The 137,632-nt window shown below is 40.0% G+C and overlaps 7 protein-coding genes across 9 annotated transcripts; 3 read left to right on the top strand and 4 right to left on the bottom strand.

Annotated features, from left to right (window-relative positions):
* Positions 1–38,622: 38,622 nt before the first annotated feature.
* LOC124285421 (golgin subfamily A member 3-like) lies at positions 38,623–81,690 on the bottom strand. Of its 2 annotated transcripts, none has more exons than XR_006900817.1 (3): positions 81,601–81,690; positions 81,235–81,392; positions 38,623–39,364 (listed from the first exon to the last, which is right to left on the bottom strand). XR_006900817.1 is itself a non-coding variant. In XM_046721643.1 (3 exons), exon 3 carries the CDS (start codon positions 77,862–77,864, stop codon positions 76,947–76,949), a length of 918 nt encoding a protein of 305 aa, XP_046577599.1. In that variant the 5' UTR covers positions 77,865–77,885; positions 81,235–81,392; positions 81,601–81,690; the 3' UTR covers positions 75,680–76,946. The 2 variants fall into 2 exon arrangements, 1 of the variants encoding a protein (XP_046577599.1); XM_046721643.1 differs by lacking the exon at positions 38,623–39,364 and adding an exon at positions 75,680–77,885.
* Positions 39,292–49,447, top strand: LOC124285422. Its single transcript, XM_046721645.1, has 3 exons — positions 39,292–39,373; positions 47,662–47,997; positions 48,331–49,447. The coding sequence occupies exons 1-3, from the start codon at positions 39,325–39,327 to the stop codon at positions 48,726–48,728; spliced, it is 783 nt and encodes a 260-aa protein (XP_046577601.1). The 5' UTR covers positions 39,292–39,324; the 3' UTR covers positions 48,729–49,447.
* On the bottom strand, positions 39,361–45,635 carry LOC124285420. The gene is made up of 2 exons (XM_046721642.1): positions 45,224–45,635; positions 39,361–41,285 (listed from the first exon to the last, which is right to left on the bottom strand). The coding sequence occupies exon 2, from the start codon at positions 41,270–41,272 to the stop codon at positions 39,611–39,613; it is 1,662 nt and encodes a 553-aa protein (XP_046577598.1). The 5' UTR covers positions 41,273–41,285; positions 45,224–45,635; the 3' UTR covers positions 39,361–39,610.
* Positions 81,691–96,617: 14,927 nt separating the features above from the next.
* On the bottom strand, positions 96,618–100,048 carry LOC124285423 (uncharacterized protein YALI0A18139g-like). Its single transcript, XM_046721646.1, has 2 exons — positions 99,951–100,048; positions 96,618–98,595 (listed from the first exon to the last, which is right to left on the bottom strand). The coding sequence occupies exon 2, from the start codon at positions 98,575–98,577 to the stop codon at positions 97,609–97,611; it is 969 nt and encodes a 322-aa protein (XP_046577602.1). The 5' UTR covers positions 98,578–98,595; positions 99,951–100,048; the 3' UTR covers positions 96,618–97,608.
* A 5,368-nt stretch (positions 100,049–105,416) lies between these two features.
* On the bottom strand, positions 105,417–106,794 carry LOC124285454 (centrosomal protein of 83 kDa-like). The gene is made up of 2 exons (XM_046721679.1): positions 106,664–106,794; positions 105,417–106,352 (listed from the first exon to the last, which is right to left on the bottom strand). The coding sequence occupies exon 2, from the start codon at positions 106,329–106,331 to the stop codon at positions 105,417–105,419; it is 915 nt and encodes a 304-aa protein (XP_046577635.1). The 5' UTR covers positions 106,332–106,352; positions 106,664–106,794.
* A 10,297-nt stretch (positions 106,795–117,091) lies between these two features.
* Positions 117,092–120,360, top strand: LOC124285432 (golgin subfamily A member 6-like protein 22). Its single transcript, XM_046721658.1, has 2 exons — positions 117,092–117,175; positions 117,968–120,360. The coding sequence occupies exons 1-2, from the start codon at positions 117,092–117,094 to the stop codon at positions 119,057–119,059; spliced, it is 1,176 nt and encodes a 391-aa protein (XP_046577614.1). The 3' UTR covers positions 119,060–120,360.
* An 846-nt stretch (positions 120,361–121,206) lies between these two features.
* On the top strand, positions 121,207–123,700 carry LOC124285424. 2 transcript variants are annotated; one of them, XR_006900818.1, is made up of 2 exons: positions 121,207–121,327; positions 123,240–123,700. XR_006900818.1 is itself a non-coding variant. In XM_046721647.1 (2 exons), exons 1-2 carry the CDS (start codon positions 122,129–122,131, stop codon positions 123,570–123,572), a joined length of 438 nt encoding a protein of 145 aa, XP_046577603.1. In that variant the 5' UTR covers positions 121,586–122,128; the 3' UTR covers positions 123,573–123,700. The 2 variants fall into 2 exon arrangements, 1 of the variants encoding a protein (XP_046577603.1); XM_046721647.1 differs by lacking the exon at positions 121,207–121,327 and adding an exon at positions 121,586–122,233.
* The last annotated feature ends 13,932 nt before the right edge of the window (positions 123,701–137,632 follow it).

The following is a 137,632-nucleotide window of genomic DNA, read 5'->3' as shown; positions in this document are numbered from 1 at the left end:
GCTTAAATTATGAATTATTACCTTAGAGACTTGTGCAAGTCTAGATGTACACGAATGCAGAGTTGTGAACCCACAGATGGACTCTGTGTTTGAACAAACGTAACGAGAAAGATACCCCACACTAATACCGTCCCAGGATACTAACGTGCGTCTATTCAACATTTACACTTTAGGTATTTCTTGTTAGTCTCTCAACTCCATGGTAAAGTTGACATAGTAATATGAAAACACATATTTCGAATAAACAAAAATACAATTATGGATAACAACTTCTTGTTATTGAACCTGATATCCATAAGGTTGTATGTTTCTTTATTTACTGACCAACTTTAGGATGCCAATCATATAACCATTTCGAGTACATTATGTACTTACCAAGGCGCCGAATGAGGGCAGCATGTATCAACATTTCTCAGGCAGATCATAATGAAAAAACTCAACAAACAGAATAGAATTAATGATGAACTTACTTATTTCTCTTCTAGTTTATATATAAATCTCACTTCTATTTCAGTCATCAATAATCATATATACTCATTTCAGAGGTATTCATATGTGAACCAATGATCGACAATCATGAACAGTTCACTCATAGCTGATAACTATACACTACATAATGCTGTTATATAACTCTGTATGTCAGCTAAATCAATACATCTCAGTCCACTTCCAGTAATGGCGTTGACGGAGCACTTTGTGTATTAACCGTTGGCTGCGGGACATTTAGGTCTAGAGTTTTACTCTCTCTCTCTCTCTCTCTCTCTCTCTCTCTCTCTCTCTCTCTCTCTCTCTCTCTCTCTCTCTCTCTCTCTCTCTCTCTCTCTCTCTCTCTCTCACTCTCACTCACTCACTCACTCTATAAACTGTGTCCTTGCCTTGTGTCTACAACTTGCATGTTTCTTCAAAAACATGTTTCAGCTTTAATGACCCAAATATAAGCTGAGCAAATACCTCCTCTCAGGCGTTGGTGAGAGTTTGCCAGCTGAGTTTGGGGAAAATCCTGAAGTGATGCCGGCTTAGACGTTTACCATAAAACAAGCACCAACGACGTGGTTAATCTAGAAGTTGACCCACTTCACAAGAACATATGGCGACACAATGTTTTATTTAATCAATCAGATTTAGAGCTATTATAATTTATTAAGGAACTGATATGTTCATTTCAGAGATTACATCTAGTCTACAAGCGATGATACCAGGTATTCGCATAGAGGAGAGCGTATCCTTCTCCCATTGGTAACATTCACAAACACTTGCCAAGGCAAGTCAATTGTTTACCTTAAACGGTAGGAGTCGAAGAAAGCAATTACATCAGACAATTTTTCTAAGTATTTATAATGGCTTCATTTAGTCATTTTAAAACGCGAGTTTTGGGGAATCAGCTCGCTTGGCAAGATGTCTGCCCATACCAACCCACACACAACACAACACCTGACTAAATAAACAAGGAGTTTATTACACAGCAGTCACTGAACGATCTTACATAATCAGTCAATAATAGCATAGTTTCCAATTAATTATTAGAACATGTTCACAATGCAATCAGATATCAAAGTACATAAACATCACATGTGGATTCGTTACACACGACACATACTACATTAAACGCGATACATATTCCAATGTACACAACAATAGTTCAGTACACTACACATCACCCCAGTGGGGGTTCATACAATCTACATTCTGTAACGGTCCCAAACAGCATAGTATTCACAACGTTATGCACTAGTTAAAATATCCGACACACTCTATACATTCTATAATAGTCACATAACAGTGTAGTGTCAATCAGTATTAAATAAACAATCCTAAACTGTAATACCGAAGATATGAGACACATACCAAGGGTTGCCTCGTTCCACATAAACCTGAAGGTACTGCCAAGGGTGGTAACTTATAGTTAATCTTCTATTTACAATAGATTAAAGTTAACATAGAACAGCAATGGTTTGTCAAAGTAGAAGAAAGTAAAGTTTCTTACCTGAGTAAATAAACAAGGAGTTTATTACACAGCAGTCACTGAACGATTTGTGACTGTGTGTCGTCCCTGTTTTATACCTATTCTAGTTATCGTAGATAATCCCATTTACTGAAAAAAACGACGATAAAGTTGTTGTTGTGAACTTCAGTTGCTATATCTAAATCCTAACTCAACTGACGATACGCTGTTCTCGTCACGATATGGCTGAAATATTGCCGATGTGACGTTAAATTTAACTCACTCACTCACTCACTCACGATACGGTGTCAACTGCGCACTTAAGCTACTCTATCTTGACGGGATTTTATGATAATTTTGATAAACGTATTGAAGACATCGGTGTTGATGGGTGAAGTTCACAGTGAATTAGATTAGCTTATTGCTATCTGCAGGTGGTCTCCTCATAGTGCAGGCACCTTTTGTTCATAACTACTGAAGCAATCAGGCATGTCAAATAGCAAAACACTGTATCAGTATAAACCTGTGACACAAAGTTAAAACTTTTTTCAATACAATAACATACTCAATAGTACATATTTTATAAAATATACAATTTATATTAACTATATATACACGCACCCTCATACAAAATATCAAAACTTTACAAGAAGAAATAAGCATTGGACTTCATAACACTGCATGAACTACATTTTATGTTAGCACTGAAAAACACAATTAAAGTCCAACTATATGTGACATAGAATCAGCAAATTCCATCGAAGTTTTAACACCGTTGGCAAGTAGAGTCTCCTGACGCAGGATGTCATCATCGATGTGTCGATACGTCTTTTTTTTTAGAATCCGAACTCTTGTCATCTCAGTGTGGCTCTGCTCCTTCCGGAGAAGATCAATGAATCTATACATATTGGGATGGTTCTGGCCAATTTGGCTAAGTCTTGCATGCCAGCCTTTGACATGATTTGTGGTCCTGGCACCCGGTGGATGTTTGCAAGACAGCCTGTGTTTATTCAGTGACATTAATTGAACATGGATAATTGGTGAGTTGATACCAGTCTGACAATCTAACAGTTTGGAAACTCTCTAAGGACATGAGTTTAGATCAGGGGACGATCCCTTTCCTTATAACAATATCACTAATCCTAATCCTCTACAGGCTGCCTGCACAGTGAGGATAAACCATCTGCAGACCCGGACCTTGTTTGTGGGATCCTCAAGTTGCACGTCTGTTCCACCCGGTTCTGTGGTGGAGTCTTGGGTCGTCTGTGGATGGGTCATCTGGGTCCTGCACCCGGAATTGCCATGTGTATGGGTTGGTGTGTTGCCATGGCCACTGTTGGTCCTCTGCCACTTATTAAGAACGAGCTGAAGTTTCAACTCGCTCAGCAGAGGTACCAGTGGCACAACCAACCCACATAACACCCGAGACCTGAGTGAATTTACTAGACAGCCACCCCCTGATTTGAGACTGTCATCCGTATTATATACATATTCTAGCTATCGCAGATAATCGCGTTTACAGATAAAACTTGCGATAACGTTGTGATTGTGAACGTGAGATTATGTCATTTGGTTGGACCGAAGCATCGATGGCCAGTCGCGAGTATGCCACGAAGGTATATGTGGCACGCACGTGATTTGACCAGCGTGAAATACAAACAGCCGCAAAGACAGATAAACGTAATACACCTTAGTTCTATAACTTTAGAGATACTGGTCCCGGAACATGTCCGATGCTCGTTATCAGTGTGACCTTTGACAGGTTTAAGATTGAGGAACGTGGTCAGTTAGTCTGTAATATTCCCAGTTTTCAATAACACATATCGTTATAAAATATTGGTAAAACTTTGTCCAGTTTTTCCGTGTTACTAGTCATAAAAAACTGAAAGTACTGATACTGAAATATACTTTTTAAAAAACAGAAACTAATAGGAGATCATGAAAATATTTTATTCATGAAGCATTCACCACAAATGAAATATGTTTTCATTGAATCATCTTAACACATGTTCATTAACTGGTGTAGTGCACAAACGGTATCGTTATTAACTTTTACAGTTTTATACACCAATTTTGCCAAATCTATGAATATCTCATGGAAGGAATTTGATGACAGAATGCATCTGCAAAGACTTTAAATGGTCAAATCTTGACCACTAACTTTGTTCGCCATGACCGTTGTTCACTGTGCGCTATTCGACTAACTATAATTACGACTATAACTTAGAGCATGGCTCCCCAAAAGCAGTAGCTTGTTATACCAGTCAGTTCCTAACCAGGAAGTTCCTTCCACATGTAGAGTACTATATGTGCATTACCAATACATTGTTGCGCACCTGCAACACAAGAGTCGGGCTTCAGGTCTTGGCTATTTATTTAGTGTTTTACGAGATTAGGAGTATCTCAGCATGCGGTGCGCTTGTCGCTTGAGGATCTCTATGACTTACACTATCTGATTTAACCCTCGCACTAGAGTCTCTTTTTATATAGCTTTACCTAAATGTTTACCTGTGTCTATTGGCTTGGTGACGTGTGTGTTTATCATCTGGTGTGTCAACAGACCAGTGTGGTTTCTGATAAGCAAATATAAACTCTGTCAAAAAAGAAACGCAACCCCTGTCCTCAGATATGAAAAATTCGTTTGAATGAAGTTATTGCTTCCAAACTAAATTTTATTCGAATGTATTGAAATTATACACGTAATTAATGAAGATTACCATCCAAACAACTGCATTTGTACGCATAAGTGTATTTTATTGCTTATTCCGTCACAACGCATGAAATGACCCTCATGGTGACTTCGCACAAAAAAAACACATGCAAATCATGAAAATGGCAGTTAATGTAGGGGTGTATAAAAGCCCATGTGCTTTCGTATTATATTCATTCATTTGTCGCATGAAAAGCTGTGTGAAAAATGCCACGATTGAGTGCTGCCGACCGAAATATCGCCATTGGTCGTGTTCAAGCCGGAGAAAGTTTTGGAACTGTTGCACGGCACCTAAATGTTCACAAAACAACGATATCCCGACTTTGGAGCCGCTACAACAACTTCAATTTGACCAACGATCGCCCGAGAAGTGGAAGGCCAAGAATCACGACCCCCCCCTTCAAGATTGGTACATCCGGGTCCATCACCTGCGTAATCGGCATGCCCTACCAACCGTGACTGCCACACAAATACCAGGTGTGAGGAGAGTGTCAGCTCAAACGATTAGGAACCGTCTGAAAGAAGCGGGTTTACGTGCCTGTAGACCAGTTGTTGGACCTGTACTACGCCCCCTACATCTCCGCCGACGACTCAGGTGGTGCAACAACGTAAGGATATGGACTTTACAAAACTGGAGGCGCATCTGGTTTTCTGATGAATCCCGTTTTCTTTTGCAACATCACGACGGAAGAAAACGTGTGTATAGGAGACGTCATGAACGTTTTGCGCCCATCTGCGTCCGACAGGGGGGACAGATTTGGCGGAGAAAGCGTTATGGTTTGGGGATCCATCTCATACAACCAGAAATCAGACTTGGTGATCGTTGAAGGGAACCTGACAGCCCAACGTTACATCAACCACGTATTACAGCCTCACCTTCTCCCGATTATTGACCAACAGACACAGATTTTTCAACGGGACAACGCCCGGCCTCATACTGCACGTGCAACAATGAACTTTCTGCAGAATTCCAACGTCAATGTCTTGCCATAGCCCTCTAAATCACCAGACCTCAACCCTATTGAACACCTGTGGGATACTCTGGGTCGACGCGTACGTCAACGTCAGCCGCCGCCACAGACGCTGCAACAGCTCGGCGTTGCACTGCAGGAGGAGTGGAGAGCCATTCCCCAGGAAAGAATCCGGCGTCTTATCCGTTCTTGTCCAAGGAGATGCCGTGCAGTGATTGCAGCTCGTGGTGCTCATACGAGATACTGAGAAAGACGCCCCCCCCTGGTGACAAACTGGTGTCTGTGAGATGACTTTTTGAAATGACAATTTTAAACATGCCCATCTTGGTTATTATTCTGCCAAATTTCAGACTTCTGTCTTAAATAATAAAAATGCTCTGTCGTCAGATCAAAATCTCTAAAATACAGGGGTTGCGTTTCTTTTTTGACAGAGTTTATAACGTATCATACTTTTCTGTGAGGTGTTGCTTGGACTAGCAGAGTTCCTATTCTTGATGACAGCATTGAATATACAGCCTTTAAATTGTATCCTTTACGCATGCAGTTTAATTCTTGTGAATGAATTCAGGTTATTCCACCCAAGCCTAACCATGTCTAAGATAATGGCGCCGTATTCAGTGCTTTACAAACAGCATTTATTCACTATTTCAGGATACTTGGCCCTTTGTACAGTATGCTTGTAGTTCAAATGCAGTCACATGTTATGTTTCGTAGAAAATGGTTTATAAAAGGTTTGTTTGAAGAAATTATAGATGTAATAATTGGTATAATTTTGCCTTTGATGCTTTCACTGCTAGCCGCTTGCAGGCGACTGACCATGAAAATGAGTGAGTGAGTGTCTTTAATTCCTCCTTGATAAATAGGAGATATCATGAAGTAAGCTTAAATCACAGACATGACACAGGCCGGAAAATTAATGAGGTAATGAGTTAATGAGGTGAAAGGAAGAGTTAATCATTGATTACTTTAAGAAATTGTCCAACAATGATGGCTAGTGACTTGTTGTCAATGTCAAGTTCATGTCCGCCAAGGAGAGCTAGAGTTTGACTCTCAAGGTCCATGGTGTCCAGTGTGACATATGTGTCAGGTCCAAAGACGTCAAGTACGGAGTACCACATGATGTCTCTGCTCGAGAGCACTCGGGTGTCGCTGCAGGACTCAAACTGATGTAGGGCCAGGTTGTCCAGATCAGAGTCACAGTGAGGATACCTGCTTGCTATCTTATAATAAGTAAGAAATATGATTATGTCCACTTATAAGGTTTCACAATACCTCCAAATCTAAAAACAATTACAAAACCCCATTTTATACAGAAATAGTATAAAACGTTCAACTGTTTTTTGTGGAACACTAACAGTATGAAAGCATAAGTATATCATCTGCGTATAAGAACAACATAAGTCCACTATGTGTCGATAACAAACACACCGTGGTAAGTTCAATATATTTTTCTGCAACGTTCCCATGTTTGAATGAGTGAGTGAGTGAGTTTGGTTTTACGCCGCACTTTACAATATTCCAGCAATATCACTGTGGGGGGCACCACAAATGGGCTTCACACATTGTGCCCATGTGGGGAATCGAACCCGGGTCTTCGGTGTGACGAGCGAACGCTTTAACCACTAGGCTACCCCACCGCCACATTCTCATGTTTAAAGCAAGTAAACAAAATTATTCTCCAACAAGCTTAAAAGTGACTGATTGGGTGATCAATGAGTCGTTGTATTGGCTTCATTACGGTCATGTGGAGTGAAAAAAGTAAGTAGACACCTTAGAAATATTTTTTTATTTAGTTGTCTGTGACATGAATAAATACTATGTCAACATCACCGGATATAAACGATGGAAGATGATTGGCGTAATATTTTCTGAAATCATTACAAGAAACTTGACATTTCCAGTGAATAAAAATACAAATATAAAATATATATTCTTGACTATAAATACGTTGGATAACCGACGGTACAAAACTTTACAAACTACTGTCTTTCACAAGAGGAGATCTTTCTTTCACTTAATGAAATTGTCAGTTTCATTTTCAAAGCGAGCCCTCATCACACAGAGTTGATTGATTCACAAACTTGCAGTTCATCCTTTGAATAATACTTTCGGAATGAACACTTATGCTGCATGTTTTGAACATCAACCACAGTAATAGCATCATTGATAACACATGGACACGTAGGGTAGCATCATTGATAACACATGGACACGTAGGGTAGCATCATTGATAACACATGGACACGTAGGGTAGCATCATTTTCTCTGGAACCTGTTTCCGGGAACAATGGGTCTAGATGCCACAGCTACGCGCTTTGATATCAGTGGACCCTGCATTGCCTGCACAGCCTTCTTCATAGTTTCCATCTCTTTCTTCTGTTTCTCCATAGTCTCGGTGAAGTTGTCGTGGACAACTGTTAGTTGTTTCTTGGTATTGTTAATTTCCTTCTCCAAAAATACATTTTTGTCGGTCACCGTTGCCATCTGATCTTTGAGTTTGTTTACATTATCTGACTGATGCTGTAAATCAACTCTCAAAACTGCGTTGTCCTGTTCCAGTTTCAGAACATCGGCCTTCAATTTCTGTATCTCTTCTCTTGCAGCAGTAAGCTCATCATCCTTCTTTTGCAATTGTTGTTGCATCAAATGTATAGTTGTAAAAGCGGTTTCACTTTCCTTTGACAACGTCTCAATCTTTTCGAGTGATGTAGCAATATACTGAATGCCACCTCTCATTGAATCTACTTCGTGTTTAGTTTTACCCGCCTTATCTTCCATGTGCCCCAACCGAATTCTTAACTCTTCCAACTCAGTGTGAAGTTTTTTCACGCCTTGGCCATCCTTGATCTGTCTGGTCAGTTCATGAGCAGTTTCTTCCTGAGACAGTCTGTCAGCTAAATCTTTATAACCCTTTTCTCTTAGAGCAAATATGAATTCCTTAAATGCGTTTGGACCCCTGTTTATGATAATGTGTATAAACCGTTTTGCTCTCTCGATCCGTGTTGATGCTGATTCAATCTCCTGTCGATCAGTGAAGTCCAGAATACCTTTAGCGAGCAGAATGCTGTTGATGTCTTTAACCTCTAAACATCCCTCTATTGCAGGTGTATTTAATCTTATGATTGTCTCTTCATCTTCTCCCATGTTGCCCTTTTCAGTGGCAGCTCTCGCCATTGTGAAATAAGGCCTCTGGTTCTGAAGCAGAACGAATCATGCAGTAGATTGCAAGGTTTGGTTTTGGTTTGGTTCTTGTTTTAACGCAGCACACAACAATATTCCAGCTATATGGCGGCGGTGTGTAAATCGAGTCTGGACCAGACAATCCAGTGATCAACAGCATGAGCATCGATCAACGCAATTTGTATACGATGACATGTGTGTCAACCAAGTCAGCGAGCCTGACCACCCGATCCGTACGTGCGTTGAAATGCAAGTACACAGATATTGCTACACAGGGAAACGCCTCAAAATTTCAAGTTTAATTTTTTAAAAGCCGTATATCCAAGCGGCGCCTCCCACATGGGCGTGTCAGGGGTAGGGATGATGCTGAATAATGAGTTTCAACATTTGCACAAGCACCGGGCTGCAGTCATCAGAAGGTACAGTCTGAAGACGTGTGCATTAGACAGGTACAGTTCAGATAGCCTGGCGCGCTGCCTGTGACATCACACCAACATGACTTACAAATCAGCTCACGTCATCTCCGCAACCTTTAGGCAATCATCACGTTTTTTGTTTGTTCGTTTCACACCTAGTTCTCCTACGGACCTATATCCGGTTGTTTCATCTTGGGAATCCACACGTTACAATATACAATATTGTTTCCTCTAGGGTACTTGAGATCCTTAACCAATATCTAATATTTCAAATCTCACGATGTCAAAAATGCAAAACAGCATGAAGACGTTATGCAACTTTACACCAAAGGACCTGACTATATGTTGGTCCCTCTAAAGGTTTTCCATACGTAAAGCTTTTCAAGAATGATATTTATTATGCATTTCCTATTTAAATTGCCTTTGGTAAAACATAATCAATATACATATTAAGAAATTACTCTTGATGTTCATGTACAAGTGACAAGTACTGGTGTATCACCGTACCCCCGATGACCAGGTACAAGTGACTAGTACTTGTGTATCACAGTACCCCCGATGTTCAGGTACAAGTGACTAGTACTGGTGCATCACCGTACGCCCGATGTTCACGTACAAGTGACTACTACTGGTGTATCACCGTACACCCGATATTCATGTACAAGTGACTAGTACTGGTGTATCACCGTATCCCCGATGTTCAGGTACACGCGACTAATACTGGTGTATTACCGTACACCCGATGTTCAGGTACAAGTGACTAGGACTGGTGTATCACAGTACCCCCGATGTTCAGCTACAAGTGACTAGTACTAGTGTATCAAAGTAACCCCGATGTTCAGGTACAAGTGACTAGTACTGGTGTATCACCGTACACCGATGTTCTGGTACAAGTGACTAGTACTAGTGTATCACCTTAACCCCGATGTTCAGGAACAAGTGACTAGTAGTTGTGTATCACCGTACCCCCGATGTTCATATACAAGTGACTAGTACTGGTGTATCACCGTGCCCTCGATGTTCAGGTACAAGTGACTAATACTGGTGTTTCACCGTACCCTCGATGTTCAGGTAAAAGTGACTAGTACTGGAGTATCACCATTTACCCGATGTTCATGTACACGTGACTAGTACAGGTGTATCACCGTACCCCCGATGTTCAGGTACAAGTGACTAGTACTGGTGTATCACCGTACCCCCGATGTTCAGGTACAAGTGACTAGGACTGGTGTATCACAGTACCCCCGATGTTCAGCTACAAGTGACTAGTACTAGTGTATCACCGTAACCCCGATGTTCAGGTACAAGTGACTAGTACTGATGTATCACCGTACCCCCGATGTTGAGGTACAAGTGACTAGTACTAGTGTATCAGCGTAACCCCGATGTTCAGGAACAAGTGACTAGTACTTGTGTATCACCGTACCCTCGATGTTCAGGTACAAGTGACTAGTACTGGTGTATCACCCAACCCTCGATGTTCAGGTACAAGTGACTAATACTGGTGTTTCACCGTACCCTCGATGTTCAGGTAAAAGTTACTAGTACCTGTTGTATCACCTTTACCCGATGTTCATGTACAAGTGACTAGTACAGGTGTATCACCGTACCCCGATGTTCAGGTACAAGTGACTAGTACTGGTGTATCACCGTACCCCGATGTTCAGGTACAAGTGACTAGTACTGGTGTATAACCGTACCCCCGATGATCAGGCACAAGTGACTAGTACTGGTGTATCATCGTACCCCGATGTTCAGGTACAAGTGACTAGTACTGGTGTATTTCTGTACCCCGATGTTCAGGTACAAGTGATTAGTACTGGTGTATCACCGTACCCCGATGATCAAGTACAGGGACTAGTACTGGTGTAACACCGTACCCCGATGTTCAGGTACAAGTGACTAGTACTGGTGTATCACCGTACGTCCGATGTTCAGGTACAAGTGACTGGTATCGATGTATCATCGTTCCCCCGATGTTCAGATACAAGTTTCTACTACTGGTGTACCACCGTACCCCGATCATCAGGTACAAGTGACTAGTACTGGTGTATTACCGTACCTCCGATGTTCAGGTACAAGTGACTAGTACTGGTGTATCACCGTACGCCCGATGTTCAGGTACAAGTGACTAGTACTGGTGTATCACCGTACCCCGATGTTCATGTACAAGTGACTAGTACTGTTGTATCACCGTACACCCGATGATCAGGTACAAGTGACTAGTACTGGTGTATCACCGTACGCCCGATGTTCATGTACAAGTGACTAGTACCGGTGTATCACCGTACCCCCGATATTCAGACACAAGTGAATAGGACTGGTGCATTACCGTACCCCCGATGTTCAGGTACAAGTGACTAGTACTTGTGTATCACCGTACCCCCGATGTTCAGGTACAAGTGACTAATACAGGTGTATCACCGTACGCCCGATGTTCAGGTACAAGTGACTACTACTGGTGTGTCACCGTACCCCAGATGTTCAGGTACAAGTGACTAGTACTGGTCTATTACCGTACCCCCTATGCTCAGGAACAAGTGACTAGTACTGGTGTATCATCGTACCCCCGATGTTCATGTACAAGTGACTAGTACTGTTGTACCACCGTACACCCGATGTTCATGTACACGTGACTAGTACAGGTGTATCACCGTACCCCCGATGTTCAGGTACAAGTGACTAGTACTGGTGTATCACCGTACCCCCGATGTTCAGGTACAAGTGACTAGGACTGGTGTATCACAGTACCCCCGATGTTCAGCTACAAGTGACTAGTACTAGTGTATCACCGTAACCCCGATGTTCAGGTACAAGTGACTAGTACTGATGTATCACCGTACCCCCGATGTTGAGGTACAAGTGACTAGTACTAGTGTATCAGCGTAACCCCGATGTTCAGGAACAAGTGACTAGTACTTGTGTATCACCGTACCCTCGATGTTCAGGTACAAGTGACTAGTACTGGTGTATCACCCAACCCTCGATGTTCAGGTACAAGTGACTAATACTGGTGTTTCACCGTACCCTCGATGTTCAGGTAAAAGTTACTAGTACTGTTGTATCACCTTTTACCCGATGTTCATGTACAAGTGACTAGTACAGGTGTATCACCGTACCCCCGATGTTCAGGTACAAGTGACTAGTACTGGTGTATCACCGTACCCCCGATGTTCAGGTACAAGTGACTAGTACTGGTGTATAACCGTACCCCCGATGATCAGGCACAAGTGACTAGTACTGGTGTATCATCGTACCCCCGATGTTCAGGTACAAGTGACTAGTACTGGTGTATTTCTGTACCCCCGATGTTCAGGTACAAGTGATTAGTACTGGTGTATCACCGTACCCCCGATGATCAAGTACAGGGGACTAGTACTGGTGTAACACCGTACCCCCGATGTTCAGGTACAAGTGACTAGTACTGGTGTATCACCGTACGTCCGATGTTCAGGTACAAGTGACTGGTATCGATGTATCATCGTTCCCCCGATGTTCAGATACAAGTTTCTACTACTGGTGTACCACCGTACCCCGATGATCAGGTACAAGTGACTAGTACTGGTGTATTACCGTACCTCCGATGTTCAGGTACAAGTGACTAGTACTGGTGTATCACCGTACGCCCGATGTTCAGGTACAAGTGACTAGTACTGGTGTATCACCGTACCCCCGATGTTCATGTACAAGTGACTAGTACTGTTGTATCACCGTACACCCGATGATCAGGTACAAGTGACTAGTACTGGTGTATCACCGTACGCCCGATGTTCATGTACAAGTGACTAGTACCGGTGTATCACCGTACCCCCGATATTCAGACACAAGTGAATAGGACTGGTGCATTACCGTACCCCCGATGTTCAGGTACAAGTGACTAGTACTTGTGTATCACCGTACCCCCGATGTTCAGGTACAAGTGACTAATACAGGTGTATCACCGTACGCCCGATGTTCAGGTACAAGTGACTACTACTGGTGTGTCACCGTACCCCAGATGTTCAGGTACAAGTGACTAGTACTGGTCTATTACCGTACCCCCTATGCTCAGGAACAAGTGACTAGTACTGGTGTATCATCGTACCCCCGATGTTCATGTACAAGTGACTAGTACTGTTGTACCACCGTACACCCGATGTTCATGTACAAGTGACTAGTACCGGTGTATCACCGTACCCCCGATATTCAGACACAAGTGAATAGGACTGGTGTATTACCGTACCCCCGATGTTCAGGTACAAGTGACTAGTACTGGTGTATCACCGTACCCCCGATGTTCAGGTACAAGTGACTAGGACTGGTGTATCACCGTACCCCGATGTTCAGGTACAAGTGACTAGTACTGGTGTATTACCGTACCCTCGATGTTCAGGTACAAGTGACTAGTACTGGTGTATTACCGTACCCCCTATGCTCAGGAACAAGTGACTAGTACTGGTGTATCACCGTACGTCCGATGCTCATGTACAAGTGACTAGTACTGGTGTATCACCGTACGCCCGATGTTCATGTACGAGTGACTAGTACTGGTGTATTACCGTACCCCCGATGTTCAGGTACAAATGACTAGTACTGGCGTATGACCGTACCCCAGATGATCAGGTACAAGTTAGTAGTACTTGTGTATCACCGTACCCCCGATGTTCAGGTACAAGTGACTAGTACTGGTGTATCACCGTACGCCCGATGTTCCGGTACAAGTGACTAGTACTGGTGTATCACCGTACGCCCGATCTTCAGGTACAAGTAACTAGTACTGGTGTATTACCTTACCCCCGATGTTCATGTACAAGTGACTAGTACTGGTGTATCACCGTACGCCTTATGTTCAGGTACAAGTGACTAGTACTGTTGTATTACCGCACCCTCGATGTTCAGATACAAGTGACTAGTACTGTTGTATCACAGTACCCCCGATGTTCAAGTACAAGTGACTAGTACTGGTGTATCACCGTACCCCCGATGTTCAGGTACAAGTGACTAGTACTGGTGTATCACCTTTTACCCAATGTTCATGTACAAGTGACTAGTACTAGTGTATCATCGTACCCCCGATGTTCAGGTACTAGTGACTAGTACTGGTGTATCACAGTACCCCCGATGTTCAAGTACAAGTGACTAGTACTGGTGTATCACAGTACCCCCGATGTTCATGTACAAGTGACTAGTACTGGTGTATCACCTTTTACCCGATGTTCATGTACAAGTGACTAGTACTAGTGTATCATCGTACCCCCGATGTTCAGGTACAAGTGACTAGTACTGTTGTATCACCGTACCCCCGATGTTCAGGTACAAGTGACTAGTACTGGTGTATCACCGTACGCCCGATGTTCAGGTACAAGTGACTGGTATCGATGTATCATCGTTCCCCCGATGTTCAGATACAAGTTTCTAGTACTGGTGTATCACCGTACCCCGATGATCAGGTACAAGTGACTAGTACTGGTGTATTACCGTACCCCCAATGTTAATGTACAAGTGACTAGTACTGTTGTATCACCGTAAACCCGATGATCAGGTACAAGTGACTAGTACTGGTGTATCACCGTACGCCCGATGTTCATGTACGAGTGACTAGTACTGGTGTATTACCGTACCCCCGATGTTCAGGTACAAATGACTAGTACTGGCGTATGACCGTACCCCAGATGATCAGGTACAAGTTAGTAGTACTTGTGTATCACCGTACCCCCGATGTTCAGGTACAAGTGACTAGTACTGGTGTATCACCGTACGCCCGATGTTCCGGTACAAGTGACTAGTACTGGTGTATCACCGTACGCCCGATCTTCAGGTACAAGTAACTAGTACTGGTGTATTACCTTACCCCCGATGTTCATGTACAAGTGACTAGTACTGGTGTATCACCGTACGCCTTATGTTCAGGTACAAGTGACTAGTACTGTTGTATTACCGCACCCTCGATGTTCAGATACAAGTGACTAGTACTGTTGTATCACAGTACCCCCGATGTTCAAGTACAAGTGACTAGTACTGGTGTATCACCGTACCCCCGATGTTCAGGTACAAGTGACTAGTACAGGTGTATCACCTTTTACCCAATGTTCATGTACAAGTGACTAGTACTAGTGTATCATCGTACCCCCGATGTTCAGGTACTAGTGACTAGTACTGGTGTATCACAGTACCCCCGATGTTCAAGTACAAGTGACTAGTACTGGTGTATCACAGTACCCCCGATGTTCATGTACAAGTGACTAGTACTGGTGTATCACCTTTACCCGATGTTCATGTACAAGTGACTAGTACTAGTGTATCATCGTACCCCGATGTTCAGGTACAAGTGACTAGTACTGTTGTATCACCGTACCCCGATGTTCAGGTACAAGTGACTAGTACTGGTGTATCACCGTACGCCCGATGTTCAGGTACAAGTGACTGGTATCGATGTATCATCGTTCCCCCGATGTTCAGATACAAGTTTCTAGTACTGGTGTATCACCGTACCCCGATGATCAGGTACAAGTGACTAGTACTGGTGTATTACCGTACCCCCAATGTTAATGTACAAGTGACTAGTACTGTTGTATCACCGTACACCCGATGATCAGGTACAAGTGACTAGTACTGGTGTATCACCGTACGCCCGATGTTCATGTACAAGTGACTAGTACTGGTGTATCACCGTACCCCCGATATTCAGATACAAGTGAATAGGACTGGTGTATTACCGTACCCCCGATGTTCAGGTACAAGTGACTAGTACTTGTGTATCACCGTAACCCCGATGTTCAGGTACAAGTGACTACTACTGGTGTGTCACCGTACCCAAGATGTTCACGTACAAGTGACTAGGACTGGTGTATCACTGTACCCCCGATGTTCAGGTACAAGTGACTAGTACTGGTGTATTACCGTACCCCAGATGTTCAGGTACAAGTGACTAGTACTGGTGTATTACCGTACCCCCTATGCTCAGGAACAAGTGACTAGTACTGGAGTATCACCGTACGCCCGATGTTCATGTACAAGTGACTAGTACTGGTGTATCACCGTACGCCCGATGTTCATGTACGAGTGACTAGTACTGGTGTATTACCGTACCCCCGATGTTCATGTACAAATGACTAGTACTGGTGTATGACCGTACCCCAGATGTTCAGGTACAAGTGACTAGTACTGGTGTATCACCGTACCCCCGATGTTCAGGTACAAGTGACTAGTACTGGTGTATCACCGTACGCCCGATGTTCAGGTACAAGTAACTAGTACTGGTGTATTACCGTACCCCCGATGTTCATGTACAAGTGACTAGTACTGGTGAATCACCGTACGCCTTATGTTCAGGTACAAGTGACTAGTACTGTTGTATTACCGCACCCTCGATGTTCATATACAAGTGACTAGTACTGTTGTATCACCGTACCCCCGATGTTAAGGTACAAGTGACTAGTACTGGTGTATCACAGTACCCCCGATGTTCAAGTACAAGTGACTAGTACTTGTGTATCACCGTACCCCCGATGTTCAGGTACAAGTGACTAGTACTGGTGTATCACCGTACGCCCAATGTTCATGTACAAGTGACTAGTACTGGTGTATCACCGTACGCCCGATGTTCATGTACAAGTGACTAGTACTGGTGTATCACCGTACGTCCGATGCTCATGTACAAGTGACTAGTACTGGTGTATTACCGTACCCTCGATGTTCAGGTACAAGTGACTAGTACTGGTGTATTACCGTACCCCCTATGCTCAGGAACAAGTGACTAGTACTGGTGTATCACCGTACGTCCGATGCTCATGTACAAGTGACTAGTACTGGTGTATCACCGTACGCCCGATGTTCATGTACGAGTGACTAGTACTGGTGTATTACCGTACCCCCGATGTTCAGGTACAAATGACTAGTACTGGCGTATGACCGTACCCCAGATGATCAGGTACAAGTTAGTAGTACTTGTGTATCACCGTACCCCCGATGTTCAGGTACAAGTGACTAGTACTGGTGTATCACCGTACGCCCGATGTTCCGGTACAAGTGACTAGTACTGGTGTATCACCGTACGCCCGATCTTCAGGTACAAGTAACTAGTACTGGTGTATTACCTTACCCCCGATGTTCATGTACAAGTGACTAGTACTGGTGTATCACCGTACGCCTTATGTTCAGGTACAAGTGACTAGTACTGTTGTATTACCGCACCCTCGATGTTCAGATACAAGTGACTAGTACTGTTGTATCACAGTACCCCCGATGTTCAAGTACAAGTGACTAGTACTGGTGTATCACCGTACCCCCGATGTTCAGGTACAAGTGACTAGTACTGGTGTATCACCTTTTACCCAATGTTCATGTACAAGTGACTAGTACTAGTGTATCATCGTACCCCCGATGTTCAGGTACTAGTGACTAGTACTGGTGTATCACAGTACCCCCGATGTTCAAGTACAAGTGACTAGTACTGGTGTATCACAGTACCCCCGATGTTCATGTACAAGTGACTAGTACTGGTGTATCACCTTTTACCCGATGTTCATGTACAAGTGACTAGTACTAGTGTATCATCGTACCCCCGATGTTCAGGTACAAGTGACTAGTACTGTTGTATCACCGTACCCCCGATGTTCAGGTACAAGTGACTAGTACTGGTGTATCACCGTACGCCCGATGTTCAGGTACAAGTGACTGGTATCGATGTATCATCGTTCCCCCGATGTTCAGATACAAGTTTCTAGTACTGGTGTATCACCGTACCCCGATGATCAGGTACAAGTGACTAGTACTGGTGTATTACCGTACCCCCAATGTTAATGTACAAGTGACTAGTACTGTTGTATCACCGTACACCCGATGATCAGGTACAAGTGACTAGTACTGGTGTATCACCGTACGCCCGATGTTCATGTACAAGTGACTAGTACTGGTGTATCACCGTACCCCCGATATTCAGATACAAGTGAATAGGACTGGTGTATTACCGTACCCCCGATGTTCAGGTACAAGTGACTAGTACTTGTGTATCACCGTAACCCCGATGTTCAGGTACAAGTGACTACTACTGGTGTGTCACCGTACCCAAGATGTTCACGTACAAGTGACTAGGACTGGTGTATCACTGTACCCCCGATGTTCAGGTACAAGTGACTAGTACTGGTGTATTACCGTACCCCAGATGTTCAGGTACAAGTGACTAGTACTGGTGTATTACCGTACCCCCTATGCTCAGGAACAAGTGACTAGTACTGGAGTATCACCGTACGCCCGATGTTCAGGTACAAGTGACTAGTACTGGTGTATCACCGTACGCCCGATGTTCATGTACGAGTGACTAGTACTGGTGTATTACCGTACCCCCGATGTTCATGTACAAATGACTAGTACTGGTGTATGACCGTACCCCAGATGTTCAGGTACAAGTGACTAGTACTGGTGTATCACCGTACCCCCGATGTTCAGGTACAAGTGACTAGTACTGGTGTATCACCGTACGCCCGATGTTCAGGTACAAGTAACTAGTACTGGTGTATTACCGTACCCCCGATGTTCATGTACAAGTGACTAGTACTGGTGAATCACCGTACGCCTTATGTTCAGGTACAAGTGACTAGTACTGTTGTATTACCGCACCCTCGATGTTCATATACAAGTGACTAGTACTGTTGTATCACCGTACCCCCGATGTTAAGGTACAAGTGACTAGTACTGGTGTATCACAGTACCCCCGATGTTCAAGTACAAGTGACTAGTACTTGTGTATCACCGTACCCCCGATGTTCAGGTACAAGTGACTAGTACTGGTGTATCACCGTACGCCCAATGTTCATGGACAAGTGACTAGTACTGGTGTATCACCGTACGCCCGATGTTCATGTACAAGTGACTAGTACTGGTGTATCACAGTACCCCCGATATTCAGATACAAATGACTAGTACTGGTGTATCACCGTACCCCCGATGTTCATGTACAAGTGACTAGTACTGGTGTATCACCGTACCACCGATGTTCAGGTACAGATGACTAGTACTGGTGTATTACCGTACCCCAGATGTTCAGGTACAAGTGACTAGTACTTGTGTATCACCGTACCCCCGATGTTCAGGTACAAGTAACTAGTACTGGTGTATCACCGTACGCCCGATGTTCAGGTACAAGTAACTAGTACTGGTGTATCACCGTACCCCCGATGTTCATGTACAATAATAATAATAATAATAATAAATGTGAACTTATAATGCGCCTTTTCCATGCACAAGGCCCATGCTCAAAGCGCTAACAAAGTGAGTGGATAATAATACATATATACAATAAGGGACTAGTTGCTAGTCATAATGCAGTGAAAACAGATGAGTCTTGAGAAGTCGTTTGAAGGAATAAAAGTCAACTGCTGATTTAATGGTGATAGGGAGAGAGTTCCAGAGTAGAGGGGCAGAGCAGACAAAGGATTTCCTTCCAAAAGTTTGCAGTTTGAACCGAGGCACAGAGAGTAGGTTCAGATTCTGAGAACGGAGCTGTCTTTCTGGAGTGTACGGGGTAAGGAGTTCCTTCAGGTATTCTGGGCCTATGCCATTGAGGCATTTGTAGACAAACACAATATTTTAAAGTCAATTTTGATTTAACAGGCAGCCAGTGGAGGTTTTCATGACAGGTGTTATGTGTGAGCGCTTTGAAGTTCTGCTTATGATTCGGGAGGCTGTATTTTGGACATTTTGCAATTTTGATAGCAGCTTCTGAGAAATACCAAAAAGGAGGCTATTGCAGTAATCAATTCTTGATATAACAAGTCCCTGGACCAGACCGTGTGCTGCATCACGACTGATGAGATGGCGTATTCTGCCAATGGCTCGTAGATGAAAGAAGCATATTCTGCAGAGTTGATTTACATGAGTGTCCATCGCCAGGTGTGAGTCAAGTGTAACTCCAAGGTCTTTAACAGAGTCGACAGCTTGTATCTCTGCATCTGCTACCAGAACAGTTTTGGTGGTAATTTGTTTTTGCATTTGCCTGGATCTAGTGACTAGTACTGGTGTATCACCGTACACCCGATGATCAGGTACAAGTGACTAGTACTAGTGTATCACCTTAACCCCGATGTTCAGGAACAAGTGACTAGTAGTTGTGTATCACCGTACCCCCGATGTTCATATACAAGTGACTAGTACTGGTGTATCACCGTGCCCTCGATGTTCAGGTACAAGTGACTAATACTGGTGTTTCACCGTACCCTCGATGTTCAGGTAAAAGTGACTAGTACTGGAGTATCACCTTTTACCCGATGTTCATGTACACGTGACTAGTACAGGTGTATCACCGTACCCCCGATGTTCAGGTACAAGTGACTAGTACTGGTGTATCACCGTACCCCCGATGTTCAGGTACAAGTGACTAGGACTGGTGTATCACAGCAAGTACCCCCGATGTTCAGCTACAAGTGACTAGTACTAGTGTATCACCGTAACCCCGATGTTCAGGTACAAGTGACTAGTACTGATGTATCACCGTACCCCCGATGTTGAGGTACAAGTGACTAGTACTAGTGTATCAGCGTAACCCCGATGTTTAGGAACAAGTGACTAGTACTTGTGTATCACCGTACCCTCGATGTTCAGGTACAAGTGACTAGTACTGGTGTATCACCCAACCCTCGATGTTCAGGTACAAGTGACTAATACTGGTGTTTCACCGTACCCTCGATGTTCAGGTAAAAGATACTAGTACTGTTGTATCACCTTTTACCCGATGTTCATGTGCAAGTGACTAGTACAGGTGTATCACCGTACCCCCGATGTTCAGGTACAAGTGACTAGTACTGGTGTATCACCGTACCCCCGATGTTCAGGTACAAGTGACTAGTACTGGTGTATAACCGTACCCCCGATGATCAGGCACAAGTGACTAGTACTGGTGTATCATCGTACCCCCGATGTTCAGGTACAAGTGACTAGTACTGGTGTATTTCTGTACCCCCGATGTTCAGGTACAAGTGATTAGTACTGGTGTATCACCGTACCCCCGATGATCAAGTACAGGGGACTAGTACTGGTGTAACACCGTACCCCCGATGTTCAGGTACAAGTGACTAGTACTGGTGTATCACCGTACGTCCGATGTTCAGGTACAAGTGACTGGTATCGATGTATCATCGTTCCCCCGATGTTCAGATACAAGTTTCTACTACTGGTGTACCACCGTACCCCGATGATCAGGTACAAGTGACTAGTACTGGTGTATTACCGTACCTCCGATGTTCAGGTACAAGTGACTAGTACTGGTGTATCACCGTACGCCCGATGTTCAGGTACAAGTGACTAGTACTGGTGTATCACCGTACCCCCGATGTTCATGTACAAGTGACTAGTACTGTTGTATCACCGTACACCCGATGATCAGGTACAAGTGACTAGTACTGGTGTATCACCGTACGCCCGATGTTCATGTACAAGTGACTAGTACCGGTGTATCACCGTACCCCCGATATTCAGACACAAGTGAATAGGACTGGTGCATTACCGTACCCCCGATGTTCAGGTACAAGTGACTAGTACTTGTGTATCACCGTACCCCCGATGTTCAGGTACAAGTGACTAATACAGGTGTATCACCGTACGCCCGATGTTCAGGTACAAGTGACTACTACTGGTGTGTCACCGTACCCCAGATGTTCAGGTACAAGTGACTAGTACTGGTCTATTACCGTACCCCCTATGCTCAGGAACAAGTGACTAGTACTGGTGTATCATCGTACCCCCGATGTTCATGTACAAGTGACTAGTACTGTTGTACCACCGTACACCCGATGTTCATGTACAAGTGACTAGTACCGGTGTATCACCGTACCCCCGATATTCAGACACAAGTGAATAGGACTGGTGTATTACCGTACCCCCGATGTTCAGGTACAAGTGACTAGTACTGGTGTATCACCGTACCCCCGATGTTCAGGTACAAGTGACTAGGACTGGTGTATCACCGTACCCCCGATGTTCAGGTACAAGTGACTAGTACTGGTGTATTACCGTACCCTCGATGTTCAGGTACAAGTGACTAGTACTGGTGTATTACCGTACCCCCTATGCTCAGGAACAAGTGACTAGTACTGGTGTATCACCGTACGTCCGATGCTCATGTACAAGTGACTAGTACTGGTGTATCACCGTACGCCCGATGTTCATGTACGAGTGACTAGTACTGGTGTATTACCGTACCCCCGATGTTCAGGTACAAATGACTAGTACTGGCGTATGACCGTACCCCAGATGATCAGGTACAAGTTAGTAGTACTTGTGTATCACCGTACCCCGATGTTCAGGTACAAGTGACTAGTACTGGTGTATCACCGTACGCCCGATGTTCCGGTACAAGTGACTAGTACTGGTGTATCACCGTACGCCTGATCTTCAGGTACAAGTAACTAGTACTGGTGTATTACCTTACCCCGATGTTCATGTACAAGTGACTAGTACTGGTGTATCACCGTACGCCTTATGTTCATTGTACAAGTGACTAGTACTGTTGTATTACCGCACCCTCGATGTTCAGATACAAGGTGACTAGTACTGTTGTATCACAGTACCCCGATGTTCAAGTACAGGTGACTAGTACTGGTGTATCACCGTACCCCCCGATGTTCAGGTACAAGTGACTAGTACTGGTGTATCACCTGACTTTACCCAATGTTCATGTACAAGGACTAGTACTAGTGTATCATCGTACCCCCGATGTTCAGGTACAAGTGACTAGTGCCTGGTGTATCACAGTACCCCCGATGTTCAGGTACAAGTGACTAGTACTGGTGTATCACAGTACCCCCGATGTTCATGTACAAAGTGACTAGTACTGGTGTATCACCTTTACCCGATGTTCATGTACAAGTGACTAGTACTGAAGTGTATCATCGTACCCCCGATGTTCAGGTACAAGTGACTAGTACTGTTGTATCACCGTAACCCCCCGATGTTCAGGTACAAGTGACTAGTACTGGTGTATCACCGTACGCCCGATGTTCAGGTACAAGTGACTGGTATCGATGTATCATCGTTCCCCGATGTTCAGATACAAGGTTTCTGGTACTGGTGTATCACCGTACCCCCGATGTTCAGGTACAAAGTGACTAGTACTGGTGTATTACCGTACCCCAATGTTAATGTACAAGTGACTAGTACTGTTGTATCACCGTACACCCGATGATGAGGTACAAGTGACTAGTACTGGAGTATCACCGTACGCCCGATGTTCATGTACAAGTGACTAGTACTGGTGTATCACCGTACGCCCGATGTTCATGTACGAGTGACTAGTACTGGTGTATTACCGTACCCCCGATGTTCATGTACAAAATGACTAGTACTGGTGTATGACCGTACCCCAGATGTTCAGGTACAAGTGACTAGTACTGGTGTATCACATTGTACCCCGATGTTCAGGTACAAGTGACTAGTACTGGTGTATCACCGTACGCCCGATGTTCAGGTACAAGTAACTAGTACTGGTGTATTACCGTACCCCGATGTTCATGTACAAGTGACTAGTACTGGTGAATCACCGTACGCCTTATGTTCAGGTACAAGTGACTAGTACTGGTTGTATTACCGCACCCTCGATGTTCATGTATACAAGTGACTAGTACTGGTGTATCACCGTACCCCGATGTTCAGGTACAAAGTGACTAGTACTGGTGTATCACCGTACCCCCGATGTTCGGGTACAAGTGACTAGTACTTGTGTATCACCGTAGCCCCGATGTTCAGGTACAAGTGACTAGTACTGGTGTATCACCGTACGCCCAATGTTCATGTACAAGTGACTAGTACTGGTGTATCACCGTACGCCCGATGTTCATGTACAAGTGACTAGTACTGGTGTATCACAGTACCCCCGATATTCAGATACAAGTGACTAGTACTGGTGTATCACCGTACCCCCGATGTTCATGTACAAGTGACTAGTACTGGTGTATTACCGTACCCCCGATGTTCAGGTACAGATGACTAGTACTGGTGTATTACCGTACCCCAGATGTTCAGGTACAAGTGACTAGTACTTGTGTATCACAGTACCCCCGATGTTCAGGTACAAGTAACTAGTACTGGTGTATCACCGTACGCCCGATGTTCAGGTACAAGTAACTAGTACTGGTGTATCACCGTACCCCCGATGTTCATGTACAAGTGACTAGTACTGGTGTATCACCGTACACCCGATGATCAGGTACAAGTGACTAGTACTGGTGTATCACCGTACGCCCGATGTTCATGTACAAGTGACTAATACAGGTGTATCACCGTACGCCCGATGTTCAGGTACAAGTGACTACTACTGGTGTGTCACCGTACCCCAGATGTTCACGTACAAGTGACTAGTACTGGTGTATCACTGTACCCCCGATGTTCATGTACAAGTGACTAGTACTGGTGTATCACCGTTCGCCCGATGTTCATGTACAAGTGACTAGTACTGGTGTATCACCGTACGCCCGATGTTCAGGTACAAGTGACTAGTACTGGTGTATTACCGTACCCTGGATGTTCAGGTACAAGTGACTAGTACTGGTGTATCACAGTACCCCAGATGTTCAGGTACAAGTGACTAGTACTGGTGTATCACAGTACCCCCGATGTTCAAGTACAAGTGACTAGTGCTTGTGTATTACCGTACCCGCGATGTTCAGGTACATGTGACTACTACTGGTGTATCACCGTACCCCCGATGTTCAGGTACAAGTGACTGGTACTGGTGTATCACCGTACCCCCGATGTTCAGGTACAAGTGACTGCTACTGGTGTATCACCGAACCCCCGATGTTCAGGTACAAGTGACTAGTACTGGTGTATCACCTTTTACCCGATGTTCAGGTACAAGTGACTGGTACTGGTGTATCACCGTACCCCCGATGTTCAGGAACAAGTGACTAGTACTGGTGTGTCACCGTACCCCCGATGTTCAGGTACAAGTGACTACTACTGGTGTGTCACCGTACCCCAGATGTTCATGTACAAGTGACTAGTACTGGTGTATCACCGTACCCCCGATGTTCAGGAACAAGTGACTAGTACTGGTGTATCACCGTACCCCCGATGTTCAGGTACAAGTGACTACTACTGGTGTGTCACCGTACCCCAGATGTTCATGTACAAGTGACTAGTACTGGTGTATCACCGTACCCCCGATGTTCAGGAACAAGTGACTAGTACTGGTGTATCACCGTACCCCCGATGTTCAGGTACAAGTGACTAGTACTGGTGTATCACCTTTTACCCGATGTTCAGGTACAAGTGACTGGTACTGGTGTATCACCGTACCCCCGATGTTCAGGTACAAGTGACTGCTACTGGTGTATCACCGTACCCCCGATGTTCAGGAACAAGTGACTAGTACTGGTGTATCACCGTACCCCCGATGTTCAGGTACAAGTGACTAGTACTGGTGTATCACCTTACCCCCGATGTTCAGGTACAAGTGACTGGTACTGGTGTATCACCGTACGCCCGATGTTCATGTACAAGTGACTAGTACTGGTGTATCACCGTACCCCCGATGTTCAGGTACAAGTGACTAGTACTGGTGTATCACCGTACCCCCGATGTTCAGGTACAAGTGACTAGTACTGGTGTATCACCGTACCCCCGATGTTCAGGTACAAGTGACTGCTACTGGTGTATCACCGTACACCCGATGATCAGGTACAAGTGACTAGTACTGGTGTATCACCGTACCCCCGATGTTCAGGAACAAGTGACTAGTACTGGTGTATCACCGTACCCCCGATGTTCAGGTACAAGTGACTGCTACTGGTGTATCACCGTACCCCCGATGTTCAGGAACAAGTGACTAGTACTGGTGTATCACCGTACCCCCGATGTTCAGGTACAAGTGACTGCTACTGGTGTATCACAGTACCCCCGATGTTCAGGTACAAGTGACTGCTACTGGTGTATTACCGTCCCCCCGATGTTCATGTACAAGTGACTGCTACTGGTGTATCACCGTACCCCCGATGTTCATGTACAAGTGACTGGTACTGGTGTATCACAGTAACCACTCCTCATCCTGGGGCATGCTCAAAGCGCCATGTACAGATAATTTACACGAGAGTATTTACAGCCGAGATTATAAGTAATAAACTGAGAACAGGTTTTAAGTCTGGACAAAATGTCAGTTGTGTCCGAGCTTTTAATATGTGCCTGAATAACACGCGGCCTGCCTTTAGAATCCCCCACCAAATATGCGCAGTGAAATGAAACATATTCGTATCTTTTTGCTTCAGAACATTGTTCACTTCACGGCTGTCCCTATTCTTAACCATGACGTTGCAATATTGTTGTACAAATGTGTTACACCGACTCGCTCGGTTGTGTTCCCATGACGACAGTGTTTAGACTGGCCTGACATTTGTAAGGCTTCAGTGCGGTGTTTGTTTACATCACAGAAATATACAAATTCATTTCATGGGGGATTTTAGGGGACGCTCACGGTGAAATGCTCGCTCTTATTTTTCACATAGAATAGGAAAGCCACCATTTTGGTTTCTGTACGATTGATTTTAGCTATCCTAAGTTGGTCATGAGCAACTTAGACTTTGGATCTTAACTTTACGATTGACTTGGGTAAGATTGGTTAGTGAACGGTATGCCGATCGTAACGTCACGCTAAGATTGGGATTTTAGGGGTTTACGATTGGCGTAGGGCTAAGATCGGTTAGTGGAACGGCACCCTGATCGAACTTCATGAGTCCTACTCGTGAGAACTTGTGTTAGTGACAAATAGGTGATTTTTCAAAACCCTGTCAGGAGTAAGCAATATACGAAAATATTTTTGCTGGACGTAAAACTTCATCATGTAAGTAATTTACCCATTGAGATCCAAACATGCAAGTGTATTAGACATGCTTATATCATGTTCATTCTTTTCAGTTCTACACCTAGATATACTATTCCCATGTATTATAAGTTAAATTATCTAATTTTGCAGTATATATTGCTAGCTTATATGTAATGTCAGCTCAATATATCCGAGTGAGTGAGTTTAGTATTACGCCGCACTCAGCAATATTCCAGCTATATGGCGGTATTTATCCAATTATACCAGTTCATCTATTTTATCATTTTATAACCATTAAAACAATTATTACATATACTTTACACTCATAGCTTTGTGTAATAATTTGTGTAATCAATTATTAAACCTCTTAGCCTTACAATGCATTGACACAAGTCACGTATAACATTTCTAAAAGAATCATTGTTTCAATTTACAGATACGTTTTGTGGATCTAGGGACTTGTTGGAGATTGACAAGAGGCTTGGCTTGGTAATCATTTAAGGATTGACTGTGTATTTCTTTCGTTGCATTGAGGTATGAAACTAAAAACCAATGTGCAAACTGTATGAATCCACGTAGCGGATTCTTACAAAAGTTTGCACATTGGTTTTTAGTTTCATACCTCAATGCAACGAAAGAAATACACAGTCAATCCTTATAATTAAATTCAACAACAAATACTATAGGCTTTCAACAATATTTTATTTAAACACAATCAAATTCATCGAAACAGATATCTTTGTTACCACCGATTAACGTTTTCGGTGTAAGAATTCGGTAATGGCGTGACATGACTCAGGTGACACATTTACATAAAATGACACGCCTACCAAACCATTAGCCAATCAGCATAGAGCACCCCCAAACAGCTGTCAATCAACCAAGCTAACACCGGGGTTGCGAATCAGAGCGGAACAACACAACGTGACGCGTTCCGGTAACGGCAAAGTTTCAAGTTCAAACATATGAATTATTACCAGCGAACTGAGGGACACAGTTTGAAAAGTGAGAATTGGAAATGAAGCCCGATGACATGAAGTTAATGGAACTGAGATTGTTAGTGGCAGCAGTAGCCCAGCAGTATTTGCGCAAGTGGAAAGGGGCTGTGATGTGACTGAGATTGCGATGCCATGAACTGATGTTCCAACGTGCGCATGCTCTTGTCGAGGCGTTACAATGGCGGAAAGCGTCTCGCTAATTCTTAGTTTTTGAGTAGTCGTTGTGTTGCGACTATAACTACGCACGGAACTTTCATTCCTATGGCCACTCATAAACATTATGTGACGAAGTTCAAAGCCAGCGTCACTCATGGCTTGGATTGCTGTGGCGCGAAGACAATGAGCAGTGTAGATCTATGACTGACTACATTGGGCATTGCGACATATGTCAGACATGAAACGAGTGAACTGGTATTTTTTGACTGGGGTTGCAGTATACCAAATGTTGTGTGCGTCTTGAGAACTTAGTGCATCTTTATTACAGTGCGAAAAAAGTGATCCGGCATTTGGGTCACTTTTGTCAAGGAGCTGGCGAAGTGCATTGACGGGACATTGGTTTATATCATTCGTCGCGTACATTCGTTTGTCGCTTTGCGCTTCATCGCTGCTGAGACCACCCTGGATGTTTTTTTGTTTCGTTTCGTGGGACAGTGTGACATATTCAACATTGCTATCATCTACCGCAAATTCAAAGGATGTGGGCGTAAGCTGCTGGTGAAATTCAAGACCACGACTTACAAAATGGATGGCCAAGTCGTACCTACTTTGTACCGGAGGATAACAGGATTGGATGCCGAATGCAGATAAGTGCTAATTTTCATCAGATCACTTGTTTCAATGATTGATTTATGTTGTGTGGGACGTGGCAGGCCATGTTGTACATTGTACTTTAATTTAGCATCAAGCATATCATTTGCAGACTTAAACTGCTTGTCCCTTACAATGTCAATATCTCTCCCGATATCATTTAAGTGTCTTTTCAGGGCAGAACGAACATTTTTTAAAGTGTTCTTGTAGGATACTCGGCAGCATGTGCAGCCGGCATATTTTCACATCTTGTTTCCTGGTTTTAGGCTGTGCCTCAGTGTAGAAAAACTCAACTTTGTGTTAAGTTCCTCTGGTGTAATTGTTGAAAAATCCACAGTCCTCCCTCGCTCTCGAACGACCAATCTAAATAAACAGAACGAAAACAATATCTAGAAACCTGACTATGACAGACCCAACTATGTAAACTTTGAACTAGGTAACTTTATAGCAAATCATTTTTTCTCGGTTAGATCTAAAAAATTTAATCTCATTCTGATAATTGTTCCATTTTTAAAAATACAACTTTGTGCTGATGAACTGTGTTTCGTTTTGAGAAAATATACGTTGGATGGAATTTGAAAATAATATTTATATGAATTGTGTATATCTACCTTGGAATAGTTTAACACCCCATTTTGTGTTTCTTTTTGTGGATGTTGATTGTCTGTAGTCGTCCATTCGAAGTAAATCATTACTTGATAAACGTTTGAAACGATGTGTTTGGGATGGCTTATCATCGACTTGTGATTTGCCAATGTTTTTGTAGATCTGGTTGATGCTGTTATCTCTAACAAACTTTCAATTTCTTCCAGGTCTAAATCATCCATGCTAAGAGTTGCAACGTTTCCGGGAGATTGATCTTCGAAAATCGACTCAAAATTCCCCAGATCAAAACTTCCGTACTTGGAATCGGCCATCTTGTTGGAATGTAAACAAGACAAGTTGCAGACGACTGTTCGCTGACTGCACGTGGTAACCACAGTAACCAGTCAAATAATGTATTACGACAAAAACTTTTTTATTAAATAAACACTTTGTTAACGTTAACCGATAATTTTGAGTTGTTTGTTTATGTTAACCACAATGTATCACTTCAATGTTTATCCAAAGTTCATTAAGGTACCCGAGTGCAAGGGAATTCCCTCGCTGTGTAAAGGTATTCCCCGACATTCCTCAGTTCCGAAAGTAGTCCGGTTCGGTGGGCGTGGCTTATTTTTTTAGATTCATTGGGAAATGAAATCAAAAGAAATGTTCCCAGTTAACCAATCAGATTGCCAGAATTTTAATGAACACAATAAAAATTTAATTATTTATAGTTACACCCTACCATGCTCCTAATTTCATTAAAGGAAATCTTAAAACAATATTTTTTTATTCATCAGCATTTAGTCAAAAACAAGTAAACACTAAATAGATACATAGAATAAATTTCTTTATCTTTGTGAAAAATATACTCACTCAAAATGTAATAGTGCGTGGATTCCAGTGTAATTATAAGTTGATATGTTTTTCAGTTCCAAGAAGAAGACCAGTTTTCTGTCCGCACTGCCAGTCGCTTGTTTCAAGGAAACAAGGAATCCGTCCGGAATGGACGGCAGTTTCTCATCAGGTTAGTCGTCAAAGATACTTCACTTCATAGGTTTCACTTAACGACTTCAGTTTGATCTGTCCCTTTGTTATCCATCATATATCAATAATGAATATATTTAATTATTGTATATCAAATATGTAACTGTAAGTGTAAGTGAATAAGTTGTGTTACACATTTTACAGTTTTTTAAATTAAAGTAAAGGTCACATTAAAAAAAAAATTTTTTTGTTATTATATTGCTGTGAATGTTTCTTTAGAGGGTTGATAAAACTAAGAAATACCCACGATTTTTCATTCATGGGAAATGTTAGGTTTTGTATGCTTTTCTCAGTTGAGTTGGTCATTTCAATTTGAAATGAATAAGATCACATATATAATAAGGTGTTACATTCAGTGTTTAAACATGATTCGTATCTATTTAAAATATGTATGTACCGTTTTACCTATTCTTAGATTTCAGTTGGCGATTTGGTAGTAGATGTTACCTTGAATATGAGTACAGTAACAGTAATAAATATTACCACAATTTGCTTCAGAATACTGGGTTGGCTACTATTTTCTGGTACCAATCAATCAAATAAGTGACATGTCCAATGGAAGATACAATATACATGTATACTACAGATCTTTCCTTTGTGATTGTGAAAAAAATCTTTTGGGTACATCTACAAATTAGTCGTTCTAATTTGATAATTTCATTGTGATCAGATATACCACTGTGCATGTTTTTTAATATGTATACATGTGTTACTTTGGCTGTTTTTGTAGTTTTACTAAGCATTGTATGTATTGTATTTGCAGGATGATGCAGAGTCTGTGTGGGACGATGAGCATGGCAACGATGTTGTGCCACACATCAACCAGGACTCTTCATATTCACCCACATATCTTAAGTAGAGCATACACCATCTGTTTGCGGTTGTGGACTGGTTCAAGCCTTGTTGTAATCAACTTGGTTATATTTCCCCTTTCTCTGTGTGGCAAAACAAATGTCTCAACTCAGGCTCTGCTTCATATGTACCAGATCAGAGGATTGCTGTCAGCTCAGTATGGGTGCAACAGAAGCTTCATGATTGTCAGCAAGTTGCCAGGTCTTTACTATGTGAAATTGTTAGTGTGTATATGTTAAGATACATTGAGGCAGCTTCAAATGTACACTTCATGTATATGGGCCCATGACCTTTCATACAATAAACATTTGAATTTGAATTTAAAATCTGTTTAATAAATACCACAGCAAGTATGTTATGCCTGCACTAGTAGACATCATTTCATCATATGCATAAAATGTTGTAGGGTTTTGACATATTTGTATTTGCATATTCATACAGAAGTTGTGTTCTCCAATGCTGAAGATTCCCTCTTGATGTGGCTTCTCTCATACATACATACATACATACATACATACATACATACATACATACATACATACATACATACATACATACATACATACATACATACATACATACACACACGTACGTACGTACGTACGTACGTACGTACGTACGTACGTACATACATACATACATACATACATACATACATACATACATACATACATACATTTTTGGGTTCTGTTGAAATGTGAGCTATTCAAAATAATGAAACAGATGAATCATATCAGTGACTGTGTTACTGTGTTTGTTGTTTTTCGTGTACAATGTAATAAATGGTACATTCACAAGTTATGCAGAATGGTAGTGAGTTACAAAGTCACATCGGCAGCCATATCGTGAAAGTCGTAAATCTAAATTTGTAAATGTGTACATGAAATAAAACAAACTTATATACCTACCTGTCTTCTAAGGACAGTAAAATAACTAGTCTATCACAAATGTACACTAAAAACTGGCATGTAACCATAAACACTTTAACGGTACAGTATAAAAATGGGCTATAGATTGCCAACACCTGAAGGTTGATCAACATACTAGGGACTACGGGAACGTACAGTACTTTTGCTTCCTGCATGGACCCTAGCTGGATTCTGTATATAGAAATTATCTTGCAAATGTAACAGTAAGTAAATATTGTCCCCCAATGGAACAGCACAAAGTTAAGTTTGCCATTTCATCTAAGCTGAAACCAACAGAAACCTAGCGGAAACCTACATTACCCAGTATTCAATAGGTTTCCGCAATAGCGGAAACTAAGTCATTTTGCTATGAATGTTTCAGCGAACTGAAACTAAATGGAAACACATAATGATAGTTTCAGTTGTAGAAACTTGACGGAAACCTAGATTTGTTAGTTTCAGTTTTGTAAACTATGCGGAAACTCGCATTGTCTGTTTCCGGATACTGAAACCTAGCGGAAACCTACATTACCCAGTATTAATTAGGTTTCCGCAAGAACGGAAACTAAGTTATTTTTGCTGTGAATGTCGGTATCACAAAGATGGCGAAGGTTTGCTGACTTTGCAAATCCAGTGATTCTATGTTGGCCTCCGTTGTCGATGATGCGGAAGTCTGCTCCACTGTCAGTCTGACGGAACTGGTCTGGAACGACAATTTTCTGTCTGCTGCCAGATGTTTTGGGAAGGCTTATCCTCGAGCTCTGTACATCGTCGTCTACTTTGACGCGAAGGTGGTTAAGGCTGGGACTACAGCTTACAAATTCTCCTCACCCATGGCCAGAAGGCGTTGATAAATGTCTCCGGGGCGGTCATCAAGTAAGGCTTCAATGTAAGATAGGTTAAGGTACTCAGCAGTGAAATCCTCCGGTCGACAGACACACCTTTAATGTGGACTCCAGCTCATTCAACTTGGACTGGGGTTCATCCCTAGCATATTGAGGGACATTATTGGTCTTTCGTAAGTGCTCATACATATCTGAATTGACGCTGCCGTCTTGACCAAAAATATGAAATATTTCATCACGACTACCTGATATTACACACACAAACATAAACGAAGAAAGAAATAAACAGAACGGCTATTGAAACAAAATTATTTGAAACAAAACTGACAATATTCTTAAATACACCAATCACATCTATAGTGCGTCAACTTAACTTTTGGAACCCTGTTTTTCACAATTTACATAAAACTCCTGAATATTGTAAAACACTGCTCTGTTCATATGGTAATTGTATACCGTGACCTAACAAGATATCGATTTTAGTAATTATAATACGATTATTAAAGATTTTGCCTTTAAACCTGTCATATAATAATTGTAAAACTGTGGAGAGTTTTACGAGGGGTTAATGCACCTGACGGAAAAGCCAACACAACAAAAATAACTTGGTTTCCGCAATGCGGAAACCTGGTGGATAGTGGACTGAAACTTAAGTTTCCACCTAAAATCCAGTGAGTTTCCGTTCTTTTACATTGAGTTTCCGCAATAACGGAAACTTACAATTACCCACTTTCTAAGGGTTTCCGCAAGGTTTCCGTTACCCACACTCCAACAGGTTTCCGCAAGGTATCCGTTACCTACACTCCGACAAGTTTCCGTTGAGTTTCAGTTAACTTTGAATCCATCAGGTTTCCGCAAGGTTTCAGTTATTAATAAGACTCCAAGAGGTTTCCGCAGAGTTTCAGTTACCAACAATCCGACATAGTTTCCGCATAGTTTCAGTTACCAACAATCCGACATAGTTTCCGCATAGTTTCAGTTACCAACAATCCGACATAGTTTCCGCATAGTTTCAGTTACCGGTTTCAATTTCAGGTTCACAGGTTTTCATATGCGTTTCAAAGAGCCAAATTTAAACATTCTTCTTTATTCATATCATAAACTCTTGTTAAAAACAATATAAGCAATTTGTTTTAAGGATTGACTGTGTATTTCTTTCGTTGCATTGAGGTATGAAACTAAAAACCAATGTGCAAACTGTATGAATCCGCGTAGCGGATTCTTACAAAAGTTTGCACATTGGTTTTTAGTTTCATACCTCAATGCAACGAAAGAAATACACAGTCAATCCTTATAATTAAATTCAACAACAAATACTATAGGCTTTCAACAATATTTTATTTAAACACAATCAAATTCATCGAAACAGATATCTTTGTTACCACCGATTAACATTTTCGGTGTAAGAATTCGGTAATGGCGTGACATGACTCAGGTGACTCATTTACATAAAATGACACGCCTACCAAACCATTAGCCAATCAGCATAGAGCACCCCCAAACAGCTGTCAATCAACCAAGCTAACATCGGGGTTGCGAATCAGAGTTGAACAACGCAACGTGACGCGTTCCGGTAACGGCAAAGTTTCAAGTTCAAACATTTGAATTATTACCAGCGAACTGAAAGACACAGTTTGAAAAGTGAGAATTGGAAATGAAGCCCGATGACATGAAGTTAGTGGAACTGAGATTGTTAGTGGCAGCAGTATTTGCGCAAGTGGAAAGGGGCTGTGATGTGACTGAGATTGCGATGCCATGAACTGATGTTCCAACGTGCTCTTTTCGAGGCGTTACAATGGCGGAAAGCGTCTCGCTAATTCTTAGTTTTTGAGTAGTCGTTGTGTTGCGACTATAACTACGCACGGAACTTTCATTCCTATGGCCACTCATAAACATTATGTGACGAAGTTCAAAGCCAGCGTCACTCATGGCTTGGATTGCTGTGGCGCGAAGACAATGAGCAGTGTATGACTGACTACATTGGGCATTGCGACATATGTCAGACATGAAACGAGTGAACTGGTATTTTTTGACTGGGGTTGCTGTATACCAAATGTTGTGTGCGTCTTGAGAACTAAGTGCATCTTTATTACAGTGCGAAAAAAGTGATCCGGCATTTGGGTCACTTTTGTCAAGGAGCTGGCGAAGTGCATTGACGGGACATTGGTTTATATCATTCGTCGCGTACATTCGTTTGTCGCTTTGCGCTTCATCGCTGCTGAGACCACCCTGGATGTTTTTTTGTTTCGTTTCGTGGGACAGTGTGACATATTCAACATTGCTATCATCTACCGCAAATTCAAAGGATGTGGGCGTAAGCTGCTGGTGAAATTCAAGACCACGACTTACAAAATGGATGGCCAAGTCGTACCATACTTTGTACCGGAGGATAACAGGATTGGATGCCGAATGCAGATAAGTGCTAATTTTCATCAGATCACTTGTTTCAATGATTGATTTATGTTGTGTGGGACGTGACAAGCCATGTTGTACATTGTACTTTAATTTAGCATCAAGCATATCATTTGCAGACTTAAACTGTTTGTCTCTTACAATGTCAATATCTCTCCCGATATCATTTAAGTGTCTTTTCAGGGCAGAACGAACATTTTTTAAAGTGTTCTTGTGATACTCGGCAGCATGTGCAGCCGGCATATTTTCACATCTTGTTTCCTGGTTTTTAGGCTGTGCCTCAGTGTAGAAAAATCTCAACTTTGTGTTAAGTTCCTCTGGTGTAATTGTTGAAAAATCCAGTCCTCCCCTCGCTCTCGAACGACCAATCTAAATAAACAGAACGAAAGCAATATCTAGAAACCTGACTATGACAGACCCAACTATGTAAACTTTGAACTAGGTAACTTTATAGCAAATTTTTCTCGGTTAGATCTACGAAATTTAATCTCATTCTGATAATTGTTCCATTTTTAAAAATACAACTTTGTGCTGATGAACTGTGTTTCGTTTTGAGAAAATATAGATCTACGTAGGATGGAATTTGAAAATAATATTTATATGAATTGTGTATATCTACCTTGGAATAGTTTAACACCCCATTTTGTGTTTCTTTTTGTGGATGTTGATTGTCTGTAGTCGTCCATTCGAAGTAAATCATTACTTGATAAACGTTTGAAACGATGTGTTTGGGATGGCTTATCATCGACTTGCATTGCACACGTCATCTCCCGATGTTTTTGTAGATCTGGTTGATGCTGTTATCTCTAGCAAACTTTCAATTTCTTCTAGGTCTAAATCATCCGGAAAATCAATGTTATCTGTGCTAAGAGTTGCAACGTTTCCGGGAGATTGATCTTCGAAAATCGACTCAAAATTCCCCAGATCAAAACTTCCGTACTTGGAATCGGCCATCTTGTTGGAATGTAAACAAGACAAGTTGCAGACGACTGTTCGCTGACTGCACGTGGTAACCACAGTAACCAGTCAAATAATGTATTATGACAAAAACTTGTTTATTAAATAAACACTTTATTAACGTTCACGGATAATTTTGAGTTGTTTGTTTATGTTAACCACAATGTATCACTTCAATGTTTATCCAAAGTTCATTAAGGTACCCGAGTGCAAGGGAATTCCCTCGCTGTGTAAAGGTATTCCCCGACATTCCTCAGGTCCGAAAGTAGTCCGGTTCGGTGGGCGTGGCTTATTTTTTTAGATTCATTGGGAAATGAAGTCAAAAGAAATGTTCCCAGTTAACCAATCAGATTGCCAGAATTTTAATGAACACAATAAAAATTTAATTATATTATCATGACATTTACGTAAAGAAAAACAGAATATACAATAAGATTCATTGTTTTATTTTCTCAACACTGTAAACCTAGATTTGTTAGTTTCAGTTTTGTAAACTATGCGGAAACTCGCATTGTCTGTTTCCGGATACTAGCGGAAACCTACATTACCCAGTATCCATTAGGTTTCCGCAAGAACGGAAACTAAGTTATTTTTGCTGTGTAACAACACTGTAAAATGTGTGTCAGCGTGATATGTACATGCACGGGTATTTACATTAGCACGCTTAAGTGATGTCAAAGATCGTCAACACGCACAGGTTGTAGGGAAAACGATGTTATACAAAGATGACCGGCAAATCATCAAAAGAGTTTACAACTTTTTCAAGCACGAGGCAAAGCGAAAAAAACCCTCTTTTTTTAATTGAATGTTTCTCCAAAAGCCACGAAGATCTGCAAAAGAATATTGCAAAGATTTATCTCCCATGACACTATTTCAGAGCCTGACGATTACATGGCAGTTAAATCGGGGACCGTCTCAAAACATGCAGAGAAAACAAAGCTTGATAAATTCGATAGAAGGGTTGTGAGGGACGTCATGTGTCGGTTACACTGATCCATATTGTTCAAAAGAAGACCATGACATCAATGTATCAAAACATACCATATGCAAGCTGTTGCTCAAATTTGGATATAGATACAAAAGATCAAGCAACCAGTCTTTAAAGACTTCAATGAATCTACTTGTTTAACATGGATTTATGATGATTATACAGTCCCTGTAGATTTGTTTGCAGGCGTAATAATGTAAACAAGATGCACGCGTGTCACACCATGTTGTTGGCTGTTCCATCGTAACATTTTACTCCCTTGTATAACTACTTCTATTTTTCATATTTTTATAAGATGGCTTCTTAAGAAGAAGCTTTAATAATTGACATAAAATTATGAAATTTAAATCTTGGATAGGTCATAAGATATAAAAAGCGTATGCACAAAAACATTTTTGGTTAAAAGGTAAATTGTGAAAAACAGGGTGCCAAAAGTTCAGTTGACGGACTATAAAACATGTACGCTATATTGTTATAACTGTATATCTGTATAACAGCTTTTTCGTTTAAAAAAAACCCTAGACCCTCCTCCGACTGTCATATATGATCGATGGTAAATATATCTCATGGAAAACACCATTTTCCCCTTTGTCATATATCTATAAAACGTAGTTCCTGAAGCAAATACTTGACACTTTTTTCGTTTGCATAAAATATTTATTAACACAAAAATATACAATCGCAGACAGTGCAAGTATTGTCACCCCTGAAAAGATTCCTATCACAGTATGCGGGATGACAATTCTAACAAATAATAAAGACTAATAGAAGAATGCAGGGGAGATGGGGGTCAAGAAACGGGACCAAATATGCTATAATGTACATTTCTACAAGTTATATATTTATTATATATGTATATATTTATCAACAACATAGTACACATTGCATTTAACATTGTCATATGACACGTGTGTTTTAAAGGGGAAAATGGGGACATAAAGCAGGACCTACAGAGCTATAATGGACATGTTTTACATTATATATATATATATATATATATATATATATATATATATATATATATATATATATATATATATATATATATATATATATATATATTGAAATAATATGCTTTCACACATGTATGTTATATGAATATGAACATATGTTATACATATTTAAATACATGCACACATACACACAATAGTTTATATTACAAAAATTTATATTTATATACAATATTTCTTATATTGAAAGTTACCATATTAAACAAAATGTACATTGTTATTTACAATTTGTAACATTTATACGATGTGAATGTACATAGACGGAGTTGCTGGATAATATAATGCACAATTATTATTGAAATGTAAATTGAAGCTGATTATGTGCACTTGACACTACGTTGTTTTATCGATGTCTAACACATCTTCATTCATATGATTTCTGCTGACTTTACTTTTGAAAGGGTGTATGTAATGTGGTTGAATATTTATCATTTTATATGTATACCATTTATGCTGTATCCGAAATGCCCTCACCGCTAAATCAGTCCATACGCTTGGAATTTTGAAGAAATGACACTGTTAACCTTTGTTTGGATGGACACATCATCCCGTCTAAAGTATGCTACACATCGAGAAAACGGTAATATGACTCCATTGTTATGTAGATGAATGAAGTGTCAGCAACGGGAAACGGCACTGTGACGTCACAGCCCGATAACCATATGCATACGCGCAGGTTGTGGGATCAGTACAGTTATTTGGTGCTTTTAGTAACAAAAATTATTCATTATAGAGAAATACGTCACTGGGTTCATATCCGTATAAACGGTGACCAGACATCTTTGTTCTGCTGGAGTGTGTAATTCATATCTCACCACACGGACACTGTTGATGTCCGGCCCCTGAGCATGACGTGTTGGCAATCCAACTCCTATTTTAGATCCAGCTCGGCGTATTTACTTGATTTGGAAGGCATGGGCAGGACAGGTTTGTGCATCGCGCTGCTCTTCCTTGCTGTTAAGGGTAAGCAGACATTTTAGTGATTATTGACTAGTGAATGAAGTTTTAGATCGTGTAGAACTGTGATATATCGGAACGGTCTGACAACCTGTGTAAAGATTATTCTTCATGCTTTGTTAGTGACCGAGATTTGGAGCTCTTTGACCGTTCAGAAACACATTCTTATGAGACAAAAGGAATCGTACAATCGACTATTTCAGCAAGAGTGTCTTAAAATATTTTCGATAATGTCGATTAAAGTTACATTCGTAACTGTATGTGGGATCCCATCCCATTCAGGCCGTAACCCTTAACCCGTAACAAACGGTACTGCTTGATGAAGGTTTGATAGAAGCATTTGTCTGCATCAGCTTCTGTTTGTAGCCACCTTGCAGCTGAACGTATGCTCTGTGAAATACCACTCTCGCTGGTTATTGAAAATACTGCAGAAGAGAATTGATGACTGATGATTAGTTCAGCAGTGTTCATTTCTGCTATGATGCCGACATGTTTCTGACTCAAAGTACTGAGACCAATGTCAGTTAGGCAGTACAATCTTTGCAACTTCTTTTGGAACAGCTGCTGCGTATTTTGTGACAGGTAAACACTGTACTTGTTGATAAACAAATGGCAAAGCAATATTTGAAGAGGAAGAGGTACGAAAAGATACCACTCTCTGAGGAGGCTGAAGTCCTTCCAATGCAATGGATGATGAATCCATTTTTGCACATCTTTTATACATTTTTCACAATACCTGTCACCGTTAACCTGTATTGTTGATCCCTCATCAACATCGTCATCGCCATAGTTGATATTTGAAACTTTTGAGATGGAAAGTCCCAGGTTTCCACCATAGAAATCATGTGATAGTTCATATCTGTGGAATCCATTTACTGAACAGTTTGGGCATCTATAATTGTCTAATGTTTTTGAATGAAGAAAGACAGTCTGTGTAACTGTCACATTATGTTTGTCATGTATGCTTCTTTGAAGAAGGAATGCCACATCATCTAACTCTGTTGATGAAGAAGCTTCCTCAAATAACTCTATGAACAAATGGACCCCTTTCAGGTGTTTGCAAGTATCGGTGCATGGTAAACAAACTGTTCTAACACTTTCAAAAGAGATGTAGTTTATCAATTCTGAAACAGACTCTTCCAAACTCTGAACGAGATGTGTGACGCCAGATATTTCACAACTGATATTGTTTATACATGATGACGTTATTCTGCGCTGCTTGTTTCTTTCAATTGTTTCTTGACATGAAGCTTGTAGTTTTGAACATAATTCTGCACTGTGCTTGCACTGATCATAAAATGTCCATCTTGCTTTGACAGCTTCACAAAGGTCATCAGAAACTTGAGGATGTTGTAAATGAAAGTGCCATTCAAAGAGACATATTTTTTCCCAGGAATCTAACTGAAAGTTATCCTTATAACAACAATACAGAGATGGAATGTCTAACTCAGATAAGTTCAACACCTGTAAGATGCGAGCGCTGTAATCCTCACTAAAGAGTTTATCACTTGCAATTGTTTGATACAATCCCAGTATAGTACTTCTTGGTTGAGTGTCTTGCTGTAATTGCGAACTGTTTCCATCAAAGAGCAAAGCATCAGTCACTTGTTTACAGATAGTTCCACACACTTCATTACCACTAATGTGATTGAAGGAAAATCTGTTGATGGATTCAAAGGATACATATTTGACTGCATTCTTCACCCGAGTACATGGATAATTGTAGCGATTTAGTTCGTTCCATATGTTGTCCTTCCGTACAACTTTGTCTTCGGGATTGTTACTTGTTTTAAGTAAGTTCAAAAATTCATCAAAGGGGAAATATAATGTGTCCGTGTCACTAACACATGTCAGTGTCTGTAGAGCATGAATAGATGTGGGTACCCTCATGTTGATATGCTTCATCCATTCAGGAGACCTGCAGTGGATTAAGTGAAATATGGTATCCACTGAATTTACTGAACAGGTTGTTTCTGGGATGTTATAACACTTTCAACTAAGTTTTCAAGAAACCTGGTAACTCATGAAATACATACATCGTCAAAGTTGTCATTGTCAACCCTACCCTAATATGTGACATGCAATTAATGAAACTGTCAATCCTCACCTCAAGTGTTTCAAAATTTCCAGAAATAGTCAACATTATACTATAAAAAGGACAAGGTATGATAAGGGTGGTTTTGGCCCACAAACAGAATTGGCTGAACACATGTTATTTGTTTAGAGACAAGATGGCTTTGCATAAAAAAAGCTATTTTTAAATGATCTGAGGCCATAATTTCAATGCAGAGGGGCCAAAATGGGTTTTATCAGTTCCCATGAAAAATAACAAGAAATCTGAAATATCAGTGTGCCATAATGACTTATATACAACTATCAGTTTATTTACATACAAACAGTATCAGTTTTGCAACAGGTATTCATGATGAAGAAACATGTCAACATCAATCACAAGGTTTTAACTTCAAGGGGCCCAATTAGGGTTGCAATACATTGTGGACAGTAATTCAATTACTTGCCAATTGATTACAAAAAGCTCATTATTCACAACTTTCTTTGCAAACATAAACTATAGGTCAATTTTACAACATGTACTTATGATAACCAATCATGTCCCACGAAAAATCACAGGGGGCCCATTTTAGGTCTAATTACATTTTGGGCACAGCTTGATTTTAACAAGTAAGTGTTAAAAGTCAGTATTCACAACCGGTTTTAGCAAATATACAGTAAACATCTCATTCACAACATGTTATTACAATAACCAATCATGTTGCACTAAAAATCACAGGTCTTGACCTCAAAGGGGCCTATTTCAGGTGAAATTACATTCTTGGCACAGCTTGATTTAACACCATGTAAGTGTTAAAAGTCAGTATTTACAACATTCTTGCAAATATATACAGTAAACATCTCATTCTCAACATGTTGTTATAATAACCAATCATGTTGCACTAAAAAGCACAGGTCTTGACCTCAAAGGGGGCCTATTTCAGGTGAAATTACATTCTTGGCACAGCTTGATTTAACACCATGTAAGTGTTAAAAGTCAGTATTTACAACATTCTTGCAAATATATACAGTAAACATCTCATTCACAACATGTTATTACAATAACCAACCATGTTTCCCTAAATATCACAGGTCTTGACCTCAAAGGGGGCCATTTTGGGTGAAATTACATTCTTGGCACAGCTTGATTTTAACACCATGTAAGTGTTAAAAGTCAGTATTTACAACATTCTTGCAAATATATACAGTAAACATCTCATTCTCAACATGTTGTTATAATAACCAATCATGTTGCACTAAAAAGCACAGGTCTTGACCTCAAAGGGGCCTATTTCAGGTGAAATTACATTCTTGGCACAGCTTGATTTTGACACCAAGTAAGTGTTAAAAGTCAGTATTCAAAAATCTTCAAAAAGTAATTATTCACAACTCATTCACTGCAAAGATATATAAAACATCCACTTTCACTCTTCATCCACATGGTCATCAATCTCTGAATCAGTTTCTGAATCACTGTCAAGAACTGCAGCATTCAACCGTGTATCACTAGAGTTGCTGGAAACAGGCATATTGTTTTGGTGTCTGCCATACCCAGATCTTCTCTCAACTGAAAAACAGATGACTTTATATCAAAAGAAAATTCTGTTTTAAAACTTTGATATTATAAATCTATTCAAGGGTAACATTACTTATTTATTTTCAAATGTCAGTAGTCTGGCCTTGAAGGCTTATGCAGATTTAATCACCACTGAGACATCAGTATTTCTGAAATTCTGTCACATTAAATTAGAAAATTGAAGAAAAAAATATTGGTTATTTTTTAGCACTCATATTATGCTTACCTTCCACCTCAAGTTTTAAGTTGTCATCTTCATGAAATGACACTCCTGAAATCAGTCCAAGCAAATTTCTCTTATCTGAAAACAAATATTTGAAATCATAAAAGAATTATCATTATGTTCAAGAAATTGGTGCTTTCTAATTTTTCTAATGCTAAACATGTCAATAGTATAGTTATATAGGGAAGGGAATTGACCTCCAAAAGCATAATCAATTGTTGAGGCCACTTTTTGATCAATTATAGATATAAGATAAAACCAACTGTTAGAGCACATGAAAACAAAGGTAATCAGTCCTCAGTTTTAATATGACAATTGAAACCAATAGTCATTGATTCTGTAAACATATTTTTTAAGAAGAAATGGTGAACGCTTTAATTGATTATGTGATTTGGTTATCGGTAATTGACTGGCAGCCCACAAAATATCCATAAACTAATTATTTGTTTGATCAGTGCACCACTAATTAACAGCTCTGGACAGTTTGTAAATATTTACTTAAAGAAATTACCATACTAACATTTTGAAACAATGCTTACCTTCTACAGGTTCTTTATTGTGTGGGAACAAAGTGGAAAAGTCAGTGTCTTCAGGCTTAAACAAGATTTACATGATGTTAATTCAAGTTTGTTTGAACAGTGTAACTTACATTACCAAACTTAAGAAATATTTTTTACAAAATTTGTATTTCATGTGCACAAGTTTTGTCAGCCAATTTACAATGTTTAACTTAACTTTTGAAGAAAAAAAAAGAAGAAAAGAAAAAAAACATTAGGATTTGAACCTGAATGTCTGATAACAGAAAAAAAAAATTGAGAGGCCATCACTGTAACCACTAGGCTACAGATTCTACTGTTACTATTTGTCACTTTAAGCTTATATATTACACTTTGCAACAATGTGTCACTTGACGTCTGCTTGCTTTTCATAATCTGCTAGACCTTGATACAATGTTCTTATTCTAACAATATTAAATGTAGCCTGATATATCCTAGAAAACATCAAGGTACATTATTTTTGTTAAAATGTGTATGTTTATACACAGTTACATCCAGTGGAATGCCAGTGTTATTTGACAGTGACAGGTGACACAGAGGGGTTTGCTAAACAGATGATAGAACAAATATGATAAAATTCTAGCATAATTACAAAGATTCTCACCTTTAGAATGCTGCCTGATCATATTTTGAAAAATCTTCTGATGTCTTCTTATTTTTCCAGCAGTGATCAACAGGGTCTCCAAAAAACTACCCTTGTTTACCTCAAAGTAATCAGCCTTGAGAGTCCCTTACGATATTGAAATTTTTAATAAACATGTTTGATAAGTTCATTTTAGTGCTCTAAAACATTCAAAATAGTAATGAATCATGGTATAGTTGTGTAAATGTGACGGATAGTTTTCAGAGATATTACTTTACGCCAATGTTTATTTTGAGATGTTGTATGGGGCAATTTCATACAACAGAAAAAATGTACTTTTTTAAACATTTTGATATGAGCAAAAGCGTGACCCACCACAATTTTTTAGGAGTGCATTCTAATTTACTCTCTTCATGTGTGGTGAAAAAATTGGGATGGGTCAAGCTTTTGCTCACACTTTTTTATCACTCTGAAAATATGAAAATGCAGGTTTTTCGAAGATATTGTAAAATAGGTTAACTTTGAGGTCTTCAAAGAGGAAAAAACAGCACTAAAACATATAAAAAAACATATGGAGGTAATTTCAACAATTTATTTAGCATTTTTTATGCTAAAATTATCATGTTGTAGAACTTTGAATATCATGAAATTTTGTGGGCCAATAAGGGCCTTTATCATACCTTGTCCTTTTGTATAAAGTGTGACACTTTATCTCATATTCTATGCTAGCTAGCTAGCTACTTTGCTACTACTACAAAGTATACATTAAAGGACATCAGATGCATATGTCTGTTACTATCATAAGTAGTAAGTACAAACACAGCATACTTAGAATACTACTTCCAAATAAGTACTTCCAACTTACCATTTAATCTTGTTCAAGTGAAGTCACTCTCCATCTTCTGGGTTTTTGTTGCTGTTTCCTGTGTGGCTGTACTACATAACACTATATCAGCTATATAGACTGATGAAATTTACAAATGCGATGTTTTCATGTAATTAAAATGTTCAGCTCAGTCAGGATACTTATAAACCTACATCCTAATTGTCTTCATGTGATGCTGTGTCTGAGCCATGAGGTCTGTGCGGGTCAAGCAGTGTGGAAAGTCATGACCTGATACATTGTGTGGCCAGGAAGGAATTTCTGGAGGGTGGGATGTGTCATACCAATTACTGGATGACACTTTTACTGTTTCTGTGAGATCCTAAAAGATAGGCACATTTCTTACATTTGGCCTAGGACTATTGTGTGTTGCCAACGGATTCCACAGCAGTAAGCGGAGCAGTGGGAAAGCCTAGTGGTTAAAGCGTTCGCTCGTCACGCCGCAGGCCCGGATTCGATTCCCCACATGGGTACAGTGTGTGAAGCACATTTCTGCTGTCTCCAACCGGGATATTGCTAGGATATTGCTACAACCCAACTCACTCACTCACGGCAAAAAACGTATTGCCGTATGTCGAGTGGTCGTACTCTTGGTTTCTGTTTCTGTGGTGGCTGCGCTGTTATGTCATCGCTTTATCGCCCTGAAAAACGTGCTTCTTCCATTACATTCATGTACCGTCGCACACACATTAAGATATATAGATTACAAGGTGGACACAGGCTCGTCACGCAACGTTAAACTGACAGAGATTCTATATGAGGCGGTAGACGGGATCGAGGTCAGGCTCGCTGAGTTAGTTTACGTATGGCAGCTTGTCCTTATTGTGCAGCAGGGGCGGATCCAGAGGGGTGCTGAGAGGGTGCGCACTCGTACTCATGATATTAATCACCGGGTTGCCTGCTACAAACTTGATTACTTACAAACCCCCGTCATTATACCTGGAATATTTCTGTATGCGTCGTAAAACAACATTGCCAAACTAACAGACAACAGACGGTTACAGATTTGTAACAGCAACCTCCACTAGCAGACAGCGTCAGGTACATTTGTACAGCGTAATGTACATTTGTACAGCGTCAGGTACATTTGTACAGCGTAATGTACATTTGTAGAGCGTCAGGTACATTTGTACAGCGTAATGTACATTTGTACAGCGTAATGTACATTTGTACAGCGTCAGGTACATTTGTACAGCGTAATGTACATTTGTACAGCGTAATGTACATTTGTAGAGCGTCAGGTACATTTGTACAGCGTAATGTACATTTGTACAGCGTAATGTACATTTGTACAGCGTCAGGTACATTTGTACAGCGTCAGGTACATTTGTACAGCGTAATGTACATTTGTAGAGCGTCAGGTACATTTGTACAGCGTAATGTACATTTGTACAGCGTAATGTACATTTGTACAGCGTCAGGTACATTTGTACAGCGTCAGGTACATTTGTACAGCGTAATGTACATTTGTACATTTGTACATTTGTACAGCGTCAGGTACATTTGTACAGCGTCAGCGTCAGGTACATTGGTACAGCGTAATGTACATTTGTACAGCGTCAGGTACATTTGTACAGCGTCAGGTACATTTGTACAGCGTCAGGTACATTTGTACAGCGTCATGTACATTTGTACAGCGTCAGGTACATTTACATTTGTACAGCGTCAGGTACATTTGTACAGCGTCAGGTACATTTGTACAGCGTCAGGTACATTTGTACATTTGTACAGCGTCAGGTACATTTGTACAGCGTCAGGTACATTTGTACAGCGTAATGTACATTTGTACAGCGTCAGGTACATTTGTACAGCGTCAGGTACATTTGTACAGCGTAATGTACATTTGTACAGCGTCAGGTACATTTGTACAGCGTCAGGTACATTTGTACAGCGTCAGGTACAGCGTCAGGTACATTTGTACAGCGTCAGGTACATTTGTACAGCGTCAGGTACATTTGTACAGCGTAATGTACATTTGTACAGCGTAATGAACATTTGTACAGCGTCAGGTACATTTGTACAGCATATCGACTGCTATCGTACTACTGCTAACGGTAATCAAATCAACTTCTCAAAATACACATGTCATGGTCACTTTACGTGAGACAATCTTGATTTACATTCTTTTTAGTAATATTCCAGGAAATCCAAAGCGGCATACACACAAAAAGGGCTTCGGTGTCGTTCCATAGGTTGAATCGATCGTAGTCCTTCGACTTCGCGAGCGAAAGCTATAACCACTGTCCCACCCTGCCGTCCTAAATAATTGGTAGAAATTATCTAATTCAGCTTTACAAATATAAAGTCAATTTTGAGGATTGTTGGAAACATCTTCTGTTAACAGAAAGGGTACATATTTTATCCATGATAACGTTTATATAAATGCAATATTGAATTGTTTATTCGCTTTCATCGTACAGGTGCAGTCGCATATCCTACCCTTCACGTAGAAGGTGAAGCTCAACTTGGACAACCAACATCTTTACGCTGCACCTGTAACGAGTCAATACTTTTGAAAGATCCTGAAGGCACAGCCCTGTCGTGTACATCGACAAGCAACTGCCTAAGTAATAGGCCAGGGTATATATCTTTGGATAGAGATAAAAGTGAGGGAGAGACGTACGTAGCAGTCATAAATGAAACAAGGACAGGAGATGAAGGAGAATGGAGATGTCAGTGTGGCAACCAAGAGGCAAAGGCCACGCTACGTATACAGCGCACGACATCCATGGATCTGACTACTCCAGAACCCATAAGTACGTGGATTTATCTCATTTCACATTTACGGACATTCACGCTTCAGAGTCAGTGTGTCAAGAGCGAACATGGGTCATAAATATTCCTTACTCTTTTAACTGTTTTGTATTAAACATTTCTATCAACACAATTTCGAATGTTAATGTAGATGAATGTAGATGGAAAGAATTGGCTTAAAGGTTGCAAAAAATGTACCAATTAAGTAAAAAGACACAATTTACAGAAAAGGTATGGGACTTGTATGGAGTTCACTAAAGATAACTGTTATAAGTGTAGATAGTCCATTGTTATAAAGTAATAGTGATCAGTTTACGTATGCTTCCTCACTTCAGGGGCAGCTGCTAATCCTACCCTAAACGTTGATGACAGTCCAATCCTTGGGCAACCAACATCTTTACGCTGCACCTGTAACGAGTCAATAACTTTGGAAGATCCTGAAGGCACAGACGTCCTGTCGTGTACATCGACAAGCAGCTGCCTAAGTAATAGGCCAGGGTATATATCTTTGGATAGAGATAAAAGTGAGGGAGAGACGTATGTAGCAGTCATAAATGAAACAAGGACAGGAGATGAAGGAGAATGGAGATGTCAGTGTGGCAACCAAGAGGTAAAGACCAAGCTACGTATACTTAGAAACGTGCAACAAATGACTTATTCCAATTCTTGCTTTTGCTTTTACCCAAGTTTCCTATTACTAATATTCGTACTTCTATTAGTCTGTCTGACCTGAATTCAACAAGACAGGAAATATGACAGGATTACATTGGACTGGACCAAATCCAGAATATCTAAGTTTATTACTGAACATGTTCTAGTAACAAACCTGATAAAAGAAAAGAATAAAGTAAGATCTTTTGGCTACAGAACGTTTCTACTCACCAAACACCCTATAGCTATCTATGTCCTACTTTTTCATTTCTTTAATTTATCTGTATCACTTCAAAGTGCCGTTCAAAGACTTTGTGGAATTCCCGACCTCTTGTCACGAAGCAGTCTCAATCGCTTATTCCAAGCTGAACTCAAAAGTCACCAGATTAGGTGATATTTTATCACAAAGATTAAAACCAGTCAATGTTCGGATGATCCTGACAGCCAGGGTGGTTAGGCTCACGATCAGATCAGGCCTGGCCCACCCTACAAGCAACCAAGAAAGCGGATAGGTCTTCGCCATGGGGGCGCAGCCTAGTCCGAGCTAGAAAACGTTTGGAAGAATGTCAATCCAAACACTGAAGGCAGAGTGCCAGAGGTGTTGTGTTCCTGCTAGACTAATGCTTAGTCCCTGGAAATATATAATTTCCACAGTAACATTGGAGGGAGAGCAAGGTAGTAGGTAAAATAATGTGGTTCAGGGACTGTGAGACAGACCATGTTCCTGGCAGCAAACCCGTGTGCTCTCCAAACGGGTGTCAGGAGACTGGGAGGTACCACACCATCGAAAACAATGTGGAGTGGGACAAATTCGTGTGTATTTATATGATACCGGAAATAAACGTATTTGATGTATCAATAACATTCTTCCCCATTCTTATTGAGTTGTATCTTTTAGCAAGTTCCCCCATTTGTTTAGGATTGTGCTTTAATCTTTAACGGAACGATAGACATCCATGTATTAATGAAACACCTTGAAGTCAAGGGTACTTATTGAGGTTAGTATTTAAAGTACCGTTGATGCGACCGAGGACAGAGATTACGAGTTCCAGAATTAGTGTTATGTCATGTGTCTACTTTACATACATTCACTTACACCCGTAACAATTTAAACGTTAACCATCCGAACCGATGCTATCAAGAGTGAATTCAATAATAGACGTTTGCACGGGGACATACAATTCCGGGAGCTGTTCAGACAATCGGCATACAATGTGGCACAGGTGTTCAGTTAATAATTTGCCGTGACAAAAGGTTTACAAGTCCCCTTTAAACCAGCAAAATAGAACACAGACAAGTCTAAAATATTCAATAATACATTGAGCCAACAATGAGCAAACTACAATGAATGACAATACAGATTCCTAGTACAATGCAATTGAGTCACAAATCTAAAATATTGGGTCACAAATATAAAATATTAACTCACCAGAGTCTTGACATTTACAGTGAAAGCAGATAAACTGATTGAAGGTTGTTTAAAATGACACCAGTTGATTAGACAAGCACGGTCTTGAAATGTTGACAGACCTGACGACGGTAGGCAGATGTGTATCAGCTTGATGACGGCAGACAGATGTGTATAGCTCCAGTCATGTGATAGATCCGTGTCGCACTACTCAACAACCAGCCTCTATATAGCTCTTACACAGTTCTCGAGCATTCTAGCAAAGCTAGGCAGCATCATTATCCACTCAGAATGTTATCGAAATCGGTGGAAAACTCCATGGCAAGTCAACAAGTTGTCAAAGGAGGCAATTCTGAGGTGCTAACAAAAAAGGCGCACCGCTAAAAATGTACTATTGCCCACACTCAACACTTTAAACTTTGTGACCCATAATAACTATCACCTAATCAATGATAATACAAATTACAAAAAAAACACACTCTCATGATGAAAAGGATACTAATAAGTACAAAATAATCACACTTGAAAACCTTCTAAGATTCGACAAACGGAATTGGGTGGTCACGCTTCTTGTTGATGCATTTCATTGTATCCCCAAAATATCGATGCTATTCTAGCAATAGCGGAGGATACCGGGATGAAATGGGCTTCAAAAATTGTATGCTTGTGTTGAATCGAACCCGAGTCTTAAACGTGACGAACGAAGGCTTTAACTACCAGGCTACCCCTTCTTGATACTTTAACGACAAAGACGTAAACATAATACGTCACCTTAAACCCATACTAGACAACATACAAATGTATGTATGAATAGCAAGTACAAGAAACACAACAACAATATACTTGTGGACTTCCGTTATACCAGAACTCCCATGCTGGTCTGTGCTGGCAGCGTGACTTCGACTTCGCAGTCTACCCGTCCACGATGCTTGTGCACTCTGAGAACTAAACCCATGACTAGGAACTGTTTGTAGTGAAGGAACTATGCTTTCCTTTTCAGGGAAAGACAACAACGAACGCAAACATTGGTTGGTTGGTTTGTTGTTTAACTCCGCGCCCAGCAATAATCCAGCTATATGGCGGCGGTTGAACACAAACAGATACAAAATAATGACATGTCAACAATTAGACAGTGGCTACACTTCGACCCCAGAGAGTTAGAATGGGCTCAGACACAATGAAACAAAGTCTATTAGCCTGTTGTAATAACAGACAACTCACTCTGACGACACGCCATGAAGATATAGGTTCCCACGGTCTCCGAGTGCGGCTTTGCATCCGGATGTGACATTTTTTAGGGATGAAGTATCGTTGCATCTGTATCAGAATATGTTTAGATTTGGAATCTGAGCAAACCTACTAAAACATGTTAAAAAGTTACATTTGATAGTTCTCCACTTCCTGAAAGTGAGTAATTGTCACTGTTCCGACAGCAGATGTTTTGTCATATCACTGGATATAAATATACATTTACGAATAGCCTTTACTCAGAAGCTGGGTCAGGTTGAACGCTGCAGCGTTATTCCTAGACTAAGGCTTAGTCTCTGAATATATATAATTTTGATAGTAACAAACAAGCCCATTTATATTAAAAAGGAGCCCTAGGGAGACCAGAGATTCAGAACTGTATCCCCTGAACCTGAGGAAATCTAGACTTGCTTTATTTAGGGCTTTAGCACTGCAGAGAGGGCTTGGCAGTAGGGAAATTAATGTGGTTCGGGGACTGTGAGACAGACTACGTTATTCCAGTCGAGACGATCTTCATATGAGAATGAAGTCGTGAAAGAAGTGTTTACCGATCACTGTAAGTACTTTGTGAACGTTTACTGGTATTGGATTCTTCGAATATTGTTTGTTTTCATATTGTTGAGATAAATATAGCTCCATGCTAGAGTGATTTATCGGTTGATTCCAACCATTATAACTTATTATATATATATTTCAGCTCTAATGGTCATAATTGTATTCTGTAAGTAGAGGTCATACTTGGTCTTCTACTTTCTTCGGTCCCAATAATTTTTGAGTATGTTATAGACATATCAGATGCCTCTCCAATAATTTTCCTTATCTCTGTGACGATTACGTAAAATCAAAATCTGCAAAATACAGATAACTAATATCGTGTGGAATCTAACGAGCAGTTCAATGTCTTGTTATATTCCCCGAGTTAAGGCAAAAACATCGATCTAAATCTTCACAATGTCGTCAATACTGAAGCATTATATGGGTGAGGCGCTGATGACCAGACATCTATTGTACATGCCACACGTGGCAGTCTCACCAGGATTCGACCCTAGACTTATCCTCGGATAACAGTTTGGCAGGTTGACTGACGATGGCCTCCGAGATGCCACCCAGCCATTGCCATACCACTCTGTAGTTGTGTGATTAGATACACAAGATGTACACTAGCCTTGCTCCAAGGCTGTCCTGAATGCTAAGCCCATTGATGAATAGTAATTCTATCTTTTAAAGGGGTAACTCTAGATAAACGAAGTGTTATTTATATTTGTTTAGAATGTTTTGCTTAAATTATGAATTAATACCTTAGAGACTCGTGCAAGTCTAGATGTACACGAATGCAGAGTTGTGAACCCACAGATGGACTCTGTGTTTGAAGAAACGTAACGAGAAAGATACCCCACACTAATACCGTCCCAGGATACTAACGTGCGTCTATTCAACATTTACACTTTAGGTATTTGTTGTTAGTCTCTCAACTCCATGGTAAAGTTGACATAGTAATATGAAAACACATATTTCGAATAAAGAAAAATACGATTATGGATAACAACTTCTTGTTATTGAAGCTGATATCCATAAGGTTGTATGTTTCTTTATTTACTGACCAACTTTAGGATGCCAATCATACAACCATTTGGAGTGCATTATGTACTTGCCGAATGTAAAACCTTGCCATAGTTTGGAAGGAAGCCAGTCGTGAGACATTGCGCAGCTCTCCTTCTCAAACACATCAGAAGGAGGACAGAGGGCAGCATGTATCAACATTTCTCAGGTAGGTCATAATTCAAACTCAACAAACAGAACAGAATTAATGATGAACTTACTTATTTCTCTTCTAGTTTATATATAAATCTCACTTCTATTTCAGTCATCAATATTCATATATACTCATTTCAAAGGTATTCATATGTGAACCAATGATCGACAATCATGAATAGTTCACTCATAGCTGGTAACTATACACTACATAATGCTGTTATACAACTCTGTATGTCAGCTATATCAATACATCTCAGTCCACTTTCAGTAATGGCGTTGACGGAGCACTTCGTGTATTACCCGTTGGCTGCGGGACTTTTAGGTCTAGAGTTTTACTCACTCACTCACCCTCTCTCTCCCTCTCTATCTCTCTGTCTCTCTCTGTCTCTCTCTCTCTCTCTCTCTCTCTCTCTCTCTCACACACACACACACACACACACACTCACACACTCACTCACTCACTCACTCATTCAGTCGATATTCTCATTGATGACATTATCAGGCATTCTCTATAAACTGTTTCCTTGCCTGGTGTCTACAACTTGCATGTTTCAGCTTTAATTACCCAAATATAAGCTGAGCAAATATCTCCTCTCAGGCGTTGGTGAGAGTTTGCCAGCTGAGTTTGGGGAAAATCCTGAAGTGATGCCGGTGTAAGATTGAAAACATACCCGCGTTGAAAAGGTACCCGGCGGGTACTTTTTCAACATTGAATTATTACCCGGACTCACTTTTCAACGCCCGGGGTCTTTTTTCAACATTGAATAATTACCCGGCTGCTATTGAAAAATAACCCGGGTCACGTATTGAAAAGATACCCTCGTTGAATAATGACCCTCGCTGTTTCTAACGCTGTAAACGTACGTAGCCAATTGAAACACCGTTGATTAGATTTTTACCCATGTACTTATTTATGTATATTTCTAGCAATATAACTTAATTATAGATTCGTGTTTGTGTTTTAATATGGTCTCTCGCAATTCCGTGTGGAATGGCTTGTGTACACATATTTATAGTTTCATCAAAATGTTTTGTTGAAAATGCTGTACATACGGTGAGACCGAAATAAATCATTTGTTGGACAACTGTGCCTGTCTTTGATAGACGCCGCAGATCAAGATGGGAACATCCAAATCTTTGATATCGTGCCGATGCACGACCGTATAAAAATGTTACACATTTCAAAAGAATATAACACTGATAAAGTCATTGCATTTCAACACTTTTAATCAACGTGGAAGAACAAGAAGTCAAGGATATCTAAGATTTCAGAAGCAGTAGGAACTACCCAAAGTGGGCGTCTAAAAATCAAACTTTCAAACTTTCGGCGAAAATGTGAAAAAATTCAATCTGAATAACGACAACCTGTTTTTCAAATCCAAATCCGGACCGCTAAGAGTCCCTCACAAGGCAGATGTGCCAGTGTCCCGATTTCTCGAAACAAACTTAAGTTTTAACTCAAATTTCAAACTGAGTTTGACAATTTGAAACAGCTGAATGTTTAACTCAACTGCATTTTTAAAATAAAAAAACCCAAACAACTTAAGTAATCTATCCACCAAACTCAAATTCTCTACTATGTTTGAGTTTTATATCGATTTCAGTTCATTCTGGGAAATACATTTTCTCAAATTTGAGTAAAAACTCCAACTTAAGTCAAAACTCAGACTTAAATTTGTTTCGAGAAATCGGGCCTGAAGAGCGTCCATCAGGAAATGGGGGCACACCTTGGTGTAAATAAAACGTAAGTATACACGCTTTTTTAAATGCAAAATCTACTGATATTCTAATGTAGCTGCGGTTTTATTTTATTTGACCTTTTCACGCGTATATATATGAATCCGCTATTACCTGTCCACTAAGGCGTATATAGAACATCAAACTTGATAGCAACGTAAGTTTTCGTACAACATAAATTTCCTTTGAACAGCTTTGCTGACTAGCTGATCTGAAGGTTGTGAAGGTTGACTAGTTCCTGGAGATAGAATGGAGCAAGCGCATTGATGGACATGTAAACCAACACAAGAAGTTTAAATACAACGCTGTCTTTTACAGGAGCCAGTGTAAATCCTTCAGGACTGGTGTTATGTGCACATACATATGTGTGCGTGTTACGAGTCTGGCAGCTGTGTTTTGAACACGCTGTAACGTGTCCATGCACTGCTGTTGTGTTCCATAGAGTACACTGTTGCAGTAGTCTAGGCGTGATGTCTCAAATGCATGGGCTAGGCATTTTACTGATGGTGTGTCCATGTACCTGCTAATCTGTCTGATGTTCCTTAGGTGGAAATTTGCAGATTTGCAGATGTTACTAACGTGATTTTCCGTGCTTAATGTTGAGTCAAAGATGACACCTAGATTTCGAGCATGGCTTTCTGGTTGAACAAACGTGTCTCCAATTTGAACTCCAGGGACCTTGAACTTTTATTTTATCTGTTTGGAGCTGATGATGAGAATATCCGTTTTGTCATCGTTCAGTTTCAGAAAATTACCCTTCATCCAACATTTGATCTCAGCAATGCAATGTGTTATTGTCTGCAGGGTATTCTGTACAGAAGATGCAGTTTGTGGCTTGAATCCAAGATATAGCTGAGTGTCATCAGCATAGAGATGATAACTGAGATTGTGGGCTCGGGCTATATCACCAACGGGTATGGTATATACAGTGAACAGGATTGGGCCCAGGACTAAGCCTTGTGGCACTTCATACCTTAATTCTCTGCTCTCAGACCTTACCCCATCGATGATAACTGATTGCTTGCGTCCTGTGAGAACAAACACCCATCCCCACACCCACAACAATACATCCCACCGCACATTCCCACTCCCGCAACCATACCCCGGCCCAAACAACCATACAAACCCACCCCTATTATCACACATCCCCACCCCAGCAACCCTACATCCCCACACCCACAAGAAAACATCCCACCTTCTCACATTCCCATCCCAACAACCAAACATCACCACCCCCAAAACAACAAATCCACACCCCCACAACCTACATCCCCACAACCATATATCCCACTTCTGCACATTCCCATCCCCACAACCAAAGATCTCCACCCTAAGGACCACAAATCCCAAATCCCCCAACCACGTGTGGGTGAGAGGTGCATGGTTGTGGGGGTAGGGATCTAGATGGGGCATGTACAGTTGAGTGTTGGATGTCTGTGGGTATTGGAATGGTCACAGTAGGATATATGTTTGTTGGAGGTGGGGATGTATGTTGTAATGGGAGAATCAAATTCTGTAGTTATCTGAATGTTGTCACATTAAGTGTCTGAATCGGTTTGCAAAACAACATGACAAAGGTATACCAATATTATTCAGAAATGTTTATGATTGCAATAAACATGGAGAATCAAATTCTCTGTACACAAAAATACACACAGATATACTGCCCGATACAATGAATTTGACACATTATTTTACTAAACTGAATATATAAAAATACACAGTATGATCAGTATGTTAATAGATTACCCTAAAAATGCATACCTTGCCATAAAGGTACATATATTTGTAGATGAACTTTTTAGACAGATACATTCCACTATTTGTGATTTTTACTTATGACACCTGTCCTGAGCACTGCAGTTTTTATGGCTTGAAGCCAGTATGAGAGTATACATTTGCTATATATTGATCATTTTGAGCATGATAACCCTGGTGATATTAGAATAGATCTGATACATGTCAATAATCACATAATTTGATATCAACAATTATTCAGCCAGATAGCAGGTAACACGTTTGATTAAATGCAGCAATGGACTCTTTTTGCTTTACTTTTTTTATATTTTACAGCAGTGCATACATACCTATATTTCAACACACAATCAGTGATTTTGCTTTGAATTTTGGAGAATATTCTCTGAAATTGTTGACCAGTTCACTATTGTGATTTGTTTTAAAAATTAAAATTGTATGGTGTGTCTCGAAATTGTGTCTTTTTATGATATTTGGATATTGTGTTACCACCTAAACTTATTTGGACTAAAGCACAAACTACTCATGGTACACAGAGTAAAGAGACATTGTACAGGTATTAAAAGAAAGTTGGAAATATACAATGCCAAGTTATATTTTAGATAGTTGATGCTATGATTGTCTCTATAGTGTGTTATGGTGCAGAAGTGTAGGGCACCCCATATTGTAAAATTATTGAAGATGTACAGCATAAAATGTGTAAAACAACAAACAATGCTATGGTTTGGGGAGACTGTGTCAGAGCCCCTCTCAGACTTGAGTACACCAAGGGTTGAATATTAAGTATTGGTGCAGGCTACTTTATTTGGATGAACACTGACTGCCTCGCCAATGCTATCTAATGGACGACACTGGCTGTACCATATGGGCTACTCATATAAAACATATTCTGTTTAGACTTGGATTTGAATATGTCTGGTTAAAACAAGATGTGAGAAATTTGAAGATATTTTTTCACCTTTTCAAACCATGATTATTTCACAACCTACTGCAATCATGGTGTAGTTCTGTGAACAGTTTATCGGATTCATTCTATTAATATTTCATAATGTGTCCGTTTTCCGATGACATAAAAAACTGCAGCAGCCACTGCTGTATCTGGGGTTGGAGGGGTATATTCAGTTTTATATAATCATAGTGATGTGATTTTCCATATCCAGTAGATAACACGCCAGTGGTCCGATGTGTAATCAACTTCTCGGTAGCATCACGCAGATGTTGCCATACCTGACTATTGTTATACTTTAAGATCAATGCCTATATTGTGTCACCATGATCAACCCCATGCAAAATGGAAGAAAAGATATGGATGTTATATTGAAATGATGTATGAAAAATAATAAATATATTCTTCTTTATTTTTATTTTTTTCACACTTACACTTTTGCATAAATAAATTTTCGAATTAATCAGTTATGTGTTTCAAATGTGTTAGATCTATTTATCATTAATTATATAATTCGGTAACAACCATTGTCTAGTTACTATTACTAGGCGTTCAGTTTATTTCCAGCATACAACAGGAGGAAATGGGACCAAATCATCGAATTATACCTAATCAAACTACATTAATACTAACTATTTTCAATCAATTTGGTCGTTAAGATCCATGTTTTGTGTGTACTATTTCGAGACAACAGCGAGCTGACACGAAATATCAACGCACATGTCGGTGTTGGAAATGGCATGTGTGTTATTGTTTACAAATGGCATATGTGTTATTGTCTCGAAACGGCTGAAATAACATTCAAGATTTTCGATGTTTACCGACGAGAGGCCAGACGTTTGTTCAAAGCAGAGGGTAGTGCTAATGCGAGGGTCAGTGGTGAAATATGAAATGCAGTTAGACAAATTGAATACGATGAGTAGAAAGGTAAAAGCATGACCTACAAGCTCAACACAATATTTTGTGTAGAATCGGGCTGTCCAGTTTCGATCAGGTTTCTAGCATCGCGAGTGTCACGCCATGTGTATTTTATGTAATGGATATAACGGGTGTAGAGGTAGAATTTTCTAAAATATTCATTTCTTCACCGATTTTGTTCAAACTTGAAATATATGTTAATCATAACATATGAAAGCAATATACGTTTGCGAAAGTCTAGATTTTCATTTTTTTAAAATTAGTGTCTGTTCTGAAGGGTCCGTGAAGAACTGATGTTCTCGGACACAGTACTTGATAGCACAAATACACGAGCGGTAAGGACATTAGCTGCACGAGATTCTGTGCGAAGGTCGACCGCGTATGATACAGATGTTACACTTTCAGTTTTAGGCGCTAGTGACGGTTGTTAATGGGTAACTCTCTCCACGTGATAGACGTTGAACTAGCAAGAAAAGTATAGATTAAATAGAAATAGAAATACACATAGTCGAGAGAATTATCCATTAACATTTTGACAGTTGCTAGATGGACAGTTTCCTCATATTAAGTTTAAACTTCATGATTTATTAGTTTATTTCACATTTCCCATTGCGTTAGAAAGGTGATTTCACGTTTAGTTGATTATAAGGGGATTTCACGTTTAGTTGATTATAAGGGGATTTCACATTTAGTTGATTGAAAGGTAAGTCAAAATTTATGTAGTTTTAGTTTAATTTTCCACTGCGTAACAGTGTCCAAACAGTGATTTGAATCCAACATATGGAAAATGGTACATCTCCAGGTATTGATAACGTCCTTATAGAAATGATTAAAACAAGTGAATCTAAAATAATGCCCTTTTGAGTAGCAATGTTCAATAAAATATTTTAAATGGTTGTTTCCCACAAATGTGGAGTAGAGCAATTATAGTTCCTTTACTCAGCTCACACGGGAAAATATATACTTGTGTTTTAAATGAAAGACTAACAAAATGGGCAAATGTTATGGATAAAGCTTCTGAAACTCAAGCTGGTTTTCGGAAGGGCTATTCAGTTGTTTACCATATCTTCACGTTTTATGCTATCATCGAGAAAAATCTGTGTAGAAGAAGGTTTTATAAAAGCTTTTGGTTTTGTAAATACAGATAAACTCTGGAAATTGCTTTCATCATACGTCGTAAACAAAAGTTGCAAGCTCTTATGAGTATATATAAAACAGTGAAATCGTGTGTCAGAGTTCAATCCGAGTTAACGGTACATTTGGTTTACGGCAGGGTTGTATGTTGAGTCCAATGTTATCCTCATTGTTTATAAATGAACTTCCTGTAGAAATCACAAATTATGGTAAACATGGAGACCAATTGTTTCCAGATGTACTTGAAATTCTAATGTTGTTATTTGCGGATGATGTAATTCTTGTGTCAGAGACTATTGGTGGTCTTCAGTGCCAGATAGACACTTTAAAATCGTATGCAGATAACTGGTGATTAACTGTAAATTTAGATAAAACTAAAAATGTTGTTTTTAGGAGAGGTGGGGAATTAACGGTTAAGGAAAACTCGCTTTATGATGAGAGAAGCATTGAAGCCGTAAACTGCTACAAATATATAGGGTTTTCTTTCCTTTGTAATTGTAGTCTTAGACAAGTTGTCTCAGAGCTTCCAGCTCGTAGTAAGAAGGCTTAAATGGAATTAGCTATAAACTTAAAGGTCACATGCAACCACAAAATCAAACATAATTAAAACACAATTATCACTTATTCATGACATATAATATACATTGCTGATTATGAAAAACCATATAAACAAAATTATAAGCGTACAATCGCAAATCAAAAGTGCAATATTTTGTATTTGGGTTTACTTCCCAAGAAACAAAGCAGCCGGGATACCGAACCCAGTCAGAGCGGGTGGGTGTGCACTCAAGTGTAACGGCTGGTTCAACATTTGCAGATGCCCTCACGGCTCATTGTGTGTGTATATATAGAGATGTTGGGTTTTGTAAATACATGCTCATTTTTTGTGTATAACATTTTGCAATCAATAGACATCATAACATGTCATGTGTACAAGTATCACACCTGCCTGTTTGTGTAATTACATAATGTGACAGCGACCGAACTCGGGCCATAAATCAATGCAATTTGTTTATGGTGTATAGCCTGATAGGTGTTCAAATTGCATGTGGTCAGTGATCGAATTGTGTATTGAATATTGTCATTAGCAGACGGGCAGGCAGACACATAGGTGTCAGTAAAACAGACATTGTGTTTTGTCTGTGACGACGACATATCTATATCACAGTTAGAAATTCTGTCAGGGCTAAATAATGACACTGCTTTTAAGTATCGAACTGAGAAAGTGACTCGGTAAGAAGAACGTGTGGTGAAATAGACAAATGAAATTATATAAACAGTTAAATCGGTAATCTACTGTCATAACATAAAAGCTCGCGCCTGTGGAATATCAACAAAACATTAGAAAATAGCTCACACCAAAGCCTTCACCGAGTATTCACCGGACAACCCGCTTCCAAGCCCATCTCAGCCACTCCATCTCCAACGCCAAAAGTCAAAACTTCTGAATCACAAACACCAGAACAAATGCCAAAACCAGAAACAGAAACTGCGCGCAAAAAAAGGGAAAAAAAGAGGCTAGAGAGACTAAAGCAACTTGAACAACTGATAAACACAAAACAAAAGGCCACCTCTCCTTCAGAGGTCCCCGTCGAGGTCCATAACTCCTTTGGCCCTCTGGATATGGAGGTAATTCCATCCCCACCTGACACCAATAGGAGTTCATCAAACGCTTTCTCACGTTCACGTGACATGTCACCAGTGGAAGCACCATGAATCCACAAAACATGATCAAATGGAATTGCAGAGGACTTAAGAATAATTATAATGAATTACAGTTATTGATTCAAGACTTCAAACCATCCGCGTTTTGTCTCCAAGAAACCTACCTAAAAAGGACTGATAAATTTGACATCCGTCGGTACAGTTCCTACCACTCCTTTTCTCCTCCCGGTTTAAAAGCTACAGGAGGCACTTCTATCCTGGTGAGGCAGGGCATCCTCCATAGCCCTGTTCCACTTAACACCAACCTACAAACAGTTGCTGTCCGCATGACTCTTAACATAGGGTTTACACTATGCTTACTCTATCTTCCTCCCTCCTCAACTGTCCACCAATCAGATATTCAGAACTTGTATAATCAACTCCCAAAGCCCTGCATAATCATGGGCGACCTGAACGGCCATAACCCTCTTTGGGGGGAGTACTGATACCAATAATAAGGGAAAGGTCCTCGAAGATTTTCTCTCCAATAATGATCTATGCATCTTCAACGATGGATCAAACACCTATCTCCATCCTGCCACTGGAACATACTTTGCACTTGATCTATCACTTACGGATTTTAATCTCTTAAACGAGTTTGAATGGTCGGTCCACGATGACCTTTGTGGAAGTGACCACTTCCCAACTATTCTTACTCCTATCACTCCCGCGGATGAACCACCTTCAACAAGATGGAATTTTACTAAGGCCAATTGGCCATTATTCCAAACTCTCTGCTCTGAAAAGCTTATACCGGACAACTTCAGGAATGTTCCTGATCCCATGGAACTATTTTCTGATATCTTAAATACTATTGGAGACGAAACCATTCATAAGTCCTCTGCAAACCCGCACATACGCAAACCATGGTTTGATACAAACTGCAAACAAGCTAGGAAAAATAGGAAGAAGGCGGAAAAATACTTCCGTCAACATCCTACTGTGCATAACCTGAATGCCGTTAAAATGACAAATGCCAGGGCAAAACGTACATTTAAACAAACTAAACGCCGGTCATGGAGGAAATATGTGTCCAAAATCAACTCCCGCACACCCATGTCCAAGGTGGGGAACATGATTCAAAAGATTAAGGGCAAAGGATCCAAATCTGGTGTTCGCCATCTCAAAGATGGTGACTCCCTTTTAACCAATAAAGTTGAAATAGCAAACAAACTTGGCGAAACTTTGGCAAACCACTCCTCCTCGTCAAACTATAACCCCAAGTTCCAGAAATACCAAATCCAACAAGAAAAGAAATCTGTCAATTTTAACTCTGATAATGGTGAGGATTACAATGAAACGTTTTCTCTCCATGAACTACGTACTGCCCTGGGGCAGGCTCACGACACTACAGCAGGAGCTGATGATATTCATTATCAGCTTCTGAAACACCTTCCTGATTCAAGTTTGGAAACTCTACTCAATATATTTGATGACATTTGGACAACCGGCAACTTTCCTCCTTCGTGGCACAACGCCATTATCATCCCTATAGCAAAACCTGGCCGGGATCATACCGATCCCTCAAACTACCGTCCTATATCACTAACTAGCTGTGTTTGTAAAACCATGGAGCGCATAGTCAACAATCGATTAATCTGGTACCTGGAGACCAATAACCTCCTTAGTGACCTCCAATGTGGTTTCCGAAGAAACCGAAGTACCATTGTCCATCTGGTGCATCTGTCTTCTTCGATTTAGAAAAAGCATACGATACAACGTGGAAACATGTTATCTTAAAAGATTTACATGAATTTGGATTGAGGGGCAGATTACCTCAGTTCATATCTCAGTTTTTAAACAACAGACAATTTCAAGTACGGGTAGGTTCCACATTGTCTGATTATTTCCACCAAGATCAGTGCGTCCCTCAAGGCAGCATCCTGTCTGTCACCCTTTTTAGCATCAAAATTAACAGCCTCACTAACGTCCTGAACAGTTGTGTTGATGGGTCCCTTTTCGTGGACGATTTCAATATTTCATGTCGTGGTAAGAACATGCACGCAATAGAAAGGCAGCTACAACTCTGCCTTAACAAAATCCAAAAATGGGCCAATGAAAATGGCGTAAATACAGACCACACAAGGATCGAGACCTATCTTTAGATGGTACCCCCATCAAGGTAGTAGAAGAGGCCAAATTCCTGGAACTCATATTCGACCGCCACCTGACATTCTTGCCACACATAAAATATTTGAAAACCAAGTGCTTGAAGGCTCTGGACTTACTAAAAGTCGTTTCAAATACAGAGTGGGGAGGGGATCTGATTACCCTCCTTCACTTGTACAGATCTTTGGTTCGCTCTAAACTAGACTACGGCTCCATTGTTTATGGTGGAGCCTGCAAAAGCAATTTAGAAAAATTAGATTCTATCCACCACCAAGGCCTGAGGCTCTGCCTGGGAGTTTTTAGGACCTCTCCGGTAGACAGTCTACATTAAACTTTCACTGCAGTATATCACTAAACTACGTTCAAATGAGTCCAATCCAGCATACAATAGTGTTTTCAACCCTCTCTATGAAAACTTGTTTCCTAAACTGCACTTCAAAATGTTACTTCAAGTCACCCAATCATTCGTGACATTTTGGAACTTTACAACGACCTCTCTACCGGCCAATGTGACATCGTCCTCTGCTGGTTGCCGGGTCACGTCGGCATAGCAGGTAACACAAAAGCTGATGCTGTAGCAAAAGCAGCTCTTGACAAGCCCTTATCTCCACTGCTGATCCCGTACAGCGATTTCAAACCCACTATCAAAAGCTATAGTCGGGACCTCATGCAAAAACGATGGGACACTCAAGTAGGAAGAAATAAACTGTATGAATTGAAACCAACAATTGGTTATACCTACTTGAGTTGTCAGTCAAGACGTGATGAGGTAATTTTACGACGATGTCGTATTGGCCACAGCCGATTTACTCATGACTATCTGCTGAAAACGGATTGGGATGGACCCCCCATGTGTGTTTCTTGCGATGAGGTTTTCACCATCAAGCATATTCTGCTTGAATGCGTGGACTTATCGTCTGCAAGGGACTCACATTATGATGCAACAAACGTAAAAGATCTGTTCTCCCGCGTGAGCGCTCATCTGATAGTGAACTACCTGAGGGAAGTTGATCTGTATCATAAACTGTGAAATGTAACTATCATAAATTGTAACTGAAATGTGACTAACAAATTGCCTGCCTTTAAATTTGATGCTATGATTTTTTCTGCTTTTAAATGACAATGTAATAAATATATGTTTTTGAAATAAAACTCATTCCGAGTATGTACTTACAATGTTTATTAATGCAAACTTGTTCTCGTCACTATATGGCTGGAATAATGCCGATGTGACGCAAAACCCAACTCAGTTCAATTAAATTCCAAGCTGTGCGAACCTATTTCACTGCGTATGTGACTATGACCGCAGCCCAGCGCAGCGCAGCCCAACTGTTGAAACCACTTTTCCCCCCAAGCGCTGGGGGGAAATTAGTGAATCGTTTGAACTCCGATTTCGCGAGTTTTTTTCCATCGCGTTATTTTTCAACTTGATAAGTTGAATTTGCATTTTTGATGATTTTGTTCAGTAAGTCCATACCGAAAGGTATCAGAATCTGCAAAGTTGTGTTTTACGTTGCATGTGACCTTTAAGGAAATTATAACCAATACCTATGAAAGTATTTTTATTAATATTTGACAGCCAAATTCAGCCAATATGTTTGTACGTGTCAGAAGCTTGGGGGGTTAAAATATCCGATAGCATTGAAAACAATTCACTTACAAGGATGTAAAATGTTTTTAAATATCGGTCCACAGACACCAAATGCAATAGTATATGGAGAATGTTGACGGTTTCCAGTTTATATTAATTCCTACGTTCGAACTATGAAATATTAAGTTAATGACAATGCATGATGAACGAATTCCGAAAAAGGCACCCAGCAGGCACATCAACGTTGTTTCAACGTCGAGAATAGGTTGGTCCTCAACGTTGAAATTAGATTGGAAATAGGTTGTATATGAAAGTTTTTTAGACGTAGATGTCCGACGTGGAATCAACGTTGAAGTTTGACCTATTATCAACGTTGAAAAAAGGTTGTATATGAAAGTTTTTTTGACGTAGATATCCGACGTGGAATCAACGTTGAAGTTTGACCTATTATCAACGTTGAAAAAAGGTTGTATATGAAAGTTTTTTAGACGTAGATATCCGACGTGGAATCAACGTTGAAGTTTGACATATTATTAACCTTGAAAATGGGTTGTTCCGTGGTTGTATATGAAAGTTTTTTAGACGTAGATATCCGACGTGGAAACAACGTTGAAGTTTGACATATTATTAACCTTGAAAATGGGTTGTTCCGTGGTTGTGTCTGGGAGGTATTACGCTTTCCTGTAAATAGACTCGCAATTCATCTTTAAACTACACCCAAGTAGCACCAAACTCATGCATCCAGCTAAAATACCCTAAAAGCTACCTGCAATAAACAGTGTTCAAACATAAAATTGCAGTAAAAATATTTACCTGATAAAATACTTGGTTACAATTCCACATTCACTATAATGTTCATTTAAGTTTTATGTCAGTTGGACGTATAATTCCAGTAAGAAGAAAAGAGTATTCCAAATTAAGAAAAACTATTTACTGTTGTATTGTTATCTTGAAAAGGTGGAAATTGTCTCGAGAAGACATTTTGTCTGAATTTCAGCTATTAGACAGACCCCTGAATAAACACAATGCAATTACTTTCACCATGAAAGGGATCCAAGATGAACAGGAACTATACTTGAAGACAGCACATAAAACCAGTCAATTTTTATGAAATCTTTATGAACACAAACGCGCACAGAGAAACGTGGTTTAAAGCATAATGTAAAACACCACACATGACATAGTCTGTAGGTGATCTCTGTTGTGATAATCACACAATATCATCTGCATATAGCATTAAACTGACATATAGCTTCTCTTCTTTCTGCCACTCCCTGTCTGGCGGTCAGGTGGATACTTCAGAAACGTTCCTAACGCTTTCTTGAAATTTGCTTCAAATTTGCTTCGGATGCATTCCCATCTCATTCCCATGAGATAGGACACATTCTGAAATTTTATATTTAAATACATGAATAATTTTATATGGAAGATATATTGTCTTAAATGATTCAAGTATTTGTTTAATCAATCACTTGGTTCATTATACTGCTGTAACTTGCCATGTGAACATATGAACAGCATCAATACAAAATGTGACGAAAAATGTAAACATTTTATATTTTCAACTAAAGGCATGGAAGTTTTCTTAAACATTTTCAAAGAAAATCCTCAATTGCAAGTTGATTATTCAATTAGACTAGGAATTAGGATGAATTAGACGATGCTTTACTGTCATATATTATTTGCTATGGTCATGATGAAAATGCTGCATTTGGTAATTAAATTACCAGAGATGATTGAATACAACCTTGTATTATTAAAAGAAAACTTGCCGTTTTGTCCATCAACATTCATTCTTGACATCAAATTGTTTGACATTGTCCTGCAAAACAATGGAAGATTGTTGTTATTCTGTCAGATTTAGTTTTCTTTAGAGATTCTCGGAAACGATTATTTCAAATTAAATAGGAGTTGTACTGACGTAGAAATTTTGCTAACAGGAGTCATAAATTGTAACAAAAGCCATTTTACATTAAATGATAAGAAAACAAAATGGGTGGTGGTTCACAGGTCAAAGAACAAGTCTATTGTGGGAGGTCTTCCAACACCATTTATTCCCAAACACAAGGAAGTATGGATCATGGAGTTCTGAAAACAACAATGAGCTCTCATAAGTATACAATATATTCCCTATTATCTACTCTGTCTCTCTTTGTCATTTGTAGACTCATAAAACTCAGATAAATAACTTCTTCATAATTCAGAAATGTTTACACTTAATCTCTTATAGGAACGCTTAGAAAATCTCATATAATGAATTATGTGTGCCTATAATATCTGCGACGTCATAACTATGCTTCTCTGAATCATGAACAATAAAATAATAACTACACTGCCAGAAATAATCTATCATACCCTGAATAATAAGACACTGAATAACATCTCTTACAACTCCAATCTACACTCAAAAAGACTTAAATGTACTCGTAAACAAACATCGCTGGCACACGCAAATTCTTGGAAACAGTGTATCTCTGACTCTCAATTCCAAGAAATGGAAGTCCTACTCTGTTTGACCAAAGGGGTGACAGGTGGCCAAAACATATTGAAATGTAGGTCATACACTGAAAATAACACTACAAATATACACCTTCTCTCTAATATACTCGATAGATGATCTTGACAAGGGAACATGTACATAAAATGCTGATATCTAACAATACCTGTACTCTAAATAATGGACTCTTCCAAATCTCAGTATGTTTTACTGCACACACATTTAAATGCAAAATAATGAAAACCCTACACTTTGACAATAATAAAGAAACATCATATTTAAATTCTACAGCTGACCAAATGCCTGAAGAATGTGTCTCCCAGCAATAAACATCTATATATCTCTATAAATTTATGACTTCTGTCCTCTCGCGTGCTTTCTCGCATCCAGCTCTTTACGGCGAAAAACAATATGGCGCCATGCAAGGGAGTGCTCATTAAACTAAACATCTCCGGGAGAAATCATTGTCAATTTATTCTCTTACATGATCAACCTTTGTGGTGGATATACTGGAAACAAGTGAAATGTTAAAAACTTGTTACCTTAGCATTGCTCCTTTTATGTGATCCACAAAATTGATGCCACCCAGTCTTCGAAGATGAGATTTCTGCAAATTCCATTAAAATTATATCTTATTTCATAATTAAATGTTCCTTACTAAATTACTTCTTTTGTATGTAACATTTTAACCTTTAAGAGACATGAATCATCACATCCCTTCCAAACAAGTGTAAGAATGAAAGTCTGTGAGTGCAGTTTTGTTAATTGTCCCATCAAAGAATCATTAGTGAAGTTACACATTTTGTAAATAAATAAAAGTTGAAATAAATTATATGCAATTTCATCCTTAACAAAGACTTGCACAATACATTTTGATGTGAATTTTCGTTGCATGATCTGAGAAAGATTTCCTTTCGCCATTCTCCAACCCCCAACCCCCAAATAATATGCATATGTTGACAGGGTTCAGAGCGTGCTCAATGCATAATTTACTGATAGACTTATTCAAACGAACAAATGTTCATAATAATGGGATGCAATATAAAATGTTGATAAATTCTATTCGATTTTGTATAGCTGCCCTTAGGGACCGTTCATAATGTATGGCTTGGGGGTGATGATGATTTTTATGAAGAAGCATGTACAATGTGAATTACCCTCCCCCGTTAAGTGTATGTACGAAATAAGTGACGCCCCACCCTGCATGTCATGTACAATATCTATGACGCCCTCTCCCCTTCCCATAATTTCTAAGCATCATATTAAACATAGTGTACAAAAATGCTGACCCCCTTAGCTCCCTGAACAAAATGGGTGACACACACCCCACCCCCACCCCTTACAATCATCACCCCACCCGCAGCCATATAATTATGAATGGTCCCTTATATTGTTGTACTTCATTGATTATTTGAAAATGTATACAGTATTGCAAAATTCAAATCAGGTGATGGGTACGAAAGGAAATCTTATTCGAAAAATAAAACAAAACAAAACAAGTTCATGGAAAACACGGGCTTCCACTAAATTTTGAGAAACATGTACGTGACATACCGGTACCCTTGTGAGATAAAACATGAGCCCTAATTCGGAGTTTCTTGCTACATTGACCTGCTAGATTTAAACAACATTCCTACGTTTTTATTATACATGAAGGACATACTTACCAAATAAACACCAGCATGCCGTGAAGATGTTGAAAATAGAACGATATTGCGTTGAACTTCGCCAAAGTAAACTGACAACGATCAGCTGCTTTTGCGCGCGATAATTGTGCGCATGTCCAGATATGGCCAAACGAGGCGATCTGGCATGTGTTTGAAAGCAAATTGTCGGGAATTATACAATTTTGACAGTTTTGGGGGAAAATATCAAATGTAATGCAATTTGGATAACTGATGACTTTATACCTAAAATCATTGATGTTTTCATTTTCAATTGCGATTTACGTGATATTTCCGTCCGTTGATCGATGCACAATCAAACAATATACATGTATAAGATTATATGTGTCACTAGCTCGATCTTGATCTTTTATGAAATTAATGTTCCGAAATGATAGTTGCTGAGTTGGATACCTATTACCAATATGAATTATGTATCAAATTTGCCAAGGAAACAATTAGTTGACATTTTGTTGGTTCCTTACGTTGAAACAACGTTGACAACTAAACGAATCTCGACTAACTTTCTTTGGTCGCATGATAAACGTTGAATCAACGTTTATGAAAGGTTGATCAACCAAACAACCAAAATTCAACGTTGATTCAACGTTGTGTGCCCGCTGGGCATATATTATGTTGTATTACCTAGATACTGCTGGGTACCACACATGGACGTCTGAGATCCGTCATATACTTTGCTTACACGGTTTTGGATTTGCCCAGTTTTCACAAGCTGTGATCCGTGCGCTTTTATTCACATTTTAAAGAACGTGTGATCAACATGTTTTAACAAAATTGGACATCTACTCTTGAAAATAGTCCATGCTATAAGTTATAATTCTACTACAATCTACGCGATTTGACACTCACAGTATACAACATTCAAGGAACGCTGACAAAGTTACTTCTGTCATACGTTATAAAACGTGCAACATACTACTGGTCCATTTTCAACAGTACAAAAGTACTCTCGCCATGATACAATTAATCAAAGAGACACAGTCCTACAATAACACAACTATATCAGAAACAGTTGTGCCACAGCACTGTAGTTTACGGAAACGTGCTTAGCGCAACGAGAGAGGTCAAAACAAAACACACAGCCGAATCCGTAACATGATATGCATGCGTTACGCATTGCTATTGAACAAATTCCAGCTGAATCGGTGCGAAAATGAGCCACTAATGAGACAAGATGGCAATTTGTATAATGAAGGTAAAATGCGATGCACAGCAAAACCCGCACTATATTTGTTGATTCTTACTATTCAGTACCTACATAGTAAATTTCAGCTGAAGTGCTGCAGAAATGAGTCACAAATCAGTCAAAATGGCATTTTCAATATGGCCATATACATATTGCAAGAAGATATATGAAAATGTTCAGCTTCATCACTCAAGTAGATAGTAGTTTCAGAGAACATGTTTTAAAGATATAACTGAAATTAAAGGCCGTGTCGAATAACAGGTCAAACAGAGGTAAAATGGCGAAATAAAGCAAATGTGTTGAGTTTGCTATCTGGCACAGATATATCAACTTTCAGCTGATTCACTGCAGAAATTGGGGACTAAAGAGCGAAAATGGCATTTTCAGTATATGGCGGCTGTAGTCGCCATATCTGAAATTGGATCGGAATGCCTCTTACAACCTTTGGTGTCCTCTTGGTTTGGAACATGTATGTCAAATTTCAGCCTCATTGGCTAAGTAGTTTTGGAAATGATGTTTACAGATGTCGCACGACGACGGGCATACAGCCAACGACATAAGCTCATCTGAAGTTTGTCCAGGTGAGCTAAAATGTGTCTATGTTCACCATCCAACCAGTGTGCGAAATAGTTTCCAAATTGTACTTACCAGTCGGGCAAACTATGCCTGAAAGTTTCTAGCCCACAAAATATATCACTAGCCCGAAATTTGACACGGGTTTCATCATTAAGCTGCCAATATGATGAACATTTTTATCAGGCCATAATCTTGCATGATTTAAAAGTATATTATAAGTTAACATGTCGGAGAGAATTATATGTTTTCAAAATCACCCCATGAATGTTCACTTGCCAGTCGGCCCAGTGACTGTGGAGATTTACTGGCCCGACTGGAATTTTACTAGCCACGGACTAGCGGACCAGTGGCTATTTCGCACATTGCATCAAACCACAGATGTCCGGTACGTTGCATACGCGTATATATCTTAACATATGTATCTTACTTGACAGTGTAGAAACAGCGAGGGTCATTATTCAACGAGGGTATCTTTTCAATACGTGAACCGGGTTTATTTTCAATAGCAGCCGGGTAAATATTCAATGTTGAAAAAAGACCCCGGGCGTTGAAAAGTGAGTCCGGGTAATAATTCAATGTTGAAAAAGTACCCGCCGGGTACCTTTTCAACGCGGGTATGTTTACAATCTTACACCGGCTTAGACGTTTACCACAATTCAAGCACCAACGACGTGGTTAATCTAGAAGTTGACCCACGTCACAAGAACATATGGCGACACAATGTACAATGTTCCGAGTGAGTGAGTGAGTTTAGTTTTACGCCGCTTTTAACAATACCATAGCAATATCACGGCGGAGGACACCGGAAATGGGCTTCACACATTGTGCCCACGTGGGGAATCGAACCCGGGTCTTCGGAATGACGATCGAACGCTTTAACCACTAGGCTACCCCACCGCCCCACAATGTTCCGTGAGAGAGAGAGAGAGAGAGAGAGAGAGAGAGAGAGAGAGAGAGAGAGAGAGAGAGAGAGAGAGAGAGAGAGAGAGAGAGAGAGAGAGAGAGAGAGAGTCTTTATTTCCTCCAGACGATCATCCGTAGATCAAACATATTATATACATGTAGATACAACAAACAGGCAAAGTTACAAAATTGATATAGATGTATATACAATTATATTAATCAAGATGAATACCTAAAGCTACAAAGCTGTGTTTTATAGCCGCACTCAGCAAATGTCCATGTATATGATGGGCATGTGTAAATACGTGGTCGAGATAATCCAGTGACTGACATCATGAACATCTTCTATACAATTATATGAATCGAAATTGTGTAGTTGATGTTCATCTGTAATTGGGTTCATTAGATAGACAGACAGGCAGATACATACATACATACATACATACATACATACATACATACATACATACATACATACATACATACATACATACATACATACATACATACATACATACATACATGGATATAAAATATATACGTAAAGGTATCTGTATTAAAACCAGATTCTACCATGACTTCAGTAAATACTGGATTGTGATTGGTCAATTAAAGTCATTCAGAGGTATATAATCACGTTATATACCTCTGATTTTCCAACACAGTATGTATCTTTTTTTTAAAATCTCAATAACGCGGTTATGGTAGAATGGAGATAAACATACTGTGTTGGAAAATCAGAGGTATATAACGAAATTATAACAGCTCTATTTTTTATTTAATCAATCAAATTTAGAGCTATTATAATTAATTAAGGAACTGATTTTTCTGTAAAATATGTTCATTTCAGAGATTACATCTAGTCTACAAGTAATGGTACTAGGTATTCGCATAGAGGAAAGCGTATCCTTCTCCCATTGGTAACATTCACAAACACTTGCCAAGGCAAGTCAATTGTTCACCTTAAACGGTAGGAGTCGAAGAAAGCAATTACATTAGACATTTTTTCTAAGTATTTATAATGGCTTCATTTAGTCATATAAAAATGCGAGTTTTGGGGAATCAGCTCGCTTGGCAAGAGGTCTGCCCATACCAACCCACACACAACACAACACCTGACTAAATAAACAAGGAGTTTATTACACAGCAGTCACTGAACGATCGTACATAATCAGTCAATAATAGAATAGTTTACAAATTGAATTAATTATTAGAACATGTTCACAATGCGATCAGATATCAAAGTACATAAACATATTATGTGGATTCGTTACACACGACACATACTACATTAAACGCTATACATATTCCAATGTACACAACAATAGTTCAGTACACTACACATCACCCCAGTGGGGGTTCATACAATCTACATTCTGTAACGGTCCCAAACAGCATAGTATTCACAACGTTATGCAATAGTTAAAATATCCGACACACTCTATACATTCTATAATAGTCACAGAACAGTGTAGTGTCAATCAGTATTAAATAAACAATCCTAAACCATAATACCGAAGATATGAGACACATACCAAGGGTTGCCTCGTTCCACATAAACCTGAAGGTACTGCCAAGGGTGGTAACTTATAGTTAATCTTCTATTTACAATAGATTAAAGTTAACATAGAATAGCAATGGTATGTCAAAGTAGAAGAAAGTAAAGTTTCTTACCTGAGTAAATAACAAGGAGTTTATTACACAGCAGTCACTGAACGATTTGTGACTGTGTGTCGTCCCTGTTTTATACCTATTCCCGTTATCATAGATAATCCCATTTACTGATAAAACTAACGATAAAGTTGTTGTTGTGAACTTCAGTTGCTATATCCAAATCCTAACTCGACTGACGATACGGTGCCAACTGCGCACTTAAGCTACTCTATCTTGACGGGATTTTATGATAATTTTGATAAACGTATTGAAGACATCGGTGTTGATGGGTGAAGTTCACAGTGAATTAGATTAGCTTATTGCTATCTGCAGGGGTCTCCTCATAGTGCATGCACCTTTTATTCATAATTACTTAAGCAATCAGGCGTATTAAGCAACTAAACAAAGGGATGACTGGGGGACCGTATCAGTATAAAACTTTTTTCAATACAATAACATACTCAATAGTACATATTTTATAAAATATATGAATTTATATTAACTATATATACACACACCCTCATACAAAATATCAAAACTTTACAAGAAGAAATAAGCATGGGACTTCATAACACTGCATGAACTACATTTTATGTTAGCACTGAAAAACACAATTAAAGTCCAACTATATGTGACATAGAATCAGCAAATTCCATCGAAGTTTTAACACCGTTGGCATGTAGAGTGTTCTGACACAGGATTTCATCATCGATGTGTCGATACTTCTTTTTTTGTGTAGAATCTGAACTATTGTCGTCTCAGTGTGGCTCTGCTCTTTCGGATAAGATCAATGAATCTATACATATTGGGATGGTTCTGGTCAATTTTGCTAAGTCTTGCATGCCAGCCTTCGACATGATTTGTGGTCCTGGCACCCGGTTGATGTTTGCAAGACAGCCTGTGTTCATTCAGTGACATTAATTGAACATGGATAATTGGTGAGTTGATACCAGTCTGACAATCTAACAGTTTGGAAACTCTCTAAGGACATGAGTTTAGATCAGGGGACGATCCCTTTCCTTTTAACAATATCACTAATCCTAATCCTCTACAGGCTGCCTGCACAGTGAGGATAAACCATCTGCAGACCCGGACCTGGTTTGTGGGATCCACCAGTTGCTCGTCTGTTCCACCCGGTTCTGTGGATAGGTCGTCTGGGTCCTGCGTCCGGTGTTGCCATGTGTGTAGGTTGGTGTGTCGCCATGGCCACCTTTGGTCCTCTGCCACCTATTAAGAACGAGCTGAAGTTTCAACTCGCTCAGCAGAGGTACCAGTGGCACAACCAACCCACATCACACCCGAGACCTGAGTGAATTTACTAGACAGCCACCCCCTGATTTGAGACTGTCATCCGTATTATATACATATTCTAGCTATCGCAGATAATCGCGTTTACAGATAAAACTTACGTTAACGTTGTGATTGTGAACGTGAGATTATGTCATTTGGTTGGACCGAAGCATCGATGGCCAGTCGCGAGTATGCAACGAAGGTATATGTGGCACGCACGTGATTTGACCAGCGTGAAATACAAACAGCCGCAAAGACAGATAAACGTAATACACCTTAGTTCTATAACTTTAGAGATACTGGTCCCGGATCATGTCCGATGCTCGTTATCAGTGTGACCTTTGACAGGTTTAAGATTGAGGAACGTGGTCAGTTAGTCTGTAATATTCCCAGTTTTCAATAACACATATCGTTATAAAATATTGGTAAAACTTTGTCCAGTTTTTCCGTGTTAATAGTCATAAAAAACTGAAAGTACTGATACTGAAATATACTTTTTAAAAAACAGAAACTAATAGGAGATCATGAAACTATTTTATTCATGAAGCATTCACCACAAATGAAATATGTTTTCATTGAATCATCTTAACACATGTTCATTTACTGGTGTAGTGCACAAACGGTATCGTTATTAACTTTTACAGCTTTATACACCAATTTTGCCAAATCTATGAAAATCTCATGGAAGGAATTTGATGACAGAATGCATCTGCAAAGACTTTAAATGGTCAAATCTTGACCACTAACTTTGTTCGCCATAACCGTTGTTCACTGTGCGCTATTCGACTTAACTATAATTACGACTATAACTTAGAGCATGGCTCCCCAAAAGCAGTTCGTTATACCAGTCAGTTCCTAACCAGGAAGTTCCTTCCACATGTAGTGTACTGTATGTGCATTCAAAAAACATTGTAGCGCACCTGCAACACAAGAGTCGGGCTTCCGGTCTTGGCTATTTGTTTAGTGTTTTACGAGATTAGGAGTATCTCAGCATGCGGGGCGCTTGTCACGTGATTATCTTTATGACTTACACTATCTGAATTAACCCCCGCTCTTTTTATATAGCTTTACCTCTACGTTTACCTGTGTCTATTGGCTTGGTGACGTGTGTGCTTATCATCTGGTGTGTCAACAGACCAGTGTGGTTTCTGATAAGCAAATATATAACGTATCATACTTTTCTGTGAGGTATTGCTTGGACTAGCAGAGTTCCTATTCTTTGATGACAGCATTGAATATACAGCCTTTAAATTGTATCCTTTACGCATGCAGTTTAATTCTTGTGAATGAATTCAGGTTATTCCACCCAAGCCTAACCATGTCTAAGATAATGGCGCCGTATTCAGTGCTTTACAAACAGCATTTATTCACCAGTATGAAAGCATAAGAATTTCATGTGCGAATAAGAACAACATAAGTCCCCTGTCTCGATAACAAACACACCGTAGTAAATCCAATATATTTTTCTGCAACGTTCCCATGTTTGAGTGAGTGGGTGAGTGAGTTTGGTTTTACGCCGCATTTTGCAATATTCCAGCAATATCACGGTGGGGGACACCACAAATGGGCTTCACACATTGTGCCCATTTTGGGAATCGAACCCGGGTCTTCGGTGAGGCGAGCGAACGCTTTAACCGCTAGGCTACCCCACCACCCCATTCTCATGTTTGAAGCAAGTAAACAAAATTATTCTCCAACAAGCTTAAAAGTGACTGATTGGGTGATCAATGAGTCGTTGTATTGGCTTCATTACGGTCATGTGGAGTGAAAAAAGTAAGTAGACACCTTACAAATATTTGTTATTTAGTTGTCTGTGACATGAATAAATACTATGTCAACATCACCGGATATAAACGATGGAAGATGATTGGCGTAATATTTTCTGATATCATTACAAGAAACTTGACATTTCCAGTGAATAAATATACAAATATAAAATATATATTCTTGAATATAAATACGTTGGATAACCGACAGTACAAAACTTTACAAACTACTGTCTTTCACAAGAGGAGACCTTCTTTCACTTCATTAAATTGTCCGTTTCAGTTTCAAAGCGAGCCCTCATCACACAGAGCTGATTGATTCACAAACTGGCAGTTCATCCTTCAAATAATACTTTCGGAATGAACAATTATGCTGCATGTTTTGATCATCAACCACAGTAATCGCATCATTGATAACACATGGACACGTAGGGTAGCATCATTTTCTCTGGAACCTGTTTCTGGGAACAATGGGTCTAGATGCCACAGCTACGCGCTTTGATGTCAGTGGACCCTGCATTGCCTGCACAGCCTTCTTCATAGTTTCCATCTCTTTCTTCTGTTTCTCCATAGTCTCGGTGAAGTTGTCGTGGACAACTGTTAGTTGTTTCTTGGTATTGTTAATTTCCTTCTCCAAAAATACATTTTTGTCGGTCACCGTTGCCATCTGATCTTTGAGTTTGTTTACATTATCTGACTGATGCTGTAAATCAACTCTCAAAACTGCGTTGTCCTGTTCCAGTTTCAGAACATCGGCCTTCAATTTCTGTATCTCTTCTCTTGCAGCAGTAAGCTCATCATCCTTCTTTTGCAATTGTTGTTGCATCAAATGTATAGTTGTAAAAGCGGTTTCACTTTCCTTTGACAACGTCTCAATCTTTTCGAGTGATGTAGCAATATACTGAATGCCACCTCTCATTGAATCTACTTCGTGTTTAGTTTTACCCGCCTTATCTTCCATATGCCCCAACCGTATTCTTAACTCTTCCAACTCAGTGTGAAGTTTTTTCACGCCTTGGCCATCCTTGATCTGTCTGGTCAGTTCATGAGCAGTTTCTTCCTGAGACAGTCTGTCAGCTAAATCTTTATAACCCTTTTCTCTTAGAGCAAATATGAATTCCTTAAATGCGTTTGGACCCCTGTTTATGATAATGTGTATAAACCGTTTTGCTCTCTCGATCCGTGTTGATGATGATTCAATCTCCTGTCGATCAGTGAAGTCCAGAATACCTTTAGCGAGCAGAATGCTGTTGATGTCTTTAACCTCTAAACATCCCTCTATTGCAGGTGTATTTAATCTTATGATTGTCTCTTCATCTTCTCCCATGTTGCCCTTTTCAGTGGCAGCTCTCGCCATTGTAAAATAAGGCCTCTGGTTCTGAAGCAGAACGAATCATGCAGTAGATTGCAATGTTTGGTTTTGGTTTGGTTGTCGTTTAACGCCGCACACAACACATATTCCAGCTATATGGCGGCGGTGTGTAAATCGTGTCTGGACCAGACAATCCAGTGATCAACAGCATGAGCATCGATCAACGCAATTTGTATACGATGACATGTGTGTCAACCAAGTCAGCGAGCCTGACCACCCGATCCGTACGTGCGTTGAAATGCAAGTACACAGATATTGCTACACAGGGAAACGCCTCAAAATGTCAAGTTTAATTTTTTAAAAGCGGGTATATCCAAGTGGCGCCTCCCACATGGGCGTGTCAGGGGTAGGGATGATGCTGAATAATGAGTTTCAACATTTGCACAAGCACCGGGCTGCAGTCATCAGAACTACACAGTCTGAAGACGTGTGTGCATTAGACGGGTACAGATCAGATAGCCTGGCGCGCTGCCTGTGACATCACACCAAGATGACTTACAAATCAGCTCACGTCATCTCCGCAACCTTTAGGCAATCATCACGTTGTTGTTTGTTCGTTTCACACCTAGTTCTCCTACGGACCTATATCCGGTTGTTTCATCTTGGGAATCCACACGTTACAATATACAATATTGTTTCCTCTAGGGTACTTGAGATCCTTAACCAATATCTTTATAATATTTCAAATCTCACGATGTCAAAAATGCAAAACAGCATGAACACGTTCTGCAACTTTACACCAAAGGACCTGACTTTATGTTGGTCCCTCTAAAAGTTTTTCACACGTAAAGCTTTTCAAGAATGACATTTATTATGCATTTCCTATTTACATTGCCTTTGGTAAAACATAACCAATATACATATTAAGAATATCATGCATGTCAAATTATGATAAAGCCTTTACCTTTAACGCTTCGTTCCCAGTGTCCTGCGTATGTAACTGAAGATATCTAGCGCCACGTTAAGCAAACCACACAATATGATAGCTACGATACGCTACCGTTTAGTCAGGAATTCTAAGGTCGTACACGAACCCGGTAGTGACTGCTTCTAACACATGGTCTTGGCATTTCAAAAGCATTTCTCATGTGACTACTCAAAGACACTGGTGTTTATGTTCCACTCCAAACAATACATTACACAATCCCTTGACAAGAAGGCAAGAAGATATTCTTCCACATTTACTGACTTTGAAACAGTTCTTTCTTGTATGGACAAACAATCACCTCATGGGAGTTGCGGGCGGAAACAGGTCCCCAGCAACCTATTTTTGCAGTAAGGCATTTTGATGTTCATGTACAAGTGACTAATATTGGTGTATTACCGTACCACCTATGTTAAGGTACAAGTGACTAGTACTGGTGTATCACCGTACCCCCAATGTTCAGGTACAAGTGACTAGTACTGGTGTACCAACGTACCCCCGATGTTCAGGTACAAGTGACTAGTACTGGTGTATCACCGTACCCCCGATGTTCATCTACAAGTGACTAGTACTGATCTATTACCGTACCCCCGATATTCAGGTACAAGTGACTAGTACTGGTGTATTACCGTACCCCCGATGTTAAGGTACAAGTGACTAGTACTGGTCTATTAGCGTACCCCCGATGTTCACGTACAAGTGAGAGTACTGGTGTATCACCGTACCCCCGATGTTCATGTACAATTGACTAGTACTTGTGTACCACCGTACCCCCCATGTTCAGGTACAAGTGACTAGTACTGGTGTATCACCGTACCCACAATGTTCAGGTACAAGTGACTAGTACTGGTGTATCACCTCCCCCCGAAGTTCAGGTACAAGTGACTAGTACTTGTGTATCACCGTACCCCCGATGTTCAGGTACAAGTGACTAGTACTGGTGTATCACCGTACCCCCGATGTTCAGGTACAAGTGACTAATACTGATGTATCACCGTACCCCCGATGTTCAGGTACAAGTGACTAGTACTGATGTATCACCGTACCCCCGATGTACAGGTACAAGTGACTAGTACTGGTGTATCACCGTACCCCGATGTTCAGGTACATGTGACTATTACTGGTGTATCACAGTACCCCCGATGTTCAGGTACAAATGACTAGTACTGGTGTATCACAGTACCCCCGATGTTCATGTACAAGTGACTAGTACTTGTGTATCACCGTACACCCGATGTTCAGGTACAAGTGACTAGTACTGGTGTATCACCGTACCCCAGATGATCAGGTACAAGTGACTAGTACTGGTGTATCACCGTTCCCCAGATGATCAGGTACAAGTGACTAGTACTGGTGTATCACCGTACCCCCGATGTTCAGGTACAAGTGACTGGTACCGATGTATCATCGTACCCCCGATGTTCATGTACAAGTGACTAGTACTGGTGTATCACCGTACCCCCGATGTTCAGATACGAGTAACTAGTACTTGTGTATCACCGTACCCCCGATGTTCACATACGAGTGACTAGTACTGCTGTATCACCGTACCCCCGATGTTCAGGTACAAGTGACTAGTACTGGTGTATCACCGTACCCCCGATGTTCAGGTACAAGTGACTAGTACTGGTGTATCACCGTACCCCCGATGTTCAGGTACGCCCGACAGTGTACAAGTGACTAGTACTGGTGTATCACCGTACCCCCGATGTTCAGGTACAAGTGGCTAATACTGATGTATCACCGTACCCCCGATGTTCAGGTACAAGTGACTAGTACTGGTGTATCACCATACCCCCGATGTTCAGGTACAAGTGACTAGTACTGGTGTATTACCGTGCCCCCGATGTTCAGGTACAAGTGACTAGTACTGGTGTATCACCGTACCCCCGATGTTCATGTACAAGTGACTAGTACTGGTGTATCACCGTACCCCCGATGCATTGAACGTCCTGTACATCACTTGGTTACTTGGTGAAGACTCGATTATCTACCGTTATGACTTAGATTGCTGAGCATCCAGGGGCGTAGCTACCATTATAGACAAAGCCCGGGCTTACACAAGATTGTTGCTAAAAAGGATGGACAAGCCCTCAATACTATCTAAACATATAGCTTTGCAACCTACGGGCTTACATGACTCACGTTTATACATTCTCAAGAGTGAGACAGTGATATCTTTACCCTATCACGCTGTGTACCGGAACCAACTGCTGTGTAGAGTCAGGTCCGAGTAAAGAGGACTGGGTGGCCACACTTTATAAACTAACCTATCATGTTTAACTTCATTAAACGTTGCCCCTGTAGTCAGTCATTTGTTCATTTGGGACTCATTGAACGGTTAATTTTCTCTGCAAACAAGGAATCAGAAAATATTTTACCATGAGACTGATGAATTTGTTTAGAAAAAATTCAGGGAAACTGAATTACCTTGTAATATCGTTGGTGAATCTGCGGCAGAAACGTCACTATATAGGTAGTCCTACAGCTTAGTGTTGTGGACTTGTGGCCACGTTGAAGGCTCGGGTTCGACTCCAGGATGCAACGTGTCCGTGCTGTGTGACCCCAGATAGCGGCTCGACCAATATCTAAACCATGACATTCGGCGATTTATTTCAGTTCAATGCCTGTGTTTGTGTCTTTGTCTGTGTGTATGAGTGTGTGTCTATGCTTTGAGAGTTGTTACATTAGTCATATGAGATAATTCTTAAAGGGAGGGTGTCAAGTTGTCATCTGTAACCCGACTAATCTCAAGTGACGTTAACATGCGTTATATCACTGCTCAAGGAGACATACCTGACACCTTGCTCAGCTCCGACCAACGTCGACTCCCAACTTGAAGATTGTGCTGTACTGCTGCTTCCTGAATGTGTCAATACTCCTAGTGTCAGGTGCGTGGCTGATATGACGCGAGGGAACCTTGCACCGGTACTAATTCTGTTTAGGCCACATGCTAAGACTGCACATAAACACCCTTCTCTAATGCCTACAGCATACAAACGTTTCCGTTTTACTGCCTCTTCCATATTACGTCAGATAATCTATATTATCGCACACGCACACGCACACGCACACGCACAAGCGCGCGTGCCCGCAAACACATACACACACATTTTATGATATGATAATTTATGACTGCATTACAAATGCTATATTAGCATATACTTGAGCAAGAATACCAACCTGTATTCAGCTGCTTCTTTCCAAAGGCCCACACTTATGTTTTAGTCTGCCGTTTCGTCATTGGTGGGGTAGCCCAGTGGTTAAAGCGTTCACTCGTCACGCAAAGACCCGGGTTCGATTCCCCACATGGGTACAATGTGTGAAGCCCATTTCTGGCGTTCCCCGCCGTGATATTGCTGGAATATTGCTAAAGGCGGCGTAAAACTAAACTCACTCACTCACTCATTGCCTATAATGTTCATGAGAAGTTTGCAACCGTCAAAATAGGCGATTTAAGTTTCACCGTGCTACGTAATATGGAATGTCCAGTATGCTGTGAGATGTAACAGCATGTGTACTTGCATATCATTTCAACAACTATAAATCGTTGTTACCGTTAATGTATACTGCAGCATGCTTGTCAATAAGTCCCCCACATGGATAATGTAGTTTAATATGTATGCTGTTGTTATATTTACTCTGACTACAACCTGTACCACTTCAACCTTTGACATAATATAATTTCCCGTTTAACATTGACAACACCGCCTTTCACAATGGTAACGTACATTTAACTGAGGAACGACATGTCCGTTGTACCCTCTTTCCGATCGTTTAAACACGTCAGCTATCTGTTCCTCATATGCCTGGTGTAATTCGTTTAAAGGTAACATAAAGCATGTTCAAACCACATCGTGCATGTTTATTACTATTCATACCATCAATATAATTTACAGCAGTCAAGTCACAAGAGTCAATATCCGACAAACCGCCTTGACATCAAATGCATGAGATCCGTTTCGCAATCGCGTGTCAGTCCATATTCTTCAACCGTTGTGGTGAATATATATATCATTATCAATCGGTCCGACAAACAGACATGGCTATCGTTATATTCAAGTGGTTGAATTGGGTTTTTCTACTTTACAAGGTCATGCATTCTTCGAGCGGCTTTAGAAAACGTACACAATGAAATCATCTTACGTTACCTATTGATGACATAGAAGAAAGAATCTCAATCTCATCGTTTCAGACAATAGCTAACTAAATGAACTGAATACAGTTTCTGGCCACCGCTATACCTTTATAAAGCGCTTGCTAACAGACGTTGTCGCGTTGTCGCCCTCACAAAAACAAGCAAAAGGGGTCAAAATTAACCAAAGTGCAACAATGCGACAACTCGACATTTTGGGCATTTGTCGCATGATGGCGCTTTGAATAATATTTGTTTACTCATCAAAGGACCACAATGCAACAAAGAGACAATGTCCAATGTCAAAATATGTCGCGGAGTAAGATGCGCGACAACGGGTCAGTGTCCCATCTAGGATTCCATAATGAATGAATAATGGAAAGAATGAATGAATGAATGAATGAATGAATGAATGAATGAATGAATGAATGAATGAATGAATGTCTTTATTTCCTCCAAAAATATATTCGAAGACTACATAAACAAACATCTGTCAGTTACATATATCTACATATGATATCTACAAAGCACGGTTATTTACAACAATGATAGTTCAGAAAGTATACATCAAGGAATCTTTTAAAGAATAGATATACTTCGAAAAATGTAGTATGGTGGTTTGCCATGCTGTTTCATGAAGTCCAGGGATGTGATGTTTTGCACCACAAAACAGTACAAGGGCATCTTCATCATCAAGCATTTCAGTTAATACATATAATTCTTCGTCCAGTAGGTCAAGTAGGGTCATATAAAAGTTATTGTTTTGGCTCATTACAGATTCACAATGCAAAATGATGTGGACATCGTGGTCATAGCAGCACTTATTACAAAGCATACATTCTTTTGAGAATTTGGCTTTAGAACCGACTAGTACATCAAGTTGTATATGGTCTTTATATTCTGTTTACAGATACATTAGAGTGTAAAGTCTGTATGTAGACTCAGTGTTTGATGGATTACAGCATATCTGGACATATCCTCTCTAATGGAGAGTCTCAATTTCCATTGAGCTTCTTCATAAGAGAAGATACAACTTATAACTTTTCTGCGCCAAACTGTCTTTGCCGGAAAAATACCAGTTTGCACGTAAGTTAATACATAGCCCAGTAGATTATACTTCCGTGCTGTACATAACAAAGTGTTGCAAAAACTGCGTGAGCTAATATTTAAGTGAACAGTGAGTGCTAGAAATGCACAGAACAGTGTTTTTGTTGATGAATTACAAGCGTTATTACATAATCTTCCAAGGAATAATAATCTACACTTGTCAATGTACCCAATCATTGTCCAGAGACCTAGGTTGGCACATACAGAATCTGTTGGCATACGGCTGTTGAACCCTTGAATACATTTAGCGAAATATCGTTGGGTATTTTCCACCAGATCAATGTTTTTGCCATATAGCCTAGGCATGGTTTCCCAAGCATAGAAACTTGTAGGTAAAACGTTTCCATATATTAACACATGTAACTGGATGTAAATCAGCACTGTTAAGACCCAATGAGCGAAATGGCCTTTTGACAGTTAGCGAAAACTCTATCTTTACAAGACAGATCTGATGAGAGTAGAATACCACCATGTTTTACTGATGGACTTATATTAATAGAGGTGTCGCAAAAGGAGAATGTGAGCTCAGGACAAGATTGTTTCTCTTTCCGAAAAACTACAACAGTGCTTTTCGATGCATTGTATGTAAGGCGCCATCTGGAAGCATATTCTGAAACAATATGAAGTGAATTCTGCAGCCCAGACTGAGTGGTACTTAACAGTGTCGTATCATCGGCTAACAGGACTGATGGTACATCAATACCATATACACATATACCATTGTTACTAAGTCTTAATTCAGTTAGTAAATCGTTTATGAAGACAAGGAAGAACCATGCAGACAAGACTCTACCTTGCCCTACACCTTGTTTTACTTCAAATGTGTCTGAGCTATTTCCGTTGTACATTTCAAAAGAAGAGCTGCAGGTGTAGCTGTGATATAGCAGATTCCACATTTTACCCGTTATACCCAAATTGTGGAGTTTTAAGAATAGACCGCTATGCCAGATGCGATCAAAAGCTTTCTCATTATCGAGAAAAGCTGAGAAACGGAATTAAGTGACGCCTGTGAGTGAGAAGCAGAAACATTAAACATGAATGTATAGATACACGCACGTTGGACTCACACAGAAGTGCACGCTTCATGATCAAATATCAGCCACTGCTCTGGCAGCCTGGGCGAGAGGTTAAAGCTCATATCAACTGATAGTTCTTATCTGCTTTGACAGCTTGAAACCCTCGGTTGGGACCCGGCATATCCAGTTGTTTACTTAAAGCCCAGCTGGGCAGGTTTCCACCATATGACGGCGGTCCCTCAACAATCGAGTTGCCGCTAACGACTGATCTGGATTGGTCACATGTCGCCATGGAATGGGGAGTCATCGTTAACACAAACACCAGGAAGAGAGCGCATATTTACCACAAACAGCTGCGAACATTCATAGAAACAACTGTAAACATTCATAGATAAGCATTTATCAATGTTCAGATAACGCCTGTAACATCACAATATGCCAAACATAAAAACGACGAACAAGATTTGTAAACAGTCATAGAAAAGCATTTATCCATGTTCAGATAACGTCTGCAACATCACAATATGCCAAACATAAAAACGACGAACAAGACTTGTTTTGTTGTTGCGTAAAGGATTCCTGCATTATGTAAATAAGCACCCCATGGTGCTAATTGCGTCTTCCCAACAAAACGCTTAGACATAATTGACACTGCCGTCATGCTAAACCTCTTATCACAAGTGACTCTTGGCCATTTGAAATGTATCCTGTCACTTTGTCAGAATAGAAGCCCGTATCAGTTAGGTACACTTTAGGAGACAAAGATATGTCGGTTTGACAAAGCAGACTGCATGCCCAGAACTACCATATTCCTACACATTGAGACCTTCACTCACTGGTCTCCTGGAGAACAACAAATCCACAGACGTCAGTCAAAGTTCGCTTCCTGTGGTATTCTGTCCCGTTGAAATGTATCCTGTTACTACGTCAAACATACGTCCTTGAAATTAAGTGCAATGTGTCGTGTTACGCTTACATGATGTGTTACAACACACAATAAAGACAGGATTCATAATAATAATAATAATAATCATCATCATCACAACGCAAACCAACAGTTATCAAACCAAGAAAAAATCGTATTTGTTTATATATTTCTAAATAATGGGCACAAAGTGACATCACTTATTTTACATACAACGTTTCAGATTTCAAAAAGGAAATGTGAGTGAGTGAGTGAGTATAGTTTTACGTCGCACTCAGTAATATTCAAGCTATATGGCGGCGGTCTGTAAATAATCGAGTCTGGACTAGACAATCCAGTGATCGACAGCATAATAATAATAATAATATATAGAGATTTATATAGCGCCAATATCCAGATGAGTTCTGCTCAAAGGCGCTTTCGTATGAGTCTGACAAGGAAAGAGTCACTCGGAACTGTAACATGATTTGAAAAAGAATGTTTTCAACATTCTCTTAAATGCACAGATTTTCTCTGCACTTTTAATGCCCAATGGGATATTGTTCCAAAGCATAGGACCTGCTTTTGAGAAACACCTGTCTCCAAATGTCTTTGTCCTCGTACGTGGCACAACTAGTAACTGGGCACTACTAGAACGTAGGGAACGGTAGGGTTGATGGCACTGGATCAGTTCATTGATGTATGATGGGCCAATACCGTGAAAAGCTTTGTATACAAGCACAAGAAACTTAAATTCTATCCGTTTGACTATTGGGAGCCAATGCAGATGCATCAAAACTGGAGTTATGTGCTCATATTTGCCGGTTCGAGAGATAACTCTAGCAGCTAAATTTTGTACCTGCTGTAACTTTGCAATTCGTTGTTTTGGTAGCCCAACCAAGAGAGCATTGCAATAATCCAGACGGGATAACACGTATGCCTGGATGAGTGATGCAGCCACACACGTGTGTTTATATACTTCCTTATTAGAGCAATGTTTCTGATATGGAAGTATGCCTGTTTGCAGAGTCCTGAATTACTCCCAGATTACGAGCCTTTTTACTTGGTTCTATGATACTGTCACCAATTTTGAAAGCCGGCAGTGAGAGATGTCTTAAATTGGACTTTTGACTGAAGATGAGGAGCTCTGTCTTGTCATCATTAAGCTTCAAAAAAGTTGATAGCCATCCATTCACGGATATCAGAAACACATTTAGATATGACAGCAAAGGAGAATTCAACTGATGGTTTACTTTGTGGTCTAAAAGATATGTACAATTGGGTGTCATCTGCATACAGATGGAATTGCAGATTATGTTTTCGAATGACATCCCCAAGTGGTGAAGTGTACATTGTGAACAGGATCGGACCAAGGACTGATCCCTGTGGAACTCCGAAGAGCAGTTCTTCTTTCTTTGATGTTGTGCCATCAATGTGAACGGATTGGTGCCGTCCAGAGATATAGGACTCAATCCAAGATATAGCTTTGTCGGTGATACCAAGTCTCTTTTCCAATGTATGAAGAAGCACTCTGTGGTCGATGGTATCAAAAGCGGAGGAAAGATCTAATAATACAAGAATGGCAGCTCCATCATTCTCTACTGATTGTAGAATGTCGTTTTGAACCCGGACCAAAGCAGTCTCGGTGCTATGGCCTTGTTTCAGGCTGACTGCATCACCTCGTGACATCTGTTGAGGGTCATGTGATCATAAAGTCTTTTCGCCACACATCGCTCGATTAGTTTTGAAATGAAGGGCAAGTTTGATACTGGCCGATAGTTCTTCATCACTTCAGGGTCGAGTTGAGATTTCTTTAGCAAAGGTGTTACAAGTGCTTCTTTTTTAACAATGGTGGCACAAAACACTCCTCAAAAGATTGGTTTATGACATGAGTGAGAATTGGAATCACAGATTCTTGGCATGAGAATGTCAGTTGACATTGGATCGAGAGCACATGACTTGGATGAACACTTCATTATCAGTTGTCTGACTACTTCTACTAATATGGGGCAAAAGCATGTGAGGTGTGAAATACCACTGAATAGCACTTCTGTTGATGTAAAGTTCCTGTTGCTTGCATCAATGTTCAACAGACTTGAACGTATTGTCCTAATCTTCTCAGTGAAGAAGTCTGAGAATTGATTCACCATTGTATGCAGTGACGTAGTGCTTGGCAGAGATCTCGTATTTTGCTTGAAGAGAAGTTGATTAGAATTGTAAAATATCTCTCTCAGACTCCCTGCGTTTTCCAAAGCAGCATTGTAATGGCTGGACTTAGCCTGGTGAATAAGCTCATTCACTTGGTTTCTCTGGGCAGCATGCATCTGCTTGTGGACAGTGAGTCCAGTCTGTCGCATCTGCTTCTCAAGCTTCCGACGCTTTTGCTTTGCATCACGGATTAGGTCGATACTGTTACAAGGCGCTTGATTACAGGAGCATGTGAATCTAGGGTTCTGGCCACTGATTGATTAAACAAGTCAACAGATTCACTGACTGTCATGTCCTGATATCCAGTGAAAGAGGCTTCAAGGTCAGACTTAAAGTCAGTCCTGTCTATCCCTTTTAATTTTCTGAAGGATAGTTCCCTTCTCTTCCTCATAGGGGCAAACACACTGGCAGTAAAAGAACTGCGAAGTGGTCAGATTTGACGGAAAAGTCTGTTTTATATTCCTTACATGAAGGTCATCACGCGAAATAACCAAGTCCAGAGTATGACCTCGAATATGGGTAGGCTCCACTACGTGCTGGATCAGGTCACGTGACTCAAGCACCTTCAGGAACTTTTGCGATTCTCTGTCAGATGCATCATTGACATGGTAGTTAAAGTCTCCACAAATGATCAACTTTCCTGGCAGAGTGGTCAATTGATCTAATAGCGTGTCAAACTCACTGAGGAAACATGACTGTACAGTTCCTTGTGGCAGCCTAGGGGGTCTATACACGACTGTGAGTATTGTACATTGTCGATCAGAACTCAATTTCACAGAAAGTGTTTCATACGAAGTATGGTCGTTACAGACACTGACTGTAGAGCACTTTATGACATCACTACAAATAACAGCTACACCTCCACCTCGTCTCTTATTTCTAGCGACGTGAAAAATGGTTTGTGAGAACATCTAACTTATTATCAACAATTAAATCTCTAATTGTTTGAGATTTGTCTGTCTGAACATCATGCGTCTTAACAGATCGTGCATTCAGTACACAGAGCCTTATTTGGTGTTCCTTAAAGGTTGTACTATGTCTCTGTGTTTGGTGAACTTGTCTCTTATTTAGTCCAGCTCTACATCCCCTCTTTGTTTTCTTCACACAACAAAGTCCAAGAGAGCGAAGGGTAGTCAGTGTACTTAATGACACCTTGGAGGGCTTAAAACAATCAATTGAAACAAGTTCATGGGATGAGTATGTTTTCACCATTGTGTCACAGTACAGTGCACATACAATGACAAAAGCCAAGGTCCGTGGAGCAGTCATTGAGACAATAGGCATGAGCATGAGCATCGATCTGAGAAATTGGGAACCGATGACATGATTGTGTCAACCAAGTCAGTGAGCCTGACCACCCGATCCCGTGAGTCACCTCTTACGACAAGCATGGGTTACTGAGGATCAATATTCTAACCCGGACCTTCACGGGTCTAAGAAAAAGTGACTATAAACGAAAACATATATATATATACATTGCCATTAAGTCCACATTACCGTATCTGAAGCTGGAGGATATTGCTCTACAAACCCTTTTCATGGTGTAAAAATATTCACACGAAGATGCATCTTTATAATTTTCGGGAAAATGATTAGTGGGATTGAAAGGTAACATGAGAAAACGTTTAGACAATCAATTACAGAACAGGCATATCATAACGGATATATCGCCCATACTACCATTTCTCTCCATATTATACACTTCACAGCATATCATAACGGATATATCGCCCATACTACCATTTCTCTCCATATTATACACTTCACAGCATATCATAACGGATATATCGCCCATACTACCATTTCTCTCCATATTATACACTTCACACAGCATATCATAACGGATATATCGCCCATACTACCATTTCTCTCCATATTATACACTTCACAGCATATCATAACGGATATATCGCCCATACTACCATTTCTCTCCATATTATACACTTCACACAGCATATCATAACGGATATATCGCCCATACTACCATTTCTCTCCATATTATACACTTCACAGCATATACAACAGTGCTCTAGTTCCCCAAACAACTCGGATGATATCTGGCAAAAAGTTGTAGATATAATACCTGGAAACGAGGTTCACATTTATAGTTTTAATTTATACATACACTATATAGTCGAAAGTCACACTCCACAAATACGAGCAAGAAATTCGTAATAGACCGAAGAGGATGTTTTAAACTGTCTCATGGGAACAAAAGGACTAAGTTAAATGAATAAAAAATAGGCTAAAAGACGCCATTATAAAAGGATGCGCTGATACCTTTCTGTATACATGCTACTGAAGAGTCCATTTGAACATCAATACAGATGAGGCGATTGATGCCACTGATTGTTGGATTTGCTGAGCCTTCAATTCCTGTACAGTGCAGGTTTTCCACTTTTTCACTAATCCACTTGGTGCCTTGCATTTTCATTTTAAGAATGTCAGTTCACACGGTCCAACAGACTGACAGTTCTAAAATTACCTCTCTTTTCCTTTCGTGTTTCCTCCATACAAAAGTCAGTATACTGGGATTGCACACAAGTTTTTGTTCAGATTAAAGGTTGAAATCATGTCTTTCGACTGTGAATATTTCTACTTTTTATCTTGAAATCTATGCCTCGGCACAATGGGTTTAACGTTCAACATATTCTTTAGTGTTCCGGTCTTCTTCACGGATTTCTCAATCACAGGCCCAGTCAATGATTGTAACGCTGCTCTCATTTCATCTGTGTTAGCCTGCTGTTCCCTTTTCATCTTGTTTAATTCGGCTTGTGTTTCTCGCCTGTCGCCTTCTCGAGCAGCTTCCATCTCACTAATACGGGATTCCATTTTGTCTTTGTCTTCCTCCATTACTTTTTTCAGGGTAACGAGTTGCTTCTGTTGATCCGCAATCTCACATTTGAGCAGTGCATTTTCTGCCTCCAGGTTACCAACCTTAGCTTGTAATTCTTCGATCTGCTTTCTGGCCTCTGCAAGAAGTTGCTCCTTCTCGTCAAGCTGTTGCCGAAGACTATTGATTGTAATCACTGTTTCTTTACTTATACGAGAAAGTTCCTCAATCTTGCAGGGTGATCCTCACACTCTTTAATTCGTTGGTGACATCCCTTCTCAATACTCTAAAATCTTCTAAATTTGCACTTGTTTGCTCAACTTGTCCAACCCTTTGTCTGAGTATATCCACCTCTTCCTTCAAATCAATTGTCCTTTCGTTGTCCATCAATAATGACATAACTTCTTTTTCATATGAGGGCCTCAGCAATTTAGCAAGTTCATTGTAGCCCATTACTTCCAGAGACTCAATGAATCCTTGAAATGAAGCTGGACCTCTCAAGACAAGTATATTTAAAAGTCTCCTAGCCCTCTCTTGGCGTGTGTGTCCAGCTTCAATAGACTCCATGTCATCCATATCTATAAGTTTCCTTGAAAACAGAGGTCCTGTTAAGTCTTTAGCTTCAATTCCCTTCTCGATGTCCAGTATGTGTTTCTGAATACAAAGTTCATCCTCGTGTTTCATTCTACCTCTCATTGTAGCCCTCTTTGCCATATTGATCATATGCTTGTGCTGGCCTGATTATCTGGAAAACATAGTGCACGTGTGAAATCTATTCCTCATGTCAGGTCTTAAATGTCTTCGTTATATAGCTAATAAGTCAAAACTGTAAGTGGAACTATGACCATAAATACAATAATCAAAATTGAATAAACTCCATACAACATTCTCTTAATTAAACATTTTCAAAATGGGCGGCATGTACATATATACCTACAATAATTATTGACATACATGTTTTCAGAAATCTTTCACTGAGGTATAAGTTCCACCGATGTGCTTAATGAACTACAGCAAAAGATATGTTCGTCTAAACGAAAAGGGGAAGAAGAAACACCAAAGGAGAACATTTGTTACCGTAAAGTAAGCAAACAGACAACAAAAAGTCATTGAAAAAGAGTCATACCGGTGTGAGGTATATCGATATTGTCATTTTGCAGTGTAAACGATAAATGGTTGAGATCACAGTCTCCCTGCACGGGTGCCTTTGGAATGATAACAACCATTACCATCTGTATCTCCACTGGCTTCACAGTGTCTGTCGGCACTAGACGTCGTCACGAGTCTATTTCACGTGATTATGTATTTCTGCATTTGGTACCAATTCCTCCCTGTGTGCCAGTATGAAGTCATCTTACTTGTGTGGTATGTGTTTGAGGCGTGCTTCGCAAACACCTGGTGTCACATTATTTGATGCTGATTCATCACAATCTGCTTTCAATCTGTTCTCATCAGAAAACATGAAACTATGCCAGTTTTTCTGCAATCGGTGTAAGGTGTGCGCCCTCTTGACCCTTTGATGTGTCAGTATGATCCCCATAGGTACTTCTCATGAGAGAGTTGAGGAATGACGTGTGCATGACAAGGTTTTAGCTTCTAGCAGGTATTGCGCATGGTCAGAAACGTTCCACTTTCAACATCTGTTGTGAGAATTTACTTAGTTCATAAGGGGACCAACTGAAGTTGTTGAACGATTTGTATCCATGTTTGGCTCTTGGGTCTAACGTCCGTTCCATAATCTGGCAAAATTTCTGGGATTCTATATGAATTCTACCGATGGACTAACCCGCTGAAAATCTGATTGTTGTTGGCTATAATATACTGATCTGCTTTGGCAAGTGCGTGAGAATATCAAAGCCAAACGTCGTGTAAAGGCTACTTACTACAAGTGTGTTGGTCCACCTATGCTCATTTTTCATGACACTGACTGTGCTTTTGTAACAACTGAACATCCTCAGCCGGTATCAACCGTATGATTTCAGTCCTCCTAAATATTATGAAAGATTGTCTGGCATGTAAAGTTATATTCAACATTATATTAAAAGTCCCACACATGTTTAAAGAATTATTACAACCTGCACATACTTACAAGAAAAAAGGTTTCCTAGATACCACTGAGTAAGTCAAAACACTCCCTTCCGAAACGATCTTTAACAAAATCTGACCTACACGTCTTTGCAGGCAAGCAAACACTCTTATCATATGTAACAGTATACAGTCCTACTTTCGTTGAAACAATCTGTGAAAATAATCATGTAAGTTAATGCAGAAAAGTAGATATGTTTATTTCTGAACCAGTGGATTTTCACAAAGCCTGATGATTGCTTACACGCAGCTGTACGTCTCCTCAACGGTAACAGATTAAAAACCTACACCAAGGTCTACACAGACGCAACCAATGTGTTTCACCCTTCAAACGGTAATCACATATGGCAGAGGTTCGAATTTCTTCGGAGTACAATCTCATGTTAAATGATCTTTGACAATTCAACCTTTAACACATTCTTTGTCATTTTACGTCCTCATGATTCAGACATCTGTTTAGTGTGATACCACGTCTAAAACAAACCTTGACATTAATTTGATGTCAGTCTATACTACTTTTGTAAAAAGATAATGGTTAAGAAAGCCTTTTTGGTGGCAGCCACTATTAAGCAAAACCAGTCAGATAAAGCAGTCCCTTCCCCACTTTGAAAGGGGGATTCTTATTTCAAACATGATCACACAGGATACAGTCAGATGGAGGTGTGATAACTGAAATGCAATCATTTCGATACCTTCTTGGTAAGTTATAGTGATTTGGTAATTTGGCTAACAGTCATATTTACTTTAATTCCAAATGGAATACTTTGGATCTTTTTAATGATATGAACAAAAGGAACATACTTCAATGATAAATATATGTTAAGTGTCATTGCACATTTCTGACCATTTTGGAATCGTGTTTTTGTGAATAATTCGTTTGTGAAAAGGTGAATATATCCCGCCCCAACAGTGGGAGCAGTCACAAACACTTACGATGCACACACGAGAAACAACACGACAACACGGTCGTATAATTTTTTTTATTTTGTCTGCTGCTACATTTACCTTTTTCCAAGATCAGTGGCCACAGGATTCTGGTTAAGCAGGAATATTTAGCCTGGTTATTCTGAGGCCTTGAATGTTATATATTTAGTTCGGTATACAGAACAATACGTATAACAAAGTAACAATACATTGTAGGTGATATTGATCGATGGATTAGTTCCTGACATCAGGATGGTCCATCGGTAGAATCTTAAAATCATTATGACATGCAGGCGAATGTAATAATTTCTATTTTATAGTGTGACGACATTCTGCCTTACGTCGCAATACGGATTCAATAATAAACACTTCACGAGTGCGCGTGGAGTGACAAATGCACTGTCGCTATTTACAAGAGGATTTTAATGTATTTATTTATCATTTACAGATTAAGATGAAAATGCAACATAGAGGTTCTGGTGATCCTGGCACAGTCAGGCTGGTAAGGCTCATCATCAGCTCAGGGCCCTTGCCCCTTCTACATATAGCCCAGACAGCGAATGGGACTTCTCCGAGGAAATGCTGCATTGACGAACTCACCAAGATCTTTCCGGAGAATATGAGGCTGCAGCCTTCCACATTACCCAGAGTATCAGAAGAGCTACACTCCCGGTAGAGAGTGTGCCAAGAGATCAGGAGGTACCAAACCAAGGCCACCGATTATGATTATTTGTGGGGAATAAGACAGGTATTGGGTACTCACCTGTGAAAAGATCCTGGCTAAACGTCTCCTGCTGACTGTGACAACGGTTATATGTTTAGATATACATCTTCGTCCACTCTTGAACCATTGCATGCATGTTGAGCTGATGTCATGCATTAAAGCTTTATTATCGAGGGTCAACTTGATACCTGTTTTGTCCGCTTTGCCAGCATTACACCCAGTCAGTAAATGTGCTATGTGACGACGGCTTGTACATAAGCCCTAACAAGATAAAACAGTGATTGATCATCTGTGAGACCCGCAGCCAGATACGATAAAGCATAAAAACTCACACCTTCACGGCAGTGACGTGTCCCCAGACTCCTCTAGGAGTGAGTACGTGAGTGAATGAGTTTAGTTTTACGCCGCAGTCAGTAATATTCCAGCTATATTCCAGCTATATACTATTGATGTAGTGCCCAGCATACAGAGATGGTAAGATTGACCACATTTATGTCAAGACCAAGAAGGGCGTGTACTGAGTTAATACACATTCCATTTAGCTGCACTGACTTTAGCTACATCATATCATGTTACTTCAAATACAAATCACCCGCGAAGATGCGGGTTAGAATTGATCTTCAGTAACCCATGCTTTTCGTAAGGGGCGACTAACGGGATCGGGTGGTCAGGCTCGCTGACTTGGTAAACACATGTCATCGTATCCCAATAGATTGATGTTCATGCTGATCCCTGGATTGTCGTGTCCAGATCCAAATTATTTGCAGACCGCCACCATTAGCTGGAATATTGCCGAGTGCGGCGTAAAACTAAACTCACTCGAGTACAGATCAATAACAGTATTTTTTTAGTTATTTTTTTTCATATTTCGATGCATATTTAGAGATCAAATAAAATCAAAAGCTTGTCTTTGTTTCTCAGACAGATTTGCACACCTGGACATTAGCCGGCGAGTAAGGTTATATTTATATTTGGCAGATGTGCAATTTTATCAAAAGAATCGTTATTATCATGGAGTTGTCCTTTGTTTCATATTTAACGCTGCACTCAACAAAATTCCAACTGTATAACCTGTGGACGATGTCAAACTGGTGGATGATATGAGCCATGTCCCAGCTGTGTCTCATAAGACGGCATGCCATCAACGAAGCGATACCTCCATTCCATGTCGACACCCCCTTTCCCTTTCGACAAGGGAATGAGTGAGTTGGCTTTAACATTGTTTTCAACTGAATTTTATTTAGGAAAGATCACAATCTATGGATAAACAACCTCTTTATTACAGTGGGTGTGACGTTTCGATGTAGGTTCTAAAACCGTTATGAAGAAAGTGATACATTGTAGTTATTTTAGTTGTATCTAGGCAAGCATTGGTTACCCGGGACCTTACACGCTATACAGGTTCCATAGTAACTACAAGGAGCACCAAACAGAAACGTCAAAACTAGAATGAAAATGGGCAACAGAACATAATTATGGCTGTTTGAATGAGTCATGTGCGACTGTATACCAGTAGCTGGTCAAGAGACTAGATATTTCATGCAGTTGCAGAAGAATTAAAAAACATTCCCAAACCTACCCTAAAATATTTCCATTGGTGCAAGTAGAAAGCATAACATAAAAGGGAGAATACTGGTTTTATTTTAATACATGTGTAAATGGACGCGTCAAATCTCCGTGAGTGTTCGACAGGATTGCTTAGTGTTCATGAAGCTACCTATCGGTATAGGGTAAAGAAAATTTCGAAGCCAAAGAATAGCCAGTCTCGGTTATTTGCTCGCACGGATTCCATAGGACGTAAAAAGGCAAAGTAGTAGTTAAAAATATATAAATGGACCACTGAGAACCAGTGATGACACCAGGGTTTTATGAAAAGCCCAACGCCGGAACTGCTTCATTGCTGAAGTGTTATGACTAGTATCTTGTTACGCAACACAATATATTGGCAATGTAAACATATGCATTTGGTCAGCAAGTCTGGGCATCGGATGACCAACCTCAAGCGAAGTAAAACTCGCATTGATCGCAAAGTCATTCAGTGCACCTGCACTGAGTAAGTGCGACTGTGACTGATTGCCTGTCAGTCTGACTGTCTGACTGTCTGTGGAGTCCACGCCTCACTTCGTGCGAGACTACCTCTGGTCCAGACCCTTGAGTTAGGCAGCGTTCAGAACTGACATTTTAATGTACAGGTGACTGTATTTCACTCGATTTGCGGTGGTCATTACCTGTATTTATGCTTATTGACAAGGTAAATAATTGATTTTCTTTGCTCAATCATGCTCTTCCCTTTCTCTCGGTCCGCCATCTTTGTGGTTTTTATGTATTCGTGCGCCAGCACCGAGTTTTGACATTTACGATAAGACCAAAAGGATCGTTTGATGGATATCATAAGTCTTATACTATGCTGATCTTATTCAAACAATGACAACGCACAAATGATAAAGTCGGCTATGACGATAACTGTTTCGGACAACATATAATACTAAATTCCACAGCAGAAAGCAACCATGTATGTTTGACGTATCACGTCACATCAGAACTAAATATACCCCAGGAGTCAAGGCTCGGGAAAGCTAAGTATGGTTCAAACAACACAGCATGCAGTACAGCACAAAGCGAGCCATATGCCATATTTTGCATCAAACACAACTGACATTAATTGAAATTACTAATTGTAAATATGTACGTCCGTTTCGTGGCCCCCCAAAAATGCATTAAATTAAATTACTTGAAATGACATTGCTACTAGTAAGCACACTGCATGTACATCCTTTTCATGGCAATAAAACATACATCCTGTTCCGTGGAATGCCATATTGTCAAACACAAGCCATCACTTAACCCATCACTGCAGGTACCAAATCTCTATTTCCTGTTCTCCTCCATTCTGTTCCTTGGAACGATGTTCCGTTTCCCAACATTCTTCTTCAGCTTCCTCTGTTGATCCAGCTTCCGCTCCAGGGCCTGCATCTGTGCCTTGTCCTCCTCCCGCTCTTTGATGATGCGATCCTGCTGCTTCGCCATCTCTTCAAACAACCTCTCATGATTGTGAAACGTCGTCTCATTCCTCATTCTATCCTCTTCCGCTTGTCTCCGAAGTTTCTCATTGCGTAGCTTCTCGTCCTCGATTGCCCGTCGAAGAGTACGGAGTTGTTTGTCTTGTCGCTTCACATCAGATCGCAGCAGGGCATTCTCAGCTTCTAGATTTTCCAGTTTACTCTCCAGCTCATAAATCTGCCCCCTTGCAAGTTCTAATAGTTTATCCTTTGCCCGTAACTGGTCTTTCAGCTCTGATATTGTAACTTCTGTTGCCTTGCTTAATCTAGACAGTTCTTCAATCTGAAGTAGCGTACACGAGATTGTTTGCACTTTCAACGAAAGGGATTTTATTTCGATAGAGAGACTTACAGTCTCCTTCTTGGTAACCATTTTCATCTTCACTTCACTCTCAATCGTATTGATTCTCTGTATAAGTAATTCCATTTGTTTGGACAAATCCTCTTTCGGTTCTTCTGTATCCATATCTTGATAACTGCATCTTGTTTCAAGCAACCTCATCGCTAGATCCCTGTATCCTCTTGACTGCAATGCTTTTACAAAGACGGGAAATGACCTTTCTCCTCTCATGGCAATGATGTCCATGAGTCTCCTCGTCCTCTCCTTCCTTGTTTCCCCAGCATCAATCTTTTCTCTATCCTCTCGATCTATTATGTCTTCAGATAACAGTTTGGCTGTTAGCTCTCTTGCTTCCACCACATCCTCGATCTCCATAACGTACACTTTGATACTTTTCTCATCAGCTGGTTTCATCTTTCCCTTGTCTGGTTGTGTCATGATGTACGTCTCCGATGGCTAGTGCCAAAGAGAAAGTCATTAAGTGCAACAGGTTTTATGCAGTTTTATGTTGTTGTAGACTCAAACTCAAACGTTATCTAAATCGTATGTGATAATTATTTATAAAAGCGGCAAAACCATTTTCATATTCATGAGAAATAATTTGCTAACAGCAGAGGCTATTCCGACAAAATGGTGAATTTTATATTCTAAATCACTATCAAAAAGTGATGAAACCATGTCATCGCCAAAAGGTGAGCATAAGGGCACCCGTTACAAACTCATGCAAAGGCACGTCAATATTCTTGAACATGACAAACGACAACGACAAAAACATTTCCACGTCCATAAGCAATCTCGATTGTACAATTCCGACTATATCATGAGTATGTATTTATGAATCGCTATCAAAATAGTGCTGATACCAGGTGTTCGCATGAAGGTGAGCCTATCCTGCACCACCGGCGGTACCCCTCATAGACACATGCAGAGGCAAGTCAATTGTTCATCTGAAGGAAATTGGGAAGATCAAGTTTGTCACTGATGCCCACATTTTGAAATTCCCTCCGCATGCCTACAAAAGCCTCTTGAAACCTTCGCCGGAGCCTTGAATGTTGTAACCTTGTCGTTGATCAAACAATTACTGAGCACGAATCGTATGGCGATCATCCAAATGTTGGTAGAAAAGGCGTTACTTTAATGTCCCTCAGTAGTTGTGAAATGTAAACACCAAATGCAGGAGCTGTTGGAATATTACTCGGCATTAAGGGAAAGTTTCTAGGCTTCAGTTATTCTAGGCTACAACTGGGAGATACGGCTAGACTAAAACTGGGAGATACGGGAGGGGCTACAACAGGAAGATACGGCTAGGTTAGAAGTGGGAGATACGGCTAGACTACAACTGGGAGATACGGAAGAGACTACAACTGGGAGATACGGCTAGACTACAACTGGGAGATACGGGAGCGGCTACAACAGGAAGATACGGCTAGGCTACAACTGGGAGTGACACCCTAGATAGTTTATGATATTCATCACAGTCATAATGCTCCCTATTCAAGGGAGCTGGTGGTCTCGGGTTGATTAGAAGTCTCAGTCAATCCTTTAAACACCGTATTACTCTTTTGTTCTATAGACACCATACAATGTACTTAATGTCACTTTCGATCGAACTTTAAGCTGTGTAAAATAGTTTTGTAACAATTCAGTAACTCACATTATTGTTGCCACCAAATGCTTCAAAATTAGTAGATACCTCAAAATGATATAAATTTTAATAGCCCACGTCTGATTCCAATAGCAGCACAATAATCAAATCAAAATACTACAATAGGTATAGGTGTTATTCAGTTTCATGATCAATTCTAACTTACCTGATAACGTGAAATCTCTGTATGCAGAATGAGCACGAAATGAGCCAACTAACACCTCCAACCTATTCAGTTTGTATAACAAATCTGACTTCTGTACAGCTTCTTGTATTACAATCTAATTTACAATGTTCAAGTCAGACCTGTTACCTGGCTCCCGATGACAGTAAAACCCAAAGCAATCCACAGAGCGTCGTGGTTATTTCCGTCTTCAACACAAGCCTAGTGATTCCCCTACAGGGGAGCTGGGCAACCAGTTAGATTCAGTTATTGTCAAGGCGGTTTGCACTTTCGTTTCAAGCATATTTCAACAGAAAGTTTTAGTTTCGTCAATAACATATCTCTCCTTACATTAACGATGATTATCTAATTAAGATGGGTAATTAACTATGTGTCAATAAACACTTCAAACTCTCTACATATGTTAAGAAATCTAAAGTTCTGAATGTTGTCATATATATACTGAGTCAAAAAAGAAACTTCACCTTCTTTCTTCAGGGCACTATAAAAGAACAAGAGATGATAAGATGGTTAAATTGTTATTATTTCATTGCTGAGATCTGTGTGATGTACTCGATACACTGACAGTGCCATAATCAGTTCCATTAGGCTACACCGCCGTTCCAAAACATGGGTATACAGAATGTCAAGTCACAAGAATAAAAATGCGAAATTTCTCAGTTCAATATCGTGTATGGCCGCCCCGCGCATTCACCACTGCCAAACACCGTCTCCTCATCGACTGCCTGATGCTTGTGAACACGTGGTTCGGGATTCTGCGCCATTGCTCTTGCAAGGCAGCGCCAAGTTCCTGCAAATTCTGAGGTTGGTTCCTAAGACCACGAAGCCTTCTCCCAAGTGCATCCCAAACGTGCTCTATTGGATTAAGGTCAGGGGACCTCGATGGCCAGTCCATGACGTTGATTCCAGCGTTTTGAAGGAAATTTCGTGTCAACATCGCGGTATGCGGCCGAGCATTATCATGCTGAACTGTAGACCTGGGCCATGAGCCGCCATGAAAGGAACGAGTTCAGGGGTGAGCACCTGGTCGCGGTAAGCAGCAGCTGTGAGGTTTCCACGGATGACCAGAAGTCGGGAACGGTTGTTCCCACAGAAAGCACCCCACACCGTGCAACTTCCGCCCCCGAATCTTTCGACTTCCTGTACACAACATTGGGCATACCGTTCACGACGTCGTCTCCAGACTCTATGCCTGCCGTCCGCGAATCTGAGGGTAAACCTGGATTCATCGCTAAAGACGACTCGATTCCAGTCTCTCTGGGTCCATCGGAGATGACGTTGGGCCCACAGCAGACGTTGACGTTGATGAAACGGCGTCAATATTGGCCCACGATATGGACGTCGAGAATGGAGATTGGCAGCCCGCAACCGATTTCGAATGGTCTGTGAGGACAGTCGACCTCTAAACATCTCAGCCCTGGTTCGTGTAGCCGGCAGAAATCTGTCAAGTAGGTGACGTAGGACGATTTGACGGTCTTCTGCTCGTGACGTCACACGTGGACGACCCGACCTTGGGCGATCAGAGGTGGTGCCAGTTTGTTGTAGACGACCTCGCAAGTCATACACAGTACGACGGCTGCATCCCATTGCTCTTGCGACGTCAATAACTGATCTTCACGCTTGCAACATGCCAACGGCACGTTCACGTTGCACATTTGACAATCGTGGCATTTCAAGTACCGTTAGAACTGTGGTTTAAAAGTGTTTTTTCAATTCTTGAGGCCAATGCAAACACGTGCATATGAAGAAAACTTCGATGCGAAGATCACGTGATCGACTGCACGTGCAAAACCTGATTTGGCACTAACGTCATTTGCACGACGAATGGATGGGTTTGAGTGGGTTTTGCTCACGTTTTTCTAGAGTCGAAAGATAGGGATACATAGATGTATCATCAGCGAAAAATTATTCATTATTTTTCAAATTACATTTTGTGAAGTTTCTTTTTTGACTCAGTATATATTCTTCCTATTTCTTTAAAGCCGCCATATAGCTTTAAAATATTGGCATGACAATAATGCATGAAATTCGTCACCAATAGGGTCCGGCTTGATCCTGCAAAGACAGACGTAAAGAGATGGTACTTATTGTTACTTTGCCTGGCGCTCTGAACACAGGTGGTAAAACAAGGACTACAAGTTCAAGTAGCCACATATATACATGCATGCCTGTTGCTGTAATCTAAAAAAGCGACGTTAAACCCTTTTTTATCTCACCTCACCTACGACAGCAGTACAATATGATGAATTTCTCACCTCCAGAATTTTAGGAATTTGTGTATGGATATTACACTGTGTTCTTAGGTACAACACACTTTTTGTAATACATGTATTAAACTTCCGAGGTAGATATAGGATACGCCTATGTTAGGTGGAGCCTAAAATTGAAACCATCAAGAAAAGGTTTGTTCTATGTTGATAAGGTAATTGAAATTACAGTTTTTACCTAAATATGCATGTTTTCAGGAATCCAACGCGCATACTACAGTGAGTGAGTATGATTTTACGCCGCTTTTAGCAATATTCCAGCAATATCACGGCGGGGGACACCAGAAATGGGCTTCACACATTCTACCCATGTGGGGAATCGAGCCCGGTCTTCGGCGTGACGAGCGAACGTTTGACCACTAGACTACCTCACCACTTCACATACTACAGTGATAGGTTGTCCCTACGCTCAGTCTCCCATAAGAGTCCATATATTCTTTATTTGCCAGTGCAAGCGCTGATTGATACTCTTGATTCCAATACCCGCGTATTTGTGCGTGCGTGTAAGAGAGGGGTAATCACATATCCCACTGATAATATGACAATGACAGTGTGTCGCGCCGCAGATCGCCGTTCGATGTAGACTGTCTAGCCACTAGGTCAATTAGGCGGCCAAAGGTTGAAAAGCAAATGAGCAGAACACGTACATGTAGCCATGATATATCTAGGTTTGCAAATGCAAGGAAAACCCCTACATAAACAATTTGCTTTATAAATCCAAAGAAATCATACGTGATAGAGGCCATGTTGTGTAGTTCTGTCACGATAGAGATGTCGCCGATTTTTTCACTCGTCGTAGAAGACATGGTTGAATAATCCGCAGATTATATTACACATTATATCACATTTCTAGAACCACTGGATATGACTGGAAAAAGATACACCAGTTTATAGCCCCTCGTGGCGACCCTCACTCGTGAAAACAGCTACTAGAGTAGCAAGACATTGATCTGTGAACATTTCTTGAATATGACGCATGTTTTACCTTTAACCTGCAGTGGTCGTACTTGTACATGGGGAGGAGCTTGTGTGACCACGTGACAACCAGTACACTACCTATATGGTTACAGTGGTGAATGATTCCGTTGTTTATGTTGACATCATCATATATCTCCATGTGTGTTCACTTGAATAAGCTTTGAGCGTGTTTGTGACGGCTACCAGGTGTGGGGCGGACAGGTGTGGGGCGGACGGGGCTGGTATCATCATTTAATGACAGTGATGAACCAATGTATGCTAATGTCGGAATCGTACTCTGGTTTCAGAAGATATTTCGTATGATCATGAAATATGAAAATTATATCGAAACTTATATAAACTTATACCCAACTGGTGGTTCTAGTTGATAGATTGCCACTGAATAGAACACGTCGATCATATGTATTTGTACTCACATAGGATGCGATCATTTTGATATATAATGTGATAACTTAAACGTTAAAGTCGATTGATGTTCTATGTTCAAGGCACCGTTTTGCACAATACGATTTCAACAGCAGTGCTGATCTTGATAAATGCATGTTAAATATATTAGACAAGATTAAGGTCAAATGAAGGACTTTACTTTTTGGTGTCGTTTTTTTACTTTTTAGTGTTTACATTTTGCTTCACAACATTGAATATACACAGTGACATAAAAAATACAGGTCCAATTTGGAATAGTGTATTGGGATACTAAACGTACTTTAAATAGAAAGACAACACATTTTATCTTTAAAATTGATCGGTTTTATTATGCTAACATAACACAGGTTGACAACAGGGTTATCTATAGTGTATTATGAATGACCCTGTTGGTGTGTATAGTTGCTTGATAATGATAATTCATTCTTGGCTATGGGTTAACCAACGTCAGGTCTATGTATAAGCATAAACACAGATACTGTTGTTGCCAACAGTGATAACTTTAAACTGGTCTTAAGAGAGTGAGTTTAGTTTTACGCCGCACTCAGCAATATTCCAGCTATACGGCGGCGGTCTGTAAATAATCGAGTCTGGACCAGACAATCCAGTGATCAACAGCATGAGCCTCGATCTACGCAATTGGGAACTGATGACATGTGTCAACCAAGTCAGCGAGCCTGACCACTCGAACAATTTTAACCACCTTTTATGACAAGCATGGGTTACTGAAGACCAATTCTAACCCGGATCTCTACCTGGGGTCTTAAGATAACTCACTGAGAACTAAATACAATTTACTATGCTCAATGCCCTAATTGGGCATATTACAACACGTTTCAGATTCATGCAAAACAAATGCAAAATGAAAAAGACACTCAAAGTAAATTAACACACTTTAGATAATGACAAAGGTTTATATTACAACAGTTCCTGTCAATAACATGCTGTCCTTGACAACATGTTATCAAAACCACCCAATGCGTTGGTCATGTGCAGTATTTGATGTCCAACCAGTATAAGGTATCACACAAACTGCCATACAACAATTCTTCAAATTCATACTCTATGAAACGTGTGGGACAATCAGGCTGTTATCTTGTTCCCACAGGTACAAAATGCAATGTACACAACAGAAACACATGTGTATCGGCGTCCCGAAACACTCCAGTGGGCTCTTAAGCTGCCAAAGTATTACTAATGTCATTGACATTGTTGCTCACTCCAGAATCATCAGCACCGCCGTTGTAAATTTTAAATATTGAATTGAAAGGAAAAATTGAATTCAGTCAAAGGAAGAGAACCGTCCGTCTAAAATTAATTTACGGTTTGTCACCTCCCCCGAGGATATACATTCCAGGGTATCCAAGCCACACCATAACAAATGTAAAACAAACAAGTGTTCTTATCACAGTAATCACTGTCTCAAATAACCATTTGCTTGAAATGGCTGGTGCCTGATTTTAGTAATACTTACACGGTTATAACATGGCTTATGAAAGATATTGGAAATATCAGCGTATTGTTCGGTTCCAATATTGTCAGTTGTCATCAAAGGGCCAGTCAGTTCCTCTGTCAAGTTCAGGACGGGCCGCCCAGTCGTCTAAGGAACCCACAATCACTGTTAGGCCCCGTTAGAGTGCTAGAAATCTTTCATCGTGGGTTCAAATTTACGATAACCCAACCCAGATCATGTATCTAAGTTTGTCAGCGCCACACCCAAGGTCATAGACATCTTTTTCCGGTTGCCCCCAACACACACACACACACACAGCCACTATTATTTCTTCTGAAACCTATTCCTGTGAATGATACCTCTGGGATTAAGTTTGACAGGCTTAACAGCCAGTGGTTTATTATGAGCTGTTATGTCCTGGATAGTTTTTTTCATTTCACTCATTTCTTTCTTCTGTTCTCGCAGAATCTCTGTGATATTTGCTTGACTTTCATCAACCTTCTTCTCTAAGGCTGTGTTCTTCTCTTTCACTATGTCCATCTCCTCATTCAAGTTTTCGACCATCCCCTTTTGTTTCTTCAGTTCTCCCCTCAATGATGAATTTTCCTTTTCCAGCTTCCAAACATCCGCCTTCAGTTTCTGTATCTCTACCTGAGCAGCTGCTAGTTCCTGGTCCTTCTGCCTAAGCTGACGGTGCATTGAGTTGATGGTAGCGACAGTTTCTTCGCTCGTCTTTGTCAGGTTTTCTATCTTTTCTAGAGTTAGTGCCATATTCTCTATACCATCTTTCAGTGAATCAACCTCACGTTTAGTTGCACCTGTTCTGTGGAATGTGATCTCCATGCTTTTCATCCGTGTTTTCAGGTCATCGAGATCTTGGTTGAGTTCGTCCACCTTCCTTCCATCTCTGATCAGCATAGCAATTTCATCTGTAGCTCTTTTATGGGTAAGTTTGTCGGCCAAGTCTTTGTAGCCTTTTTCTTTCAACGCACACACAAACTCAGAAAAGGCATTTGGTCCTCGAAATATAATAGTGTTGAGGAAACGCTTGGCTCTTTCTATTCTTGAAGGAGATGCTTCAATTTCTTGACGATCAGGAAAGTCTAGTATTCCTTTGGAAAAGAGTAAGCCAGTAATATCCTTTGCTTCAAGAATGTCTTCTATTTCCGAGGTGTATGCTCGGATACTCATTTCTTCGTCTTCTCTCATCTTGCCCTTCTCAGTGACCAGCCGAGCCATCCTTAATGTTGTAACATCCGTCTGAGGATATACAAAATAGATAAAAGTAAAACTACTTATCAATGAAAAATCTATCGATCTATCTATCTATCTATCTATCTATCTCAACAACACGGACGAAACGTCAAAGTGAGAATGTCCCGTAAAACAATTTAAAACTCAAAACCAGTGTGCAGCCACATACTGCAGTAACTTGTCTCGTGGCCAACGTTTTGTGAAAATAAGACTCACTCCTCAGGCTACCGATAGCCGTTTCTCAACAACACGGACCAAACGTCAAAGCGAGAATGTCACGTAAAACAATTTAAAACTCAAAACCTGTGTGCGCTTACCTGTAATATATGACGACGAAAAGAAACTTTTCCTCAGAAATGTCCATGAACTAAACCTTGATCAGGAACAACACACGTTACGCAGTAAACTTATTCAATCTTAACTAAGGTAGAGGTATTGATTACTGACTCGAAGGTTCGTATATCATGTGTACACTGTTTGGTAGCCTAATACCCCTGCCCTCAAGCTCAGCGCCTCAGTTATCTTACTGCCACGGTAATAGGCAGGGTTTTCCCACTGCATACTAGAATGCAATCAGATATTTTTTTGTTTGATTGTGTTCTGTAACGCCGATCTAAGCAATATTCCAGTTCTGTGACGTCGTACTGTAAAATTAGAGGCGAGCAAATGGATCGGGTGGTCTAGCTCACCGAGGCTAGGAATTGTGAAAAAGTGTTTCCACTCACTTGGTGAAGGATGGAACTTTGTCTGATAATTATCATTCATGGATATTATGATGAACAACACAATATACTTATATAAACATGTTCATTTCTTTGACATCAGCATTTTCTGTGGCATTAATCACTATAGCAACAGACAGAATTGACCAATCAGAATGCAGTCGTAGCATTGGCTCAGCCCCCCAACGTGGCCACCCCATGCTGCAATGTGTTTATCTCAATCTAAATTTTTATGATAACCGACATTTAATTATATGTAGGGGTAGAATGTGCGAATGTATAGATGTGTCGATAGATCGATATGATTCAGAGAGGTACTTTGCAAGTATATATAAGATACGCCGCCCGTGCCAGCAGCTGCAAAGAAGCGAATACACCTAAACTCCAGAAGGAAGAATAGAAATTTGCTTACATCAACATTTTCTATCATTGTTCTAACAATGTATCAGTGCATAACTTAGTGCATGATAATGGCCCCTACAAGCAGGTAACTAAATAACATCTAGACTCTGAAATGAACACATTTTACCTAAACAAACACTCCCTAAATTCCTAAATTATAAACATGAAATAATCTAGACTTGCCACTTGTTCTAGACTTGCATGGGCAGCATTGGCTATGTAGATACGGGGGGTGTATGACAGAGTAACAGGTGACTTAAAACTGAACATGCTCACTGGTGTTCTCCTCCTCCGCTCCTCTACGACGTTTACAACAATTAAAGCCTCTTATCGCTAGAGTTATTATTTGATTTGGCTTGTAAACGTGATCAAGCACTTGTATATTATCTATTATGTAGATTGCCCTAAAATTGTAATACTCTCTATATTCTTTAAACCGTGTAAATTTCCCTGATTTAAACGAATCTCTATCGATGTCACGTATGGGGTAAACTTCCTCTTAAAGTGTATGAAATGCTTGAAGTTGTACAACGACAATTTTGTAAAAATGTTCAGGGACTACACAAGCGCACTCCAAGTATTGTTGCATTGGATTGTATCGGTGTCATGCCACTACAGTATTACATAGATACAACAGCCCCCTACCTATTAGGAAGGTTATGTAATGCAAAGTATAACGTTTTTACTGCAATGTTTCTAGTTCGCCTTAAATCTCATCGAGACAATCTATTTTATGTTCATCTTAATTCAAGATTTAGTCTGTCAAGATATATCAATATAAGATCCAGTAATGAACACTATCTCTGGATGCTAGCTGCAGAGAAGAACGACCAGTTAACTGATATTGCAAGACTTGTATTCTATGGATCAGCAGAAATTGTTTCAAGAGAATGTTATTGTAAAACTGTCGCCAATGATATTGTAAAGCACGTGTTTATGTCATGTACGAATTATATGAATGACAGAAATGAACTTTTTAAACTCCATATGTGATATTCTAGATGTAGAAACTCTTGTTAAGATCTGGGATCAAGATGATGATGTTATTCTTGCAATTTTACTTTGAGGATGTCCAATAGAGTGTATCATGGAACTAGAAAGACATGTATGGGCAAAAGTGATAGTTAATGTTAGCCATTTTATAAGGAAATGGCGATATTTTCTAAAACACTTGTATGTATTTGAACATTTGTGACTATATCACTAATCCAACTTAATCATTTGACGTAAAATATATTATCACTGCTCATTGTAATCTTCATTCAATTGGATGAAATAAAGAATATCTACCTATCTATCTGTTACACTGCGCGTGTTGTTTAAGTGGATAACAACAAATGGACACAACCACGCGCACTGTCACACACTAACGCCACGCCACGCCACGCCCATACTATAACAGAACCTATAGACACACAGTTGCACCCAGGCCCGAGAACAATTAACTAGCCACCTGGCTCAAGAACACCTGGACAAGCACGTCAGTTAGACTGTAAAGAATTCAACTGTTGGCAATAGATGTCTTTAACAAAGATACTCAACTTCTACTACTACGACTACGACTACTACCGAACAGAGACATTTGTATCCTTGCGAAAGAAGACAAGTACTGGGTATGTGCTGGATAGTTCTGTCTTTATACATGAAGCCTGTCTGAGTGTGAACAAAGTTTCATTGCAACTGCTGTCCATTTGGCAATGTGGGTGACCTGACAATGCCACCAAACAATGATAACTAGAAACTTCACATCCTCTGAACCAATTACTACAGATATTCCCAGCTGTCAACACAAGCTGTTTTCTTTAGACTCCATCATGAACATACCGCCGTAATATATATCTAAAATGCTAACACTGGTTAAAATATAAAAGAAAACAGTCATTTAATGCTTAAATATTATTAGGTGCACCGGATAATGTTTCCTATCTTGCACCAGACTTGTTCTCTAACATGCAGCTGATAATGTTTCCTATCTTGCACCAGACTTGTTCTCTAACATGCAGCTGATAATGTTTCCTATCTTGCACCAGACTTGTTCTCTAACATGCAGCTGATAATGTTTCCTATCTTGCACCAGACTTGTTCTCTAACATGCAGCTGATAATGTTTCCTATCTTGCACCAGACTTGTTCTAACATGCAGCTGATAATGATCTTGCACCAGACTTGTTCCTCTAACATGCAGCTGATAATGTTTCCTATCTTGCACCAGACTTGTTCTCTAACATGCAGCTGATAATGTTTCCTATCTTGCACCAGACTTGTTCTCTAACATGCAGCTGATAATGTTTCCTATCTTGCACCAGACTTGTTCTCTAACATGCAGCTGATAATGTTTCCTATCTTGCACCAGACTTGTTCTCTAACATGCAGCTGATAATGTTTCCTATCTTGCACCAGACTTGTTCTCTAACATGCAGCTGATAATGTTTCCTATCTTGCACCAGACTTGTTCTCTAACATGCAGCTGATAATGATCTTGCACCAGATGTTCTCTAACATGCAGCTGATAATGTTTCCTATCTTGCACCAGACTTGTTCTCTAACATGCAGCTGATAATGTTTCCTATCTTGCACCAGACTTGTTCTCTAACATGCAGCTGATAATGTTTCCTATCTTGCACCAGACTTGTTCTCTAACATGCAGCTGATAATGTTTCCTATCTTGCACCAGACTTGTTCTCTAACATGCAGCTGATAATGTTTCCTATCTTGCACCAGACTTGTTCTCTAACATGCAGCTGATTGTTCCTATCTTGCACCAGACATGCAGCTGATAATGTTTCCTATCTTGCACCAGACTTGTTCTCTAACATGCAGCTGATAATGTTTCCTATCTTGCACCAGACTTGTTCTCTAACATGCAGCTGATAATGTTTCCTATCTTGCACCAGACTTGTTCTCTAACATGCAGCTGATAATGTTTCCTATCTTGCACCAGACTTGTTCTCTAACATGCAGCTGATAATGTTTCCTATCTTGCACCAGACTTGTTCTCTAACATGCAGCTGATAATGGTTCCTATCTTGCACCAGACTTGTTCCCTAACATGCAGCTGATAATGTTTCCTATCTTGCACCAGACTTGTTCTCTAACATGCAGCTGATAATGTTTTCTAACCTGTACAATACAATATTCTCCAAAATTGTACCAGACAAATGATCCAGATGATGTTACCTGAGGTATACAATACAATGTTCTCCTAAAGGTGCGGAACAAGAAAAAGTTTCTTTGAGTGGCATTTTAGAAGTTGGGAAGTACATTATACTGACACATGTTTCGATAACAACTTCATTCATTTTGTGAGTGCGACATTTCAATACTGATTCTTGTACCGATTAAAAAAAGTTGTTTCCATACATTTGTCAGTACTGAAAAAAACATTCGGTAAGATAAACTCGTTGTAGCATGATGATTCGGGGTATACGGGGTTTTATGCGTCCCTCGTCAGGTATTATCCACCTCGGGACGCATAAAACCAGGTATACCCCGAATCACAATGCTTCAACTTATATTGTTGTCCATACATTTGTCGGTACTGAAAAAATACAGTTGTTGAGAGACATCGTAATTTATACACGTGTGGACAGTTTTATTGTTATATGTACCTTGTCCTCGGAATGAAATAGTAAACAGGAGTGCCGCGACCTCCTGTCAACCACACAAGGAAGTCACCTTCAGCTGAGTTAAGCAAGTAAACCCATTCTCTCGCCGGATGGCGGGTGTTAGCGGCGGTTGGAGTCTTAATCAGCTGTCAGTTCTGAGTCTGTATTGTCCCCCGCAGAGATATACAGAAACAGGTGTATTGATATACAGAGAGAGAATAAAGGTATATTAAATTCTTATGTCTTGTTTTCCCACAGGCGAACTCTACAGTTCTTAGTAGTACACTCTGCAAAAAAGAAACGCATACGAAATTTTTAGAAGAATTTATTGCGTTAGTTTAAGAGCAATTATTTCATGTAATTTCAATGGTAAAAAGGTGACAATTCACACGTCATAGACAAAGAGTTCGTTAACACAACAACAGCCTTTATTCTGTTTATTTGATTCGACAAGATGGCGTCAAAGTCAGTACTCTGTATGGCCACCATTGGCAGCAATTACTGCTCGGCACCGTCTCGACACAGACTGGATAAGTCTGTCGCTCTTGCGGATTTCTTCCCCACTCTTCCTGCAATGCGATAGTCAGTTGTGGAAGTGTCTGAGGCGTGTTTTGTCGTGGACGTACACTTAAAGTGTTATCGAGTTCATCCCATAGGTGTTCTAACGGGTTTAGATCTGGTGATCGGGAAGGCCATGGCAAGACATTGACGTTAGAATCAGCAAGGTGCCGCGTGTTGTATGTGAAGTAGCGTTGTCATGCTGGAACAACTCCCTCTGTCGGTCCATAATCGGAAGCATGTGACATGCAAGGAAATCGTTAATGCACCGATTTGCTGTCAAATTCCCCTGAACCACCACTAAATCAGATCTGTGTGTGCTGGATATCGCACCCCACACCGTGACACTCTCTTCGCCGAATCTGTCGACCTGTTGAATGTAATTAGGGGGAAAACGTTAATTTCCCCCCTACGGTAAACACGCTGTCTTCCATCTCGCCGGTGAAGAAGGAATCGTGATTCATCACTGAACCAGTCTCGCCTCCAGCGACAATTGACCTTCTTGGTCGAATCCACACTTCACGCAATCGCCACGGCTGTGGCACGACGATGATGCAAGTTGGCAACCCGGATGTAGCTGTAGTGAGTGAGTTAGTTAAAATTTATCTTCACATCAGCAATATTTCATCCATGTCGTGACGAGAACAATTAATTTTATACATAGTAATTAATGGTAAATGGTAAAAACGAAGGACAGTACAATAACTAGATTATCACAGATTGGAATTTAAAACTACATGTAGTAATTAAATCTAAATCACTTTAACTTTAGATGACAATACAAGGTAAAAACAGGCAATATATTGCCAACAGCTGAAGGTAGATCACCATACTAGGGACCATGGGGACTGCATGGACCGGGTGTAGCTGTAATGGGCTTGGGTGGTAACTCTTGGAAGGGCGCTTCTCGGGCGATCACTGGCGGAATTGGACTGCAGGAAACCCAAAAGACGAGATACGGTGCTCTGATGAAAGCTGAAATGTCGGGCAACTGCAGACTGCGACTCCCCAGCTTCAAGGCGGCCAATGGCGATGTTTCGACTGGCGGCACTCAGTCGTGGCATGATGATTTCCTCTTTTCCAGGCAAAAACGAATGACAAAATAAACCACATCGTTTGTATTTTAATAGTGACCGATAACGCATGCTTTTCCGCTTACTTGCACGTGCATTTGCCTCTGCGTGTTTTCTTTTTGACGTTTGCGCGAATATTTCTTCCAAAGCTTCCTAAACAAGGGAAATAGTTTAAATTGCCGCGTTTTGGCGCTGAAGCTATTTACAAGTACACGTTTTAGAAAGAAATAATACTTGTATTGTTTTTGCCGCAGCTACATGAGTCCAATATTTCCAAAAATCACCTATGCGTTTCTTTTTTGGAAGAGTGTATTATCTATGTAACCTGTTATGAACTAGGTTATAGATCATGGTGACGTCATTAGTACACATGTACCAGTATGATGACACTCCCTGGTGTTGTCCCTCGTTAATATTTTGATCATTGTAATTAGGTACACAGAATGTATAGCGTCCATATTGTTCACAGGCGAAGACGTATTTATCTACCTGCAATTGATACTCGTGTAATGATCAAACATACTCATACAATGACACACATGACATATTACCTGTAAATTTATAATCATACTTCGAAAAACTGCAAATAGTGAAAGATAGAAGTCTACAATATTGATGGAATTTGAAATTATCATTATATAGACTAGTATGTATTGTTTCAAAATATTAAAGACAATAGAGTAGAAGGTTTATATATTTTCAGTCTTTTATGCTTTGACATTTGCTATTGTTTAAAACATCATATGGATACCATTTCTCTGATAACACAGCTGACAGTATTCATATGTCTATATATGCTTTTACATTTGCTTTCCACATTATTTACGTATACAACTATGTTAGTGTCTACGGTATCGGACACAAGTTGACTAATCCGGACTGCTTATACTCCCGGAAAAATGAGTGGGTCCCAGGCCAGTCCGTAATAGACAGATTCCACTGTACATATCCAGGCATGCGTGACATTAGTGTCCTGTGCTCTCCTACAGAGGACTATATCAATGTCATTAATCACCTTACTCGACAGACAGTTGACAGATAGCTACTAAACTATTTCCATTGTGCCACACTAAAGGAGTTTGTATGGAAGCGACCCTTACGTGCGTCATCAGTGACCTGGAAGGATTCATACTCACGAACTGAAACTCTAACGCGTCATAAAAAGTCCCAAAACCCCTTCTGTAATATCTTTTTTTAGGTTTCAAGAGACCCCAACAACTGTTTTGATCATATACATGTACTAGTAAGCAGCTGATCTTCCCAGCAAGAAGTAGTTATAGAGATACTTTTCCCCCGCTCAAGTGAGTATTAGAAAGTTTGGCTTTAAGCATTACTATCAAAGATCTTTCCAGTCTCACAAACTACCTGTACTGGGCAGTTTACAGCAACATAACCTTCCTATATGATTACATCACCCTTCTTATGTATCCGCTTATTAAAGTCACTAACAATACTTGGTTACTTATGTATTTTTGTATGCGTTTCAAGGTATTTTGTGAAAAGGGTAATTATTGTCATAAATTAAAATTAAAGATACCAGCACAGTAGATGTAAAGTCCAACCTATTTCTTCTATTAATCCTGAAGCGATATGTGAGGTAACGTGAAGACAAACATCATGTGTGTATGATATGATTTACTCATGTAGCAAAGTGCATGCAAGTGCATAATCCCTTAATTACGCCATGAAATATGAAACGCATGTGCAAAAGAATACCCAGTTTTGACTATCCCCAGAAAACAGATGTCATTCGATGTAAAGGGCAAAATAGCTGTGTACACCATATGAATGAACTATGTTCACAAAAATGCCCTGGCACTGTTTAATAAGGAATCGCAGAGTCTCCTAATGTCAGAACTGCTGCTAAGAATTGGTTGGGTATTGGCTGGCAGAGAAGTTCATAAGTGGTGGAATAGAATATGGGTCGGAGAGAAAGACTGTTGATAGCTCCCTCCCAGACACATTACACGCCGAGTGGAACAATCCTCGACTTAAACCACTGATGCCGTGTGCCTGCAGGACAACAGTATAAAGCACGAACCAAATATTGGTAGGATCTGTCCAGAGAACTGAATGACCGACCTCGCTGACGCTCTACTTTGTAGTGAACTTCTTGAGTCGTCAAATCAATATCATGCATATTTGTAAACATATATATATATCGTTTAACCTCATTTAACAAGGACAGGTTCCTGTCGTAGGTTGCGACTTAACTGTTCAGGCTCACTAATTGTTCACGTTCTTTCATTCTGGTCCAGACTCCATTGGGTACAGGCCGTAGTCATTTGTTGAAATACTGGTAATAGCAGCGTTGGGAAACAAAGAACTCAACAAAACATGTGCGTGTGTCCGAGAGAGTGTAGCAGGACCTAATTCACCTCGATCTAGTGTCATCGGGTCGGGTGGTCGATTCATTTGATTCTCACATGTATTTTGCCTTTTGCACCCAGAGGAAATGTTTTTCGGATAATCGAGACTGGGTATTCTGAGGCGTTGACATTTCAGATTTCCAAGATTACACGGGCTCAGTGGCTGACCTTACGGCGTTTTTCAGATGGCACGATATGTGGGGACCAAGGGGAAGATGCACCCTTATCACGATAACTGCATCAGAAGCAACTGGGTGTTTATCAAGGCCGAAATAGATGCAAAGGACCTGGGGGACTCCCTCATAGCGACGGGTACCCTGTGTGTGGAGGATGTGGACAGCGTCCTCAGTTGTAAAACAAAGAACGACAGGAATCATTGTTTCTTAGAAACTCTGCTTCAGCGAGGGAAGGGAGCCTTTGACAGTTTCATTGTCGCTTTGGAGGACAACGGATACTCTCATGTTTCACAGAAGTTGAAAGAGGATTGCAAAGAGAAGGCATGTATTCTAGATAACCGAATCGTTTTCTTATGTTCCAGCTTATCTTTTTGTACTACGTTATGTGTACACACACTTATTTTAATGGAAATGTGATGATTTGCTATAATTGATATCCGTCTGAACATTTGTGACCAAAAATATATTTTTGTTCTTTGATTGTTTCCGCTGTTATTCAGAGTATCATTCAATCAACAATACAATACAAGTTAACATAGTCGCTTATATTGAATAAACCCGTTAGATGTGGCTATAACAACATAGTTTCCCTAACCACTAAAGTACTGTCGGAAATAGAAAAAAACACTGTTTTTAGGCTGTTACTCTGTATCCCTAAAATTTACACAGTTGTAAATAGCATATGTCGAAATAACCCACTTCGGCCTAACTGGGCGTTCATTGGGATGAGTAATACGATATCCAGAAAAGCATGTTTACTCGTAAAGTCGGGCAAAACATAAAAAACACGAATAGCTGCTGAAAAAAATAGATCAGACTACAGATGGCAATTAGGTCGCTCAGCCAGGTATGACGACGGACCGTCGACTCACCTGGCATGAAATGCACGTGCTGCTTACAGGCACAAGGGGTCATCTCAAAGATATTTTGTGCTTTTTCATGTGTGTTGACTATTTGCCCTGAAGGATTTTCTTATCTCAGCTGATATCTCTATCCCCAAGCCCGACCCCAGGTTTTGCTTTTGAGGCGACCCCTCCCATCTGTTTGTTTTTATAGTGACAGTGAGACTGCATGGTAGCTACATCCTTAATAGTTTCGGCTTAAAAATTATTATTTTTACGTCAGCTATCGTTTATAATGAATCTACGTCTAATTTCATATTGGGCATTTAAAAAGTGTCCTTTGTAATACAATATCGTCGCACACTAATTTGTATAAAGCCATGGTCTGTTCCAAATAAGTCTTTTTAGACTAATTTCTGCACTAATTTCCCCTCAGTAAAGTCCTTTTTCTCCGTTTCCTATCTCTCTACCACTGAGACTGTAGTTAGGCCGAACTTAGTTTAACAGATATTTCACACTTTCACATATCAACTACATAAATTGTAGAGATAAATGGGAAAAAACAGTTTGTTTCTATTTCGGACAGTACTTTAGTCTGACTGACAGAGTGTGGTTTTACTCCGCTCAGCAATATTTCAGTAATATCACGGCGGGGGACACCCGAAATGGGCTTCACACATTGGGGAACCTAACCACTAGTGAGCTAGATGTTCAGATAAACGTAATAAAATCTCAAGTCGGATAATGTAACACTCAATTACGAAGGCTAGTGTATTTATTCTCCGTCACGTAATATTTTCAGTGGGATCTAGAGGTTAAAATTAAATACCCACATAATAAATTGTCCATATTCGAATTCATTTTTCTATGTGCAACAGATGTAACTGTCTGTTCAAAGACATTGATATATATGCTCTTCCAGCGGAAAGGATGCACTAGACATTATTAGCCTATTCGCGAACACCTGGTGTCATCACTGATTTTCAGAAATCCGTAATCATGTCTCACCAAACAGTTTCCTCCGATACTGATAAATCTCTGGAGTTCCATATTTGCACTTCTGTATCTGAGTGTTTCATGGCGGTATTCGTGTAGCAGAGTTGTGAAGTGTACACCATCTACATCATTATCAATACAACGAATACGACCAAACCACTACGTCCAGCATATGTAATACTAATATATCTTAAATAGCGGTGTGTCGGAGTGAAAAGGAAAGCAACACATACCAACACAGATAGTCACGGGCGGTATTCGGAATACACATAATGTAGAGTGTCAATACCGGTAATCTGCAGACAGACATAAGGCTTAAGACGCATAACTGAAGCTCCATTTACAGCCGACAGATAGCAATAGTGTCGAGCTGAATGCGAGCAAACAATGGTTCTATGACAGATATGTGGAAGCACCACGCTAACCATGGCGTGTGCATGCCTGTGGCTAAGAATGATTGCCCTCTATTAAAGTTCTGAATGTTCTGTCTCTTGACACTAAGGCTATAACACAACCCTCTCACCGAGATTAGGTTTGAAATTTCAATAGCACTCTGAATATACAATTGTAGGTTATATCTGTGAATTCAACATTGAGACTTTCAAAGAATTTCTAAGTATATAGGACTTAGCTGTAACAGACCGTCCATGTCATGTTCTTTAGGGTGGTGTATGATTGTGCAATTAAAAATATGAATCTGGGTATTTTCTTAGCATCTTCCCACTATGTAACTTTTGTGGCAGAAAATTTCTTCTTTCAATAGTATTATGCGTAAATATGGTTTTTGGTAATTTTGTTTTCGATAAATGTGTTTGTCCTCAAGCTGTGACCGAAGAAAATAAGAAATGTCCTATGAATTATCATGTTTTTATGTTTCAGGGGAACGGAAATGGCGACGACACGGGGGACATGTTTTCTAACACGTTGCAAGAAATCAAACAAATACAAGATTCTATGAACAATCTGGAGAGGCATCTTGGTACTGTGAAGCAAAAGTTGGTCACTGTCAAATCTCATAAACCAGGAACCAATGATGTCATCCAAAATCTTAGCAAAGATGTTGCGGATGCAGAACATGCGATGAAGCAAAAAGAAGAAGAGATCAGGTCTTTGAAGGATCAGCTGCAGGAAAAGAATGAAATAATTCATGAATTAAAACGAGATAGGGAAGCTTCTGGGCGTTGTCTGCTGGAATCTGCAAACACAATGGACACTTTAAAGGACAAACTTACACACTTAGAGACACTGTGCAGTGAACAAAAAATCGTTATCGCAGAATTAAGGAAAAGTGTTATATACCACGAGAATGAGATTACGCAGCAAAACACAATCATTTCCAAGTCGGAAAGGACCATAAGCGAACAGACTAAGACTATAGAAAATTTAGGTTCAGCTGTAAAACGCCATGTTGAAGTGATTTCAAAGCAAGGAAACCATATTGAACAACTACAAAAGACCGTCTCTGACCAAACTCATCGACTTGGATCGTTGGCATTACAGAACGAAGAACAAAAGCTGACACTCAGGAACCAACGCAAGGTGATTCGAGAACAGGATGGGAAGCTAGAGCAGCAGCAGAGGACGTTACAGTCACAAGGTAGGAGTATAGAATCGCTACAGCGGGATTCTGCTGAGAGGAAACTGGCGATGCAAGAGCAGAGCAGGCAGCTGAATGATCAGGCAGGTATTATTGGACAGCAAACAGAACGTATCCAAACACAGAACAACCAGCTGCAGCAACAGCAGAAGGATCTGGACTTCCAGAAGAGAGCAACGAGTCGACTTGAGAATATAGTGAGTGATAAAGGGCAGCAGCTCGACTCGACTTTGAAATCTTTCAGAGCTGAGATGGATCAGATGAAACAGGAAGGAAACATACGAGAAGGACAGAAATACAGGAGAGTCGATCAGATGACACAAAATGACAGGAAGACAAAGAAGTCAGACAACAAGATTTGGCATTATAATTGATATGTTAAAACATTCGAACGGTAACTGCATTTGGTAACCATTTGCCCGGCACTGTCTTGTCGTGTAGACAGCGTGTATAGTATGTGTGTCAGGTAATATGTTGCGGTGTTAATCCAAACTGACTTGGATATAGTCGTATTTGTTGTTATGTCCTGGTCAGGTTGTATGTGCGACTGTGTATTTTGATATAAACACCCGGTGTTACATTCCTGCAGTCCGAAGCATTAATTGTTTCATAAGACGACAAGAAAGTTATTTCTTTCTGTGGATATTCCCGATTATAAATAGTTATAGCATATAAAGATCTGTAACATGTTGAGAAATCATTGTGATCGGTTGAACGAGTATTTTTACAGATATGCACTATGTGTCTGTCTTGAAAATATGAAGCTTCATTTTAGGTTAATTGTCTTATGGCATTCTTTATTGCTGTAGTCAAAGTAATTTTCCGTGTATTTTATTTAGATATCCGGAATTATTTAGGTTTAAAGTCTATATGTGTGTACATTCCAGAAATCTTTCAGAACTGCTGTCCCTTATCTGTCCCGATAATGGCTTCAATTGAAAAAAACTGGTCTGACGAATGGTCTGATACATCACAGGTCGTCGTGTCTTTGCGAGGATTAAAAAAAAATACCAAAACAACTTGCTTCACGGTACAATAAATTAGGATTTATCATCTCCAACTTTTTTCTTTCTTTTTTTAATCTTTAATCCTGGCAAAGACACGAGGGCCTGTGTGATGCATCTGCGTATTGGACTTCGATATAACCGTTATTAAATAGATCACGTGATACATAAATATTCAGATGGTTTATTATGAAGTTTATTCCCTTAAACGGCCTAGAAATAATCCAGTGATACGAAAAACGCACGTGTTTGTTAGTCAAGTCTACTTATAGATTCAGGGTGGTTTGTGAACGGACACACATACACACATGCACTCATTCGAACTATCACATGCGTGTACAAGCCCAAATTTCTACACGCCACGCCACGCCACGCACACACTTGCTACGTTCACTAAACTGTATGATACGAAGGTTTGGTCCATTTTGGACTGTGGTTCATGTATATGGCTCTCTGTCTTGTATCAATGCTGTCCAAAATCGTGCTATGCGTTTCTTCTTAGGGCTTAAAAAGTGTGCCCCAAATAAGGCTGTTAATGGTGAAATAGCATGGATACCCCCAGTTGTACGCCAGTGGGGAAGTACTGTCAGATTTTATAAACGTTTATGTAACCTGCATTTTAGTCGTATTACCAAAGAAATATTTTTATGTAGTGATCGATGGGCGATCCGCCGTAAGCGTAAACTTCCGCATACATACTAAGTTGTCGGAGTTGGGACTAGCCCATTTTATCCCTGTGAATAACTGTTTTAATATACACTTTATTTCGTCAGAGGTTTATGCGACGTGAATATATAAAAATATGTTCTAGTTTTTGTGCACATCATTCCTTTTGTATTGTAATATACATTGTAAATGGGCATGTGGCCTTTCTACTGAATAAAGTTATACAATGTTGAAAGAAGTTATCCTACCTCATGTAAGAACCTCGATTGGTCCATGTCACCTTGAAAAATTACTATGCATGCCCGGTCTACGGCCGTACACCGCCGAAGCGGGGTATAAATCTTTCGAAGGAGAATAAGCCATTTATACCCCGCCCCATGGAAAAAGCCTGCATCCACGGTAGTCCATGAACAGTGAACCAGTGGTTCAGGTCGACGAGTTAGTACCAGGTTAGTAAAGTGTAGGATTGAATTTCAGTTTTTTTCAATGTTATATTTACATAATGAGAGATTTAAACATTCAATAAGATAAATTCATTGTAGCATGATGATTCGGGATATACGGGGTTTTATGCGTCTCTTGTTAGGTGGATGAAACCTAACACGGGACGCATAAAGCCAGGTATATCCCGAATCACAGTGCTTCAACTTATATTGTTATCCATACATTTGTCAGTACTGAAAAAACAGTTGAGAGACATCGTAATTTATACACGTGTGGACAGTTTTATTGTTATATGTACCTTGTTCTCGGAATTAAATACTTAACAGGAGTGCCGCGACCACCTGTCAACCACACAAGGAAGTCACCTTCAGCTGAGTTAAGCACACCAGACCAAGTAAACCCATTCTCTCGCCGGGTGGCGGGTGTTAGCGGCGGTTGGAGTCTCAAGCAGGTATCAGTTCTGAGTCTGTACTGTCCCCGCAGAGATATACAGAAACAGGTGTATTCATATACAGAGAGAGAATAAAGGTATATTACATTGCAAAGTCTTGTTGTCCCACGGTCACACTCAGCAGGTCTAGGTAATATTATCTGTGTAACCAATGGTAACCAATGTTATAGATCATGTTGACGATATTAGTACACATGTACCAGTATGATAATTCTTTCTGGTACGCTCCCTTGTAAATATTTTGATCATTGTAAGTAGGTACACAGAAATATATATCATCCATATTGTTCACAGGCGAAGCTGTATTGATCTACCTGCAACTGACACACGTGTAATGCCTGACATAGTCATACATAACATATTACCTGTAAAATTGATAATCATACTTCGAAAACCTGCACATAGTGAAAGATGGAAATCAAAGCAACAGAATATTATAAACATCGATTCAGCCATGGAATTTGGAATTGCCATTATATGGACCAGTATGTATTGTTTTAGATTATAAAAGACAAAAGACTGGTTTTATTTTTTCGATCCTCTTGGCTTGTATCGCTATTGTTTTCAACATAACTGGGATACTATTTGTCTAATAACGAACTCAGATGACTGTATTCATATGTCTATACAAAATCGTCCGGAAGGGATTTCCGGATATACGGGGTCCGAGTAAACGGGGTTCGACTGTATATGCTTTTGTATTTGCTTTCCGCATTACTTATGTAAATATACCTAGGCATGCGTGACATTATTGTCCTGTACGCTCCTGCAGAGAACTATATCAATGGCATGAATCACCGACCTCGATCGTCAGTTGACAGACAGCTAGTACATATTTCCATTGTGATTTGTATGGAAGCGGCCATCAGTGACCTCTAATGGTTCATATTAGGTTTCAAGAGGCACTCTACAACTCTGTTTTGATAATAGCAACTGGTCTCTACAACAAGACGTACTTACAGCGGTATTTTCCACAGGCTCAAGTGAGTATTAGAAAGTTTAGCTTTAAATATTACTCTCCAAAATCATTCGAGTCTCTCAAACCTGAGCAGATTACATCAACATAACCTTCGTATGAGATTACATGATTCTTCTTATTTAGTATTTGTTTATTAAAGTCGCCAACACAACACGTTTACTTGAGTGTTTGTGTATGACAAACGCCATGTTTGAAATTATTTGTTCGTGTAGCATGTACTTGTGTGTGTAGCTGCTAGCAGTCCTGACTTCCCCCGACGTGTTGATACTGGTTCATTGTGATCGACTGAGGTATATAATGCAGTTTATCATTGACACCAAGACTATAATCCCTCTTATACGCGACGTTAAATCTAAAACGCCTGTGCAAATGAACATCCAGTTTTGACCATCCACAGAAACCATTCAGTGTAAATCGCAAAATAGCTGTGAAAATCACACGAATGAACTATGTTCGCGAAAGAATGGGTTGGGTATTGGCCAGCAGAGAAGTGGTGGCATGGAACATGGATCCCGAAGAGGACTATTGGTAGCCCACTCAGACACCGTACTCACAGAATAGAACAGTCCTTGACCTAAGCCATTAATGTCGTACGTCAGCCTGGGTATCATCAAGTACTATTAAACATGACCCATCTATTGGTATCACCTGTCCAGACAACTGAACCACCGACCTTCTGCTCTCCTGGCTGACGCTCTACCTTGTAGGGTACGTCTACACCACGGGGTGGTCAAAACAATATCTTTCGTATAGTATGTGTTTGTACACCAGGACCACCTGCAGATAGATAGCTTGTATTAACGCAACCTCATTTAACAAGAGCAGGTTCTCAAATATAATAGGGGTGTGCATCCCTTGTGTTTAGTGGCGACTTAATTGATTCAGGTGGTCAGGCTCACTAATTGGCGTTGACGATTTATATATATATATATAATTCAGATTTCCAAGATTACAAGGGTTCAGTTGCTCTATGTAATTTGCACGGTGACTGACTTTGCTGCTTTTTCCAGATGTCTCGATATGTGGAGACCAGGGGGGAGATGCCCCCTCACCATGAACAGTGCATCAAGAGAAACTGGGCGTATATCAAGGCTGAAATAGATGTAATGTTCCTGGTGAACTCCCTCGTAGCGACGAGAACCCTGTATGTGGAGGATGTGGACAGTGTCCTCAGTTGTAAAACAAAAGAGGACAGGAATCATTGTTTTTTAGAAATTCTGCTTCAGCGAGGGAAGGGAGCCTTTGACGGCTTCATTGCCGCTTTGGACACCTGCGAATACTACAACGTTTCACAGAAATTGAAAGAGGATTGCAAAGAGAAAGCATGCATTCAAGATAACTGAAGCTTCTTCTCATGTTCCAACTTTTCTTTGTGTACTACTGTTTGAGTACATACTTTTCTGATAGATATTTCATTTGTATTCGGTGAAATGAACTGTACTAATTTGCTAATAAAAATATTGATATCCTTGTTAGCGAAAATATATTTTTGTCCTGATATTTTCCACTATTCAAAGTATCATGCAATCAACAATACAAGTTATCATTGTCACTAATATTGAATAAAACCGTTAGGTACGACAATAACCATTCTCTCCCCACAGAGGTTACTTGTCATATCTTTCGTAGGAAGATATGACAAGTAATCTCTGTGGGGAGAGAATGGACAATAACAAGAGCGTTTCCCTAACCACTAGTGAGCTGAGTTTAGATGTTCAGCTAAACGTAATAAAATATATAGCTGGATTACGAAGGCTTGTGTATTCTTTCTCTGTCATGTAATCTTTTCAACAGGATATAAGGGTAAAATTAAATACCCAAATAATATAGTGCCCATACTCGAATTCATTTTGCTATTGCAACAGATGTAACTGTCTGTTCAAAGAAATAACTGTAAATGCTCTTTCAGCGGCAAGGATGCATTAGACATTATTAACCTATTCGCGAACACCTTGTGTCATCACTGATTTTCAGAAATCCGTTATCATGTCCAACCGATCCGTTTCCTCGGATACTGATAAATCTCTGGAGTTCTATATTAGCACTTCTGTATATTAGTGTTTCATGGCGGTATTCGTGTAGCAGAATTGTGATGTGTACACCATCTACATCATTATTACTACAACGAATATGACCAAACCACCAGGTCCAGCATATGTAATACTTATATATCTTAAATAGCGGTGTGTCGGAGTGAAAAGGAAAGCAACACATACCAACACAGATAGCCACGGGCGGTATTCGAAATAACACACAATATAGAGAATCTTATGTCCTATGAATTATCATGTTTTGATATGTTTCAGAGGAACGGAAATGGCAAAGACACGAGGGATATGTTTTCAAACACGTTCAAAGAAATCAAACAAAAACAAGATTCAGTTAACAATCTGGAGAGACATCTTGGTACTGTCAAACAAGGCAAAACACACAAACCAGGAACCAATGACGTCATCCAAAATCTTAGCCAAGATGTTGCAGATGCAGAACATGTGATGAAGCGAAAAACGAGAAATCGGGTCTTTGAACTAAAACAAAAAAGAGAAGCCTCTGGGCGCTGTCTGGTTGAATCAGCAAACACAATGGACACTTTAAAGAACAAACTTACACACTTAGATACACTGTGCGGTGAACAAAAAATCGTTATCGCAGAATTAAGGAAAGGTGTTATATACCATGAGAATGAGATTACGCAGCAAAACACAATCATTTCCAAGTCGGAAAGAACCATAAGCGAACAGACTAAGACTATAGAAAATTTAGGTTCAGCTGTAAAACGCCATGTTGAAGTGATTTCAAAGCAAGGACACCATATAGAACATCTACAAAAGACTGTCTCTGACCAAACTCATCGACTTGGAGCGTTGGCATTACAGAACGAAGAACAAAAGCTGACACTCAGGAAAAAACACAAGGTGATTCGAGAACAGGATGAGAAGCTAGCGCAGCAGCAGCAGACGTTCAGAACAGATCAGAACAGAAGTGTTTTCTCGTAAATCATACAGAATGATATAGAGAACATACAATCGTTTATAATACAGTAACATATGAGTGTAACGTTACAGTCACAAGGTAGGACTATAGAATCAATACAGCGGGTTGCTGCTGAGAGAACAGGATGAGAAGCTAGAGCAGCAGCAGAGGACGTTACAGTCACAAGGTAGGAGTATAGAATCACTACAGCGGGTAGCTGCTGAGAGGAAACTGGCAATGCAAGAACAGAACAGGCAGCTGAGTGATCAGGCAGGTATTATTGGACAGCAAACAGAACTTATCCAAACACAGGACAACCAACTGCAACAACAGCAGAAGGATCTGGAGTTCCAGAAGAGAGAGCAGCGAGTCGACTTGAGAATATAGTGAACGAAAAGCTCGACTCGACTTTGAAATGTTTCAGAGCTGAGATGGATCAGATGAAGGAGGGAGGAAACATACGAGAAGGACAGAGACATAACAGAGTTGATCAGACGAGACAAAATTACAGGAGGTCAAACAACAAGATTTGGCATTATAATTGATGTGTTAATACATTCAAACGGTAACTGCATTTGGTAACCATCACTGTCTTGTCATGTAAACAGCTTGCATAGTATTTTGCGGTGTTAATGTGTATTAACTTGGATATAGTCGTATTTGTTGTTATGTCCTGGTCAGGTCGTATGCGCGATTGTGTATTTTGATATAAACACCCGGTGTTACATTCCTGCAAGTCTGAAGCATTATTTGTTTCATAAGACGACAAGAAAGTTATTATTTTCTGTGGATAGTCCCGATTATAAATAGTTACAGCATATAAAGATCTGTAACATGTTGAGAGATCATTGTGATCGGTTGAAGGTCCTGGATTATTTTTACAGATATGCACTATGTGTCTGTCATGAAAATATGAAATTTCTGATTAGGTTAATTGTTAGGTGGCATTCTTTATTGCTGTAGTCAAAGTAATTTCCCGTGCATTTTATTTAGATATCCTGTATCACACAAGCCATCTGGCGCAAGACGCAAGACCTAGGACTAGCTGGACAGTATAAGGATGACCCCAATGTTGAACAACAGATCCGGCGCGCTGCACGCTTACCGCGCATACCACAAGAGTTGGTGCAAGACATGAGGCTTGAATCCATTAATTCTTCCCCTGAGGTTAACCGTGCTGAGGACTTCAATGATGGTATGGTTGTGAACTGGGTAGACTATGATGCCAGATTTCCTCTTCACCTGTGGAACCATCACCAAACACGGGGCCCCGCACGAACAACAACTTTGAGGGCTTTCACAACAGACTCAACCGAACCTTGCCTCATAACCACCCAAACATATACAGATTTATTGCCGTTATTCGGAAGATAGAGACCGTAGATCGAGTCAAGTTTGCACATATTGACTTTGGGGCAGCTCCACCTACACAGAAACGGGTCTACAGGGAGCTGGAGAACTGGATCCAGAGATTGAAAGACCAACTCCAGCAGAGAGCCAAGTCACCGCTAGAATTCCTTGATGCTATCGGACACTTGATTAAGCTCGTCTGAACCTCATTTTCGGATTCTGTGACTTGTTCTGTGATTCTTGTTCTATAGTGCTTTGTCTTATTCTTATTTGTCCAGTGCTTCTTATGTTGTCTTATGTTGTCTATATTGTTGTAAATAAATATTATCTCTGTAAATATTTTGATAAATCTTAGTCCAGTGCTTATAGAGCATTGTCGTATTTGTCATACACAAGCATGTGTCATTCCATTCCAATCTCAAGGTAAAAGGAAGGAGATTAGATGTGCAATCAGCTGTAAAGTTGTTTGTATAAGGGTGTGTAACTAATGGCACGTGTAACTAATGGGAAGATACCCCTGTGTTATTTAGGTTTAAAGTCTATATGTGTGTACTTTCCAGAAATCTTTCAGAACTGCAGTCCCTCATCTTTCACCATAATGGCTGCAATTGTAAAAGTCAAAGAATGGTCTGATACACCACAGGCTCTCGTGTCTTTGAGAGGATTGAAGATTGAAAAAAAAAGAAAAAAGTTCGAGATGACCCCCTTGTACAAAAAATCATGATTTATCATCTCAAACGGTTTCTACTTTTTAAATCTTTAATCCTCACAAAGACACGACTGACTGACTGACTGAGTATGGTTTTACGCCGCTTTTAGCAATATTCCAGCAACATCACGGCGGGGGACACCAGAATTGGGCTTCACATATTGTACCCATGTGGGGAATCGAACCCGGGTCTTCGGCGTGACGAGCCAACGCTTTAACCACTAGGCTACCCCACCGCCCCCACAAAGACACGAGGACCTGTGTGATACATCTGCTTATCGGACTTCGATATAGCCGTTGTTAAATAGATCACGTGATACATCAATATTGGGATGGGGTTATAAAGTGTATTCCCTTAAACGATCTGGAATTAATCCAGTGCTAAGAAAAACGCACCGTAACGTATTTGTTGGTAAAGTTTTCTCGTAGATTCGGCTTGCTTTTATGTAAATGTGTTATTTCATTTTGGTCTTTAAGTGGTCATTTTGAATGTTTTGTGTTCATTTGAAACACGTCGCATTAATAAACTAATGACAGGTGGTTTCCAATACATCTCATAATTCCAACCTCTGTCAGGAAATAATGTATCCGTGTTAGGAATGGAACCCGAGCGTCTTTTACCACGTGCATATGGCTATTTTAGTGTCCCACGTGGTGATGTTGTCGAAATATTGATAAAAATATTCGAAAAAAAACTATTTTCACCTTTTCCAAACATACGTAGAATCTAATACACCTATGGAGGCACCGGTACAACGTGCCTCCAAATTCTACAGGGGACTGAAACCTTCTGACACCGGTTGCACGTGAAAACCGTGACATGATCCTCCAGAACGTTCCTGCAACTTCCTGCAAGTATGGTGAACGCATAGTTGACACGATGAGTTTGATCGGACAACGAAGATCCTGAGTTTTATGTGAGTAGATCTACATTTACAAAACATACACCTTCATGAACACAGCAATTATTCCAGGAACTTTTATCCGTTTGAACAGCTGAGGACTTCGTAATTTGAACAATCCACACGACCTGTTCACAACAATAGTATAATGACATGATTCACAACCAGCTCAATTAGTGATAAATATACTCAGACCCATTCTGATTGTCTCAAGTAGCATGCCGATTATATTTCTAACGGGTTAAAGCGCGGGGACTGGGCAGCTGCCCACCTGCCCACCTTGGCAGAATTTCTTCTACCCAAACAATGGGACAAATAACATTAAAACAGTATCATTCAGATGCCGTTATATGATGACTGATCCAATTTGATCCCATTTCTGTGTTTCTTTACCTCTATATTTAATCATGTCATCTATCAATGATGTTTATTGACCTATGATATTGAAAACGAGCATTTGATTTACTTGAATCTGTAAAACTAAACAACCCCACTTTGCCAAAGCTAGAACAATCTGAAAATTTATTTAGGTAAATAGGTTTATACAGTTTTTTACTTTAGTACACAGCAAATGTTTACATGTATTTCTTCTGCAAAAATTTAACATACCAATTATCTGTACAGATAAAGGTAATAAAGGAATCAAGTTCCATTGGTATCCTCAAATTGGTTGGCCCCTAATTGTTTTTAGGCAGTCAAGATTGCATGCATTATAACAAGTATAATTAAGTGGTAACACCACTCAGATTACAAGGCAAATGTCCCCATTTAGCATTTATTTCAATATTTGTATTTAGTTTTTTATTCAGCATTATGTAGCATTCAGCAGAATCATTTCACTTCATTTATTTTAGCAGTGAAGTTCGATGAGACAGACAACATACACTAGGTTGCTCTTACGGCATGTGTGAGAAATATGATTTACATTGGCAGTCAATAAAATGTCTGGATATTACAGTCATGTTATAAATTGTAACATCTGTTATATTTGGGATTACGCTTTCTCAGTAATGTACAGATTCCAGTACAATAACAACCCAGGGAATTGCTCTTGATCAGTGTCCCTTTAAATGCTCTGAGACACCAGGCCTACCCTATTTTGCTGACCTATCACATTCTCTTTACTGTGAAGAGTTTGTCGGACTTTCATATTTTTTTATTTGGTTCTTATGATGTACACATGATAAAATGACAGGAAATTGAGGAAGAGAAAAATGACCTCAAGTTTCGTAAAGTTAATGAAGAAACACAGGCAATATAATTTGTGACTGTTGAGAGGACAGCCCAACTGGTATCTATAAACTGTTGGCTCCTGTAGCTGGCTTTTTCAATGCAAAGTCAAAATTGACACACTTGGAGTTTTTCTTTGACACACCTTGTTACAAGGTGTTGCGGGGATGTAAAAGCCACGTGAAGAGAGAGACAACACAGAGATCCAGCGCCATGTATTTATTCCACTAAAAGATGGCTTGGTCTTAGCTGTTAAAGCATGTTGTTACACGGACCACCCTTAACCCGGGTCATACTACATATTGTAACCCACCTTTCATGTAAACTCTTAAAAGAAATTGAAGAAGACCTCATTGTTTTTATAAAGTGATCATGACTGAATATGGATAGTTTTTTGGTTGAAAAATTACCAATTCCTTACCTTCTTTAAAGTAGAATATCCTGCATAGAAGATCTCTGTATAAAGGGATGTAACTCTGTCTGGAGTATTGGTGCCTTTTGTATGTAAAATCATTCCACACCCGAGACGAGAAAACTTTGAAGCAAGACATCAACACAGTAGCAACACTGCATCATGTCTTCACTAAGATAGCAAACCAATCTAATGTACAATTTACTGATAATGTTTATGTCAACAGAGGCATGTAGAAAATGACAGGAACAATACTGATTTCATTCATACCCATGGAACCCAGTGGTATATACACTATTCAGGCCTCTCATTCATTATTATGGCAAATTTGATAACACATTTGATGAATTTAGGGGTTTCATTTAAAATATAACTGAACATCATGATTGTAGTGTGTTAAACACATGTTCAAAATTAAACTGCTGGAATCAAAGATAACAAAAAAATTGAAATCAATTGAATTTCCACTACAGTTTCCCATAAAAAACATATTCCCAGAGACTTTTGACAGATCTGTTACAAATATACCATTGGATATAGAATAGAATAGAATAATACTTTAATGCCTTTTCAGGAATTTGTGTTACATCAGCAGAGCTACTGACACATTAGAGAGATACCAAACATATTTACATAAATTCTTGATTTAGATATCTTCACATTTGTTTAAGAGAGATATGGTACTTGGAATAAAGGATGTACGGGCTCTCTTAGTTTTCACAATTGGAACTTTGTATCGGCGGCCTGAAGGGAGAAGGTTGTATTCCGAATTTAAGTAGTGAGTACCGTCAGATATGATTTTGACAGCTTGATTCACGATTTGCCGCTCATATATTGATGATAAACATTCAAATCTGACTCCAGCGATTTTACTTGCAGTGTTAACAATTTTGTCTATTTTAGATTTGAGATGAACTGAGAGAGACCCGTACCAACAATGGAAGGAAAATGTTAAAATACTCTGAATAAATGCTACATAAAAAGATGATATCACAGATGGGTTAACATTAAAAGATCTCAATTTACGCATGAGATGAAGACGTTGTTGACACTTTTTTGTATAGGGCTTCAGTGTTAGAGTTCCAGTTCAGCTTAGAGTCAATGAAGGTTCCCAGATACTTATACTCCGACACTGTCTCAACACATGATAAAATGACAGGAAACTGAGAAGAGAAAAATGACCTCAAGTTTCGTAAGGTTAATGAAGAAACACAGGCAATATTGTCAAATATGTTGTATGATAAAACATTACTGAGGAGCACAGATAGGCAATGTCATTTGAGATAAATTTCTCTCAGCTTATAAGGGTAGTGGGGTAGGTCAGTGGTTAAAGCATTCGCTCGTCACAATGAAGACCTTGGTTCAATTCCTCATGTGTACAGTATGTAAAACCCTTTTCTATTGCTGGGTTACCCACTCATTCTCAGCTGTCAAATATGTTTTGTTCACAAGTATTTATTCATTATGTTTGCATTATTTATGATTGGTGAGAATTTCTCTCTCTCGTTTCATAGAAAAGTTCACAGTTGAGTTTGATTCTTTCACTAGTATGGAATGTGAATATTCAATAATAGTTATCTCTATCATATATGTATAATTAATCATTCACAAGTATGGGTAACATTAATGAATGTCATATTGAAAGACCCTATCCTGTTTTAAGAGCCTTCTCAAAGCATATCATACACTCAAGTACTTGCTGGTGCTCACACGACATGCCAACGCCTACACTCACCCCCTGTAACCCGTGAAGATCCAGGTTAAACTAGAGACGACTAACGGGATGAGGTGGACAGACTCGCTGACTTGGTTGACACATGTTATCGTATCACAATTATGTAGATCAATGCTCATGCTATTGATCACTGGATTGTCTGGTCCAGACTTATTTATTTACAGCCTGCTGCCATATAGGTAGAATATTGCTGAGTGAGGCATTACACAACAAACAATAACTCTCACCCTGTGGTCCGCCCGGAGAGCGGAAGGTCGCGGGTTCGATCCCCGACCGCGTCATACCAAAAGACGTTAAAATATGGTACTTGTTGGTCTCTGCCTGGCGCTCGGCATTAATGGGTACAACATGGACTGGTCGACTTGGAGTCAGTATATTGTGTCTGAGTGGGGTATTCATGCTTCACTGCGGCATGGTATCTCATTGGGCTAGCACTATAAAACCAACTTAAGTCTGGGCTAGTACAAGCAGCCGCACATACACATACGTCATATGAGTGAAATATCTCAAGCACGACGTAAAACCCAGTTTCACCTCACCTCACCTCACCCTGTGCTAATCACATACCTGCAAATGTGCCATCCATGCTAACACTCTTGCCTTCATTACCCAGCCTGGAGCCAAGCCATCATACTCAGTGGATCTGCATCTATCAGTTTACATGTTTACATCTTTCTTATGTCATTTTGATAATGTGATTAGGGAAAATATTAAGAGTAACTGTAGAATACATGTGCTCGTGAATGTGAAATTAAAATCCTACTCTAAGGGATTGAACAAGATATTGCTATAACATCAACATCAACATCAAATCAACATTTAAAACTTGTTATTTCTCTCTGAGGATTTCAACTTGAAGTATTTTTCAGTGTTGATGCCAAAACAAGATGTAGTTTGCCCTTCACCATTTCCTTGTTCCTCACCCCAAAACATGAGCCGACAAAACCAGCCAGTTATGATGTAATTATGCTGAACATTAGATGTCCAGATGTGTTCAGTGCCCGACATATCCTCGTACATGGATGTAGTATGGTATGGTTAGAAATATGGAGGGTTATACCTCTAATTGGCTTGTCTTTTCTATAAAAGTTAATGCGTGACTTGTGAGTCCATGAAAGATTAAGCTTTTAATCAGATGCTATTCAAAGTGGCCATAAGGATATATTTCCTTCCTTTGTTTTCATTTTGCAAAGGAATTGTTCTAGATCATGATGGCCTTGTTCAAGCAAAGAACAATTATATTCCAATTATTAGAACATACCTAGACATGCATAAAATAAAATACAGTCAAATCCCGATGAGTCGAATCGCTGGGGACTAAGTAATAAATTCGACTTATCGATGTATTCGAGACATAGGTATGTCTATGAGGCTAGAAAAAAAAGATGATCCAGTCCTAATTCCTCCACCTAAGCATTTGTTTACCTAATGATTTCCCTATTACTAATAGGGGCACCTTATCAGTTCCAGTCTGATTAGCACAGGCAGTGATATCCGTAAAATCACTAATCTGCCTTTTGAACTCACCTGTCAGTGGCGGAAAGGTGTGAGCCGAGCTGGTTTGCGAATTGGATCAGTTTGCTACACCAATCAACTTCTCATTGACTGACTTCGGCTTATGTATACAATATTGCTTTTGTTTGAATGTCATGGGACCAAATTTCCTTCTCGAGTCATCGTGTGTATTTATGAGACGAATTCGTGTAACCGGAAATCAAATGATGACAACTATAACAGGGAATAGTCGGGACCGACAGGTACTTCGAGTTATGCATAATATTCGAGACACCGGCATTCGACGCATCGGGGTTTGACTGTATTTGCTTATTTCCATTGACCCATATGATGAATAGGTTAGGTTTAATCTCTCCATGGATTATCTAGTTCTGTTCATATTAATGGGAGTTGCAGATTATTATCTCAAGGTGAAATGACAGAAACAATTACTGGTGTCTTGAAATACAGTTTACTGCTTTCCGACCTGCAAAGATTCCAGGCACTGACAATATGAAGGCAAAAAATGTGTGCAATTTGTATTCTCAAAACTGAAACTCATAGTTTTCAAGAAATAGACTATACAGTGTTACACTATCACAGATTTATAAATTCCAGTCACTGAGCATTGCTGCTGCAAGAAGTGGTCATAAAATGACTCCCATTCTTCAGGAAATAGGTCCGTTTTTCTGCTCGTCATCATGGAAATACAAGTCTGACAAAGAATGACTGAATGTACAGTCACATGCCTATTATATATTAACACCATTATACTTTAATCTTCGTTTGTTCATTGTTCATTTTTTAAGATTTTTTCAAATTACGAAAATGATTGAAGTATAAGTTCATGCCAATGTAGATTTTCAGATCCAATGGATTCATTGTGGTTCCATTTGCAAGCTCATTCTAAACAAGGCAATAAATATACAATATATGTATAAAAGATGAGTCCCCAGATATTTCTTCTTGTCAAAACTCCTGATTCTGCACAAGATCCTTCGCCGTTCAACGGCTCTTCAGGTGTACAGCAATAACAAAGTTTTAGTTAACTTAGTTTTCATTGTACACCTGAAGAGCCATTGAACGGCAAAAATCTTTGTTCTGAGAAAGAGGACAAACTAATACTTATATTCAAACACTATTTTGTTTGTCTATCAGTATTTTAATTCTTTGACATAATTTAGCGAAGATTGCATAATTGTTTGGATTAAGTTACGAACAACATTTAAGAACTCAGGAGAGCTTTCAAGAAGTTTTATGTTTAGATATCACGAGGGAATTTCCAAAGAATTAAGTCTGATGCAATTCCTTATTTTGACTTGTACTATACATTCCCATGTTTCTTCAGGTGAACAGTTGATTAGCCTTGGATTTTTTTTTATGGTGGGCAAGGATTCACTCACCTTTCCACGAACACCTGATATCATCACTTTCATCGTGATTCATAACCACATGCTCATCATATAGCCGACCCATGAAGATCCGGGGTAGAATAGGTCTTCAGCAACCCATGCTTGTCACAAAAGGCGACTGCTTGTCGTAAGAGTCGACTAATGGGATCGGGTGGTCAGGCTCGCTGACTTGGTTGACACATGTCATCGGTTCCCAATTGCGCAGATCGATGTTCCTGTTGTTGATTACTGGATTGTCTGGTCCAGACTCGATTATTTACAGACCGCCGCCATAAGCTGGAATATTGCTGAGTGCGGCATAAAACTAAACTCACTCGCTCACTCATCATATAGCCAGATGAATACAATCGACTGCACTTTCAGCAGAGACGAGGAAAGGGTCTTGTCATTTCTATTTATTTACTTTACAAACAAAAACTTTACTGTTTTAACATGAAATGTCATTATAAAATATGGACTCAATAAAACTTCTGTGTAAGTTGATTAGCATAAGCATTCAACTATTTACTTTGCGTTTTACAGGTCATTCTTTTCTGACGCCTCAGCCTTGTCAGGCTTTAACAAGGATTGGGAGTTGTCAACTTCAATTCAGTGCTTTTGGTGTAATTTCATTAAGATATGAACATAACATGTGCAAGTTAGATTATCACCTGTGGTGTATTTTATGTCTGTGAAATATGAATGAGCTGACGAAAGAGACATTTTAACCTCCCAGTTTATGAGAGGGGAACATATTTTGTAAATTTGTGAGGGTTTAAATATTTACTACATGCCTAAAACATGCTTGAGGAATAGTTTTCAGAGTGTGTATATTTCAGGGATACTTTGAAAACCTGTTTAGTTGGCAGTGAAAACCTGTTTTGATTACTTTAGCCTGATTATTACTTGATTTTTTTAACATCAGTTAGAATAATCTGCAACCGTGCTCCTTCTAAACAGTGGGGCGGTGGGGTAGCCTAATGGTTAAAGCGTTGGCTTGTCACGCCGAAGACCCAGGTTCGAAACCCCCACATGGGTACAATGTGTGAAGCCCATTTTCTGGTGTCCCCTGCCGTGATGTTGCTGGAATATTGCTAAAAGCGGCGTAAAACCAAACTCACTCAGTCAGTCAGTCTAAACAGTGAGGTAAAGTAGTCCAGTGGATAAAGCCTACAATGAGGAATTCAGTAATTAGATTAACTGCACTGGAAACTAAACTCTCATGACTGTATTCAGTTTTGCTGTTTTGAAGACACTTGTTTCATTAGGAGTTGGAGGTTCAGTAGATGATATATTAAAACAAAATGGTCATCCATCTTATACCTACTCAACAAAACTAGTCAGGGGCAGTGTTCCTTGAAGACCATGGCCTTGCACCATTTGTGCAGTAACATTTTACATGGTGGGATGTATAAGTGTGTGTTGGCCATGTCATTCATAATTATCAATCTGAAAACGATTACTAGTTTGTTTTTGCTTGAAAACTCTTGCTAAACACAAACATAGAAAGGTTTATGTAAAATATATCATGCTACCTTCCCTCACTTTCAGTTTGTGTTTTGAATGTAAGCAGAAAACTAATTTATTGCGTAAAATCAATTTGTCCATTTCATTTAGTGAACCAATGACATTCCATGTTGCAGTTTCACACGTCTGCCAATGTCAGTCTAAATGTCGTTCATTTTTTGGCAAAGGAGCAATATCCATGTGTTTGTTTTTGTTTCTTTGTTTTTTTGTATAAACATGGTTCCAACTTTGCCAATAGTTATCATTCAAACAAGCAGCAAATCATGTGCAATGTTCAGTGTGCATTACCTACCACAAACACAATGTAGCTTCAGGGTTGGCACGTTCAGGTTTAATATTCAGAACTAACATAACATCCTCGTGTTGTGGGTTTTCCAGACACTTTAGCACATTTGATGTTTTGCCAATGTCACAACCCGTGAAGATCCGGGTTAGAACTAGTCTTCAGTAAGCCATGCTTGTTGTAAGAGACGGCTGTCGGGATCGGGTGGTCAGGCTCACTGACTTGGTTCACACATGACATCATATCCCAACTTCGTAGATGGACGCTAATGCTGTTGATCACTGGATTGTCTGGTCCTGACTCGATTATTTACAGACTGCCGCCATTTAGCTGGAATATTGCTGAGTGCAGCGTTAAGCAACAACTCAAACCTATTATCATATGGACACTGACTTATTACAGACAACTATATTTTAAATATCAGTATATTTATAATGTCGGCGTGACACAACCTGCCTCATTACAATGACAGCAAACACTGACATCCAGAAATGTAGGACATCCAGAAATGTAGGACATGTAGGACATCCAGAAATGTAGGTCATCCAGAAATGTAGGACATCCAAAAATGTAGGACATCCAGGAATGTAGGACATCCAAAAACACATTATCCATTGATGTATAAGTTACTGTCCAATATTTCATAAACGATAAGATCACTGTTTATTGTTGAAGTGTCCAGTTAAGTTGTTTAAAAAAATTCAGGTGGAAAACTTAGACTTACAGTGTAAGTATTGGTTAATCACCCTTACAAGGTAGTTTATTTAAATAACTAACTTAGTGAGGGTGATTTAACGGCTTACACCACGAGGGCATACCTATTTGATATGTGTGAAGATTATCAACATGAGTACAATTTTATTGTTTTTAAATAGAAATAATTGCCCTAGGGCAGTTATTCAGTTATGCTAATAAAACACTCCCAAGAACAATGGATGTTAAGGAACATTGATATTTATTATTATTATTTATTGAGGTTATTATTTATAGTTTATTATTTATTCATCTTTAAAATATTCATTTTGAATTGATGTAAAATGTTTACTAAATGTGTTGAACAGATCTTGAGTTGGTTTCTCTTGTTCAAATTGTGGACCTTACCTATATTGAAAGTTAAAAATGTCAGTGAACACATACTATAGTAAAAACTTGGTTCTGCATGGCTAACAAGTCATAGTAATTGGTTATGACCCACCATATTATCTGAATGACCAACATAACTGAGGACAGGTTTGCCATGGGCCCGCTGTTAAGAAAGGCTAGAATGAACACTACAATATGTAATATGTGGATCTTTTATGAAGTTATATTCATGAACCCTAACTTTCTAGTACTTGTGAAGATCCAGATTAGAATTGAATTTAAGTAACTCATGCTTGTCATAAAAGGCGACTAAC

The sequence above is a fragment of the Haliotis rubra genome, unplaced genomic scaffold (assembly GCF_003918875.1).
Source record: "Haliotis rubra isolate DU_JTF1 unplaced genomic scaffold, ASM391887v1 Scf36, whole genome shotgun sequence".
Lineage (NCBI taxonomy): Eukaryota > Metazoa > Mollusca > Gastropoda > Lepetellida > Haliotidae > Haliotis > Haliotis rubra.
The sequence above is the reverse complement of the archived record's forward strand: the minus strand, read 5'-3'. Positions and strand labels throughout refer to the sequence as shown.

What these genes read in the sequence shown, in the direction of transcription:
- LOC124285422 (XM_046721645.1), top strand. Translation starts at nt 39,325, where the DNA reads ATGGGCAGGACAGGTTTGTGCATCGCGCTGCTCTTCCTTGCTGTTAAG. An exon ending in GCTCTTCCTTGCTGTTAAGG is followed by an intron (nt 39,374 to 47,661) that starts GTAAGCAGACAT and finishes TTCATCGTACAG; the next exon opens with GTGCAGTCGCATATCCTACC. An exon ending in GACTACTCCAGAACCCATAA is followed by an intron (nt 47,998 to 48,330) that starts GTACGTGGATTT and finishes TCCTCACTTCAG; the next exon opens with GGGCAGCTGCTAATCCTACC.
- LOC124285420 (XM_046721642.1), bottom strand. Translation starts at nt 41,272, where the DNA reads ATGAAGCATATCAACATGAGGGTACCCACATCTATTCATGCTCTACAG.
- LOC124285421 (XM_046721643.1), bottom strand. Translation starts at nt 77,864, where the DNA reads ATGGCGAGAGCTGCCACTGAAAAGGGCAACATGGGAGAAGATGAAGAG.
- LOC124285423 (XM_046721646.1), bottom strand. Translation starts at nt 98,577, where the DNA reads ATGACACAACCAGACAAGGGAAAGATGAAACCAGCTGATGAGAAAAGT.
- LOC124285454 (XM_046721679.1), bottom strand. Translation starts at nt 106,331, where the DNA reads ATGGCTCGGCTGGTCACTGAGAAGGGCAAGATGAGAGAAGACGAAGAA.
- LOC124285432 (XM_046721658.1), top strand. Translation starts at nt 117,092, where the DNA reads ATGTCTCACCAAACAGTTTCCTCCGATACTGATAAATCTCTGGAGTTC. An exon ending in TATCTGAGTGTTTCATGGCG is followed by an intron (nt 117,176 to 117,967) that starts GTATTCGTGTAG and finishes TTTATGTTTCAG; the next exon opens with GGGAACGGAAATGGCGACGA.
- LOC124285424 (XM_046721647.1), top strand. Translation starts at nt 122,129, where the DNA reads ATGGTTCATATTAGGTTTCAAGAGGCACTCTACAACTCTGTTTTGATA. An exon ending in GGTATTTTCCACAGGCTCAA is followed by an intron (nt 122,234 to 123,239) that starts GTGAGTATTAGA and finishes TGCTTTTTCCAG; the next exon opens with ATGTCTCGATATGTGGAGAC.